The sequence below is a fragment of the Oreochromis niloticus genome, linkage group LG3 (assembly GCF_001858045.2).
Source record: "Oreochromis niloticus isolate F11D_XX linkage group LG3, O_niloticus_UMD_NMBU, whole genome shotgun sequence".
In the NCBI taxonomy this organism is placed as follows: domain Eukaryota; kingdom Metazoa; phylum Chordata; class Actinopteri; order Cichliformes; family Cichlidae; genus Oreochromis; species Oreochromis niloticus.
In genome coordinates this window covers 38,489,533-38,633,711 of record NC_031967.2, presented here as the reverse complement: position 1 = coordinate 38,633,711, position 144,179 = coordinate 38,489,533, and the positions used below count along the sequence as shown (strand labels likewise).

Sequence of the window (144,179 nt, the reverse complement as noted above, 5' to 3'; positions counted from 1 at the left end):
TGGGGCTTGTTTCAGGTGACCTCTGAGATGTAGAGATAAAAGGTGTAAACAAAACAGTGATGCCTTGTTTGGAGGATGGTCGGTACAAAGTGTAATGGCATGATAAAAGGTGAAAGTGTAATGGTGGCTCCGATGGACCTGGCACCGCCGGACCTCTGCCATAAGATAAAGGAGACTGTTTGTATTGAAAACTATGGCAGTACAAATGAGATGCTCTTGATGAGGACGACCTCTTCTGCTGACTGTAGGGGGGTCTAACTGTAACCCCACTCTGTCTAGCTGATGCAGAATTAAGAATCCCTTTTCTAAAGGAATGCATACTGTTTGTGGTATTCTGTTTGAAACTATTAGCCTCTGTGTGTGAATATGTGTTTTTAGAATGTGGAAAAAACTTTCTGTTTAAAAACTATTAGCCTCTGTGTGTTTCAGAGCCCTAAAGAAAAGAAAAATACCCCTAAAACTAGTTAAATTAAATGCTGTGTGTGAATATGTGTTTTTAGAAGGTGGAAAAAACTTTCTGTTTGAAACTATTACACCCCTGTGTGTTTCAGAGCCCTAAAGAAAAAGAAAAATACCCCTAAAACTAGTTAAATTAAATGCTGTGTGTGAATATGTGTTTTTAGAAGGTGGAAAAAACTTTCTGTTTGAAACTATTACACCCCTGTGTGTTTCAGAGCCCTAAAGAAAAAGAAAAATACCCCTAAAAACTAGTTAAATTAAAAGTAAAATGCTCTCAAGGCCATATGTAAAGTAGTGAGGAAAAATACAGGGTGTTTGATTAGGGTGTTTTTATATAGGTGTGGGGCTTGTTTCAGGTGCCCTCTGTGATGCAGAGATAAGGTGTAAACAAAAGATGATGCCATGTTTGGAGGATGGTCAGTACAAAGTGTAATGGCGTGATAAAAGCTATAGTGGCTCCGATGGACCTGGCACCGACGGACCTCTGACATAAGATAAAGGAGACTGTTTGTATTGAAAACTATGGCAGTACAATTGAGATGCTCTTGATAAGGATGGCCTCTTCTGCTGACTGTAGGGGGGCTAACTGTTGCAGAATCCCTGTTTATTTCTAAAGGAATGCCTGCTGTTTGTGGTATTCTGTTTGAAACTAATAGCCTCTGTGTGTGAATATGTGTTTTTAGAAGGTGGAAAAACTTTCTGTTTAAAAAACTATTAGCCTCTGTGTGTTTCAGAGCCCTAAAGAAAAAGAAAAATACCCCTAAAACTAGTTAAATTAAATGCTGTGTGTGAATATGTGTTTTTAGAAGGTGGAAAAACTTTCTGTTTAAAAACTATTAGCCTCTGTGTGTTTCAGAGCCCTAAAGAAAAAGAAAAATACCCCTAAAACTAACTAAATTAAATGCTGCGTGTGAATATGTGTTTTTAGAAGGTGGAAAAACTTTCTGTTTAAAAACTATTAGCCTCTGTGTGTTTCAGAGCCCTAAAGAAAAATACCCCTAAACTAGTTAAATTAAATCATCTATGTCTAAATAACAGAACTCCGAGACCTATACAATCCTTTAAAAAAAGAGTTTAATTAAAACACATAATGGTTTCATTAAATAAAACGCTATTAAACACATGTAAACATATGATCTCTGAACTCGCAAGTCCGTTCACGCGCAAAGTCCGTTCACGCGCACATGGACGCGGAGGGGATAGGGGAGGGGGTGTGGGGTAGGGGTGGGGGTGTGGGGGGGGGGGGGGGGGGGGGGGGGGGCAAAAAAGCTGTAGGTATATTACTACTAATGTGGTATAATATAATATCACATGATATAATGTAATATCATGGATCACTTACGAGTTTAATTTGTCAGCAACTTTCTGCCAGCCCTCTCTCCTTGCTTTTGCAGCCTTTGCAGTGTTCCCCTGCGTTTTACTTAAACTCTGAAACTCCTGATATCCCTCAATCAAGAGTTCTTGCTCTGCTGCCGTGAAATACTGAGCGCGCTCCTTCGACATCTTCGCCGACCAATCAAAGGGTTGCCGATCAATGTTTCTACTATCGATGCGTAGCCCCTTTTAAGCCACCCAGTGATCTCAGATTACTTCATCCAGCTATACTAATCGTCAACAACAGGTGCGTTCGGACAACCGGATTAGCGAGCTCAAAGTTAGCGCGATGATTTGATCTTGGATGTGTCATTTGATCTTGGATGTAGTAAGTGAGGTACGAAGAACGGACCCCTGGAAAGGTGAGAACTGTTAACACCTCTCTCTTTTTACATATACAAAGAATTTAGGTTACAGACAAATGATTAAATGTGAACAGCTCTAACTCTGCTTCTTTTCCTGACACAGGTAGGATGGCCCCTGTCTCTTCACCTTTCACAAGCAGTCACTTAAATACTAACTCAAATAAACCTAATAAAGGATCCCTAACCACAAATGTATGTTTTTCTTTATTATATAGTTTTTAATTCCCAATCAGTCAGTCAATTAATAAACATACAAGTAATTGTAATGGAACTCCTGGTCTCCATTACAATTTACATGTAATGCAACCTAATCCTAACCCCACCTCTAAGTGGTCACCAAGTGGACATTAAAAGGTTAAACTGCTGTCATATTTAAGAAGCTGCTGTGTTGTAACACCCAGTATTACCAATAGAAGGCAGCAGATTTCAAATGTTATTCATTTCAAGCTTCACTGAGAGGGTTAGCAGGAGGAGCTCTGAGCTGAATCACGAGTCACATGTTCATGAATCTACTTTCTCTCTTCTGCTCTCCATTTTCATGTTACAGCACCAATTTTATTCTCCTGTATCACAAAAAAACCCTTCAAAGTTCCCGTGAATAAAAACACACTCTGCACTTTTCTACAGTTTCTACAGTTCAGCAGTTTGTTTCCCTTTTTTTTTTCGATAGATGATAAAGAGTGTAATACATGTAATGGTTCGTTAACCTGGAACAAGTCCTATTTTTCATTTGGCAACCTATGGGAACTACAGACAAATCAGATCCCTGCTGTGGGAGCAAACGTAGTATCCAGCAAAGATAAATAAAATATAGAAAACAGTAAAACTCCAGAGGACACAGTATTATAATAATAAGACTTTTTTTTAATGTAAGACTTTTGAAATACTTCTTTTACCAAAGGGTTTAACAAGAGAATTGAATGAAAGACTGGAGGCTGGCAGTCAGCCAAAAGAGAAAATGACATCACATTTAATGGAAACAACAATTTTATTTGATACAGATTTATTTCTAATGTCTATTTTACAGGAACAAAAACCAGGATAAAACTTTTAACTTCTTTGAGATCTTTACTGAAAGTTTGAATCCAAATGTGTAAAACCTGTCAGAGTTTATCAGGTTTAAACTGTGACAGAAGAAGGTTACTGACCTTGGTTTGTTGTGCAGCTCAGCAGTGAGATCAGAACTAAAGAGAAATGACACTCAGGTTGATTTGACATAAACACACAAAGGTGATCACAAAGAACAACTTTGTATTATTTGATGTTTCCCTCTAAGACAGAAACATCAAACTCTCCATGTTGTGTCGCCTACAGCCCAGTTTGATCTTCCTGTCAGAGGAAAAGTGGATCTAAACCAGGTCAGCAAAAAGCTGCTCGTACTAAACCAGAGGCTCCAGGATTTCACTTTTCAACTTCTCAATGATCAGAATTATAAAATTAAACGTGAGTTCATGAGCTGCTTCTGTAATTACTGTAGAACACAAAAGTACTGCAAGTTACATTATAATTACATTGAATACATTCCAAAGACTAGTACTGAACTAAGGTCTGTCCTCTGCTCTGTTCAGCTTGTTATTTTAATTCATTAGTAACTCTGTTAAACTTCAGAACAACAAACAACGGAACAACTAAAGAACAACTCCACACAAACAGCTGACAAACACACAAACTCGTCTCTGATTTATCTGCTCATTTTCTATTTGATGCCTGCAGCATGTTTCAAGTACAGTTTGCACAACAAAAGACTGAAAAGTGTGTGAGGTTGAACAATAAAACACATGTTTTGTCTGAGATCATCCATCTTCTTAACTAATTTTTCTTTGTGTCTGCAGAGATTCAGTCCAGCTGTCACTGGCTGAGCAGCAGTGCTGAAATGTAAAATGTCACTAATGTCCAATGCAGGGATAACAATGTATACAACACAACAACAATAATCACACAATCACATCCACACTTCAGGCAAAGTTTGAGTCCCCGATTAACCTCATACACCAAGTTTTCTGTCTGAGGAAAGATTTTAAACAGTCTCTGCTCCTTTTTATCTAAACATCTCTTTAAATCATCATTATTGTTACTGTAGGTGCACTGACTGCACTGTGGAGATATAAAGATGAATATGCACTAAATATAAATATTACTGTTACACTGTGCAGCTGTGTTGATATAATGAGTGAATGATTTGATCTTTTCACTGCCTGCTGTGTTTCCTCGACTCCTGAGCAAAGATAAAGAGTCAGTTCAGACCTGCAGTTGGTCCTCGTGGTGTTTTGAACTTGAATTCAGCCTGATTTGTTTTTCATGTCTTCTCCTCCATCATCAGTTATCAGGAGAGCAGACAGTCAAAGTACAAGAATTCAAACAAACACAGAGATTCTACTTACAGAGCAGACACAGCACAGATGTTTCCTTCATCGTCCTTCTCACTCATTTCAGCTTTTTTTCATTTCTCTCACTGACACCAAGTAAAGCCCGCCCTCTTCCTCTGAGTAGCAGCTTTTCTATTGGTTCAAACACCGATATGGGAAGTTACTTTTTTATTTGTGTAAAAATGCAAGTGATCTCTGCATATTTGTAGGTCAATATTTTTTTCATTGTTTTGTTTTGTTGTTTACCTTGTCAAGTCAGTCAGTAAGAGCTGTAGGGACATTTTTTCTATAAAAAAACAAAAACAAAACTGGTATAGGACCAGCATGCACTGGGGTGGGACTAACTGGATAAATAAACCACAAAAATGCAACTATCAAGTTTGGACAGTGGACTTCTGTGCATTGGCATGTAGGATCTGCCAGATGTACACCTACGAAGCTGCTCACTCTCTCTCACTTTCAAGTTACATTGAAATCAAGCACACCATTGTTTTTCTTGTGACATTACCAATAAGTTTGATGTGTCACATGGCCCTCTTCCTATTGAAAAAAACAAAAGTTGTATCCAAGATGGCCGACTTCTAAATGGCCACCATGGTCACCACCCATCTTGAGGAGTTTGCCCCCTCACATATACTAAAGTGCCACAAACAGGACTTTAATATCACCAACCATTCCCATGTTATAATGGTGTATCCATATAAATGGCCCACCCTGTATATGACCCTGGTATCACTAACAATACTGTTGTTGCAGAGGTGGGTCATTACTCTTTGACAAGTCACAAATACACAACAGTGGCAGTACAAATTAGAGGTTTCACAGTATTACTGTGTTCATTCTGTGCCATCTTGGATTGTTAACTCTGGATTGCTGTTACTATTCAAACTGGAAACTTAGAAATTCCCACTTCCACTTTATGTGTTGTGCTTCTGTCGCTGCAGCTGGTTAAAACCTATTGCTAGTCTTTGGACTGTGGGAGGAACAGGAGGGACCCTGACAAGGCGTTCATTTGTGGAATTTCTTGTCTTCTTGATGGAGTTGGGACCATCAGTTGTGTTGTGCTGAAGTCAGGTTGGTACACAGCTGACAGCCCTGTTTGACAACTGTTAGGATTCATATTATGGCAAGAACCAATCAGCTAAGTAAAGAGAAAGCACAGTCCATCATTACTGTAGGTCAGTCAGTCCAGACAGTTGCTAAAACTTTAAATGTGTCCCCAAGTGCAGTCTGAAAAACCATCAAGCGCTACGATGAAGCTGACTCGCATGAGCACCACCCCAGGAAAGGAAGATCAAGAGTCACCTCTGCTGCTGAGGATCAAGTCATCCAAGTCACCAGGCTCAAAAATTACAAGTTAACAGCACTTCAGATTAGAGCCCAGATAAATGCCACACAGAGCTCCAGGAGCCGACACATCTCTACAGCAACTGTTGGTCAAATAGCTGCTAAGAAAGCACAACTAAGGAAAAGCAACAAGCAGAAGAGATTTGCTTGGATCGAGAAACACAAGGAATGAACATTAGAGCAGCAGAAATCTGTGCTTTGGTCTGATGATGATCTTTGGTTCCACCCGTCGTGTGTTTGTGTGATGCAGAAAAGGTGAACAGATGGTCTCCACATGCATGGTTCCCACCATGAAGCATCAGGGAGGAGGTGTGATGGTGTGGGTCTGCTTTGCTGGGGACACTTTGGGGATTTATTCAGAACTGAAGGCACACTGAAGCGTGGCTACTACAGCATCCTGCAGCGACATGCCATCTCATCCGGTTTGCAGTTTGACCATCATTTATTTTTCAACAGGACAATGACTCCAAACACACCTCCAGGCTGTGTAAGGGCTATTTGACCAAGAAGGATAGTGATGGAGTGCTGCACCAGATGGCCTGGCCTCCACAGCCACCTGATCTAAACCCAATTGAGATGGTGTGGGATGAGATGGACTGCAGAGTGAAGGCAAAAGAGCCAACAAGTGCTCAGCATCTCTGGAAACTCCTTCAAGACGTTTGGAAAACTATTTCAGGTGACGACCTGATGAAGCTCATCAAGAGAATGTCAAGAGTGTGCAAAGCAGTAATCAAAGCAAAGAGTGGCTGTTTTGAAGAACCTAAAATATGAAATGTGTTTTGAGTTATTTCACACTTTTTTCTTTACTACATAATTCTATATGTTCCCATTTATAGTTCTGATGCACTCAGTAAGAATCTACAATGTAAATAGTTATGAAAATAAATATTTACTAACATTTTTACAATTTTTCTTTAACATTCATAGTAGAAAAGTGCTATAAAAGAACCTTACCATTTACATTACTCAGGTTTAATGTACTCATACTTTAAGTAGTTCCATGTTGTGCTGCTTTCTGCTTTTACTCGATTATATTTTTATTGCAATTATTTCACTTCATTCTCTATACTATTGATTATAGTGCTATTATAAAGTCTAAATAAGTTTTCAAATTAATTTAGAAAACCAAAAAATCACCATGAAACACTGTTGAACCATGTGTGAAATAAATGAAATGAATTTTATATTTTGCTTCATAAAAATCAAATTGCCCTTGAATTGGACTAAAATGAAACTAATTATCTTGTAAACAGCAGATTAAATAAATAACTATAAATATATTGTTTAGATTAGAATTTTTTTAATATATATTTATAAGGAAGCTGGATAAATAATAACTGTTGACTGATAGAGGAGGCGTGGCATTAAACAACTTTTTACCTCCTTTTAGATATACTAAAAGTAAACATGGTGTGATATTGTAGCCCTCAGTAAAGATTAGAAAGCTAAATCTCAGCAGAACACTAGTTTGACAAGTTGTAAACACACTCTGAAGTGGAAGAGAAACTTCACTTATTGTAGATCACGCTTTCTTAATGCATCTGCTTTATTATTGCCTGATTGTGTTACAAACACTCCCAGTGTACCGGTACATCCATCATCTTTTTGGCCGTCATTTTGATGTCCTACTTAACCTGCTTTCTCCTGTGATTTACTCCTAGTGTTGATTGGCTGTAGAATGATCAGCGCGCATTCACAGCCAGAGAAGGTGGAGCATGGAGGCTGGCGTCCCTATCCTCTCGTCACCATCAGCACCAGCATTATTCCTCTGTGTTTTTGCAGTTTTTTAATAAGTTGGGAGTTATCGGCAGTCCTGTTTTCAATTTGGATTCTATTAATTTAGCTTATTAATGTTATCCGACGGCCCATTGTGTGGCATGTATATGGCCTTGTTCCTCTTGATTGCTTTTGCTGGGACTCCCATTTCTCTTATTTGTGTTTGTTTTGTAACTAAATGTCTACATACTTGAAAAGTTTGTTGCAGCATCGTCTTCTGTGTTAGGTTCATTAGAGTCATGGATTGAGCCACTCGAAGATATTTGAGGGTTTGTTCTAACCTGGAAACTAAGATTCACTTTCATTGTAGCCTAATGTGTCAGCAAAGTTGTCATGTGTCACTTTGTTTCTGCTTGTAACACTTTTGAAGCAACCAATTTGAGGTGTTCTCCCCTTGAGCCCATGTTAAAAGGCTGGCTTCACTACACACCACAGAAAGAGAAACAGAACAAGTGAGTGATGATTTTCAAATATTACTTTTATTTCAAATATTTTATTTATTTCTGCAGCACATTGCAGAAAAGCATTAACAAGTGAACATTCCAGTTTATCATACATATAAACAAAAATCACATTCATGCTCCAGACTGCAGCAGTCAGTCATAAATCAATCAACAAATATGAGTCAAAACTATTTACTTTGAACATTTTACATATCTCACATGTTCCTGTGTACAAAGTAAATATCGTTAGATTAAAAAAATCTATCCACGTGTATGATTTCCTGACCTGAAAGAACAAAACACATCAGACTTCTTGTGTTTTCCTTTTAAAATAGTTTTTTTACTCCATCGTTTCTTTTCTGCATCTTTTTATTGTACTGACACTTCCTCACTGGTCCCATTTAGTCCCATTTTGTGGTTTGTTTACTTCCTGTTGTTTCACCATCATCACTGATGTTACTGCTGTTTGCACCAAAGTTCTGCAGTAATTAAACATGAACGTGGATATTTGACCTGGTGTAATGTGTTCACCCCCCAGTCTGCTGAGATGATCACCACTCATCTCTTTAGTTAGTCTGTTAGTGTAGTGATGTGTAATAAATGCATTTTTTAATGTTTGAAGTTACGAACAGCTGCAGTGAGTGCTTAGAGCCACTAGATGTACAGATGGATAGAAAATAGTTTGAAAAGCCTTTACTTTGCTCACACGAGTCACGTTTGACATCAAATTGTTACCTAGAAAGAAGAGTTACATTAACTAGTTACTTACAGGAAAAGGATGGAATCAGAAACTGTGTAGTGTTTGTGATCCTGGCTGTCGACTCTATTTCAGACTTCCTCTAACCTACACTGACATCACTCCTCCTTTGCTTTGAACTATTCACAGTTGAACACAGCGTAACTGTAAAACCACAGAGTTGAACTTCCTGTTAGGATGTTCTGCTCTAAATGCTCCGTCACTTTTTGTCTCTATGACAAACTAAAAATTATAAAAGGATCAGCTGACATGCATGACGCCAGTTTTCATGTTATAGCATGAAAATGTTTTAGTTTTAATTCAGTATTTTAGTGTCTTCTGCTCCTTACATAGTGTAGTAAAGTTTCCTTTACGCAGTGGGTTTGTCTTTAGTGTCTGGTCGTTCTGGCATTTTAAGCTGAAAAGCTTCACAAAGGTCAGAGGTTACAAATTCAATTCTCTGAGTAACACATCCATATCATAACCTGCTATAATGTTTCTATGATAATGAATAAATAATAAAATAAGCTTAGCTGCTATTGGGGAACAAACATGTTCCAATATCCCCACTGGGTGTCTTTGGAAAATGCAGCTTTGCTGCTTTTCAACTGACGACCTCATCAAAGGTGATTCATACGACACCAAAGTAAATAAACAATAAACAATAAACAGGCTGTTAAGTTACAGAAAGTTCCTGTTTTTTCACCATCTAGTACAGAAATTTATTAGAGAAACTTCAGAGGTGCTGATAAAGTTGCACTTCTCCTTCTTACACAGAGATATGTCAGACTGAACATGCACTTAAACTACTTTACATCGAGGGGAGTTTAATGTGGCCAACGATGTAAAACCAGTTTGACATCCCTGACCCAGAGTCATTCACTAATATTAATGAACTGGTAAACAACATGCTGTCATTCAAACAGGATTCACCTTCACTTTTAAGGTCAGTATTCATTCAGATCTGCCAGTGACAGCGATGGAAGAGCAACACCTCCACCTTTATAATACATTAAATGGAAAGGCTTTATAATACGGTGGGCGGTTCCATGTCACTGTGATAGATCTGGATAGATGATGAATATTAGAGGTACACAATATTTTACCTTCATACAATAAAATATTTCAGGTGTTAGAGGTCATTGAGTTACACATAGAGCAGGTGAAACTTGTCAATTATTATGTCCTAATATTTTTTTCCAGGATTTCTCTCAATTATAGTGATTCGGGTAAATGATGCATCATTTGTCTGAACTCTGTAGTGATGTCATGTAGTGTGATCCAGGATTAAATTAAATAATTAGTTTTTAAACCAGTGTTGTTTTGTAAGTTTAGTGTTTTGTTAGTTTACACATACTAAACCGTAGAGACATTTGAAACCTGCTGTTCATGAGGATGCTAGTTAAAATCCCGGTTCTGTTGTTTATGTTTTCTGTAGCACACAAAACCAACAACAGCAGCAACAAGAAGCACAGCAGGAACACTCAGACCAGCGATGAGTCCAACAGGTGCAACTGTGAGTTCTCCTGTCTGACCTGCAGGTGAGAAACAGGTGTGAGGTGTCAGCTGTCAGGTAGGTGATGAGTGAAGAACAGAACAGAATCCATTTCCTCTTCAAACTGCTGTCAGACATTATCTACTGCACTCTGATCACATCACTCAGACCAGCTGCTTTCTACAAAGTCTCATCAACAACATCTTTAGAAACAAACATCAACAACCAGGAAGCAGCTTCACCTCTGATCACACACACACTCAACTCTACTCACTCACCTGAAACAGTCAGGCTGACGGTGTTGATGCTCTCCCATGAATCTGTCACTCCGTTGAAAATATCACAATTGTATGATCCATCATCAGCAGTCGTCACATTCTTCAGAATCAAAGATACGTCTCCATCCTTCATCTGTCTGTCCTGCAGATCCACCCGGTTCTTAAAAGACACATGCTGCTCTTCTGGATCCAGCTGCTCATCCCGGAACAGAAGCACATATTCCTTCCCCAGGTCAGCTCTGCTCCACTTCACAGCTCTGATGGTTTTGTCTGGTGATACTCGACATGGTAGAACTACGTCCTGTCCAGGCTCAGCTGTAACAGTGTTCTGGGCTGAAAAAGGAAACAACACAGAGCACAGAGGTTAAAGGTCAAAGTACAACTGTTCAGTTCTACAGCAGCCAATCAGAGACAGGATCAGTGACCAGTGAACCCCACTGAACCAAAGAAGAGGAAAAAAAACCCCCAAAACTTCTTGTACTTTATTTTAGAAGAAAGTCACCAAACCTTTTAATCTGTAAGTCAGATCAGACTCCTGTTATACACAAACAGTTTTCAGTTTTCTCTGGGTAGTCTGGCTTCCTCCCACAGTCCAGAGACATGCAGTTAGTTGCATAATAAGTATTAAATCATATATATTAAAGACATTTTTGAGGACACAAAAGAATCTGATGATCTGACTCTTTGGGAAAGAGGAAGACATAAGCAGATGTGGGCAGCTGGGCGAAGTTTCAGTTCTCAGTGAAGAAGATCATTGCGGTAACACTCACTAGAAAGCATAGAGGATGGGACTGGTTTATTTGTTTGTATGGGGAAAAACAGAAAGGAGTGGGTATTGATAACGTCTCCTGTGGCTGCTGTGGAGGTGGAAGTAGAACAGAAGCCACTTGACCTTACAGTTGGGCGATGTGTGAAATTTTTCCAACCGACATTCGTCAGTCCAGTAAATGACAATAGGCGACTTTTTGATGGGCGGAGCAACGTAATCATGCACAGACTGATTTGCCTGTTTAGAATTTATACGTTTTGTTTGGAGGGAATATTTTACCTTCTGTTCTTGTTTGTTTCAGTATTAATATGGCTGCTTGTTGGATTATTCATTCATTTATTTATTTATTTGAGATGCGCCAAATCGCACTAAAGATTTAACTTTACATCTGAGATTTTTTTTCAATGTTTGCTGGGTTTCCACAGAGGATATTTTACCTGGTAACAGGGAGACGAAGAGAGCAAGGAGAGGTTGTTCTGGGTGAGAAGGTGAGAATAGAGCAGCTACATGATTCCTGAAAACAAACCACCAGATCAAAGTGCATCTTCAGGACTTTGTAGTTTCATCCATTTCTACATTATGATTATTAATCGGTCTGATTCGCTGAGCTACTCCTTATCAAGTCTCCTGCACATCCGTCCTTCGCCTCGTGACGTCTGTCATGGCGGGCAGGGTGAAGAGATTGTGACAGGAGGCTTTCTGTTTGTTTGTGTCGTTTATTTGAACGAAGCTCGGGCCTCGGAGGTTTCGCTATGTCCTGAGGCAGCTTGTATGTTTCTATTTTATTTTATTTTTTAATATGTGACAGTTGTTTACAGTAAACAACAGGAATGTTCGCGGCCTGCCGTTGTGGTGTAACCGAAGAGAAAGTGGAAGCTGGAGGAGAGCTCACCGTCAGCGGCGAAAACCACGACGAAGAGGATCAGCAGAGCCCAGCAGAGAGACGAGAGTGTTAGTGAAGCCATTCCCGTTTATCCCGGTACATCCCAAACACTAACACACTCTATGGATTCAATAATTTTCCACTTTAACAATGGAGGAAACCCGTAGACGCGACCACTGAGCGATACTATTGGTACGGAAATACGTACCAACAGTGTTTCCGGTGTTCCTGAGTGGGGTTTTTTTGGGGGGTTTTTTTGTAAGTCTAAAAATGTTTATAAACATAAATATTCTGCAGTCGAAATTTATATTTATAAAGGATTTATATGTAAAATAATCTGTAATGTCATATACGGTGCATCATGCATATGCGCAGGCGTTCACGTGCCTGGGCTGAGTGGCTGAGTGTTATCATCATTTTATTTTGTCCTTGCCACGCCTTTAAATTTCCCCTGGAACAGAAAACGAAGCAGTGCGTGTGCTTTTATTTTGACAGGATCCACCACGATTCCTGTTCTAGAGAATGTGTCGTGGAATTTTTATTTTTTGTTTTTCACAATGGGTTCACACTAAAACAAAAACCCAACAGGATATTTTCTGTGAGTTGACAGAAACTTTCTCTTCTTCTGTAATTTTAAACATTTATTTCTTACAATTTAAATCATGCTGACACATTTATTTTATTTACCACAACAGAATTTCTTTATCATGTAGTAAAAAATTAAGAGGTATTGTTGAAACTGCTCTCTGTCTAGTTAACTTAGACCAAAGTTAACTTAGACCAAAACTTCTGGTCTCACCCCTGGCGCCATTGTCCACGTACACGTAGACATTGAGGGCTAGCAGGAGGGGCTATGCCCTTACCTGCTGCTCTCTGGCAGGTAGCTCCATGCCCTCCTGGGTTTTAAATGCACCTTAGAACACACATGCATCAACACTACATACGAGCGGGTGGAGGGAGGTTTGGAGTCTTCACACACCCCCGTTCTCTGTTGCCTGTTGGGGCGGGGGGGCTGGGAGGAGGAGTTGGCCATCCGATTGGGGTCTGGAATGTGGGGCCTCCCTGTTGCTGCGGAGTCGGGGCGGTCTGCTTCTCTCCACCCCAGAGAAAAGGGTAACACTACCTGGGTCTGGGTGCAGTTTCCCCCTCCAGGGGCAAGGGTACCTAGACCTGGGGTATAGAGTATAGCTCGGTGACTCGGGCACAGCTGGCTGCCGGCGGAGATCACGGGCACGTCACTGCAACCCCCCCTGGCTTCTGCTCTGTGGCTGCTGAGTGACCCCTCATCTGGGGCTCTCCTCAGCTCTTTCTGGGATAGTGGTGCGGCTGCCCCTCTGTTGGTCTTCCTTGGCCTCTTGTGTTCTGGGCGCCTCTGGATGTCTGGAGCCTGGATCTCCACTATACCTGCTTCATGCCCTGGAGGACGGGGCTGTTGCCCCCCACACCCTCTAGCAGATCATTACATGAAGGAACCTTTTAAAAACAAGCGCGTTCATGCTCACAGGTGTACACACAGGTGCTCACACACACAAACTACACCCTTTTTGGCTCCTACCTCAAAGCACACTGTGCGCTGTCGATCTTACGTGCTGCACAATAATGTTTAATATTTAATATTTACTGTTATATTCACATAGATCATTGTGATGTTGTTTATTATGTTGCTCTGTTTCTTTTGCTTGTTTTCTCTTATTTCTTTCTCAACAGGTGATCCAGGTGATTGATATATGTATTTTTTGTCTGTTTGTTTTTGTTTTTTTGTCCTTTATCACTGTTCCTCTTCCCCGCTGTTTTTCTTTCCCTACCTCTCTTTCTTTCCCCCAGTCACGTCTGTCCCGTGTGTAGCAAGTGAAAATAAAATAAAATAAACAATAAAAGCAAAGGTTAATGAAATGGACCAATATGGCAAGGCTGGGATGGTCCATTTGGTAAAGTAAATCCGTTGGGCATCTTTCTTTGCCTTTAGACAATAATTCTGATGGCAAAACAACCAAATGGGACAGGCAAAAAAAAAAAAAAAAGAAGAAGAAGAAGAAAAAAAAGAAACTGCTCTCTGTTTTCTTACACTAAAATATCTCAGGGATTAGTTAAAACATCTTTACACTGACAAAAAGAGGAGCTTGACTAGTCTGACCCACTTAAGTCCTTTATCCTACTCCAGGATTTCTCTGTAGCAAATCCACAAATAGTTGAAACATTTAAACTGCCTATTTTAAAACACCAAATATCCCCTAAACTATCATCCTAAACACTTTAATATCATTTGAAGTCATCTTACTACATCACCCTTAAAGATATATGGCTTACAGCTATGTGTGATCACTCCTGCATCTATTAGTCTAATCAGGCACAACGTAGACAGAGGTAACATGACAAAGTAGCTGAGGACATGTGAATCCGTGATTCTCATGCCAGTGATTGTCTGAAAGGTGGGCTACAGAGAGAGGCAATAATAATAAGACTAACAGCATTAATAATATATACATATGACTGAATTCTTGCTTCTAATGACAGTTTGATCCCAGAGGACATGTTTATAGGAAAAGATACGTTTTCATAGGCTGAATTTATCATAACTATTTTATGACCCTGAAAAATTAAATCCTTCTGTTTGGTTCTGATGACTGACAGAACACTATAATTCACATTTTAAATTAAAATAAATAAATAACATGCTGGGGATCCTAATTCAGGGGCACTGCCATCGGGCGAGAGACGAGGTACCCCAGCGAGTCACAGGGCTAACACAAAGAGACGGGCCACCATTCACACTTAGTGATTCAGGCTGTGGGAGGAAGTCGGCGTACCTGAAGAGAACCCACACAGGCCCTGGCCAGATGAGGACTCAAACCCAGGACCTTTGTGATATTTATTTAATTTTAAAAATTGTCTTCAGTTAACTGTTCCTGATATGAAGTCATGAAAATGCAATTAGGTCCATATGTTTTTGTAAAATGTCTCTGTACAGCACCACAGTGGATTTTAATCATACAGCAACACTGTGATGAAGCTCAGACTTTCAGCTTTGATACAGTTCTCTGTTCTCAGGGGGGATAAAGTAACTGGACGACTGACTGACAGCAGTTTCATTATAACTTTGTTTTGTTTTTCTGATGACGTCTCTGAGGGCCTTACATTTAAAATTACAGTCAAACTTTATAAAGTACAAACACACTGAATCAGCTTCAGATATCATGGCTGCTTCATAAATGCTGAGGGAACAATCCTCACCTGGTCATGAAGCTGCTGTCAGTCGTCCCATTACTCATCAGCCTCTGCAGGAGACTGTGTATGAAAATGGCCAAAGTCTGCACTTCACTTACACTTTGATTGACTGAAATCTCACTTTGGTGGTGAGCAGAGGCAAAACTACAACGACTGCAACTTATTTTATCATCATTATTTAGTTAAAGCTGACTCGTGTATGTGAACAAGTGTCTGGTTACATAAACTCAGAAAAGAGTTACAGCTCAAACATGGCCGTCATCGCTGCGCTCCTGTAACTAAAAATGACACACCTGATGATGATGATGATGAAGATAGTGATGGTGAGATGGTCTGAGGCTCATGTCTCCTGCAGTTGATGGTTGGTCTGACGTTCAGGTTCAAGCTCAGGAGAACGCAGGATTAAGATGTCAGTGAATAGACTAGAAAAGCAGAGTAAAAGTACCGAGTTACAGTAACTGAGTAAAATTACAATATTACATTTAAGATAAATGAAATATTTTTCTCCTAATAAAATAAAAAGGAAAACGTGATTTCATTACGAAGGTTGGAGTTTTATTTAAAGAGGAATAAACAACCTGTAAACAGAAATTAAATGTTTAGTTTAGTTTCTAATATTTCCTGAGGGGATCCGGTGTCACTGAAGTCAAATCCATTCATAAAAATGAGTGAAGTCCGTCAAAAGGAGCAGTGATCACTGGTTTAAATTAACTTCATGTATTTATTAATGGCGTTTTAAAAGATGGTTTTTAATCAAACTGCTTTAGATTCATGGCCTGTGGTCACAGACATGTTACTTCCCCTTATAAGATTGGCAACCCTGTGAGGAAACGCCTGCAACGTCTTTTTTCTGTCCCCCAGAAAAAGAAAAATTGAGCTCCTTTAGTTTCTGTTTAAACCACAAACGGCTCAACCACAAACACTAACGGTCACTTTGTGCAGCACTAAAAATTTAAAGTCAGTTATAGTTGACTAAATTAATGAAAATGTTAAATTCCATGTTTCAGACTCTCAGCTGTGTTGATATAATGAGTGAATGATTTGATCTTTTCACTGCCTGCTGTGTTTCCTCGACTCCTGAGCAAAGATAAAGAGTCAGTTCAGACCTGCAGTTGGTCCTCGTGGTGTTTTGAACTTGAATTCAGCCTGATTTGTTTTTCATGTCTTCTCCTCCATCATCAGTTATCAGGAGAGCAGACAGTCAAAGTACAAGAATTCAAACAAACACAGAGATTCTACTTACAGAGCAGACACAGCACAGATGTTTCCTTCATCGTCCTTCTCACTCATTTGAGCTTTTTTCATTTCTCTCACTGACACCAGGTAAAGCCCGCCCTCTTCCTCTGAGTCTGTTTCTTCCTCTATTTGTACAAACACAACATATCAGAGCTTATGTCTTAAAGTTTTATGCAATAAAGATATTTTAAAATATATAGTCACCCTGCAACGTCCCTGTTAATACAAAATATTTTAAATGCAACACATAGATCCATATGATTATGAATGAGTGTCTGTGTGTATTAAAGTAAACGTTGAACAATAAAGTGAACATTGTTCCTTCAGTGGGCTGGTTTCAGTCATTATGCAAATGTACTGTTTATAAGACAGAAACCTGCAGTCAGCTGAGACTGAAGAAGTCGGATGAGTGACCAAACGTTTCTCCCACAAAACGCTACGTCCAGATGAACAGAATCAACTTTTGGAGATTGAAAAAATATCAGATCTTTAAACTGAGATTTTTTTTTCTGTTTCATAAAAAAGCTTATTTTGTATTGATGGCAGCAACATGTCTAGAGCTCTGGATCCAAAATGCAGGCAGGAAAAGAGGGCAAGCAGCATATTAAGTAAATATACAGGACTTTTGTGAACCAGTAAAATCTGAATGAGGGGCCATGTAAGCATAAAATGTTGACATCGACTGCAACAATGTTTCTGGCCTCTAGTGGCCGAGACTAATTCAGAGCCGCCTCCTTTGGCATTATTAATTTGCAGTTCTTTTCTACTTTGTAATTCGTGTTCTCTTTATCAGTAAACCACACTGACACAGCACTTGACTCTCTGTAATTCTTACCTGGATGATAACTGGAACCTGTACGACTTAATAAGAAGAGGTGGACGTCCACTTAGTGTGACACTTTTTACTGTGAAAGAAAAAACAAACAAGCAAAGAATAAAGAAACAAAAGTTAATAAACACTAAATCTGAACTCTTCATGTGCTGCGAGGGTCTCTGAAAAAGTTAAAAATATAAATATTAACCTATTAAATTTTAACCTACAGATGATTTCAAACAACTTCTTTGATATTATTGGATTTAAAACAAAGTTGACGGTCAGGGGATTTTCTTTTTAAAAAACAAGTTTATGTTTGACTTAATTCAACATTTCATTTCTCTTTCACGATGTTTATTCCTTCTTATTAAAACTTCCAGCCTTTTGTGTGACCTGCATGAAACCTCAGCTCACAAAATAACCAACAGGGGGCGATGATGAGCTGACCTCATGGGCCAAAAGGTCACATTGATGATGAAAGCGCTCCAATGCGACACTTTTTCATCTGTTCAGATCCAAAATAACTTCTCAGTGTTGTGTAATGATTCTTCATCCCCAGCAGACGAGAGAAACGCTGTAACAAGAAGGTTTTACCGTCTGTGTCAGTTTCACTTCCTCCTTCCTGTGACAGTGTGAGGCCTGCATCAGCACCACACTGCAGCAGCAATGATTGATAACACAAACACTCAGACAAACATCCTCAGCAGCCTGATAACACAGTGTGAAACTACCCACAACTGTGAAACAATCAGTTTTCCTTCCTTATTGTTTCATAAAACCACAGAAAGATTATGAAACAACCTCCGTCTGAGGAGTGACACACCGAGACCTGAAACGTCAGAGCTGTGAAATGTAGAGAAAGGGAATTCACGACATTCACTGAAGGGGTTAAATCTGTAGATGGTGCAGGAGGAGAAGCTGGAGATGACTGATATGTAGCTGACACAGCGATGAAACAGACCTCCTGTGATACTGTGGAGAAAGACTACGAGCACCAGCTGTGAGGAGCATCACCTGCAGGTGGAGATGAGCTGATCTCAGTGCTGACACATGCTGCTGTTTCTGAGCCAAATGCCTTTTAGTCCTAAACACGGCAACGCTTACGTGACGCAGGGCTGGAGTATGTAACTGGTTCCTGAACAGCTTCAAAGTGTTTTTTAAGCATTTTATGGCCCAGCACTCATCTGCAGGCTAAGACAGACAATATTTTTTACACTTATAAAACCCTTTAAACATTACAACTGAAACAAAAAGAAGCAAACAGAGCTCAGAAGTCAAATTTAATAAAAGCAAGAGTTTAATACACAAAATCTGAACCATGGCAACAAAATATGAAAGATTGATCATCTACTTGCACCAATGTGAGTTTTTAAAGTCCAACATCTCCCTCTAGTGGTCATATATAAACCATGTGTGAGGATGGTGTTAATTATATCACAGGTTAACAGGCAGGATAAACTCTGCACATGTCTCCTATCAGTCTTGTGTCTAACACAGACACACAAACATTCACAGGTTAATCTAACTGCCTGACTGTGGACTGTGGGAGAATCAGAGTGCCCAGAAACAACCATGCAGACCCCACACAGAAAGATGGAGGCTGGATTCAAACCCAGCACCTTCTTCCAGTCATACAACAGCATCACCATGCTGCCTCAGGGGGACGTCCACTAAATGATTATAATGGTTATAGTTTGGTTCATTAACTAAGCTGCAACACTGACAGCAGACTGAAGTGGAGTCGATGTTTTAAATTATATTGTTGAATCAATTTGTTGTGAATGTCAGTGAGTAGGATGTGCTTTATCGATTATCACAGAGAAACTCAAATATCATGTAATCATCTCAGTTAACCTCAAATTATGTCAAAACAATGTTGCTGGTTTCTTAACTTTTGAAAGGGTTAGGATTTTTATGTGTTTCTGTGTGTTACGTTTAAAAAAGCAACTTAATTTTAAATGTTTTGCAACAACAGAGGATCTACAGAGTGTCTAAGTTCATATTCGGGAATAAATTTATCACATGAATCATTAAGAGGTTAGAAATCCACCAATAACTCTGTACAAATAGAGGAAGAAACAGGGTCAGAGGAAGAGGGCGGGCTTTACTTGGTGTCAGTGAGAGAAATGACAAAAAGCTGAAATGAGTGAGAAGGACGATGAAGGAAACATCTGTGCTGTGTCTGCTCTGTAAGTAGAATCTCTGTGTTTGTTTGAATTCTTGTACTTTGACTGTCTGCTCTCCTGATAACTGATGATGGAGGAGAAGACATGAAAAACAAATCAGGCTGAATTCAAGTTCAAAACACCACGAGGACCAACTGCAGGTCTGAACAGGAAGTTTAACAGAGTTACTGATGAATTTATGAGTGAAAAGCTGAAATAAAATGTGATGTATAATCAGAGTAGTAAATTCACAGATGAGTTTAGAGTTTTTAAGCATTCCCATTATAATTACGTTGTAACTTTAAGACCTTCCTTTTCCATTTCCAATCACTGCATTTGTAGAAGATGAAGTCATGAAAGAAATCAAGCGATCAGTTTTATTTTATGATTCTGCTCACAGTACAATCAAAACATTAATTCTGGAGGCTCTGCTATACTACAGCAGACATTTTGCTGACCTGGTTTAGAAACATGTGTCCATCTTAGAGCATAAAATAATACAAAGTTGTTCTGAGTGATCACCTTTGTGTGTTTATGTCAAATCAACCTGAGTGTCATTTCTCTTTAGTTCTGATCTCACTGCTGAGCTGCACAACAAACCAAGGTCAGTAACCTTCTTCTGTCACAGTTTAAACCTGAGAAATGCTCACTGATATGACCTGATTGGGTTCATGGTTTAACAGATATCAGTTTTTCATTTTAACCCTCACAGCTCGTCTGACTGTGAGTCCCAGCAGCTCTCAGTTCTTTCAAGGAGTCTTTGTGTCTCTGAGCTGTGAGGAGGACGACAGCTCTGCTGGATGGACTCTGAGGAGAAACACAAGCGAACAACAGAGGACTCAGTGTGGAGATGGAACACATCGGTGGGGAACATCTGCTAATTTATCCTGTGACATCAGTTACCTTGTTGAACGAGACAGTGGAGTTTACTGGTGTGAGTCCAGAGAGGGTCCCATCAGTAACATGGTTAACCTGACAGTCACTGGTAAGCTGAGTGTGTGGAGTTAGTGTTGATGAAGCTGTGTGTAAATGGATGAAATGCTGTAGTTTGTCTCTGTGTTGAGGTGGATCAGTGATCCTGCAGAGTCCTGTCCTCCCTGTGATGGAGGGAGATGACGTCACTCTGCTCTGTAAAACAAAGACCACTCCCTCCAACCTCCCAGCTGCTTTCTATAAAGATGGCTCCCTCATCAGGAAGCAGCCTACAGGTCACATGACCATCCAGCATGTTTCCAGGTCTGATGAAGGCCTCTACAAGTGTGACATCAGCGGTCATGGAGAGTCTCCATCCAGCTGGATCACTGTCACAGGTGACACACTCACCTGTCTGTGTTTCTGCAGCTTTCAACATTCACAATAAACTAATGATTACATGTTGTTCGTTTAAGGGAAACCTACAACCACATCTCCACTTCCACACCTGTACTTACAATTACATCTATCCCTACATCAGCCTCTCCCCCTGGTACTTCTCCTCTTCCTGTGGTTATCTCTGTTGGATCAGTCTGTGTTGTGGTTCTACTGGTGTTACTGGTTCTGCTGGTGAGACGATGTGTTCACAGGGAAACTGAAGGTGAGTCTTCCTGATCTTTCATGTGTGAATTTTCATTTGTTGAATAATTAAAACATTTATTCTGATCATGTTTACATTGTGTGTCTGTGCAAATAACATATACATTTATACAATAAATTATGTTACTGAAAAATTTCAGCAGATCAAAACAAAGCTGCAGGACAAGAGATCACATACAGTGACGTCACAATATCACATCGCCGACAGCAGCCTGTGAAACACAGCAGAGGTAATGTTATGGGAACTTTGGTGGGGGATTAAAGCAAACTTTTTTAACACAATCATGTTAGTTTTTTGTAGACTGATGTAGCCCTTCTTTATGAGAGTGTAAAGTGTGTCGCTATATAGCTAATGCTAGCTAGCTTACATAGCTACAGCCACAGACTGCATGTGAGCAGATAACTGCACACATGTTTGGTAAAAGTGTGACCTGCTTGGGAAAGGGCTTTCCCAGCAGCTTTGATCTGATTTGATTGGCTGCAGAGTGGTTAGATTTGTGTTTTAGGAACGTAAAATCGAGGACATGTAAGAAACTGGAAGCATGTGTCAGTTTGCATTTTGAGCACGCTCCGGGCGACGAGGAACTTCTACCTTTTCAAGACCCTTTGTTTTAGTCTAACATTGGATGATGGATCATGAGAACATTATGAAGCATGTGAGGGATAATGAGCTCACCTTCATACATTTAATGATACAGATTATTGAAATAAAATTTTCATATGTAGTTAATACTGTTTAGTATGCAACAATATCTTAGTTAAATATATCTGTATGTAAAGTTTCACACCACACCAAGAGTCACTTGCATGCTATTTCGAAAACATTTATATGATAACATATTAAATTCTTGTAATCTCAGTATCTTTGTTTCGTCTGTCACAGAAGCTGTCCCATCTTTTTTTTCCTCTTAAACTATTTTAAATATTCAAAATCATCTAAATATCATTTTTATTGTGCAGAGAGTGATTCTGCTACAGACCACTCAGAAATGGGAACTGAAGATGTCAGTTATGGAGAAATCATCATCAAAGACAAGAAGACAAAGAGAAAAGGTAGAGTTTCTCCTCTTTGTCTCCATCTTGGTTTGCTTCTACAACTAGTCACTGACACTCAGGTTTAAGCTAAATGCTAACATACGAATGCTAACACACTAATAGTTTATAAAACTTGAACTTCACATGTTCATCATCTTTAGTAGCAGGCTAATGTTTAGTAACAAGCACTGTGTTTTAACTTCATATATTTACACAACAGGGACTGTATGTATTTTTCCCCTCTTTATTACAGTTGAGTAAACTGGTGCATTAGGAGCATCGGGAGAAACAATTGTCGTGATTGTTTTAAACAAGTTTCTTCTTTTTTGAAGCTATGAGATGTGCAAAATACTCTGTTCTGGCATTTTTCCACATGCCGTTTAGTAAGAGGATAGATTCTTTAAGATGCAACACGTCAAGCTGGGAAGCCTTTCAGCATATGTTCTAACATGTGACAATATCTCCTAAAACTATAAATGTTTTCATTTATCCAAGGACGCGATTTCAAACATAGGATGGTACTTTTTTCAGAGGTGCCACTATGTCTAATTATACTGAAGCTGAATTCCCTTAAATGTCCTCAGTGAAGGAGGACTCCTTGCACCCTGCCCACCACCTGTTAGACCTGCTGCCCTCCTCCACACTCACTCACAGCTTCTTTCCCTGCTTCTTCTATCCACCACACCCTGCACCACCCACCTCATCAATGTCAGCCATGGTCTGAGTAACCCTCATCATTCAGGCCACTCACACACAGACTCTATTCAGACCAAGACGTTTCTTTGCACTACTTTTAAGCACGTTGCCTTTCTTTTATTTCTATATATACAGAACTTTTATTTTTCTGTATACATTCCCCTTCATTGTATATATTTCTCCTGTTTGCTATTTATTCCTGCCTTCTAGAATAAATACAGTGATCAGGTGGGAAATTGGACAAAGAAGTTAAACCAACAACTGAACACCTGCCTAAAGAACAAATATCTGAACATACCTGTAGAGTCCTAGTTATTAGTAGACCATTCAGGCCTGTAGTACAGCAAAACATTTTGGTGTTAACACAATTGTTCAACTGTAACCATGCTCTCTCTGGTCTCTCCGGGCTGTGGGTGTGTGGTGGGCTTTCTCTTAAAATGATTTTCTATAAAAAACACTAACACGACAGGACAGTGTGTACTCAACTTTTTATTCTGTTGTCTCCTCGACACACATGGCACACAGAGCATGTTACACTCCAAAAAACAGCCCCGGTAAAAACAATCAGAATCAGAAGACTTTATTTATCCCCCAGGGGCAATAGGTAAGATTCCTACAATAGGCAGGAATCAAAATTTCCCAATACAAGATGCCGTGAATGAAGTAGTTAAATATACAATAAAACATAAATATGTAAAAATCTTAAAATGACATAGCAAAATCTAACATGCAGCATAAATTTATATTATAATCTACACAAACCAAATGTGAGGGGGAAAAAAACATGTGCCATAACTAATGTTGCTGAATCACAGCAGCAAGTGTAAGCAGGGACGTTTTCTGTCGGAGACACGAGTTATTCCCATCATTAAAAAAGGAAGAGAGAGAAAGTTAAAGAAATGATGTTCTCAACATTGTTTCTTGTGAGGAAGGACGTAGTGTTTTTAGAAAATCTTGCTGACTCTTGCGATGCAGACAGGCAGCAGACTTTAGAGGCGGTTCCTGTTTTTACATCTCACACCTCTGCCGATCTGTCGGGGTGGAAAAAAAGAGAGAAGTTGGAATCAAGTGTTTGACTTTTTAAGGTGGCTCTTTGTTAATTTCATGGATGATTCAAGAAACACTTAAAGTGTGGGCAAATTGTGATTTGTATCTGAGGAAGTTCCCAGGAGCTTCTCAAGCAGTCCTTTAATACTATTCATGATTTTGTCTATTTTTTAACATCTGCATGTCAAACCACAGCAGAAACTTCCTCCTGTTGTCTGAGGCCAGCAGCACAGTCTGCTTTGGGTTGGCTAATAGTGAAGTGTTGCAATAAGTAGTGGTGTGCGGATTGATACTGAAATATCAATCTTCTGAAACCAGTAATTTATGTTCTAGAATCGATTCTCATATTAAAAATATCCATATTTTAGTACTCTGGGGTAAATTTGTAGTTTTTCCATTAAAAGGAACACAGTGGAAAGAAAAGTTGATAAAATAAATTAAAAATTTTGTATTGTTCGATACATATGCGTACCGAACCAAAAGCACTGTATCGAACAGTTCAATATGGATACGAGTATCGTTGCACCCCTAAGCTATATAATTGGGATCGTCTAAATTGGCAGGAATTACTTCCTCTTCCGCCTTTCATAGTCATGTGAGAAATACAGACCCTGGCATGTGAACTCACAACAATGGCTGATCGTAAACGGAGTCATGTGTGGACGTATTTTACCTCCACGAACAGCCAAGACGCGGTTTGTGATACATGTGGCAAGACAGTGAGGTGTTGTGGCAACACTACTAACCTAACACCTCAGAGTAAATCATATCACAGAATATGACGAGCGTATGTTGAAGCGAACTGAAGAGGAGGAGTGGAAAGGTGCTACGAAACAGACGTCTCTCACGGAGTCCTTTAGTGCTGCAGGCAGGCAACATGCTCAAATAGCGCAAAACTTCAGGTTTTTTATTTCTATATGATTATTCAGCATTATTAAGAAATAAGAACACATAGTCTGATGTCCTGTAATCATTATGAAGCTATATTATTATATTATTACAATTACATAATACAGTTATATATTGTATTATGAAATACAATGAAACATTAAATTTTTGTACAAAGTATCGGTATTGGCTCATATTTGTCGATACCACCCTGAATTTTACTTGGTATAAATCGGAAAGGAAATCAGTGGTATCGCACATCACTAGCAATAAGAAGTTTGCTTCATGCGCTGTGGGGAAAGTGTGGCAGTTTGCAGTAAAAGAGCACGGCGGTTTTGTGGATGTCACCTTTGTTTTTCACATGAACACCTCACGCTTCTATCCAGTCACTCATTGGCTCACAGCAGAAGTGTGAAGAGGAGAACAATGTGAAAACCCCTTTGGAGTTTAAAAAAAATACTCAGAACGTGTTCAACAGAACAAATAATGTGAAGTGTTTTGTAGTAGCTGTGTTGTTGCAGTTGTTGTACCTGAAGTAATTTAAATGTGTTTTATTTCACAGAGATCAATACAGTGGCGGTCTACTCCACAGTGAAAACTAAAGACGTCAGTTATGATTAAGTAGCCATCAGCATCAGCCCAAAGAGGACCAGAGGTACAGCTGCTTGTCACTACCCAATCCATACCGGAAACCCGATCCGTACCACGCATGTGCGAAATGCCACCATTTCCGCTCGAAGCATTTTGCGATAGCAATGGGTCAAAGTATCTGTTAAGATGTTAACAATTATAAGTGTCTCTTAAAATGTTTGCAGTAATGAGACATTTCAATACAATGTAGACAAAAATGAAAAAAAAAAAATAGGTAGGGATCAGGACTCCCCGATCCTTACTGCGGATGTGCAAAGTCAGGAGCGTACAAATCGGGTCTACCCGATCTGTACTGCCCATGTGCAGATACTCTTCTCCCGTTTCGTTTAATGGCAGTTTATTCCCCAGTCTACTGTCACTTGCTGACCGAGTGAATGAGCCCTATTGTAAACTGAACTAGTGTCAAATCGTGTTTTTGTATGGGTGGTAAATTTGATTTAGTGATAGTCAAGTGTGTTTATGCTTGTCTGTATGGACAGGATTGATTGGAATGGTTGGAACTGCCATTTCATTCATCCTCAGCAGACTCCGTGTGTTCACTGTTAGCAATGTTTGTTTAATGTAGGAGCATGTAGGGGTGGACTGCCTTTTTGTTTGATCACAGTTTTCTCCTGTTTTTTTGAAGTAGGGAGGTAAGTTATTGTTGTTTGGTTTAATTCTTTTGAATAGGTAAGTTTGATTTATCCCTGAGATAGGCTCTCTTTTGTTTGTTGTTTTGGCCTTGGGTTCACCCCGAAGTTATAATTCGCTCCCTTCCTTTGTTTCTAAATTCACTCATTGTAAATAAATCTTGTCAAAAAGTTTTAATTGCGTGATGTGCTGCTTGGGGTCGGACGGGGATGGATCACCCCTTGTGTTATGATCTGGCCGCGCCTAGAGGGGCCAGGTGATTTCAACAAGTAAACGCAGATGTTTCATGAGCTTTCATGAATTTTAAATCCCTTGATACTAGAAAACTAATATAAAAGGTGGAATTCACTGAGTGAACCTCAGCACATCTTGAATATAGATTAATGTCTGCCTTTGCTGCAACCACACACCTCAGATGACGGCGACATGATGAAAATCTTGCTGAGTTGCAAACAGGCGGCAGACTCTGGAGCTGGTTCCTGTTTTTAAGCGTCGCTGCTCGTCCTGTCTGATAAAATCTGTCAGTTTAAATTTAAATGTCATTCAGTGAAGCTGATGAGCTCATTACTGATTATTAATCATGTTTCCTGTTGTTTCAACTGTTTGTGTTCAGACTTTAAACCAGAGCCAGTCAAGTCCAACCACTGATGTCCAGCTGCTGCACCCCCCCCACCTCACCTCAGACCAGACGACATCCACATGTTACAGATTTTTTGTACACTTATATACCTACACACACACACGGATTGATTAAACTCTGCTCTCTTGTTTGTTCTGTTGGTTTCAAACATGGGAGGAGATGGAAAACTTGATTTGTGTTGTGAGTTACCAATACATGCCTGGCTTCAGTGCAGAAAACAAAAAGATGTATATTAAGCCACAGCCACAGACTCGACGCAGCAGGCACTGCAAACTGCACAGAGCAGCGTCAGCATGCTTGATGGAGGAAGAGGTTTACTGCTGTAGGCATCCAGAAACCAACTGCACAGCAGCTGGCATGGAAACACTTATATTTAAATCAGTGTGGTTTCTGGCAGCAGTTTCTCTTTGTTCTCTCAAACAAGAATACTTGATACGTTTTTAGAGTTTAAATTTCAGAGAATCAAAATTTGGGGTCAAAAATCAGACAAAACTGAATAGTTGTGTTTCATTAAAGTCGGCAATTTACAGTTATGTAGACAACAGAAAAAGAATCCCAGTGCTGCCAGTAGCTGAACAGTGTTCGATGGTTAATTATTTATCGTTACTGCCCTGGGGAACAATCAAAGTGTCACACTCAGTATTTTAGGATATAAACAAGGAACTGCTGCCCTCTACTAGTGAAATTGGATGTTACAACAGAGGAGCTGCTTTAGAAACAACACTGTTTTAACCTTATTAACAACCACCAGGTCATCAGTCAAACACTTTGGGTTAGGTTGCCAAACAATCTTTTCGGAAACTAGAAGGTGTTACGTTTTAAATCAGTTATCTTATATTTTCCATTGAGGTAAACACACAGATGAAGTTCACTAACCCTAAAAAGATCAGCAGTGTGTGGATATCAGGACGTTATAGCCACAAACTGGTGAGATTTTACTGTTATCTGATTTGGTCTTGGAGTAAAATCATAAATGTAACACATGATAAAACAATAGAATCGGTGTATTTCTGCCATCTGACTGTACAATGTAAATAAATCTAAATGTATGAAAAGAATCACATATATGCATACACATAAGAAAAACAACTGATTAGCATCATCTGGCTTCATAGGTAACTAACTAACATAACTTGTGTGATAAGATGCCTCCTTTGTATTTTTCCTTTATTGGGACCTCCTGTCGGACCGATCCTGCTTTTGTCCCCTGACAGGCTTTCAAACAACAGCAAAAAATAACACGTTGATTTTATTCTGTCACAAACAAAATACTGAATGTCATGCTTTGTTGTCTTGGGAAAAAAGAGTGCTATGAGTATTAGATTAGATACATGTGGCTGTTCCCCTGACCTTTGACTTCAGTTGTTGTCCATGGTGCTGATCAAAAGCTGGAATGATTCTATTGATATTATTGATCATTTTTTGAGTGACTAAGGAAAATAAGAAATAAAAGCTCTTCAGTCTCAATCACAAACACATCCTACACTGCAGCTTTTCTTTTTAGTTTGCAGCTACTGAATGATGTCCCTGCTGTTTTTAGCCCGTGGTTGTGGTTCAGTGTTTCTTTATGTTCTGCACTGAAGAGAGGTGTGTATCGGTTAGCCACAGTCGAACTGACTCTTGGTGAAACTCACAACCACATGACAAAAGCAAAGAAAAAAGAAAGTAGTTTTAAGTGAATAATTTTCTTTCGTACACACTTATGTTTTACTTCACCTCACTGCTGCCAAACTAATGACTTTGTCATAAGACCTTTCAAACAGTCCTACTGATCATTAGTGAGTCTGTTGACACAGAATTTCTGCTCTGGCTTCAGGGAGTAAGAGTGAACAGGTGGTGCACAGGAGCCACGTCCAGCAACAATACAGTGGAACCCCGACTTACGAAAAATTAAAGTTATGAAGGCACTGAACGCAATATTTCTGCCCGTCTTACGGCAAAATGCCCGAGTAACGAAATGTACTGGCTCTGGTTGGCTGACCCTACAATGCCCACAATGTCTTGCGAATCATGTGACAACCCCTTGGGCTTCCGTACTTGCGCTTCGCTGTTCCACTTGAACGATGTATTGTTGTTCTAGTTAGCAATTAGCCTATAGCCTATTGTTCAGCATCGCGTCACTCAAAACGTGTAATGGGTGCTTCAACTTATGAAAATTTTCAACTTATGAAAGACCCTCGGGAACGAATTAATTTCGTAAGTCAGGGTTCCACTGTACTCAGGCTGTTGGGCCTACGACATGGAGAGTAAATGAGTCAATCAAATGAGTGATTTGGTCATGTGATATCTGTGTTAACGAGCAGTTGGACAAGTGTACCTAATGAAGTGGTAGGCGAGTGTATGACCAACCTCACATTCTGCTGCCCATATCGCTTTTAAAGCACCTGTTCAACTTTCCAGAAAACCTTTTTTATCCTGACAGAGAGATAAAAAGACTGATATTATTCACAGCTCTGAGGTTATGTCATGACTAGGAATGGGTACCGGTATCCGGTGCCATTATGACATAAACGGTAGTAACCAGACCGAAAAGCAGCACACATTTCGGTGCTTTATTTTAGTGCTTCTTTTTCCTGAGATGTCATACACTTCAGATTCTAGCCAATCATTTTACCTTTCCAAGGATAGCAGAATAAACCCATAAACAACTTCCCTAAACCTGCTGGTCTGGAAGTCCAGCAGTTCATCTAAACAAAAGGCACTTAGCCTAAAACAGATATAGATACTTTTATCCTACCACAAAACAATAAGAGAAGGTACCACCTCTCCCATGCTCCCAGGATGTGGGTGTGAATGCCAGAACACTCTGGAATGCACACAAAGTCTTTGCAGACTCCTGAGGATCAAACCTCTACCAACATGACATTGATTATAAAACTCTAAGCATATATGAGTAGATATTTCTAAGCATAAATGACAATCAACAATACAAACCTGACACCGAGAAATGCACCGTATTTGATAGCTTGCTGCAAGACCTCACACCGAGCACAACTACTGCGGGTTAGCAACATCCCCCAAGAACCCTAAGAGGAGAGTCCTGGCCCCTAGCCCTGCCAATGTAGCAGAAATGATGAGGATGATGATGGCAGCAGCAGCCGTTCTTCTCTGCGTGAGTAGCTTAATGTTGTTCGTGTGTAATTTACGTTGAGTAGGCTAACACGTTATTAAATTAATGCATGTAAGGTGAACTAGCAAACACCGTCGTAGTTACATGCGGCTGTCTTCTTGTTTGATGGCAGATACTCCCTTCACCCTGGCCAAAAAGGCTAAAATGACCAAAGAAAAAGTGGAAAACAGTTAAACATGAGAGGTTTTTGGACAAAGTGTGTGTTTTTTCTATAATCATTAAAAGTAACTACTGTTTTCAAGTAATCTCATTACATCGTATGTCTGTTGCAGGCCTCAGACATCATTGGTTCAAAAAGAAAAGTCAGAAAAAAGAAACACTATGATTCACATTTTACATTAACACCATCCATGGCCACTAGAGGGAGATGTTGGACTTTAAGTACTAACATGTACAAGCAGATCATAACATACTAAGCACGTGCTGTTCCTAATAAAATGTCTCTTTTAATCTACTGGGGTTAAACACTACTTTCATTTAAATATATTTTCAGAACAATTGTGATACAGTCTGTGGAGTCTGTGACTGTGAGGTTCAGTGGACTTCCTGATCGGAATGTAATACTTCTAATGTAAAGTGAAGCAGACTACAGTGATGATATTTAATAATCACAGTCAGGAGTAAAAACTACTTTCTGCTTAGTCTGTGCTCTGCTGATCAACACGACACCAGCAAAGTTAATGTTAACTCAATATTCCACCTTAAAGGTTGCTCATGCTGGTTTCAGCGTCACAGTTCAGTCATTTTGAATCTAAAGTAAAGTTCAGAGGACGGGATGCTCGTCTTTAATTTTATTTCACTTTATTTTTATTTCCTTTTTTATGAAGCAGCTAAAAAGGTCCAAGGATATGTAAAGTAACACTGATGATGCAGATAAAGACACAGTTGTGTCGTTACACAGTGAAGCATATAACTGCAAACTTCTTCTATGGATTTCAAATTAAAAGGTTTGACTAGAAAGTCTTTGCTTCTTAATAGGGTTTTTATTGTGAAATATTTTAATGAATGCATTTCATGAGGTCAGTCTCTAATAATGTGAGGTTGTGTCTCATCCTGAGGAGACTGTGAGCACTTTGCTGAATGTAACTGATGACTATTGTCTATAAACACAGACAGATGTTTATATCTATACAGAGTTTTCATTGGACCATCCCATCAACAGTTTGCCTTCTCTAAGCATTAATATATAAAGTAGCTCAATCTGAGTCAGTTTAATTAATGGAGAACCAAATCACAGCAACAGTCACCATGAGGCACTTTATAAGGTAAAGACTCTACAATAATACAAAGATGAAGAAAAAATGAGGACACCTATTTGTACTCGGGCATTTTATATTAAATTTGCAGATAGACTAAGGTAATGTTTGAATTAAATTAGGTAAACGTTTAATTGAAAATGTAAACATTAATTTCATGAGTTACACAATTATAATACATCAGATTTTACCGTGTTTTAATGTGGATGGACAATGCTGGGCATCCTCTGCACACAGTCGTAAACAATCAGAGGAGCTTATTCAGCGACAGGTTTCTTCTCCCAAAGTCAAAAACCAACAGACATAAAAACTCCTTCGTCCCACACGCCATCAAACTGTTTAACTCCTCGCTGGAGGAGAGAGGGAGGGGAAACAGGAGGACAAAGGAGGGCAGGAACAACTGAGCTGTAGTGCTTTTTTCACTGTGCAATATTTGCAATATTTTTCTTTATTGTATCTGTAACATGCAACTTCTGTCGGTGCTGTGCTACTGGAAACTGAATTTCCTGGAGGAACCCACCAGAGGGATTAATAAAGTTTCAACTAATCTAATCTAATCTAAGATGTGATATTGATGAGCCCGTTAACTTACACAGCTTTCATTCCAGGCTTCAAACAGGTTAAACTTTATTGATATAGCAGCTCTTCTCCCGTCTTACTGGCCAAAACATTTAAAGCACTCACAGCTGATCTGTCTACAGCAGGGGTTTTACTTTCAGTCTTCATTGCCTCTTCATATTTTTCTGATATTGTAGTTTTATCTTCCTTTGTAACATCAGCCGCTCTGCTGTCTGTACACCTATCCATGGCTGTGGTTGGTCAGATGTTGCCATCACCAGGGAAAATCCAGGATTAACTTAGCGAGTTGCTAATCAGGTTCGTGCGATTGTTTTTCTCCTGACTGATGATGTTAGTGTGAATCCAGATAACAGAAAGATCCTGTGGATATGCTGAACTCTCCTCACAGTTCAGAGCCCTACAGAGACAGAAAAACGTCACATTAAACCTCCCCAAGTGGGTTTAGGACCAACAGTGAAGCATGACAGACTGCTGTGGTTGACCTCTGACCTCCAACTGATCCTGTTTGATCTGTGAAAGGATGAGCTCAGATGAAATCAGGTGTGTGAGGCAGAGAAATAAGAACAAGGACTTAGGCTATAGCCACACTAATGCATTTTCGTTTGAAAACACCGTTTTCTCTCTGTTTTGGCTCTTGAAAACGCATACATTTGAAAACGGTGCTTTCACGTCGCAGTGTGGACAGCTGAAATGGAGACTTGTTGAAAACGATGACACATTTTAGTCATGTGATGCAGTCAAGTGACCTATTAAACTAAGATAGCGGAGGGCATCATAGAGCAGTTGTTTTGTTTGCTCTCAATTTTGACAGCCCTATCAGTTTGTACATGCTTCAGATAGCTTTCCTTCTAATTCTCTAATTCTCACTCGCTTTTGCCACTTGGTACTTTTGTGTTACTCGCAGCAACAACTCCGCCTCATTGTTAGTCCATTTAAAAAACTGCTTTTCCTCAACATTTTGCCGCGACGTTTCAAAGAGCCGAGGCAGCTGAGGTAGGCCGAATCCTCTTGCATTTCACACTTGCGCAGTACTGGAGCGTAAGCATTTTTGGCCATTTCTGTGTGGATGCACAACTTGAATTGAATGAAAACAATAGTGTGGACGCTGAGCATTTTCAGACGAAAACACTGTTTTCAGATCTCTCCGGGCTAGTGTGGACGTAGCCTTAGTTTAGGTGTGGTTTCTATTAAGGAAGGGTCTTAAGTAAGCATGTAAATTGTGACTATTTTTTAACATTTGACACATTTATAATTCTGTGTATTGCTTTTGTCCTTCAGCTCCGGGACTGTTCATTGTTTTGGGATGTTTATCTTCCTGACCAGGCTGGAAGGATGGACACATTTTATTGCTCTGAGTCATTTTGCAGGCCACACTTAAGTTATAGTATGTTAATTCCCAGATTGAATATAATTTTTTATAATTTTGTCACAGATCGTAAAACAACCTGTAGCTGTGATCCATGCAGAGAAGGGGCGAGGACCATGGTTTGATTGTGGATCTGCTTCCTTTGGTCGACTGTCAGTCTGAGAACTGCCTTGTTTTAAATGTAGGTCAGGTTTCGTAATTTGCCACAGAGGTCAGACTGTCTGACTTATCTGAACATGTAGAGAGCGTCGCTGCAGCTTCCTGTTTGGCCCCTGATGAAAACACCAGAACAAACATGCTTATCGCAGGAAAAAAAAAATCTGTATGAGAGCTTTTCCTCTTTGATAAAGTTTTTGTGAGACCGGAGAGGTTTGAGGTTTGCAATCAAGAATCAAAAGTATGTTAATTGAAATAAAAGGAGAATAAAAGGAGTGCTACCGGTGTCCGTTAACTCCCAGTGCTCATCAATGGGACCAACAACAGGAAGGTAAAAAGATAAGATTACAGCCAAACATTCAAGTGCTTGATGATAGTTTGGAAAAGTTATGAATAGTGTGAGTCCTGAGCCACTCCTCATGTCTTTATATTTTGTGGAAAATGAGAAATAAAAGCAGTGACAGAAACGTGTCTAAACATTAATGAAAATACAGCATAAAAGGCAAAACCAGAGTCAGGTTACGAGTCCATATTTGGTGTGCCCACCTTTGTTTTACAGCACAGCCTGAACTCTCTTAATCAGATCTCTTGTAATTTCTTTAAATCGTCTTTAGGAATAGTTGTTTTGATAGTTTAGTTTGTTTTTGCTTCTTGTTCTGTTCTCTGTGAAGATGATCCCACACTGCTTCAATAAGGCCAGTCCATGACTATTAGTGTCCAGGTATTTTATTGCATTGTATGTTTAGGTTCATGGTCATGCTGAAAAATAAAGCTGTTTCTTTGCAGATGGTATTACATGGTGGCTCAAACAACGACCTCATGTTTATTCATTTATAATTCTATCCATTTTAACATGGCCTCCAACCCCTCTGGCTAAAATGCAACCATGCAAACCATGACGGGCCTCTACCATGTTTTACTTGTGTAGTTTGGCATGCCTCAGCCTTTTCCTTGACAACTTCTTGACAGACATTTTTCTACTGAGACCATTTCTGATGAGGCTTCAGTATACAGTCAGGTCCTGTGTCAGCTGTTTGCTGGATTTTTGCCTACTTCCTTATAACATGACTTTCAGACACTCCTCAGCACTGGTTCATCGCTTGTGTTCGGAGCTGTTTTTATGCTTTGACTGGATTCTAGGATTTAAGGACTGGACAGGAAATGAATCAAAAAGCAGCCAATGTAAAAAACAAACAAACAACGCTATTGCTCAGAATAAAGGCAAGAAGGAAATTTGCAAGAAAGCTTCCAAAGAGATTCCAGGGTATGTTGAAGAATAAAATACTGACATCGTAGCTTCTTATAACTGTACAAACTCTCGTTTTGCCTTACAAGCTGTACTTCCACATTTCAATGAGTCAATGCACTGTTTTTTTCTATTTTCCCAATGTAATATTTAAAACATGAGGGGAGGTTCGAGACTTTGAGGCATCTCTGTAATTAGACAAAATGTTCTCCTGTCCGTTTTCTTTTTCTCACTTACTTTTCCATCACTTTGTAAGCACTCATCCCAACTTTTTTTTAGAATACAAGGGAATACAAACATAACCCTAATCTAAGACAGGACAGGGAATGAAGAAAGACATTAACATCATGAGGAACCAAGGGATAGAAGCAAAGATAAACTCAGAAGCACAAAGAAAAAGTATTATACTTTATACTAAATAATAGAGACTGAACATAAATCATCACTTTAATCAAAAAGTCAAAACAAAATTCAAATTACTGGGTCAGAGGACCATGACAAAAATGTTTTTATATGTTTTGATTTACATGTTATGCAGCATGCCAATCGGCAGTGGGTAATTTACACACTTGCTGCTTTCCTCGCATGTGGTAGTCATTTCTCACGGTCAAGAAGAAGAGAGAGAGTCCACGGGCCTCATATGAATCGTCTTTGAATGACATCGCTACTGTTAGTCAAACACATCTATAATTTTGTTGTTTGGCAAATTAGTTGGACTCAAAATACAGAAGAAAGAGGAAGATACATTATTACAATCAAAGGGACGTTTCATTTTGTAAAGTGTAACTCATGAAATACAGAAAATTCTGTATTTTTTTTAACCAAATTAGAGGAAATAATTTTTTTCTACCAATTTACATATATTTGGTATTCATTCAGGAGTTGGGTTTTTTGTTTTCGGGCGAAATATCACACTGTGGATGTGGAGGTGAGGATGACTGAGTTGTGTGACGTTTTTCTCTAAGATGCCTTCAGTTACAGGTAATTTTCAGAGTGGATTTCTGGTTAATCCTTCACTCGGTCATGTAAACAGTTTGGTGCTTTCCCCTAACTAAAATGCATTTCCACTTTTAGAATTGGATTTCAGTTTAAAACTGGTATGCAGACCTACTCAGGTGGGGAGCTGTAAAGAGGAAGCAGCTTTAAATGTAAGTGAGTCTATATTTGTCTGCAGATTCGTAAGAAGTCAAAAAAATAAGAGGACCCGTTGACTGTGTGTTGGCTCTTTGCCCAGACTGTAAAAGCGTGTGTGTGTGTGTGTGTGTGTGTGTGTGTGTGTGTGTAAAGCCTACTTCCAACTAAAACCGCACATGACACACCCACAAACTCAGTGACTTGGAGAGCGGTACAGTGCAGCTGTGAACACACACTACAGGACAGACGGGTAAACGGATGAGCGGCGGAGCGACGAGCCTGTGACGAGATGAGTGGTGAGTGAAAATGTTCAGTTAATTAATGGAGAAAATAAAAAGCTGGAAGCAGCGAAGGGTTAAAAAAAACTCTTTACCTAACAGGCTCAGATTGTGCTCTCCTGCACAGCCTTACATGGACTTCGGTAGCGTTAGAAACTGACAGCTCTCTGTTCTGTTTACTGACACATCAGCTGCTGTCTTTAAACGTCTGCCTTTAATTTAAACTGGATCAGGTGGAAAGCTGTGTCATCTCTGTGGCCTAAGTTTGTATTTTATGTTTTTAAGACATTAAAGAAATGACAGAAAAATGTAAACTGGAGCTTTAAGATGTAAAAAAAAAGAAGAAGAAGGAAAATAACTGTGAAAAAAGCTTTTCTATAAGAAGAAACCTTTGAAATGTAGTAAGTCTCTGTGATTTGAAAACCTCCTTTCTCCCTGTCATTACGGTTAAACAGAGCTTAAGCTTTTGAACAATGAGTCAGTGATGCTGAAGTAGGTGAACCTGATCTGAAATCCTCAGGTGCAGCTATGTGAAACTTGATGCAACAGAGAATAAACAGGAAATAAAGCAACATCAAACCTAGAGTGCTTCCAGATGGGCTCTTTCATAACATTGAAAAAGTTGCATCCTGGATCCATTAGAGGGGTCGTAAAGGTGGGCAAGGTTTAAAAAAGCCCTTTATAATCTAAAAAATTAACTCAGCACCTACACACAGAATGATGTAAATGATAACAAAGCAAGTAGAAGAGCCAAATGACTTCAGGGAGATGCTAAATAACCTGAAGGAGGCACAAAATGACCACATGAAATACTACATCGAGGTTTTAGGTGACTGCAAACTCAAAGTGACGACAGTGAGAAACTCAACAGGTTGAAAGCAGCCAGGAGACAATAAAATCATAACATGGTGGGATCACAGAGCCCTGCTTTTAATCACAAATCACTGCCTTTTTAATTATTAAATAAGGTTTGCTAAAAAGGATAAAAACACACTATAAAAATATAACTAAACAAGACGCAATAAAACATGTTTGCCTAAAAACGTCTTCATTATTAAACAGGTTGTAATGAAAATATTTACTCCACTGCTCTCCAACCTGGTTGTGAAAACAAGTCTGGGTGTATGGGAACCTGTGGGTGCGGTCGAATATTCAGTGTTGCTTGGGAAGTTTCCCAGCTAAGACAAGTGGCCTGTTATTAGTTGGGTGGCAGCCATAATGAGACCTGTTTGAATTGTCCCAATACCACAGAAAGGTGCTTCTGTGCTTATGTCGTCCTTCAGCAGAGGAAACTGCTTCATCCTTTTTGACGGAACAGGAGGCAACTGCATCCTATGATTCATAGCTATGCACCATTTTTTTTAAATGATTGTGTGTATATTAATAATAAGTTTATGTTTGACATTGTAACCTGCAGATCAGTCTAGAATTTTTGACAACACCTGAAAATCATGAAGAATGTAGATGAAATGAAAAATGAGTGAATGAATGAAAAAAAGAATTAAAGTTGATTCATGTTTACTTCAGGTAAGCTGGGATAAGTGATGGATGGTAAGAATTTTTCATCAGTCAAAAAACCTCAAACAAAGAGCAACAAAAAATGAATTATTTCATAGGTTATTTGTTTCTTTGTTTCTAAAACTCCAGCCTTTATAATGAACTGATCTTTTTCATAGGTTTTGCTCATTTATATAACCCAATTAAAACAGCTGGGGTGAAGTATGATGAACATTTCGTAGTCCATTTTCTGGACATTGTAGTTTTAACACCATTAACTTGTTAAGGAGATTATCACCAGAGGAGCGAGGTCAAAATGCTAAAGAGTCCAGAAACAATAAATGGGTGCCACTGCACCAAATCACAACAACAGTTATGAGCCCCTATTAGCAAGCACTGTGTTGACAGTGGGAAGGAAAAACGCCTTTGGAGGAAGAAGCCTCCAGTAGAACCAGGCTCAGGAGGAACGGCCATCGGCTGCGACCATTTGGGGGAGAGGGGAGGAAGACAGGATAAAAGACATGCTGTGGAAAAGAGCTGGAGATTAATAATAAGTAATAATTAAATGTAGACAGGTATAAATATACAGTGAGTGAAAAAGAAACACTGATTGTATCATACAAAGTCCCACAGTGGGTGAGTGAAGTGCTCTAATAGGGTGATATGGTACTACAAGGTCATTAAGATAAGATGGGGCCTGATTATTTAAGACCTTGTATGTGAGGAGCAGGATTTTGAATTCAATTCTGGATTTAACAGGAAGCCAATGAAGAGAAGCCAATACAGGATAAATATGCTCTCTCTTTCTAGTCCCTGTCAGGACTCTTGCTGCAGCATTTTGGATTAACTGAAGGCTTTTCAGTGAGTTTTTAGAACATCCTGATAATAATGAGTTACAGTCGTCCAGCCTGGAAGTAATGAAGTAATGAATGCATGAACTAGTTTTTAGCGTCACTCTGAGATATATTCCCAAAAAGTGTGTCAGTGGTGCTAGTGTCATTATATATAAATTATATAAAAATGTACTGTTTATAAGGTTGGAGAGACGTGCAGTCAGCTGAGACTGGAGAAATAACTTGGATGAGGCAAAGCATTTCTCCCACTGAAAAACCTACATCCAGATGAACAAAATCTCTTTACCTGTATGATTGAGCATGCATCAAGGCATCTGAGACAGGATGTTTCTAATTTTAGAGACACAAGAAAGCAGTCATCCATATCTGTTTAAAACCAGTTAAGCCCCAAATGGCTTGCGGAGCTTCCTGCTTGAAAATGACATGCACAAAATGAATAGAGTATTTCTCTGCAATAACAATATTTTCATGCCAAACAGTCTTGGCATAAAAATAAAGCTCAGCAGAAACTTCTGGCACAACTTCACCTACTTCCAAGTTGGATGGGGAGGATGAAAGAATTCACAATGCTGGAACTCCAGCAACACTGAAGGGAAGATGAACAACTTTAATAATTGACCAACGCATTTCGGCTTGTGGCGTTCATCAGGGTCATAGTAAAACACTGCAGAAAATTGCTTAAAATTAACTTGTATTTGTAGTTGTTCATCTTCCCTTAAGTGTTGCTGGAGTTCCTGCATTATAAAAAATAAAGCTAACACTTGTGAAATTTCATCAGAGGTGCAAATATTAAGATGAGATAAAATTTTACTTTGTTACTGAAGTTAGAACACAGAAAAAGTAGATTTTTTCCTCAGCTAAATTTTTTTTAGCATATAATATTACATTATTAGTACATTAATATTTAAAATATGCTTTAGTTCACACTTTAATCAAGGAATTCAATAATCAACATATATACATAATCTGTGCAAAGATTTATGCTAACAGAAAGTTAGGTCTTTATGTCTTTAAGACATTCCTGCAGTTTAACTAATTGGTGTGTGTTATCTGGCTTCATGGATAGATAGAGCTGCGTGTCATCTGCATAGTAGTGAAAATTTATGCTATGTCTTCTAATGATGCTGCCTAGGGGAAGCATGTATAATGTAAACAGAATTGGTCCTAGCACTGAACCCTGTGGAACACCATAGTTGACCTTAGTGTGTGAAGAGGACTCTCCATTTACTTGAACAAATTGGAGTCTATTAGATAGATATGATACAAACCACTGCAGTACAGTACCTGTAATACCTACAGCATGTTCTAATCGCTCTAATAGGATATTATGGTCAACAGTATCGAACGCAGCACTGAGGTCTAGCAGGACAAGCACAGAGATGAGTCCACTGTCAGAGGCCATAAGAAGATCATTTGTAACCTTCACTAAAGCTGTTTCTGTGCTGTGATGAGCTCTGAAACCTGACTGAAACTCTTCATATAAGCCATTCCTCTGCAGATGATCTGTTAGCTGTTTGACAACTACTCTTATTTTTCTCAGATAGTTTGATCATAGTGTGGCTTATTGTGTATATTTGGTGCATGTGCTGCTGTGTCATAATGACCAGAGCGATCCTTATCATACACAGAAGGAGCTACGCCTTTAGCCCTAATGTTTCCTCAGTTGAGATTATCATCAGATACAGAATGACCACACAACAAAATCATCTGTCTGTATGTCACGAGTGGGAGCAGTTGCAGAGCTTTAGTAGCAGAGATAATTTTACTGTTGTTTTTTGTTGTTGTTGTTTTTGTTTTTTAGCAGAGTGCAAATGAAAGCAGCTGTGGGACCTTCTATCTGTAGCCAGTCACTGTGGGCCAAATGCAGTAAACTATTTTCCAAAGAGTCAAAGGTCGCAGCAGCCAGGCCGAGCGGTGCTCCAGTATTTGTATTCAGTGGAATAAATATATATGGGAAGATCAAAAGTTAACAATGTTCAGAGTTTGATGCTGAGAAGAGGAAAAGAGTCAGAGGACAAACTGTTTCATTGTTAAGGTGCTAAATGATGCTGAAGTAATGAAAACTAAACTGTATGTAAATTATAGATATTTCACAGACACAGAGAACAGAGTGAGTGGGAAACACCAACGCTTACTTTAGCTGAGGGATTTTTTATTCAAACCAATGCTATGCGCATGCTTTGGAAAGGATTGCTGGCTTTTAATCTTTATTATAAATGTGTCAGCTCTTTCAGAGCTTTTAAATCTACAAACGTTTCGCCTGAGGTCTCTACATTGGTCTTAATTTCTTCTCATTCATTCTCGTTTTTAACATCAAAACACTTGATTGGAAATATTAATCTTTTTAAAGACTTTCTATCGACTCTCATCCTTTTTCAGCCCCAAAACACAAAACCACTCATTTTCATTCACCATAACCTCTCAGCACCGAAACTATCAGTGAAATCTCTTTATATGAGATCTCTGCATCAGTTTTGAGGTATAGCATCTCAACCTTTCTGAAACTGTGTGTTTAGCATGTGGCTAAAGGGAAACTGCTGGGTTTGATTTTTATTTGGGATTAATAAAATCTTTAGTTTTTTACTGATAGAATAATTACTTAGAAAGCTGCAGACATATCAGTATAAAAGAATTTGTGGGGGCAGCTGGAGACACGATAACTGGCGCCTGATAACGGTCATGGCCACCTCTTAGCTCAGTACCTGCAAAACAAGCAGTTTTAACTGATTAGATGGATGCACATTCTCATATATATCTGTGTGAACTGACAGGGGGGTTACCCTCTCTTGGAAAGACTGACTGCAGCTAACTGTTTTACAGCCTGTGGTTTTCTGAACAAAATAGATCCATGTGCATGATAATAATCATTCAGTGCTTGCTTTAATAAATAATAATTGAAGAAAGACATTTTTTACTGGCAATTCCTCAAGGTCGTTAAAAAAAGATGTTAACACAACCCTAACCCTATCTGCTACTTTCATTTTTTTTAAAAAGCATAACTCAAACTGTTGTTGTTCATCTTTTTATATATATTACTCTAAAAGCATATTAAAGTTTGATCCACCAAGACACAGGTCTGTCTTAGCCAACTAGAGCTATTCTGTTTTGTCCAAACCTAAAAAGAGATTAACGGGTTATTTTTTAGGCTGTCTTGCACAGTCAACCCTGCATGTGTAAGTCAGCTATTCTCCGCCTCAACATATGTTAGTCTGCAACATTCTTCTTTTCCATTGGTATTTTCTTGAATGTAGTCATTGAGCACAGTCTGGTAGTTAAAGTGCTGCTTGCTTCTGTTTTTGTGGACACACCTTAAAAGGCTGGTGTAAATGCAGTGCAAAATGCAAAGGTTATATTGTGGTGCCACCCACCGCTGCAGCCTCCTAATGCTGACTTTTTGGGGGTTTGGGGAGTTTTGGGGGGGTTGACAGCCAATACTGCCGTGGGTAGCTGTTATCTGCAGACCCTGTAGGGAAACGCTCTGGAAAACCTTCAGCTTTTTTACTTTTCATGAGAGAGGTTTTATTATAAACTCCAGAACATGTTTCAGCTCTATAAGGCTACAAAGTCACACATTCACCCCATTATAAGCAGATCTCTGCCAAACTTTGAGATAAATTTAAAAGGATAAAATATAATCGTTTATGCCGCCTCCTCACAAACAGTGGATTTCATAAGCTATTTAAGTCCATTTTGCATTCAACAATTTACATTTCATGAGATAAGCATCCAGCTGGACAGCCTGAATTCAAATATAGAGTGCAGGAACAAACAGCGCTTTTCTCACCTGCTGGACCTATTAATAAAAGCAGCTTTATTTAAAACAGGCTGGCTGTTTTGGTTTTGTATGCCTTAGATGCACAAGAGTGAACAGTTTCCTGGTTGTGCCTTTTTTGTTTAGGCTCATTCAGACATCTCAGCTCTTATCACAAAATTATCTTCAGTTGATTGGCATCTGCAGTCTGACCTAAAATTCACCCATGTGCTTTAGCTCTGCGATAACAGCTGCACGAGGAGGAAATAAAGCAGTATTTTCCTTTTAGCTGAATTTTAATAGAAGCAAACATTAGACTAAAAAGTCCCTCTTCTGTGACCTGAAACTTAAAGGTGAAAGAAATGCATGATGTCCCTATCAACAAAGTGTTCCTAACTCCAACATGGACAGTATTTAACTAATTGTTTCTATTAACCAAAGCTTTTGCTCTGAGGGCTGCTGACTAAAAGCAAACCAAATATTGTTTCTGTTCATTTAGAGAGCCACTAAATATTTATCCTGCATAAAAGGTGACTGTACGTAAGCCACTGGCTTCTGAATTTTTGGAGCCTTATTATTAGCATTTTGCCACAACAGTATTAGTGTTGTGAAGCTGGATTTGAACCTATTTCGATAAGATATTACATACCAGCTAAAACAAACTAGCTTGGTTAGCTAAAAATGGGTATTCCAGTAATGGTATGTATAACACCTCTGATTCATTTTGTATTAAATGGTGCGTTAAAAATTAAATTCTGTTGAGATTACAGATGATTGTAATCAAAAGTGTTCATAACATTCACATTTCTGACACAAAAAATCATCTTCTGCTCCATCAAGTAGAAACTCTGAATGGGACCAGTCACCGTATAAAATGTGTCTCATTTTTAATTATTTGCATGACTCAAGAAATCAGCTAAATAGATCCTGTGAAAATATTTTGTGTGTTTCACCAGCACGACTGATGAACATGACTGTTGCCACGAACAACAACACTACGAAGTCCCACTTGCAATGTTTCCACGAAGATGATGCCTTCAAGTACAGCGCGTACAGATACACGTATCTGCTCGTGTTCCCTGTGGCGCTTATCTGCAACATCGGGGCGCTGGCAGTGTTCTTCAGGCAGAGCAGCCGCAGGTCAGGACATGCAAACACAGAAACATGTACCTCTTTTTTCCTGGCTCTATGCATTGACTTATATTCCATTTACTTTATTCATATATGTTTTATTGTATTTCATATAGATAGATAGATAGATAGATAGACATATCAATATACATATATATATTACATAATTGTTACTATGGAAACCCACAAACACACATTAAGTTTCCCCTATTCTCATTGTTTACCATTACAATAAGCAATTAGCAAACAAAAGCATGTCTCTATCTCCTGAGCACTCTGAGATTACTGTAATTTGTTCTCATTATATAAAACTACTATGGTGATACGGGCCATCTGGAAGGCAGTAAAAAAAGCATACATGTAGGGGGAGCTCATACTAGGGAGGGCAACAAGGACGCAACAAAAAATAGATGCAAATTGAGGCTCTAATAGACACAGAAGGTAAACAGGGAAAGGACAGCTAGGTGGAGAGGTGGACAGGACCATCGTCTCAAAGCAGAAGGCCAGGATTTGAATCTAGTGTGGGGCTTTTCTGTGTGGAGATGGCACGTTTTCTATCTGGTATCTTCCCCAGTCCAATTGCATGCATGGGGTTAGTTTAACTGGGTATTGTAAACTGGCTATGGATGTGAATGGCTGTCTGTCTCTGTGTCTTAGCTCTGCAGTAGGTGACAACCTGTCCAGGCTGTAACAGGTCTGATGCACTATGACAGCTGGGATAGGCTCCAGCCCAACCACAACCCTTAGTCTGACAAGTGGAAGAAAATGGATGAATGAGTAATCAGGGACAGTGACAATACCAAGTTGACAGTTGAAACTAAGACATTAACAAAAGAAGTAAAAGTAATAAGCCCCAAAAGACAAATACCTCTAAGAAAATTTAAAAAGAAAATCAACATAAAGAGGATCATTACAAAGATGAAGACTTCCAATGAGATCCAAGAACACATTAAGGAGGTTACAGTAACTGGTAGTCTTAACACTAAAGAAAACCACGCTGTAGCAGAACCAGTTCTTGTTAGAAAAGTAGCAATGACTAATAGTCTGGACCATAAACAGAAACTAGAAATGATAAGTGCAACCATAATACGTTTACTATAATTACAGAATTCGAAGAAACATGAAATATAAACTTAGAAGTTCCCACAGAAAACTCAAAATAACCCAACAGATCCCCACAGGCTGCGACACTTTGACTTACAGCCATCGTCAAAGCGTTGTTTCAAAGGAGGTAAACAAGATTCAAAGGGGTCTTCTTCACTGACATCCATCCAACTCGAGTCTTCATATTCAAAACACACAAACATGTGTCTGTAACTGTGAGATCTAAGCATTGGCTGTAATCCGCTGAGGTTATTGTTGCTGTTTATCATTAAAAGAAGTAAATATTTCTCTTATCTGCACTTTTGCTCTTGAGTTCAACTTTTCTTCACCCAGCAACATCAGAAAACTCAAGCACGTTTATCTTTGAGGCCTTCAGTGACTTTCATCAACTGCTAAAATTTTAAAACATGAGAATTTTACTGTTTAGTATTAAAATATTTGGTGTTTATTCAGAGCAGAGTAGTAGTGAGGTCTGATATTGGCATCGGGAGACGGTTGCAGTTCCAGCCAATCCCAGAGGAGCACTTTTGTGTCATACAGTGAACCATTGCCTAAAAACCCCAAGAATGTGAACCAAAAAGACGTCCTTTTTATCTACTGATTCATTTCAGGAGCATGAAGTTATTTTTCCTCGATGTTGGTGGAGGACTTTCTGTTTACTCCTGCTGCTGTTTAACTGATGGGCTTTCATTTTTTTTATGGATGTGGAAGAATGTCGCTGAACTTTCACGGCTTGATGGTATGCGGGTGGTTCTTGTCTCGTACTGCTCAGCAGTGCGTTGAAGAAAAACACGTTTTTTGTCGACAGGTTTATTCCTACTTCAGAGTACTGAAATATTTCACACAACAACTTTCGCTTTTAAAACAAAGATACACCAGTAATAAAGTAAGCTTAAACCTGTAGTTCCTGTTTCATTACATCAGAATTCCAAGTGCAGAAAACAAACGGGTGGCTTTAATAACAACGTCATACTGGAACTGGCATTTTTCCATTTTTTTATGGGCAAACATGATGAGTTTGTTTTTCTAGCTCGCATCAGGTTTACTGTAAGGTAACCAACCTGCTGCTCTTCCTCTAACAACTCGCTGCATGTGCTCCTTCTTGTTTTTCACATCCCTCAATTTCTCATGCAGACCCTCTCTCGACAAAGGGTCCAAGCAAGACAGATATTTACATATTTTCATATTGTATTGTTACAGCCCTGCTCACAAGCTGTAGCAAGTGGAGACACCTTCTTTATTTGAAAATAATTAATCATTTAGATTTAAAACAAAAAAGCAGATGGCGGAGAGCAAGAAGTGTTGCCTTCATCCACACTTGATATATTTTGTAGACAGTTAACAATTAAACCCAGGCAACACCCAGGGAAACTTGCACCGCCACTGCATGACCGACTCCTAAAGCAGAGCTGTGCATGCTAGTGTAACAGAGAAACACCAGTAAGTTCCTATAAATACTTCATCATAAAATAAAATAATGAATGAAATGAACAAACGAAGCCCATATGTTGCAATGCTGCAATACTTCATCGGTAACATCACTGCGTTACCTCATGTTGGACCTTGATAGACTTTTATTGAATCCTTGTGTGGCGTTCAGGTCTGTTGGACCTGTTTTCATTGTTTATCAAAAGAAAAGTATCCAATTATTTATTATTTGAAACTCTGATTTCTTTCTTTTGAATTATTTCTTACATAAATAACACATTCATGTTATACATTAGGTGTTTGGGTCTTTGTGTGTATGTGTGCTGTCTTTCTACTCCAGCCTTTCCTACACAAAGTTGCAGTGTTGTTACATTTCCTTGCATTACATTTATTGCTCCCACATCCATACGTATTTCTTCTGGTACACAACAGACAAGAATTGCCTGTGTGGTTGTCCAAGGGTGTAATTTCCAGGGGGTTAGGGGGGTAATGACCCCCCTAACCCTAATCAGACCCAACCAATATAACCCCCCCCCCCCAATAAGATTATGAATTATCTTGCATAAATAGGCTGTTGATTTTCTTTACTCATTTCAGGTATTACCAGCAAAATAGTTGCATGTTTAATCATTTGGGAATTTACCCAGATTTATTTATTCATACAGAGATCTTGCCCGGGGGGTCAAGATCTCTGTATAAATGTTCAGCACAAAGTTACGCCAATGTAGTTGTGTATAGCTCAAGATGGTGTAAAGATTCCCCGCTCAGAGCACCTCTGTGCTTTGAGATAAGAGGGAAGATGATGAAGAGCTTCAGAGCATGATCTTTTGACTTCAACAGAAAAGATCTTAATCTCTAATAAATGAAAGAGTTATTAATATCTAACAGTCTGTGATTGGGCTTCCCTGACATGTGTCAGCGTGCATGCTGTACTGAAGGCCGACCTCATACGACTCCGTGAAACGTCTGTTTACTCTTTGTTCATTTTGTGCTCGTGGGGTTAATTTGCTTATCAAATTGCATACAAATTAGGGGCAATATTATGGCTACCAACTTGTTTATGCACCATGCAAACTTGATCTCATGATAAGATCCAAACTTGGGATAACCGTCATGCTCTGTAATTATGTGCAGGTGCGTTCACAATAAAAGTTTTATGTAGTTAACAGTGACCTCCATGCAGCCTTGCTGTGCCTGTGACTGACACCTGACACATGTGAGTGATGAAGCCTGCCCACATAAAGGTCATTATGCAATGTGTGAAACTTGCAAAGTCACAATAAACACAAAGATATCAGTAACATGTGACAGAAGGACAGCAGCAAGAGTCAAAGGGAAGGTTCATGAGATGGTAATGACCTACTGTCAGGGTTGGTTTGGAGACAGCGGCACTGACAGACAGAAAGGAGGTAGCAAAGCGGAAGATGTTCAGATCTTCGTTGGAAGAGAGCAGGATGGACAAGATTGGAAATAATGCATCAGACGGACAGCTGATTTGCTCATTTCCCCTTAGAGAGCCCCTCTCATATTCTCTGTTAATCTACTGGCCTACAAAGCTGTGAGGTAACACAAGCCTAGTTGCCTAAAACTGAACCTCTTATTAAAATCCACATTCGGTTGCTCTTTAGCTGTAAGTGCTTCAAAAATTAAAAGATTTCAGTTGGATTTTTATGTCAGAGAGGTGAAAATGTCAAAAAACAAAACAAAAAATGACTTTTTTTTTTCTTTAAGAGACTTTAAATCATCCATCTTTATCCTTGTCCCCTCAGGAGGTCGGCCTCCTGTGTGATCATGATGAACCTCGCCATATCAGACGGCAGCTTCTCCCTGACCCTCCCGCTGCGATTGGCTTATTACTTTAATGAAGGGAAGTGGTTCTTCCCAGACTGGGTGTGCCGACTGTGCGTCTTTGGCTTCTACGTCAACCTGTACACCAGGTAATGCACATTCACCGATCATCACATCCCTTTAGGGAGCATAATTAAGTTTATTTGTAGTCCTCCAAAATATGTGTGAAATCATTATGTTCAGAATATGAGTATATATAAAAGTAATAAAGTATAATAAAAGTAAAAAACAATCATTTAGTGACATCAAACAAACAAACAAAAAGCAAGTATTGGAAGTAAGCATTTGCATTATCAGGACGTTACGTCCTCAAACAGAAGATGTCCATGTGTAAGACCTCGCATCACCAGATATACCAGTAGACAAACACACACACACACACTTAAAACAAACGACGGACATTTATTAAAATAACCCTCTTCCGTCCATCAGCATCCTCTTCCTCACTCTGCTGAGCGTGCTGCGCTGGTTGGCTGTTGCTAAGCCGCTCCGTCACCGCTCTTTAGCTACGCCTGCTCGAACCTTATGGATCTGCCTGGGAGTCTGGGTGTTTGTGGGCGGATCCTCTGTGCCCTTCCTGTCCAATGGGGTTGTACATAGGTGAGACATCCTGCAACATGTTTTGTTTGTTTTCTTTTTTACGAATACTTTATTTCATGATAATATCTATAAATTGTTTTTTATATTCTTTTTTTTTAATTGGATTTTTAAAAAAATATTTAGTGAAGGTTCATTTCAAATTCCTGGATTTGATATTATGACTTTTTTTAATTTTACATATGTAGATCCACACAGCTGAAATGGTTTGATTTTTAGGTTTTAGATTAAGGGCTCAGGGCTGAAAAATGTTTATTGTGATAAAGCCAGTTGAAGGTGTTTTCCCTTTTTTGCATGCTGTTGTTCATTGGATTCACTGGACGTTTTGGAGAGATATAAAAAGTTGCGTCCATGTGGTTTATCCTTGATTTGGCTGTAATGCTTTCGCACAAACTCAGGATGAACCTTGTTGGAGCGTAATCAAATTAGCTGCTGACTGATCCGTGCTTCCTGCTTTGTCTCGTGTTTTTTCAATGACAAAATTAACTCACTGTTGAACAAGTTGTACAAGGTCTGAAAACCTTTCCCTGACAAATGAAACCCCCCCAGGTGTTTTCATTTGTTACAGTTCTCTCTCACATGTGAAATGAGTAAGAGAGCAGATTTAAGCACATCCCAAGGCCTTAAAACCATTAAACTGGTTTCCGTGTGGTTTATTAGTCAGCATTGTGTCTTGTGTTTGGATTTCCAGTTAAATTAACAGTGATTTCACGCCTGCGATCAGTTTGTGTATACTTATCATGATAAATTTCACCTGATATCGTCACGGTTACTGGAAGAACTTAAACAAACAAGGAGGCAATGTTTAGCATTAACAACAGTACAGCAAACCTTCCTCACATATTTTCCAACTGAAAAAAACAACATTGTCATTAGTTACTATCTCTCCTCTGCACAGCCTTTTCATAGACTCTATGGAATAGACAGACTAAGCTTTGCTATCTGAAAAGCGCTGAAAATACAGAAGTGTCTTAAATTGCCTGCATTGTGCTGTCTGATAGCATCAGAGTCTCAGAGCAAAAGAGTCTCACTCCATCTTCTTTTTATCATATGAATATAAATAAATACAGATTCTTTTTGGATCATTAATCACATAAAACTGCTTTAGTAGAGTCCTAAAATATAAGTGTATAACTGCAAATGAACTAAATCGGCCCACTTTCCCTGACAGTGGTCTTTGTAAAATTGGTCTGAGGAGCAGGAAATGTATGTCTTCCTGTGTACAGGAAAACTAACAACTCTGTCCTGATGTTGAGGGGAGATGATAAAAGCATCAGGGAAATGTTTCCTCTGGGAGGTGATGGTAGAACCGAGTCTGGCATGTTTAGGCCTAATCAGCAGTGTTAACGTTGTTTTTTTTTTGGCTTCATTTGTTATGGAGTGAGTTCTTTTTCCACCTGAAGAAGATGCAAGATGCCCAAATAAAACAATCATCTCTTTAGATAAATGTCTCCCTTTGTTCACCAGTTCATGTCTAATGTTTCAATGGATCAAAACTGACTGAAAATCTTGCTTATCTTTAAAATATTGTGGTTTGTCATAAATTTCTAATCTGTAAAGTAAATTTGCCTTTCAAACATAATTGAAGAAAAGTATGAAGAAAAAGCACTTAAATAATTTAATTAGCATATTTACTAACTGTTGGTTCTCATCACTTGTCAGCCAGCCAGGCCATTTCCCCAATATTGGAAACCTTTTGTCATAGCACTATTTAAACAAGTGAAAATGAAATCAAAATCAAATTTTACTGTTACTGTTTCAGCGCTTGAAGTTGCCATCCTCAGTCAAGAACTAGCTAATGAGTTAGTCCTTGTTCTTCTCCAGGACAAGAGTTCCTGTGCTGTGGCGAGGTGTGAATGTGTGAATGATGCTGAATTGTCCAATCAAATTCTTAAACAAGGCAGATCATTTATGGCAAGTGGTCAAGGACACATAAACCAACTCCATGCTTCCATTTTGCTGGCTTCCATGGAAGGATATATATGAACTTAATGCATAATCCAATGAAGTTTGACCACTAACAACTACACATGTTATTTATGCAAACTGCACTTATTTATAATGTCGTAAGTCTGGAATGAATAAATTGTGTGTGATGGATGTTACGTCCTCTAAATATTTTTATGGGTTGGTGCCCTAGCATCTTCTATTGACAAGCTTCCATTGCTCTACACATAGTTTCCACTACTGAGACAGAAACACTTTTTAATATGAGACTGCAAACATGTTTATTTCTGCTGTAAAGTTGCCATTTTAACAGGTGAGTCTATGGAGCCCCCCTACTTTTAGAGTCAGCCTCAAATAGACACCTGAGCTATGGCTTTTTTTTTTTTTTCAGCCACTGTACACATGGTGTCACAGCTCTAAAAAGCTAACATAAGTGTCTAAGCAGTTTAACATTAAACAGCATCACGACACCAATATGCTTATTATTTTTAATGAGCACAGTTGTAATACTTTATTTATTCAGTGTTAAGCTTCCCTGCAGGGAGGCTTTACATTCCTGAGATGAAATGCATGTTAAGGCATGCAGTTTCACACCATAGTCCAGCAGTTTGATACATGCCTGTGAAGGACTTTTAAGTTAACAGTTGAATGTTTCTGGTTCAACGTATGGTGGCTTATGTTGGAAATCTTTGTGCCAGTTTATAATTTTCTAACCATTTGTGAGGTGGTTCAGTTGGATTTCAACACATTAGCTTTATCTGGTAATTCTGAAATATATAAAAAAAAAAATATAGATATGCACTAATGCTTATAACACTGCACTGCCGTAGAGTGATTGAATAAATAAAGTTCAAAAAGGTGCCGGCTGGGCTGTGGGGTTTTTATTCATGCCTTTCCTCCTGTCCCCTTGATTGTATTAGGAAACAGTCTGACATCCTGCAACATGCTCAAAGAAAACATGTTCAATACTCATGCCAATGTTAAAACAAAAATAAGTATAGGTTATGGTGCTTCCATAAACCATAACATATGTCAAGCTAATCCAAATTTAATATTCTAAAAATTTAATAAAATGTCACAGAAACACAGCTGAATCTATTTAATTAATTTAATCAAACAGTTATGTAGGTCTGATGGATAAAATGTAATTTCTTTGCTTGTCTCGCTCTCTCTCAGGAACAATGCAACTCGCTGCTTTGAGCCAGAAACCCCAAAGTCCTGGTCGATTATCCTGGTGTTAAACTACGTGGCGGTGACTTTCGGTTTCCTCATACCTTTCCTCACCATCATCATCTGCTACAGCAAAATCATTCGACAGCTAACGACCGACTCGAGCCCCAGCGGAACCAACCTGGCCAGCAAGAATCGCACTCGCAACCGGAGGCGCTCGGTGCATTTGGTCAGCATGGTGACAGCGACCTTCCTGCTCTGCTTTCTGCCCTATCACCTGGTCCGCTCGCTGCACCTGCACGCCGTGTGCAACCGCTGGAACTGCAACATCTTGCTGGCCTTGCAGCGAGGGGTGGTGGTGACCCTGTGTCTGGCAGCGTCGAACAGCATGGTCAACCCGCTGCTGTATTACTACTCTACAAGGACGTTCAGGGAAAACTTGAGGGAAGCCCACTCCTCACTGCTGTCCAGCAGAGGAGGATCCATCAAATCGGCGAGCATGAAACGGAGGAACACCAGCTGAGGAGGCTGTCAAAGTGAGGCTGCTAACAAGGTTCCTCATAAAAGCTTTGAGTCAGACTTTGTTTTATCTACTCCAGTGGAAATATAGATGACATTCCCCTAAAGCTCTGACTCTTCTTTCCTAATATGGATGAAAAGCTGGTGGAACCACATGACTGAACTTTTCTCTAGGACTAAGAGTCCCTAAAGGGACAAACGGACCAAAAAGCTATCAAGAAGGACCTGAAGGACTGTGAAGAGTTGAGAATGGTTCATGAGTTTTAATGGACTCCTAAACCCTTCTCAACGGACTTTAATGGGTGCTTCTGAAGAGTTCTGGGGTTTTGAGTTCAAGGGTTACCCAAGAGTCTGAGAGGTTGTGAAGTTTCAGGAGTTGTTGAGAAATTCATATCAGATTGATAAGAATAATTCTGTTCAAATGTTGCTTTTGCCCAACTGTAAAGTACTTCTAGAAGCAAATCTTGCCACTCTTCACATTCCTCTGAGCACTTATTTCACCAGTTATTTTGAAGCAAATTCAGTTTGAATTTAAAACTGCATGTAAAGAATCACCTGTCAGATCAGGTAAAATTCAGCTTCTTTCTTTTGATTTTCCTGTCGTGTGTTTGGTATAAAAACCAGAACATGGACAAGTTGCAGAGTAAAAGCAGCCCCATTTCTTGCAGAGTAACAGCGCCCTCTTCAGGCATTAGTGAAGTGTTTGGAGAAGTTACTGAGTCCTTTTCTTAAATTAAATTATATGCAGCAGGAGACTGCAGACCATAAGAAGCAACTCTGAGCAATTTTGACTTAGGGAGAGGCAATTAGTTAGATTTTGATTTGATAATTTTCATAGGAACATTATTAGAATAAGATAACTGGCATGACTGCATTTATTTTTTCTTTGCGATATAAATTAAGCGGACCATTTTGCTTTCCCGTGGTGCATTTTTGTTGTAAGCTCAAACTCAGTCGCTGTTTAGTTCAGCTCTACAAACATCTCATCTAGGGGTCTTGAACCCACAACTATTTTGGCAACAAGTAAACTAGATCCCGGGGCGATCGTGGCTCAAGAGTTAGGAGTTCACCTTGTAATCGGAAGGTTGCCAGTTTGAGCCCCGGCTTGGACAGTCTCGGTCATTGTGTCCTTGGGCAAGACAATTCACCCATTGCCTACTGGTGGTGATCAGAAGGCCCGGTGGCACCAGTCCTCTGTCAGTGTGCCCCAGGGTGGCTGTGGCTACAATGTAGCTTGCCATCACCAGTGTGTGACTTAGTTGCTCCCTATACAAATACAGGCCGTTTAAACTCGATCAATTACGAAATTAACTTATACATTTTTCATGGAAAAAAATCGAGACGATAAACTGTAGTTTATGAAGTCCGTCACAGGCAACCAAAAGTTGGAAAATCTTTTTAATTACTGCAGCAGGTGAAATTTTAAGTTAAACACAACAAACTTGGCTTAAAAACAGGATATTATCATAGCAAGACTTGTTTGTGGCTATTTCGTGGGATTTCTTGGGTCTAGAGTTGCTTAAAATATATTATAAAAATATATATATATAAAAATATATTGCTTAAAATATATTTTTTTGATAATGAAGGTTGCTCAGGTGAAGCAGTGGAAAGATATATAGAGAGAGAGGGTTAAAAATGCACTTTTCATAAGTTTAATGAAAATCTATGGAAGGTTTCAAACTGTGAAACAGCTTATACTGAAACACTGTTGATTATTCTTCCACCTCTGACTTCGTCTTTTTGAGGACTTTGGATGACATGATATGCACTAACACTGCGCTTTGTTCCCGAGTGTGAGATATTTGTGTCCGTGTGTCATTATTGTTGAAACATATGATGCTGTTTCCAGTGAAGAGTTGTTGTTTACATGTTTATTTATTTGCAAATAAAAACTTCAGGGACATTTCACATGAAACGGAAACATCTCCGTTCCCTCCTTTCCCCCAAACTCATCTTCCTGTTTATTTTCCACAGAACAGAACTTTTTTCTTTGGATTTACTGCATTATATATTTATTTATTATTGAAGGCCAAATATGATTGTCTCATCCCTGTAGGGGTCGCAGTGGGACCCTGTGTGCACTGAGCAGCAGTGAATGATGATGTGTTTATTTGACGGAAATACACTGGCCCTGAAGTTAAACAATAAAGATAACACACAATAAAATGTGCGCTCGCTTTCAGTTTTAAGGTTTTAGATATCAGAACATAATGCAAAGTCTGTTCATCACCTCAGATGAACAAAAACACATCCATATTCCACCATGTGCTTGTTTATTTAACATGAATTAAGCCAAAGCAGCATGTGAAAACCCAAGTACATGCTTTTTGCTCATATGGGAATTGAGAAAAAAGGAGCTGCTAATCAAATGCAGTTGATTAACTGATGATCAGTAAGATGATGATCAGAAGACCACCTGCATACAATCAGAGTCACAATATTTATTGTCAGTACAAAAGCTACAACCAAATTGTATCAAGTGCAAAGAGAGCTGGGTGGGATGTGTCCTTTGGGAGACTGTGGGCTTTACTGTGGCAACTGTGTTGCTCTTCTGTGCATTCGAAAGAGCATTTATAGAAGAACAAGCAGCTCCTCAGTTAGGGTGTTGTTTTACCTTCTTGACTAGTGGTGTGATTTTAGTTTTCCAGAACAGATCATCATCCAGGTGCACGCCCAGAAATCTGAAGTCAGAGACCCTCTCCACAAAACTGCTATCCATGTATAAAGGCTGAGGGTCACATCTGTTTTTCCTGAAGTATTTCCGTAGTTTTTTGTGGCGTTGAGGACCAGGTTGGTATTACTAAAGAGTGTACAGTAAGGATTCAGCATCTGTGGGGAGCCAATGTGTAAGCTGAGTGTTGGGATGAGGTAGGGCCCTACTCTGACACTCTGGGTGGTCGCTGAGGACCTCATTAATTCAGAAGCAGATGTGTATTCGAGGTTGATCATTTTTGTAGGCAGTTTGTTATGGCTGCGTTAAACATCTGGCTAGAGTCAGTGTAAAGAAACTCAGTATAATTGTATTCCAGATGGGTAAAGCAGTTTTGGGGTGATGAACCTTTCAGTGTGTTAACACAACGCCAAAAGGAAAGATATAATCTCGAGAGAAGCAGCTATTGTTGCCCATCAGTCTCAGAATAGTTATAAGGCCATTTCCAAATAATCCACGGTCCATCAACTTGTAGTGAGATAGATTATTTACAAGTGGAAAACATCCAGAAAAGTTATCAGTGCTCCCAGGAGTGGACATTCCAGGATTTAATCCCATGGTCATAGCGTGCAATGCTCAGAGAACATGCAAAGGCCCAAGAGCTACAACTCATACTCTGCAGACCTCGATTAGCATGATAGAGGTTAAAGTTCATGACAACACAATTAGAACAACGGTGAATACGTTTGGGTTGTTTGGAAGGGTTGCTAGGAGATTGGCTCTCCAAAAGTTGATTCTGTTCATCTGGACGTAGCGTTTTGTGGGAGAAACGTTTCGTCACTCATCCAAATGACAGTGACAAGCTACAGGACAACGATCCCAAATGCAGCAGCAAATCTACAATTTGATGGCAGAAAAAGAAAAGGATCAAGGTGCCGCAACGAGTCAAATTCCAGACCTCAGTCTCATTGAAGTCCTGTGCCAGGACCTTCAGAGAGCTGTGCATAAACAGATGCCTGCAAACTGCAATAAACTGAAGCAAAGTTGTAAAAGTGAGAGGGCAAAGATTCCTGCATCATGATGTAGTGACTGCTAAATTCATCCTGGAAAAACTTTAAGTTGCTTCTGCTAAAGGTGGTTCTACAAGCTAATGAATCATGAGCTATTCTCAGATTTTCCACACACACTTCTTCATTTTGTCTTTGTTTATTTTTAGTATTATTTTTAAATAATTTTAGAACTTTTTAAAGAGCAGAATGTTTTTCTAATATGTCCTAAAACACTGAAACCTTTTCCTCTGCTGTATTGTTGACTGGATGATTGAAACAGCTCAGTTAGTTTGAAGCATTACTTCAATTAATATTACTTTCAGAGATCATAGGGAAATGAAAACTGTGTGTAAACAATCAGCTGTCAGGGCTGGTGAAGTTCAGTGCTTACTGCTGTGTGGCTACGACATGGAGCAGATGAGACGCTGCAGAGTGAAAGCTGCTCTTTTTCCTGCAGAGTAACAGCGCACTCTTCAGGCACTACACTAAAAAACAAACAGTCTGATTTCCTTTGCTGCCTGTTAATCTGGTTTTATTTGAGGCTTTTAGCTTTATGAACAAACGTCAACATCAAGAAAATATTAAAAACACCTCTGTCAGTACTTTATTATTATTATTATGACTATTATCATGGTTGTTGTTGCTTTTGAACTGTTTAATCTTATACTTTTATGGATATGGTGTGTCTTAAAAGCAGAACCAGGGGCAAGACCTACAAATTAGCTTTGGCTAGAAATCCTATATGCACTGCATCAGCTGTATACGTGTTTAAATGCCGCAATGTTAATATGTGCGATCAAATAATCACAAATCCAAAGCTATATGAGTCTCTGTGGGGGCTCTGAGCAGCAACAAAAATAAGGGGAAAAACAGTAAAACCTTTTAAAATATAGTTTAAAGTTCGTGTAATGATAATAATGATAATATTTCACTTTGTGAAAATGTCAGGCCACTGGCCAGGTTTTGCTTTTGTTTTGAGCAGATGCCTGATTTTCTTCATATAAAGAATAGTTGAAGCAGGACTCTAAGGAGCAATTCTGAAATACTTGTCCTGAGGAAGTGGCCATGAATTGGATTTTGATTTAAGCCATTTGAGTCTGGCTTCCTGTGATCATTAAAACAAGATAATTCGGATTTTTAATAGAAGTATTTTTGCTCTGGTTCCTTTTGTCTTGTGTTAAATGAAGAGCACTTATTTACTTTCCAGAGGTGCATTTTTGCCCCATCCTAAAAATTCACTCACTGTTTAGTTCAGCTGCAGCCACAAACATCTAGAACATCTCAAACCTCCAGGTCCATGTGCTTTTTCATATCAATAAGAACAAAATTTAATATGTCATATCTGAGGTCATTTTTAAATAATGTAATTATATAATTTAACGAATAATTTAATTTAATTTAATGCATCACTGCCTATCAGCAGTGATGCAGACACTGTGCTGTAATGTTCAGTGGTGTCCAGCAGAGGGCGGAGCAGCTGTGGGGATTTTCCCTTTAACTCGGCAAAGTGTTGACCTTTGACCTCCGAGCTCCACCTCAAATTTATGACATCACAGGACAATCCCTGGCCTTCCTGAAGGAGGCAAAAATTTGGACCAGTCCACTTTCAGCTATGCTATGAGTCACAAGGAGGTCAAAGGTCAGGCACAATCACCAGCATGTTGACAGAAACTCTGCAATGTATATGTGTGTGTGTGTGTGTGTGTGTGTGTGTGCCTGTTTCCTGACTTCCAGGTGTTTCCTGACTCCACCTTCTCTTGTTTTATAGACACACACACACACACACACGCACACACACACACACACACACTTGAGCTCATACTGCTATCTTTGTGAGGACCCTCCCTGACATAATAGAGTCACATGTCCTTGAAAACCAGGACTGACCCCTCCAGCAGTCCTTTAAAGGTCCCAAAGGAGGACTGCCCACAATGTCCTCACAAAGACAGAGAAACAATAGACACACAAAGTCGTTTTTTGCTTTTTTCACTTCAGAGGACGTCACACAACTTCCAACCTTTCCCGGGACTCCCACCCTAAAGTCCTCACCCAGAAACAGAATAACCTGTCTTATGGGGATGTGCTTTTTGTCCGTTAAAGGAAGTCAAGTCGCCACAGCGTGACTGTGTAAACAGCATAAAACACACACAGGCACACTTGTGATATTTTACCTTAAACACACGCATACTGAAAGACACAAGATAAGAACTTGTTTACCCATCAAACAGATAAGTTAATTTACTTTAATCACACTGTTGTGCTGTTCAGTTTTAAGCATTACACAGAGATGTATTTCTTATATTTCACCCTGCCCATTAACACAAATACAGTCCTGTATTTTTCAGATTTTTCCAGTTGTTAAGGATAGCTGAATTAACTATCAGTAGCTCCTGTGTGCAGTAAACCCATGGATGTGCACACAGCTCCCACTACTATACTCTGAAACTGAAAACTGACAGATTCTTAATGAAGTTCTGCAGCATCTGCTGAATCTAATCTAATGTATGAATTTTTATTGTAGTGGACATCAAAAGTGATGGTTTCTGTAAAAACTGAAGATCACATCGATGTTATCTTTGCTGGAGGCATGATGATGCACGTTTCCCACAAAACACTAATATTTGACATCTCTCTGTTCAAGTGGGGCTGGAATTTACTATCTCGATTAAAATGATAAGAGAGCAGTTTTCCTACAGTCTCTGAAGCGCTGCTCAGAAGTCCCTCTTAGATTGAATCACTAAGTTTGGATTGCATCAGTCCTAACAGCTGATCAACCCTCAGGGTGACTGTGGTCTGGGAAACAGACGGACTGCTCCTTTAACTCCTCCACCATCAGGGGACGACATGGCGCCAGAGATCGTCTCACAGTAAGATGATTCACTCCACCAGTCATTCAGTTAGCGATCCTGTAGAGTTCATTACCGGCTCATGCCTGTAAGTTCCCCACTGATCCCAGAGCACAGCAGCACTGGACGATTTTCAGCTCTTAATTTAAAAAAATTATTATTTTTTTTATTTCCTAGTTCAAGTTACTATAAATTTTGAATTATGTGCGTTATTTGTTAAACATAAAGGTTTTTAGTTGAACACAAAGAGATGCAGGTTTAAAATTTAAAGCACTTATTTATAGAGAAGCTCAGATCAGCTTCATTTCAACATGGAAACACTGGCATGACGTGTTCAACCATAATGTAGCTCCTTGTTCCGGTTCTCATGTTGCTTATGAGCATCTTTAATGATGAACGCTTTTACTAGTTTTTTTCATCAGTGGTGGTAAAAGTGACACTTTGTTACATTTTTGTTACAAAGTCCCGCGCTGACAGTTACAGTGTAACTAAAAGTATCATTAGTCACGTGTGCGAGCAGAGTGAGACCTCTGTCCGTCTGTTTGTCTGTGAGCGTCCCAGCTCCGTCACGGGGACGCGCCCGCACTCACACGCACTCACCCGCCGCGCGGCCAGGCCACCGGCCAGCCTCTCCGCTTCTCTCCCCTTTTCATCCATTTTTCCGTTCAAAGTCTCCGCTCACTCCCGGCTCGCCGCTCGAGGCCCGCTCCGCGCGGACAGGAGCGCGAGGAGGCGGACTGACCGCCGGATTACCGACTTTTCAGCGACGGGCTGTCCCGGAGCTGCCGTGATTCACGGCCCCAGCAGCCAGCGGCGGGCCTCAACTTTCCCCAGCCTGGGCTCACCGGACGGTGACGTCAGCCTGGAGAAAAGTTGAACTCGAGGCACCGGTGCTGCCGTTTTTCCCGGGAGCAGCTCCTGTTAGTGTCCGCTGGAACTTTTCTGTAAGGTATCAGCGCCCCCACCCAGCCCCCTCCCGCCCCACCCTCTCTGCCCGGCTGCCCCGGTACCGACAGGCCCGCACCGGGACCGGAACCAGAACCAGGAGCGGCTGCTCCCCCGGCGCCTGCGTTTCTTTGTTTATTTGTTTGTTTTTGTTTAGTTTACTGAACCTGGACATGGGGAGAGAGTGAGCGGAGCATCGCGTGGCTTCCACGAGACTCACGGTTTCCTCCGGTCCGGTACAGGTGAGTCATCTCCGGTAGCGGGATCCAATCATTGCGAAGCACGCGCACACATAGTTATTAATGCTGTTATTAATGTTATTATTATGACTGTGAGGCACTTTCACTGCACCTTTCCAACTTCAGGTGTTACTAATTAATATAAGCGTTAATTCTTCTTTTAATTTATTCATATTTTCATTTATTTATCATTTATATTTATTTGAGAAACAGATTCAAATAGTTGAGACGTTAAATTTACAATAGATAAAAGTTTAGAAACCTTAGAACCGTTAATACAAATAAATAACCTGTGGATTTAGTTCATTTCAACTCATTTTTGTGTTCATAATTTAAAGTGTGAAAGGTTTGCTGCCCCTCGTGTTAAATATCTGAGGTGTTCTAAATATATTTTTCATTATTTTGAGCACAAAAGTCAATGTTTGAGCGGTTTCTGCCATTTTTTTCAAGAACAATCCTGTAAAGAATGCAAATCTCTGCGGATTTATGTGTCTGAAAAAGAAGACCTGCTGATTTATTTGCTCTTGTTTTATTGTAAAGTGAATATTTGTGTTGGTGCTGACTGAATGAGATAAATCCCAATGAAAGCGGCACCATGTCTCAGAGTTAAAGGCACCCGCTGATAATGAAAATGATAATAGTTTGCAGCAGTGCTCTGAGAAGGTCAGGTTGTGATCATCTGGGTTGTTTTCTTGGTATTTTCTGAAATGAATCGATCAGTTAATCTGCAGTTTTATTGATCGATTGTTACTTGCAGCTCCATCTGTGCTAAAGAACATTTTCATTATTGATGAATCTGCCAGTTATTTTGTCGATTAGCTGTCTGGTCTGAATTAGATAAAGATTATCAGAGAGGAGGTGAAGTCTGTGATGTCAGCAAGGATTAATACAAAATATTAAACATTGCATCCTCAAATTATAAATGAAATAAAATAAAATAAATCTACTTTAAATAAATTTTCATTAATCACAACCAAAGCCTGTATATAAAAGATGGACACAGTCACTGTGACATCACCCACTGGTCTCTGGATCCAAAAGTGATGTCTGTCACTACTAAATATCTTTCAACTTTTGCTAAACATGGGCAAAGAGGGCTTCTTCCTGTTCCTGCTTTTCACAATAAAAGACCCCAACCTATATATGACTGAGGGAGTGAACCAGGTCAGTGGGTACCATCAAATGCCGTCCAGCACATTTACACTCACCTCATTGGGTGCTTTGTGCACAAACAGTGATGTCACCACAGTTACACCAGTGCTGAATAATCTGTGAATCTCTGGATTTCTGAACTGTTACAGTATTAAAATCGGGGTAAAAACCAACAGGGTTTTAAACTTGTGGTTTTGACCTGGCGGCAGAGGTACAGAAAGTGAGAGGTAGATGACCAGCAGCTTGTGACCTCACTTTTGTCACATGGTGGGCATAATGGGCTCATAAAACCACAACACTGGCCTCCTGAGCCTCCTGGTGGGAAATGGGAGACAGGAAGGAGTGGTGCTATCTCACTAGGAGTGACCTCAATTTTCAAAATAAGAACCTGTATATTTCCCAGTGGTTTATTAATCGAGTTGGTGTCACTCAGATGGATGAAATAATTAAAATGAACTGCACAAAAAAACCAAAAACGCCCCGGAAGGCTGGTAAAGTAAATGACACGTGTGGTTAACACTGTAAGTATTCAAAAGCGTGTTTGTATTTATTAAACAATTTTTGTTAGAAAATATTAGAATAATAAAAATGTACACATTTAGATCAAGGTGAACTAGACCCTTAAACTGGTTCTTGTGCAAACAAGTAGTTTCCAACAAGGTAATTTACATTAGCACAATGCATCTGTGCATGCATGCAAATGTATGTGCATCGACACACAAACATACAGACGACGGCTTATTTCATACGTTTGCTGCTCAAAAACAGAAGAGAAATAAAGAAAACTTGATAACTCTGAACTGAGCTCCTGATACAACTCATCTGACTCACCCTGTGCAGGTATTTGCTGTGTATACATGGATTAAAATTGTCTAATATTTATCATACACTGTAAAGCAGTTTCTCTGGGAATACGTCTTTGTTTTAAGATGTTTTATTGATACAAAATAACAATGTTAACATTCGTTAGGTCTTTGTTTACTGTATCTACATCAGTCTGAGAGGGAAAAACGCTGGCTTCTTCTGCTTTTGTCAGTCCTTTGTTTCCATTTGTGATCAGTCAGTTACTGAGTCTGTTTCCAAACAGCTGCTAATATAATGTTTCTGCATTGAGAAATCACAGCTGAGGCTCGTGTTTCCAGTTTCCCTGTGATGCTCAGTCCTGCTCCGAGGTGATCGAGGTGATCAGTCGGGGCTGTCTGTGTGCTTTCAAGTGCATTTCTCAGCTTTTATTGTGAAAATAATCGTGTTCGCTAAACTGCCACCAAACCGGCTCTTTCAAAGAAATGCTGTTATCTCAGCCTCAGGTTGTTTACTCACCGTTACATCATTCTCATTTAGGGCTGCCACAAACGATTATTTTGATAGTCGACTAGTCACCGATTATTTTTGCGATTAGTCGACTAATCAGATCATGCATCGATTGGACGTAAAACTTACAGCTTGAAAATATGTTAAACGTTTATTTTGTGACCCAGAAAGAATAATAAGAGTAATATTAAAACTAACTAGCTGCCGCCATTGTTGACAACTGCGCTGGGCCGCACTATGAATTCTGGGACACAGCTTCTTCTTCTTCGGGGTTTAACGGCAGCTGGCATCCTTTACATGCAGTGCTCCCATCTTCTGTTTCAGTCCGTTATTACACTTTTAAATCCTACTACTTATTCCTGCGTCTTTTGTGATCTTACAAAGCTTCAAACGACGCGTCGACTATTAAATCAGTCGTCGACGATTTTGATAGTCGACGTAATCGTGACTAGTCGACTAATCGTGGCAGCTCTACTCTCATTCCTGTTCATGTGACCATAAGTATGTGGACGGATGGACTTACTTCATCCCAGAAGCACAAGCGTTAATCTGCTTGTTGCTCACGGCTGCAGTCGGCTTAAATCCTGCCATTACCTGCTGAACCTTGGCCTCAGCACGAGCACAGGTGTGTCCACTTACTTCTGGCTCTGCAGAGTTCAGCATATTGAGACTGTCCTCTGCCGCTGCTCATGTCGGCCTCGCTAAAGTTAGCCCAGGAGGCTAAAGCATTTCTCAGCTGGCATCTGAGCTATCTCTGTGTGTGTGTGTGTGTGTGTGTGTGTGCGAGTGTGTATTTTTAGCTGCATGTTGTTTGAATTCTGCTCTGATGTTATTGGGTAACGCCACAAAACCTTAAACAAACCTTTAACATGGGAGAGGATCGTCTCCTCCTCATGTCAGTGTGGATAATTGTCTTTGTGAGGACTGGTTTGAAGTTGAGAACTATTTGGTTGGCCCTCACTGCCTGAGAGGAAGTATACACATGTTAGTAGCTAGGGTGGTGCTTCTAACCCATAGACTGTAGATAAAAGATGGATGTAGTTGTATGAACTCACCGTAATAGGGCAAACATCTTTTTCGAAGCCTTAATCTGAGCTTTTTATTCTTTGCTGTCTTGGTGTTTGATGACTGAGGGGAGGACCTGATAGAGAAACTAATGACTTGTCAATTATAAGATCTCCACCCTAAATCTTCACTACTTTCCTTCACACCTCTTTCTCTGTTTTGACTCAAACTGAGTCAAAACAGCGACTAAGACCATAAATTGATCAGAAATGTTCGCGGAGGTCAGTTCACTAATCTAATTAAAAAATAGTTTCTTTAATTTTTTTTTCCAGTTTGTGAGTAGTGTAACATGTGAAGTCTTTATTTATTATGATTTTTCCCCCACAGACTGTATATAAAAGATGGATGCAGGGTCTCAATCAAAGACAAATAAAAGGCTATTTTCAAAATAAAAGCCCCAGGATATAGGAATTGAACAGAAAGGGTTCTTTAAACTCCAGTTACTCATCAGACGCTATTGGGAAGCTGTGATGTTTGAGATTTCTCCGGTGGTTATAGGAGTGAGTGGTGTGCAATGCTGCATATTTTTGTATCGATCCGATACCAAATAAATATGGGCCAGTATCGCCGATATCGATACCAATACTTTTCAATAAATAAGGTGGATGCTCCATTGAATTGCTAAATCTCAATTCATTTTCATGACCTTAAGGGTTTTTTGTGTTGTTTCCTTTCTTATTATTAAATAGTTAAAGCCCAGGACATAATTAGCACGAAGTTTATAATTAAATAGAAAATGCTTTGTTATTGTGGCTGGTCTGCGATGGCGCTGCTGGTAAGATGGACTCACCTGCATGGCATCTACAATCACACCTCGCCGGCTTAAAACCTGTGCTCTGCTTGTGTTGTTGTTGTTGGTCATGTGTACGGCTGGCAGCGGGAGAGCTGCAGCCGTTGAATCCACTGTTACAGAAACCGTGTAATTATTGTAAGGGTGGACAGCACGCGGGATGGACCGGCCTGGGGTGAGGCGGAGGCTGGCACGCCAGCCGGACCTGCCAAACTGGAGATGGAAGTGCGCGGGGGTCCTGCCACGCCCGAGGGCGGCATGCTGTCCGGTCTGGCCTCTCTTCCAACAAAGGCCAGCACGCTGCGTGGTCCTGCGTACCAACGCCTGCTGTGCTGCTGCTGCTTGCCACATGGGTGGCCACCAGACCAGCTTCGGGGCTGTTGCTGGAGGCGCGGGCGGCCCCCGGAACCACCTCATCAGCGGCACCGCTGGATGTGCAGGCGGAGGGAGGGGGAGTAGGTTTGGCCAGATGGCTCCCCGGCCTCAGTCACTCAGTGTTGGTGGTGATGCGTACGGCTGGCGGCGGGAGAGCTGCAGCCGTTGAATGTATTGTTACAGCAACCGTGTGATTATTGTAAGAAAAAATGATGCTGCAAAGCATGAAAATGCCATCAAGTCAGCTGTGGTGGTTTAGTTATCTATTATTTTTTCATTTTGTTTTTCAATTTTTTTTTTAGAAAAATCTTAAAAAGTGCACGCAAGTCTGGCGACCTGGCTGTTTCGTCTTTGCCAAAAGCACAGCATTACAAACAAGAGCAGAACTTAAAGTAAAGAATCGATCTCACCAGGCTAGTATCGATCCGATACCAATGCTGACTTGGTATCGGTAGAATCGATATTTGAATTGATCTGCCTACCACTAACAGGAGTTCATGGTTATGTTTTAAGAGACACATTTTTGAAAATAAAAGCATACTGTTTAGGTCATTTCATCATTTTTAATTTTTTTGATTAACTTCTTGATTAACGTCTCCCTTCAGCTTTCATATCCAAACTATTTACCTCCAGCTTTTCAGCTGAAAGCCGCAGACCGAGTTTGGCCGTAGCAACAGTCTCACTGCAATTTCTCCAGAAATTATACAGTATAGTTTTTTTTTTCCAGACCAAGAACCTACATCCATCTTTTGTTAACATCACATTTTAGTGTTTCCTAACAAAGAAAGAAGACAGCAACTTTAAACAAGTTTGAAACAAGTTAACTGTTCCCTGAAAACAGCAGAAAGCTTTTAGGGAACATTTGATCATTTCTTCTTTGTGGGTTTGCTGTCAGACAGCTCACACTTGAAATGATTCATGAAAGCGGCAGAGCACCGTCAGAGTCAAGCTAATGAGTCACCACATATACGATACACGTAGAAACTGGGTGGAGTGACTGGAAACTGGAGACTGCAGGTGGATCCTGGGTCGGTGGAGGGGTTAAAAAAAAGCAGCAGGATCTGCCTAACCTGCAGATCCTGCAGGTTACACCGACACTGGGAGGATGTTAGGTGGAGAGGGAGGAGCTGTCTGTGCAAATGGCTGTTTTTAATGTGGATGGTGAAAGAAATGAGCTGAAGCACTGACTATGAACGCATGCAGAGTGTATTTCCATAATACAGTCTTCTAGGAAACAGACTGGATTGCCAAAAATAGACTCATTCCATGTGTGTATGAGTGCTGTGGTGCAACAGTTGAAACATCAGTGGGCCTTGTCTGAGCAGACATTAATCATACGTATACGGCATCGTAGAACTGGCACTCATTCAACATTTTTGCAGCAGAGCATCACGGCTGCTGGTTTCTGATTGAAACAAACACGGCTGCAGCGGATTGCGGAGGTGATCGGAGATCAAGCATCAACCTGACTGCAGAGTGGTAAAGTTCAGCCTCCTCCTGCCCTCTCTGGTCTCCATCACCTGTTCACAGCATCTGGTTCACAGGTTCACTGCTTCTTCTCTTAAATCTCTAAACTCGTTAACTGGCAGGTGTTCCCAGGTAATCGGACTACTGATAAAGACCACAGAGAAGATTTTAAAGAAGCTCCGCATGTCTGCTATGAAGTCTGAACTCTGAAACACCATTTAGATGTTTGAGGAAAACAGAGAAAACTGATGATTGCCGAAGCTTAATTTGACTCAGTGACTTTTAGTGTGAGCAGATGGAAAAAATGGTGCTTCAGTTCTAATATTTGGACTTGGTTTTCTCCGAGCAGACATCAAACTGCAACCTAAAAACAGGACAGGACAATTGCTCCAATTAGTTAATGACTTTATTTGGTTTGTCCCATTTCCTGTTTTGTCTTCTTCTGTCTGAGGCTGTTGAAAGCTGGAGTCTTAAACTGTAAATGCTGTTGTGTACATATCAGGCCGGGCTGCTCAACTGTGCCAGAAATCACATGTCAAGCCTTTATTTAAAAGTTTTAGTGAAACTTTTGTTACTCTGTGGAAGAAACTTTGAAACCAAACTGTTCCTGGATGGCTGAACTGGTTTGTCTTTCTGTCAGTCCGGCTCACGCTGACCTGCCACAACCTGTCGGGGAGTGAGTCTGGGGCTTATGGAGAGGGCTGGTTTTATAACACGAGACCAAAGGAGAAAAGTTTGCAAAACAGGAATGTAAGCATTAAAGGTTTTCTTTGGATTATCTTGTTTTTATAGTCATTAGAAGCCAGTGGTTCTATATTTAGAGTTGTTGCACAGCTGTAATGTCAGAGTAGAAAGGCCTGCTGTGTGGATTCAACTCCTCAAACATCAGGACTCAGTGCTGTTCTCTCTCATCTACAGGATTTATGCCTTTGGGTTTATGTTGGTCCACAAATCAAGCCATGTAAATAGATGCCCTTTAGTTTAGTGCAGCTTTTTGAAAGTATTTGAGGCCTGATGGAAGAGGGAAGTCATTGACTAATACTCACTGTAAACTGATGTATTCATGACCAGCTAAAATCATAGACTGTTAGAAAAGATACCAAAGCTACCATGTTGGTTTTCTGGAGTCAGAGCTGATCGTATTTGGTTGAGAAGGCGCTCATCAGCCATCTTCGTTATCAGTCTGCGTCACGGCTAATTAGTGTTATCCATCCATCCATCCATCCATCCATCCAGGGTCAGGGGGGCACTGGAGCCTATCCCAGCAGTCATAGGGGGAGAGGCAGGCTGTGCTGAGAGAATTTCACCCAACAATACCGGAGCTCAGACTCTTGGACAGCTCGTGCAAACAGCTTATTTTTGCTGTAAAGTTGGAAATTGTAACATGGAAGTCCATGGGGGCTGAGTCGTTTGTTGGAGACTGCCTCAAGTGACTGCTAGAGGAACTGCAGCTCCATTTTCCTACTCTTGGGGGTTTGACGAGTCTGGCTGTGTGAAAGTGTGAGGCTTTCATTATCCATGCTGAGTCTGCACTGCTAATATCTCCCACTGCACTGAAAGCAGCATGTGGTTCCCGGTCATGTGACCAGGATGTAAAGCCAGCTCTGATCAAACAGTGTAAAACGCTCTGTGCAAACTGGGCGTCGAGTGCAGCCGATGGCTATCTTTAGCTGTCTGTGTATATATGTCACCATAGGACGTGTGTGTGTGTGCGGTATGAAGACCATTCATTATCACATTCCTCCACAGAGGCCGGCACATGGGAGTGGAGCCTGTGTCTGTGGGAGTTTGAACACATGACTGTCAGATGGTGATGATGTCTTTACAGCAGATCAATAATCAACCCGTGAGATGTTTTTATGTGCTCGATGATCCCACAGAAAACTGATGGGTGTCCTTTAATCTGTGAAGTTTTTCATGGAAACAATGTTTATGAATAAACTTCAGAAGAATGAAGAAATCCACAGTTTTCCATTTTACAAGGGTTTAATGTCTGAAGTTAAATGAGCATAGATCTGCTTTAAAACCACAGAAAAAAACCACTCTTTGCATGTGCAGAAGTTGCCTGAGAATCTGTCAGTTTTTAGGTTTTCATCCCTATTACATTAATAAAGTGAACTGTATCCATATATTTATGACTTCACTGCATAGAGGAGCTGTTCAGACCTCATTCGGCTTTGTTTAAAGTGGTTATTTGGATCATTTCTGTCCTGCTTTACATGGACACGTGTTTAGTTACAGGCTGAAGTTTGCATTTATCCATCACTCAGTGATCTGAGGAGACTGTGCACGGTGGAAGGAGTTTGTTTCCTGTATGCTGAGCTGTCGTTTTCTTGTCTCAGGGCGTCACACTGATGTTGTAGCTGTGATCTCCGAGTTGTGTTTGTGCAGATCCTTGTTTAAAGGACTACAAAGCCTGAATAAGGATGTTGGAGGGGTTGAAGTGTATTGACAGCGAGGTTTACCTATGATGTGACATGGGGGAGAGCTGGCCTCCTGAGAGTCCCCTGCTTGGATGAATTTCTCCAGTTGCCAGGTTCACTGCTGCTGTTTCCACTGTGACTCCAAGCATACATCACTCGTTGTCAGCCTGAGCTCCACTCCTGCAAGTCCATATTCATCAAGCTGTTTTCTAAATAAACGTCTAAGAAAACCCCTACTGTCATCGTTCAGGTGTTTTTTGAGGGAACTAATGACAGCAGGGACCTGAAATTTTGTTTCCCACTAAAAAGTGAATTTCTCCTCTGGAAGATTTTGACCCCTGTCACAGTGATGTTGGATGTTGACCCAAATATTATTCTGGAGCTTTACTTAAGTTCAGATCTGACTTTTTGAACTATAATTTCAGGAGTTTTATGTCTCAAACTTGTTGACCAAAGGCTCACTTTTACTCACCTTTAAGTCCCACTCACACTGATCTCATAGTAACCACCTGTTGCTAGGGAAAAAATGTGCATGCCCAGCTGTGTGTGTGTTGAGTCTCCAGGCTTGTGTGACTGAAGCCTTATTGACCTGCAGCACACAGCGTGTTGACTGTGTTTACAGACGACTGCTCTTCTTATTGATTTCTCTTGCTGACCATCCTTTTGCTTACGTGCTCGCTGTTGTTTGGAAAGCTGAGTCTCTCTAAGGTTAGCTGAGGTGCACAAAGGTGAGCAGGTAAACACAAGCGTGGGACTTTTAAAGTTTCCCGTCAGTCGCTTGAACTTGTACATTTGTGAAGTTTCCCATGTCATGTTTATATCTGCAGACGCAGTTTCATGTTTCAGAGGCTGAGATGATTATCGTCACATGACGCCATCAGAGAGTCGTCTGATTGTCTCACGTTCGTCCTCCTTTCTTTACCTTTGTATGAAAACCTCTCGTTGAGTCAGAGCTGCTGCTTCAGTGCAGAGAGAGACAGATGTGGAGCCTGAGCTGGATTCTCTGCACGACTGTGGCTGCGTCTGTTTCCAGACTCCTGCTCATGTGCTGTGTGTGTGTGTTGTGTAATTTCTGTCTGAGTGCGCTCTGTCTCTGTCTGAGAGGTAGCTGATTGGCTGGCAGACGATCCAGCTGGTTTAGCTGTGAGATTAAAGGCAAGAGCCGCAACAACGAGCACGGCTGGATGTTTTTTCCCCTGAAGCTGGAAACCCTCTTTGTGTTTAAACAGCTGGTTAGTTTGTCCAACAGCAGCTCGACTAGCCGGGCCTGTTCCACCGCAACACTCTGAATCACTCCCTGTGTGTGTGTGTGTGTGTGTGTTTGTGTGTGTGTGTGTGTGTTGGGATGCCTGTGGTGTGAAGTCAGCGTTTCTGCTGGGCTCTATGGTATGAAGGCTGCTCGCTCACCTAGACACACACACACACACACACACACACACACACACACACACACACACAATAAGATTAGAGCACAATCCAGTATCTGTGTCCACCATCTTGTCTGTGTGTTAGCAGAGTAAACACACACACTCTGTGCGTGCTGCATTCACTGTCCCCTTACAGAAAAGAACATTTCCACTCATTAGGAGCTCAGTTTAAGTAATTAAAGTTTAAAATAACTCTAATTTTTCCGTGATCAGGTAGCAGTGGAGGAGAAACCACACAAGTTTAACGAAAACAATAATCTTAAAAAAATTTAAATATAAATGCTGTTGATACGCAAGAAACATGTACATTAAAAATATCAAACAAATGTTATCACTGGAAATATGAGTATTAGGACAATAATACCAGATATTACCATTTAAAAATTGTAATTGAAATGTTTAATTGAATGTCAGAATATTTCAATGACTCAAAAATGTGAAATATAGAAAAGTAAGGAAAAATTATAAAATGCTGGAACAAATTTCCTTAAAAGGGCAAAAAAAAATGTATGAAAAAAATCAGCACATATAAAAGATATGTCAAAGCAGTCTATGAAATGTTTAGAAAAGGTAAATAAACATGTTAAAGAAATGTCGGGAAAATGAATTTACCGCTAACTTTAAAAAAAAAAAGGAAATAAATTTAAAAAAACATGAAAAATGTCTACAGTGTTCATTTAAAAATGTCCTATATGTATTTAGTTTTTCAATTAAAATTAAATTATTTCATTCTAATTCTTATTTACAATTTTTTCAAATATATTTAAAAATAAAAAAACTTAACACTAACAAAATATTGCTGAGAAAAAAGAAAGACGTATTAACAATGTTTTCAAAAATCTTTAAAAAAGTATAAAATCATTTAAATTAAACATGTAGATTGAAAAAGTATTAAAAGATTTAATAAAAAGTCAGGTTCTGAGATGCTTTGAGCTCACTGAGCTGCAGATGTTGATGTAGCTGTGTGGAAATGTGCAGCGAGACTCTGACGGTGCTGCAGTGATCTGATCTTTATGTGGATCTTCAGTGACGATGGCAGAGTGATGTCACAGAGCGACGTGCATTGGCTGCGTTCAGAGAGAAACCATCAACCCTCAGACTTTACAGTTTAACATTAAACAGCTGTAGGTGGAAGCATCTGCCGTGTGTGTGTGTGTGTGTGTGTGTGTGTGTGTAATGAGCTGTTGCCTGGTTGGACTTTAACGTATTTAGTTCCACTGCCTGCGTTTGTAGATGGCCTCTGGATTATTTGTGATGCATGAGCAAACTCATGATGTTTTATATTTGCAGGAGCCATTTTTAGGGTTTTTACCTTATATGTTATGTTTAGGTAGACACGCGTAATTAGCGTCAGGTGTTGTTGGTTGGAAGGAGCAAACAGTTTGTGACCGCTGCGCTGCGGTGATAAATGACGTTGGATAAAGAGTAGGGCTGTTCGATATAACGATATATAACGGATGATGATATGAAAACGTCTGTCGTTTCATATTACGCTATTGTTAATTTCGTGGTGTTGCAAAATACAATGTTTACGGCAATATTTTTTCATCGTTTTGATGGTCACTGTAGAATTTATTTCTTAAAGTTCTCGCTTTCTGTTGTATTTAATATACCCACGCTACGGGCGGACAAGCGACTGTTTTTATGCGTTGACATTAGTAACAACAACATTAAAACCATCGCGTGTCTCCGCCGTCCGCTTGTTTATTTTCCACATAAGCCTTCAACAATAAAGCTGAAGGTCCTGTTGATATTTTTCAAAATAAACTGAATCACGTTAGTTCTAACGCCTGTTCCCCGCAGCACGCCATGTAATAAATACTCACAAAAAAATGTCTAAAAATGTATAGTTTCATGCATCGGTCAAAACACGTGACTCCAGGTAGAGTCGCATCGTCTTCTCCCTCGTCAGCGAACACCTCAGTGGCTTCAAGTGTAGGCTAAGCCTCTACAATATTAATAATTATAACAATACTCAAAGATAAAAACCAGTTAAACTTAATCTGCTCTCACACAGAGTTTAATAAGAATGGCTTCAGACTGAGTCTGAATAAAGCTTGCCGTGTGTGTTTTTATAAATGACACAACAATAGGTTTTATAACGTTGAGCTGCTCTGTGACATTCATTTGTGTTTATCATTAAACATTCATACATGTTTGCAGGTTCCACTATTTAAAATAACAGTTTGATGAATATATATTTAGTCATTTTCATCGCTCCATATTTCCTCTTGTTCAGGACTGATTGCGTCATTTCTGAGCATTTCACCAGTGCAGGTTTGATAAGTCCCAACAAATAAATATCAGCCACAGACGTCAGGGGATGTTATCACTCATATTTTTAATAACTGATGAGCATCAAAGTTTTTGCAGTATGAGAAGATGACAAACATGTAGGGGTTTCCATGGTTTAAATTCAGGTCAGAAAGAAAAACAAACGCGATTGTTGTGACGACTGATTTGTTGTTTGCCATATTTCACACAAGGAGAGAGAAGAAAAAGTGAAACGATGTGCTGTTTTTGTTGCTCTTTCGTGCCCTCCTGTTGTGCCTGTGAAGAATTTGCTGGCAGCTTTGCTTTCAGTATCTCCGGGTTTGATCAGAGAAGCGTCACCTCCGTGCTATGAGATTACAGGCTGAGATGGAAATGCGCAGCAGATCAAATTTGCAGCAGGAATGTCAAACAAACTTGAAGTAAAACCGTCCGTCGGTCCTCGGAGTCGCGCTCTGGTTTCATCAGGGTCACTTCACTGAGACGTTACACAAAGATGATTCGCTGCTGCTTTGGTTTAAACGCTTGTGATGCTTCAGCACCCCTGCGTCATGTGACCAGGGCGGACGCCGCGTCATTTGTTTCTCTTTGCATGAGCGTCCCATAGTGATGTCTCTCTCTCTTCTTGTTGTCCAGCTCAATCACAGAGGAAACAAACCAATCTGGTCTGAGACAGGACGTCACAAAGACCTACAGGAAGCTAATCTATCATCTGATTCTTCCTGCGCTACACATTCACACTCCCACAGAATCTTACTATCATTAATGTCTGTCTTATAGTTTTATTATTTAACGTTGAGCAGTTTAGGCACGAGCAGGGGGAAAGGTGCATTAATCAGGGACTAGTTTTAGTGGCGGATTAATCGTGGTTTTTAAACCTGTAAAAGAGGCCGTATTGTTACGTTTTATTATTTTATTGAATTAAAAAGGGAAGAAGATACAAACACAGCTTGGTTTACTAACTAATAAGGTCAGGATTGTACTCAGTTGTAGTTATGTGTGCCTCTGCAGGTGGTTTAGTTTTTTTATTTGAATAAATTGTTCAGTAAAATCAGGGATTTGTTTACACACAAGAATCTCCAAACGGGGAATAAATGGACTGATGTTTATATAGAGCGCTTTTCAACTACATATAAGCACTCGAGGTTCTTTGTTACTACAAGATCCTTAGCTGGATTGGAAAGCACTATAGAAAACATTTACTCAGAGAAACTGAACATTTTTCTTTTGACACTCTCCTTAAACCTCAGAACGAACTCTGTGCTCGCTGTGGATTCGTGTGAACTCACGTGAACTGTTTTTTGCGAGATGCCCACGCTGTAGCATCATGGTGTAGTCCTGTCGCGTTTCTGTGGTTAATCAGAGCGAGACGACTCCTCCACCAGAGGATCGCATACTTTTCATCCACGTCAGATCAATTTATCTATAAAACAGTGAAGCGATGGAAACGGAGTACTCAGGACTTCCCCGAGCCGCCGTTTAGTGAGCTTTTGTTGGAATGTCAGTCATGTGATGATTACAGACCGCCGAGGACGAAATTATAGAGCAGCCGCACACACATGCTAACACATCAACACCACTGAGCTGATCGCGAGCAGGCCGATGATCATCCCACTCTGATAGATGATTGACTGTCAGATCAATAACCTGCTCACTGTTTAACAGACCTCACACACACACACACACACACACACACACACACACACACACTCACTCGCTGACTGCAACAGTATCTGACGAGGTTCCTTCCCATGAGAACCGACTGGAGTGTAGATAGGCCCGAGGCGAGGGCGATCGGCATAGACTGACACACAAAGAGAGAGAGGTTTGGGAACGAGAGGAACAATAAAAGGGGAAAAAGTAGGGAAACTGGGGTGAAAAAGAGCCTCGTGGAGACGAGGAAGAACGGGAATGTCAAGAGGGAGGAAAGAATGAAGGGAGGAGCTCAGGAGACGCTAATGAAAGGGGGAGAGAGGAGGAAACATTGTTTGAATGCTTCAGATGAGTTAGAGGTAAGAAAGGAGAATAAAAGCACGAGAGAAGCTGGGAAACAAAAGCATAAGAAATGTAGATGATGAGAAAGGGAAGAGGAGGAAAGCAGAAAGATGAATAGAGGAAGTAAGAAAAAGCATTAACAAGAAGAGGGGGAAGAAAAGGAAAGATGAGATGAATGGGAGAGGATAAGAACGAAAGGCAGAAACGGTAAGATGGAAAAATGAAGAAAGAAAGGAGAAGGCAGTTTAGAGAGTCGAGGAAAACTTAAGGACGAGGGGAAAAATAAGAGTTGAGGATTATAGGAAAACTGTATGGAAGAGGACAGAGGAGAGAAGAAGAGGAAAGGAAAATGTGTGAAGGAAAAAAGGATGATGGGGGGATGGAAAACTGAGGACTGGAAAAAGAGGAGGAGAGAAAGAAAAGAGCGGGAATGAGAAAAACCCGGCTCGTAAAATGAAGGGAGGAGTGCTGGGAAAGAGGAGGAAAAGTGGTCTGAGCAGCCTGGAAGTACAGGGGCAAAATGGATATTAAAAAAAACACGACTAAAGGATCAACAGAAAGACACTAAAATTGACCAAAGTAGTGAAGAAACCCTCTGTGTGCTGTGTGATTTGGATTTTTTTCTGTATGTTTATGACTGCTTTTTTTAACCGTGCTTTCTCATTTGCTGTGCTCAGGTGGTGGGCGGAGCTGAAAAATGGCAGGTGCATCAGTGAAGGTGGCGGTGCGAGTCCGCCCATTCAACTCCAGAGAGACCGGACGCAACGCCAAGTGTGTGATCCAGATGCAGGGAAACACCACCTGTAAGAACAACACACATGTTCTGTCCTTTAGGCTTTATGGGGCCCCTTACTGAGACACTAACCTGAAGATGTCCTCACAGGATCTGAAACATTCAGATGTCCTTACAAAGATAAAGAAAGGAGAACAAATAAATGAGAAACCATGGAAACAGATTACAAAGGTTTTTAGATAATGAGAGGCCGGTCACTGTCCTCATAATAAGACACGGCATAATGAGGACACACCACTGGCTAAGAGAACAGGTTGTTGTTGACAGAGTTTTATGATCACCATCTCATTATGATGTGAGGAGGATTTTTATTGTGACCTTGAATCATAAACTGTGGGTATAACATGGATATAGCCTCTATGCATATTAAAGCCTCAGGTGTAGCATTGTGGCAGCAGCCATGTTGGTGATTTGGAGATTAATCCTCTGTCACAAGCATTAATGAAGTTAAAACTGACCTTCAGCTTAAACGCTGTGAACCTGCTCGTCGCAGAGTTAGCCATGAAAGCAGCTGTGGCATCACTTTAATGTGGCTGAAGAATAAAACAGTCCCTGGACTGTAATAGAAATAACAGCATTTAGCTTTAGGCTAACAGTCACTATTGATTTTAATAAAGAATGCTAACACTCTCCCGTCCCTGTGCGGGTTAGGGGTTTTTATGGCTTCAGCGATCCCAACGTCCTCCTGGGCTGTCATGTGACGTCTGATCCTACTGCTGCATAAACTGACAGGCACACACAGCCTGGTTATTAATAGACTTCACTGCAGCAGGGCTGTTATTGGCAGCTGCGTGTCCATCTGACTAATATTTATATGCAGAGCCCGTCATATATTCTGTGAATTCTGGGAGTGGTCACATGCAGATGTCCCCACTTCAACAGTCACATTTTGTTGCCTCCATATTTGAAAGTGAGGAGAAAAGAAATAAAACTGGAGTGTGTCCACACACTTCTGCTCATGCACTGAAGGTTGTTTCTTTATGATTCTTTCCAGGCATCTCCAATCCCAAACAGCCCAAAGATGGAGCCAAGAACTTCACCTTTGACTACTCCTACTGGTCACACACAACGGTGAAAACACACTCTCTCTCTCTCTCTCTCTCTCACACACACACACACACACACACACACACACACGCACACACAGAGAAAACATCAATATTATAACCCAGAATCAGTGATAACAGTGCCATGTGTTTGTGTCCCTGCAGCCCGATGACCCCGGCTTCACCTCTCAGACACAGGTGTATAAGGACATCGGAGAGGAGATGCTGCTGCACGCCTTCGAAGGTGAGTCTGAACGTCCTCTCAGATGTCAAAGAAGAGCCCGACCTCTGTCTGCTAAAATGCAATTTTAAAAAAAAATTTAACTCTAATTAAATTTGGCAGTATCGGTCCTCCATAGTCCAGCTCCGACTATGTAGCTAATGAGACTAATGGTGACCGGTAATAATGCTGATACTTGTTACTATAGTGATACTGATGTGTAAAATGAGACTGTTGATGGTGATGATGATGCTGATCATGACAGCACAATTATATTCTACATAGGCAGGCTAATAGTCTTAATGTCTAATACAGGAATAAACTAAAGAGGACTTTATTTATAATTTTAGAATAACTTGTAATATTGTTGTTGTTGTTGTTGTTTTCCAGGATACAATGTGTGTATTTTTGCATATGGACAGACGGGTGCAGGAAAGAGCTACACTATGATGGGCAAACAGGAGCCTGGACAGGAAGGGATCATACCACAGGTAAACGCAGTCATATCACGTCATTACTGCTGTTGCTTTAATGTTTGCTGATTCAAAGGGATAACTGATGAAGGATTATATAAATGTCTGTCTGTCTGTGTGTTCAGCTGTGTGAGGACTTGTTTCAGAGAACAGGAGAAAACACAGATCCTGACCTGACCTACTCCGTAGAGGTGAGCCCTCATCTAACCTGATCAGTTTTATTTAAACTGATTTACCCGATTAAACATCATCTTCTCCATCACAGGTGTCCTACATGGAGATCTACTGTGAGCGGGTTCGGGACCTGTTGAACCCAAAGTCCCAGGGCACGCTGCGGGTCCGGGAGCATCCCATCCTGGGGCCCTACGTGGAGGATCTGTCCAAACTGGCTGTGACTGGATTCACGGACATCCGGGACCTGATGGACGCCGGCAACAAAGCTCGGTCAGTTTTCTTCCAGATAATTTCAGAGGTCGAAGTTTAAAACAAAGTGTAAAAGGCTGCAGCTGTCTGAGGAAGTTTGGAAGTCAAATGGTCTAAATTTTTGAAAACCATAAACCTTATTCTACTGGTAACCAATCCATCACATAATACAGCAGAATTATGTAGATCGGCACAGTAGATGGACTTGTCTATCTTTTGAGCCATGATCAGATTGATACCCAATCAGTTCATTAATCGCCCATTAGCCAGTGTTACTTATTCTACACTTGTGCTATAAATGTGTAACATCTGTATTATTGTAAAGAATGAATTGCAGTAACATTAAACTAATCAAGTTTATTTCTGATTGCAGGACGGTCGCAGCTACAAACATGAATGAGACGTCGTCCAGGTCCCACGCTGTCTTCACCATCGTCTTCACCCAAAAACGACGAGATCAGATGACCAGCCTGGACACTGAGAAAGTGTGTCTGCTTCTCTGTTTTGTCCCACAGGACATTTTTTTTTTTTTTTCCAAATGTCTGGTTTTTATTTTGATTCTCGCACTTTTCTCTTCAGGTCAGTAAGATCAGTCTGGTCGACCTGGCTGGAAGTGAACGAGCAGACTCCTCTGGGGCAAAGGGCACACGGCTCAAGGTTGGAGATAATGTGGCGCAATCAGATTATGTATCTACTCATGTGCTGCTCATTGTCATGCATCCACTGCCACATTCATCATGTATTCATTGTATGTTTGCATGCAGGAAGGAGCAAACATCAACAAATCTCTGACCACATTAGGAAAAGTGATTTCAGCTTTGGCTGAAATGGTAATTCTACACTCTTCATATTTACAAGTCAAATACAGTCGTGTGCAATGTGGGAGATGATTCTGGTACATGTGAAAACTGACTGCTTCTTGTCTCTGATCTGCAGCAGAGCAGTAAAAAGAGGAAAAGTGATTTTATTCCCTACAGAGACTCTGTTCTCACCTGGCTACTGAAGGAGAACCTGGGTAAGTAGAGCATTGGTAGGTTAAAGGAGTATTCACAATGTCAGATTGAGCATAAATAAACAGTACAAGGAGTCATTTAAGGCTAACAGCTATTAGTAATAACGTCAATACTAGGACTAACAGCATGTTTCTTTGACCAAACTATTAACAAGACTTGTTGTGTCTGCACTTACAATACACCTTAACCTGTCAGAACTAAAACTACACCTTAACCTATCAGGGGCAATAGTACACTTTAACCTGTCAGGACTAATAGTACACTTTAACCTATCAGGACCAATAGTACACTTTAACCTATCAGGGCCAATAGTACACTTTAACCTATCAGGACCAATAGTACACTTTAACCTATCAGGACCAATAGTACACTTTAACCTATCAGGACCAATAGTACACTTTAACCTATCAGGGCCAATAGTACACTTTAACCTATCAGGACCAATAGTACACTTTAACCTGTCAGGACCAATAGTACACTTTAACCTATCAGGGCCAATAGTACACTTTAACCTATCAGGACCAATAGTACACTTTAACCTATCAGGGCCAATAGTACACTTTAACCTGTCAGGACCAATAGTACACTTTAACCTATCAGGGCCAATAGTACACTTTAACCTATCAGGACCAATAGTACACTTTAACCTATCAGGACCAATAGTACACTTTAACCTGTCAGGACTGACAATAGTACACTTTAACCTATCCTATCAGGACCAATAGTACACTTTAACCTATCAGGACCAATAGTACACTTTAACCTATCAGGACCAATAGTACACTTTAACCTATCAGGGCCAATAGTACACTTTAACCTATCAGGACCAATAGTACACTTTAACCTATCAGGGCCAATAGTACACTTTAACCTATCAGGACCAATAGTACACTTTAACCTATCAGGACCAATAGTACACTTTAACCTATCAGGACCAATAGTACACTTTAACCTATCAGGGCCAATAGTACACTTTAACCTATCAGGACCAATAGTACACTTTAACCTGTCAGGACCAATAGTACACTTTAACCTATCAGGACCAATAGTACACCTTAACCTATCAGAACTAAAACTACACCTTAACCTATCAGGACCAATAGTACACTTTAACCCCACAGACATGTATAGAGTTGCAGAGTTAATATCAGGCATAGTTTAAGTACCTTAAAGGTTTGATGTGTGCTTCTTTCAGGAGGAAACTCTCGCACAGCAATGATTGCTGCGCTAAGTCCTGCTGACATCAACTACGAAGAAACACTGAGCACTCTGAGGTCAGTTACTTGGTGTAATCTGTCTATGAGGCTTTTTATGGATCAGTTAATGTGTTTTCAGGCAGCGGGTATGTTGCAAAGCTGGCATAGTCAGATTAATATAATCTAATTCGGTCCGGTTCGGTTCCAGATATGCTGACCGTGCCAAACAGATTCGCTGTAACGCTGTGATCAATGAAGATCCAAATGCCAAACTGATCAGAGAGCTGAAGGCCGAAGTGGAGCGACTGAGAAACCTGCTGTTCTCTCAGGGCCTGCAGGAGCTGCTGGACAATGCTGGTATGCACACATACAGAATAATGAACCTTATCTGCTTGTTCAGTCTGACGTTCAGGTTCAAATTCTCTTTCAGTACCCAAAACCAAACAAACACTAAAAATGCTTCAGATTCTTTCAGCTTCAAAAACAGGATCAGTGCGTCTGTTCTTGCAGGTCTTACAATAAAGTTTAACATCAAAGCAAATGTGAAAAAAAGAATTAATGAGATGATGTTCTGACTGAAGTATTTCTAAATACTCTAAATACATCCACAACATGAGGTTAATCATTAACTTGCTGCTGCGTGGTTTTGATTTCTTGGCGTGAAAAAGTCCCGTTCCTAAGTGTCACATGCACATTGATTCTTTTCTGAAGCATTTAAATATCTGGTGTCTGCGACGCTGTGAATCCATCATGATTATTTATAAGAAAAAGCTTAGAAATGTGCTGCGCATCAACACTGCTCATAAAAAGCTGGAGAAAAGTTCTCTCAGACAGCAGAGTTCATTACATGTGCTTTTCTATTGTGAACCTTATGCATTGCTAAAGACGCAAACATGTGCTTCATATAAACATGGAATCCAATCCAGTTTACGGCCTAATAAACTGTACACATCACATGCTGTTGTTCTTTCATTTGGACCTGGTATGAACGGCACGTCTATGTGCAGTATGCTGTAGAGACGGTTATTTACAGACAACAGCAACTGTGTGTGTGTGTGTGTGTGTGTGTGTGTGTGTGAGAGTGTGTGTGTGTGTGAGAGAGGATATTTACAAGCTGTCGTTACATAACCAGGATTGCTGAGATTCCAGCATGTTAGAAATTAAATCTCCTCCTCTTCACTTCTTCTTCTCTGCTCTCTTTCTGTGTCTCTTAAAGTCAACAACAACAACAACATCAACGGCCCCGGTGGTGTCGCAGGTGCGTCCCCCTCCCCTCTCCAGCTGGCTCTCACATCCAATGGGATCACACCTGAGAATGGCTCCGCCCCTCCAGGTCACTCTATATGTTTATGTGGATTATTGGGAATCCAAAAAGACTGTGCCTTTGTCTTTAATAGTTTAAATTTAAAAAATACAGAAGTGGTTCATCATGTTTTCGTAATTAAATGTTTTATTTCCTGTGCAGGCGCTGAGCCGGTATCTGAAGGTGACACGCCTGCTGACCCTGATCAGCTGATCGAGGATGGAGAGGAAAGGGAGGAGGGAGAGTCCACAGAGAACATCAGCAAAGAGGAAGCAGCTGAGAGACTGATGGTAGGGCGAGACGTTTTATCACCTCGCACTTTTCCGGGTCATAATTCCATCATATCTAAATTTGAGAAACACATACTCTTAGATCCAGTGTGACTTCCACTGTCAGAGAAATATATTACTTTTTTGATAGTTTTCTGGAAATCAATTGAAAAAAAATGAGAAAAAACAGACTTAAAACTTCAGAACGTGTCTGGGAATCCTCGTATTTTTAGTTTTTCTCAGTTTAAGAGAAATTCAGCAAAAGTTTTCTGTACATCTGTGATTACACTGCAAACAGGAGCTGCTGAGCACTATTTCACCTTCTTTGAATGAGAATGAAGAAGTTTTATTGGTATATGTTTACAATACATGTGTGTGTTTTTGCATGTAGGAAACAGAGAAAATCATCGCTGAGCTGAACGAGACGTGGGAGGAGAAACTGAGAAAAACAGAATCTATTCGTTTGGAGAGGTTAGTTTTATTTGAATCTGAGCTTTTTACATGTTTGCCTCTGTCCACAGTTAATATAGTGAACATGTTTTGGTGTCACCTGTTACTTTCTTAAACGTAACGACGATATCATGAACATCAGCATTTATACCGCTGCTGAGGGCAGCTCTTTTTCTCCTGAGCCACTCAGACAAAACCTCAGGGCAGGTGTAGAAAAAGTCTCATCTTCCTCTGTATTAGCTTGAAATCTTGGAGCTTCTGCACTGACACTGATAAAAAAAACCAACTCATGTCTGTGACCCGGCAACAGCTACCACGCGAGGTTTTGTGTCAGCAGAGTGACACATCTTTTGGCATTTCCCACTGTTCATGAAGGCAAAAAAAGGTTTAACGACCCTTTATCCACTGTGGCAGACGAGGCTCATGGGAACTGTAGTGTTTACAGCACAGGTGGAAAAGCTGAGTGTGTTTGTTCGCTAACTCACAGATGAAAACATTTGGAAACACGAACACGGAGGGAGAAAAAAAAATGGATGATGACTGATGTCTCTGTCTCTCGCTCGCTCCCTCAGAGAGTCCCTGCTGGCAGAGATGGGCGTGTCCATAAAGGAAGATGGAGGAACGCTGGGCGTCTTCTCTCCTAAAGGAGTGAGTGTATATTTAACCCTTCCTCTCTCTATATATACTGTTGTCAGTCTGTTCTGTGTCTGCAGACATCTTTGCAGAAAATGTTATTATGTAAGCTCTGACAGTCTGTGGGACTGGTTTAGTAATACTTTAACTTTAGGACTGTGTGATCCCTGGCTGCTGACACACGATATGCAGGTATTTGTTAGGAGCTGTAACTCCTGCTGGTATTTTAAAACAGTGTATTTAATTTTTGGATTCACCTTTATGTCAGGTTAAATCTACTCTTTGAGTTGGTGTGTTTTGTTAGAACAGCCGATAAATTGATTTTACTTCATGCCTGGGAGTGTTCGTCCAGTCAGAGCCGAGTGTCTGCTGCTCATAAGCACCTGTGTCGACTCGCACTCAGCTTTAGAAGTGATGATGTCACTGTTTGATTTTAAGTCTCTCTGGTCTTTGCAGTAAAATCGCTGCAGTCTGCTGAGCAGATGTTTTAAATCCAGATTAAAACTCAGAGACGATAAATCGTGCAGCAGCTTTTCTCTCCGTACCACCACCTCACCAACACCGAACATCTTTAACTCTTTCCCTCATAAAGACGACATCTGACAACCCTTAATGACCAGTTTTCATAACTTCGACTCAGTGTCAACATTCACTTTAGTAGTGTTGTCTTCATTCATGGTGTGTTGTTCACTTTGATAAATCATGCTGTTTATAAAAGTGCTTATAAAAGGATCTGACTGAATGCAGTCCTGGCTCCAGTCCCATGTTTAGTACTAGTTAAAAGTTAACAGCATCCAATCGTGTTTAGTGTTTTCTATCTTCCACTCTCACTGTGTGGATCCGCCTCACTTTTAAAGGGGGAAAAAAGATGAGCCCATCATGTAAAACTAAAGTTAATGTAATGTCTGTGTGTGTTACAGACGCCTCACCTGGTCAACCTGAATGAAGACCCTCTGATGTCCGAGTGCCTCCTCTATTACATCAAGGAGGGAGTGACCAGGTCAGCAGTGATTTAGTTCATCAGTTATTTGATCACTTTGTTGGTCTTTGCTCAGAAAATCTGATAAATTGAGTCTAAAGTGTGAAAAGTTTTAGCCATCCTGCGCAGAGACCAAAAGTCAGAGACGCCTCGGCTCATCTCCGTGTGAAAGCAACAAATTACACACAGACACAAGTCCATCACTAGTTTGGCTGCTTTACTTCATTAGTAGAAGAAGTAATGAGACTGTTTACATGTAGTGCATGCAGAAATCTGCTCGTGCAGAGGTTACCACACCGATAATGATCCACAGAGTCATCGTGGAGAACAATGAGTTTCATTACGTATCATCTTATCAGACACGACACTCGCTGTTATCTAACAACTACTTTATGATCTTGGACATCAGAAGCTCCTCTGTTAGTTTTATTGCAGGAGAAGTTGCACCTTCATCTTTATTCTTGGTGGAGTTGTATAACTAGCTTGGCAGGTGTTTACATTAAAGTTTTTTCATCTGTGTGTGTGTGTGTGTGTGTGTGTGTGCCAGGGTCGGGCAGCAGGACGTGGACATTAAGCTGTCGGGTCAGTTCATAAAGGAGATTCACTGCGTTTTTGTCAGTGAGACCAACGAGCAGGGAGAAGGTGAGCTTTTTACTCCTTGCATAAAACTTTGCTCACATGTCTGACACTCTGATGCCTGATTGGCTGACACTGGTGTTCTGTGGTCACACAGCTTCATTGTGCAGAGTTTAAGCAGCCTCAGTCCTGTGGTTTGAGCGCCCTCTGCTGGTGTAAACTGATCAGCTCCTGAAGTTCACTGTGCAATAACCTCATTATGAACCATGGGTCCTTCAGTACTTTATACACACCAGAGAAACATGTTCTACACGTTACCTGAAGCTGTTTAACATCTGAAGTTATAAAAGAATAAAAATACAAACTACATTTGTACTAATTACTTACTTATCATCGTTACCACCTGCTGCATCATAGTTGGCCTCTTCTACAATCTGCTGCCGTAGATCTCCCGTTCCAGTGCTGGAAGTTTTTCTTTTTATTAAACGTGGTGTGAGTTTCTAATGATACAGCAGCTTGTTTCAGACAGAGGGGCTGATGCAGGGCCCAGTGTGACATAAATAAAAATGATTTTAAACTGTGAGTCATGCTGAGCTGCTGTGGCAGTGTGAGAATAACAGAAATAAAAACCTGGATCTGGAAATGCATTTTTAATCAGATTTGATTTGCATCACTCCTCAAAGTAAAGTTTCTGACATGTTTCAGCAGCAGCCGGGGTTAAAGTCAGACCTGCAGACAGCTGAGTTGATCATTAACATGTGTAAGTCTGGAATGAGTCACAGTGGCAGACAAATGTGCTCTTGACTTCTGTCACATTACGCCTCCTGATTCCACTGGCTTATAATCATCTTTAAATATTGAAAGCACACTCGAGCCTCTCTGAGAAGGTTTCTGAAGAGTTTGAGACGAGAAGGACAAAGAAGGTCCTGCAGTGCTTTTATGTACCACATGATGGCACCGCATGATGTGTGGATTCGAAACTTTGCAGCCAGAACATGCTGATAAGAAAAGTTTGAGCACTTGTATATGTATATATAGATTCAATTAGTTACTAACACTAAAAATATTGTTTTGATTGCTATTGCAATTTAATTTTAAATATACAAATGTGGTATTATATATACATATGTCATTAAACCTGTGCTAATTTGCATAAATGTACACTAGATTATGGGGGAAAAAATTCCTGTTTTGCTTTTTTTTGTTTTTTTCCATGAGCGTCTCACCTTAGAGGTCTGGTCTGTGTCCAGGCTTTAGTTCTTTGTTCTCGGACTGTGTGTCGAGTCTGAAGCTGCAGCTCTCTTCCTGTTTTCATTAAAAGTTATTAACCTTAAAAAAACAGCTGTGTGTGTGTGTGTGTGTGTGTGTGTGTGTGTGCGCCCACGCTCAGTGAGTGACTCTCTTTCTTCTTCTCTTTCTGTGAAAGCTGCCAGGAAATCTGTCAGGTATTAGTCACTGCTACTCGTTGTCATGGTGACATCATCCTCATGTTCACCCCCATGTTTCCTGTGCCTTCCCCGCCTCCCTCCCTCCCTCCTCCTGTCCCAGACACCCCTTCCTCACCCTCTGTGTGTATATCTGTGTGTGTGTCTGCTGCTGTTACCCTGTGTGCTGTAGCACGATGCCTGGTTTCGGTGCATGTCTGTATGTGAGACCGAGAGGCCTCTGTAGTTGTGGACATACCCCTTTCAGATCCAGGTCTCTCTCTCTGGATTGTGGATCAACCTTTCTAGTAATGTTACAGGATACAAGCCCAGATATTAAGGTCCATGATAAAGCCTCCGTCACTGCTGCGAGTCCTCCCATCAGACTGTTTCATGCTCATGTGTCATATCAGACAGAGCCGGTCTCCTTGTGTTTCACAGAGCTGTGTTTCAGTTCTCCTGATGAGTTTTTCTTCCTTTGCTTGGACTGTCTGTGTCTCCCTCTGCAGTGGTGGTCACTCTGGAGCCGTTAGTTGGAGCAGAGACCTACGTTAACGGGAAGCAGATCACCGATGCCGTCATATTAAAACAAGGTACAGAAACACACCCGGCAGCTTTTCTTACGAGTTCACTGCGGCTTTAAACAAACAGGAAGCACCTACCAGTACACTGCTCCTGCAGCTGTTACATCAGGTTTCACTTTAGTTTACAGCTTATTACACACGAACATGAAAAACAAAGCAGGTTTGATCGATGCAGTAAACACACCACCCAAAACCTGCAGCAGACCTCAGACTCCATTTCCTGTCTGTTTCCGTCTCTAGGTAACCGCATCGTGATGGGAAAGAACCACGTGTTTCGGTTCAACCACCCGGAGCAGGCGAGGCTGGAGAGGGAGCGCAGCGCCACGATGGAGCAGCAGGGGGAGCCAGAGGACTGGAACTACGCGCAGAAAGAGCTGCTGGAGAAACAAGGCATCGACATCAAGCTGGAGATGGAGAAGAGGTAGATGCACCTTTACTAGACCCTGAAGTGTGGTTTTCAGATAGCATCTGTAGACACACTGTAAACCACGTCAGATATCAGAGCTGTTTCCTGATTATTGATCGTCTGATTGGTTGGTTGGTGTGTGTGTGCGTGTGTGTGCTGCAGACTGCAGGACGTGGAGACTCAGTACCGTAAAGAGAAGGAGGAGGCTGACCTGCTGCTGGAGCAGCACAGACTGGTGAGTTTCTCCTTCAGGTGAGCTCGTGTGGTGACCGCTTCAGGTGTTTAACCTTCTCCGTGTGTGCAGTACGCAGACAGCGACAGCGGGGACGACTCGGACAAACGATCCTGTGAGGAGAGCTGGAGGCTCATCTCCTCCCTGAGAGAGAAGCTGCCAGCCAACAAGGTACCAGCTCCTCATAATCTCCTCGTTCATAGCTCCTCATGTAGCTGTGACATCCCATAGAGACCTGATAGGATCGTGAAGCAAGCTTTTCTGCTGACAGGGATTGTCATTGGAGCAGATTAATGTACTTGTGAGGTGACCTGTCTCACCTGTATGTCTGTGTCCAGGTGCAGTCCATAGTGAAGCGCTGTGGTCTGCCCAGCAGCGGGAAGAGGAGGGAGCCTCTGCGAGTGTATCAGATCCCTCAGAGGAGGAGGATCAGCAAAGACCCCAAACGGGTCACCATGGAGGACCTCCGCATGCAGGCCGTCAAAGAGATCTGTTACGAGGTCTCACAAACACACACGTGATATCAGAGTGTTCTCTGACTGGTTTCAGAGGGACAGATAAACATTTTAGAAGTTATTCTCATAAATACTCTTATATCTCTGCATTCAGGGGCAAAGGGTTAAAACTTTACCTTGAAAAATACACTGGACATGTCCTTTAAAAACCCAAACCCTCCTGGAGATGGCTCCAGGTGGACACTTTACACTGGTCTGTAGTGTTGGACCAATTTGGTCCATGACTAAGTCAGACAGACTCTCAGTTAGTTAGACTCCATAGCTCCAGTCAAACGCAACAAATAAGTGGTAAATTGTGAAAATCATACATGATGCATTTCCCAATAAAACCAGGATCACTAGATTGTTACAGACCTTACTGTGTAACCATAAACTCTTTATAAAAGGTGGTCATAGTAATGCCACATTACCTTTTCCTTTCCAAATTTTGAAGCCTGGACTGTAGCATTTTGGCTGCCACTGTGTTGAGTTTTGTGAGTTTAAGAGTTAAAAACATGCATCCGTAGACTGTGCAGGAGTGTCACACTGACACTGGTGCCTGCGATTAAGTGTAAAGAAATAAGTCCACTCACTAAAACTGGAGCACAGAGTTCTCGGATGGTTGGTAGTAGAACTAGTACCCATGACACAGTGTTGATTGGTCTGTTCAGCCTGTGTGAGATAAAATATGTGATCGTCTTAAGATATCGCACCAAAACATACAGAGGCAAATTATAAACCTGAGTGGGTTCAGATTTGCCCATTTTTGTGGGTTCTGTGCACTCAGGCCCTGCTCTACGGTGTAGATGCCACTGAAGTCCATTGCTAGGTTGTGGTCACGCAACCTTACAGTGGACAGGTGCATAGATGCTAAAAATGGGTTATTGTAACCAGTCGATATGAGGTTCCTAGGCCACATGATTATGTCTTAGTGTCTAATGTAGATAAGAACCTTCAGGACCCTAATATGTACCTGCGTGCCAAGTTTGGTTGCTCCACTCCTGATTGTGTAGCAGTCTGTGGACAGATTTGGAGAACAGTAAAATTAACCAGCACAAACAGTCCAGAGGACTTTAGAGGAGGAGCATTTTTATGTTTCTTTTTTTCTTTTTTTTAAACCTGTTCCTCTGTGTGTGGCGCCCCCCTCAGGTGGCTCTGGGAGACTTCCGTCACTCCCGTCAGGAGATCGAGGCGCTCTCCATTGTCAAGATGAAGGAGCTGTGCCGCATGTACGCCAAGAAGGACACCAACGAAAGGGAGAGCTGGAGGGCCGTGGCCCAGGACGTCTGCGACACTGTGGGCATCGGAGAGGAGAGGAGCCCTCCCGCTGAAGAGGGGGGAGGAGGAGGTGTTGGCGGTGGAGGAGGAGGAGGAAGTGGTGGTAGTGGAGGAGGAGAGACAGGGGAAGGTGGAGAAAAGGCAGGCGTGTACGACTTGAAGGCTCACATCGATAAGCTGACAGATATTTTGGAGGTGAGTTATGCTAATCTTGTTTTCTTCACGACCTGAGAATGGCGCTAGAGGAGCAGAGCTAAATGTGTGCGACTCCTGCAGGAGGTGAAGCTGCAGAACAACATGAAGGACGAGGAGATCAAAGCTCTGAGAGACAGAATGATCAAGATGGAGAGCGTCATACCTGTTCAGGTATGTTCGCACCTCCTGTCCCGCCCCTTCAAACCATCACCGCCAGAGTTAACTGTTGTTTGACTCGTTTCCAGGACGATGACTTGAATGGCGAGGGAGGCGAGTCCCCTCAGAGAGAGAGAGATGGAGACAGGGATGAGGATGATGAATGCCCCAGCCACCCAGAGGTCAGAGTTCAGCGGCTGATGGAGGAGGACCCGGCGTTCAGGAGAGGACGCCTCCGCTGGATGAAAAAGGAGCAGCAGCGGCTCCTGAACCTGCAGCAGCAGAACATCACCAAGAAGCTGCGAGGACAGAACCAAAGCCAAGGTGAGCTCGGGGGTGTGGCCGTACCGTGATGGCGAGGGTTCCAATAGAAGTCACTGCAAACGATCGTCATCAATAAACCCTTCAAATGATTGTTTATCTGTACTTAGTTGAGTCGGTTGCTTCTGCTGTGACCATCTTTAATTTACAGTCTGTGCTCTGTCCCTAACTTTACTCCACCCCCACCTCCAGGTCAGAACGCCCCCATTGTCCCCATCCACCTCCCAGGAACTGGACGCTTCATCCCTCCGCAGGAATGCAAGCTCAAGTTTCCCTTTAAGAGTAACCCTGCCCACCGGCTGTCATGGGGACCCGCCAGTGCCGCTCTGCAAGCTCTCGGTCTGGGCGAGGGAGGAGGAGGTGATGGTGTTGAGCAGAAGGAGAATGGAGGAGGAGAAGCTAAAGGTTCTCCCTCACCTCCACCTCCCCCACAAGGTCAACTGCCTGGTCTCTTGCCCCTCCCCTTCCCAGCTCAGCCCCCTCGCATGCGCACCCCAAGTCCTCATCGCGCCTGGCAGCAGCGTAACCAGGGCAACCAGGGTGGCTATCACTACAACAACCAGGGCAACAACCAAAACCAGCAGCGTCGTTACCGCCGCAACTCCCTGGACAGCTCGCCACAGGGCAACGGGAGCTACAACAATGACCAGCACTTCAGCAGTGGTGGCAATGGTGGCCACCAGGGGCGACCAAGACAGAGGAGGGGGTTTTCACCTGGGCCAGGTGGGGAGAGAGGAGGAGGAGGCAGAGGAGGAGGAGGAAGCAGAGACAGGGACAGAGACAGAGACGGAGGCTTCCATTATAATCAACGCCAGCACCATCAGTTCCACCACCACCATCCCTACTACAACCCCCACAATGCACCATTCCAGCCTGGACCTCACCCTCACCCCCATTACCACAGCCTGCCGTGCTCAGGGGCTCCGCCCCTTCCTGCTGACATGCTACTTGGCATTGTGCCACCGCCGGGGGCGTGGAGCTTCAACACTCCGCCCAGGATGAGGCGGCAGTTCAGCGCACCGGACCTCAAAAACAACAGCAACAACAAGGAGACGCCGATCTGACCTCTGACCTCCTGAATACGGAGACTCCTGATTGGCTGCGGGACACAGGGCGATCCTGATGCTGTAGAGAATCGGCTGAGAGTGTGTGCGTGTGTGTGTGTGCGCGCGTGTGTGCAATTGAGCACTTTTACACACCCTGTATCCTCTGTCCTGCTGCGCGTGTGTTTGTGCTTGTGTGTGTGTGTGTGTGAAGCTTTTAGGTTAGCAAAGGTGAGCTGTTAGCGACACTGATGTGCAAAAAGTGAATTTGAATTTGTTTTATTTTATCTGTTATGTTGTTCTGTCAGACTTTGATCACGCAGTAATTTAGCCTTTTTTTTATTTTTTAAATTTCACCGATGGCTGGTGTTCGGGTGTCTTTCATCGTGTTAACAAGGTGCCTTAAAGCCGACGTGTCTACTGGTGAAGCTAATTTTCTTTTTAAAGATCAAGTACGTTTGTTAGCAGGGTGGTGTTTCTGGGTTAGAAGAGGTTTTTTTTGTTTGTTTGTTTTTTAGCTTTTAGTGCTAGCAAGTGAAGAGTAGGTGAAATTGTGAGCTTAGCCTAGCCTACGCTGCATTCAAGTTCCATGGGAATTACAGATTGTACAGCTTGTTTAACTCACTTCAACCCTCAAACTGATGATTAAGAGTTTAATCTGGAGCAGTTCCCAAATGGTGATTAATATTAAAATGAAGTTTATTTTTACTCGTTTATTTAATCATAAATACAATAGAGCCCACTGTGCTTGTATTTAGCTTCTGCTGCAAACCAAAAAAAAATGTATACAGTTCAACAACTTAAATATTGATTTAAAGTTGAGAAAAAAATATGCAGAAACATATATATTACATGTGAGTACACTGATAATGTTGCCTTTTTTTCCTGTCATATTTACCACCTGTGATCTGTTTTTGATTGAAGCTTGAAACTTGTATTTACATCCTCTCCCATGCAATTTGAATGCAGCATCGCTAAGTGCTACAAACCAAAGAAAGCGGCTGTGTGGCGCCTCCTAGTCAGGGTAAAAGCATCAGTGCAGGAACAATAAGTGCCAATGTGGCTTTTGTAAAAACGCTAAAACACGCAGAGTTCCAAAAATGGAGAAGCTGCGGGCGAGAAAGGCGAGTGCAGATGCCCCCCTGAGGAAGAGGAGGTGCAGAGAGGAAGAGGAGTAGGTGCTGCGCTTGTCTTATCTGTCAGATGTTTGTTTTTAAGAGCTGTGTGTGTATATTTGAAGTGTTAAATCTGATTTTAAACACATGAAACGTGCTGACGGTAAGTTCACCGTCTCTGGCAATCGTGGGAAATGCAAGTGATGCGTAACACATGATGATGCCCCAAGGTGGGAAATGTGGGAGCTTAGAGACAGACTCCTGAAGGGATGGATTAGTTTATGTAGGGTTGGATAAGGAAGGAATTCTGGGAGATGTATTGAGAAGCAGAAGGTTTTGAGGAAGAGAAGAAGAAGCTGATATACAGTAAGCTTTTTTTTTTTTTTTTTCTTTGAAGAAGTAACAGACACTACAGCATGTCGGGTGTGATACGAGATTCGTGCTGTAAGGACGCGACACTTTTTACTTTATGTCCAATTCAAAAAGGATGGGAAAATTCACTGCTGCCTTCCTGGCACGTCAGGATCCTGGAAATTGTGGCCTCCACCTGTTTCAGGTTGCTTTTAATTTCTTCTCGTTTTTCAAACATGACATTTGCACACACATACTTTTGCTGGTGTTGTGTTCACTTCACATGTGTAAGACAGGAAACAAATTTCCAGCTTCCTGCGTCCCAGCGAACGCAGCACCCTATGTGCGTTTTATTCGCACTGAATTAATGAAGACAAGTTTACTGCCAGGAGGAGCTGGGAGAGTTGGCGATACTGCGCACACTCCACCCACTCAAAGCAGAGGATTCTGGGAGTTAACAAGTGGAGCAACTATGAGCTCTGTGACTTTTAAGGCTTTTTCATAAAAAGGTTAGATCCAACCAATGGCAGTGCTCCTTCCCGCTGCAGGAGGGAGTCAGCGCCATGATGATGACGATGACAATAATTGTGATGAAAACAAAAGAAGTGAATGCAATTGGCCTGAGAAGCATGATGTCAGCAGAATCTCTGGAATTGGCCAATCACGGGACAATCGCTAATCCTGCTGCCACTGCCAGGCCTGATGGGAAAATATGTTTTTTGGGGGGTTTTTTTTAGATTTTTTTTTTTTTTCATTTCCAGCTTGGGCCTCTGATTGGCTGTTTGTTTTTCCTTTGTGTATCACATCATGTACTGCGTATTTTAACCAACCTCCATGTTTGACCTTTGGTTTATGATGTCATCAGTCATCTTCACTTATTAATATAATTATCCTAAAGTTATACGTGTCATTAATATTTGGTTCTTGTGGATGCTGCTAAAGGGAGTTTCTTTGCCCTCACGCAAACGGTTGAGTTAGTGTATGTGTTTGTGTTGTTGAGTGTGTGTGTGTGTGTGTTGGGCGTCTGCTTGTGTGTGTTTGTGGGTTAATTTAGAATCAAACAGTAAAGTTTGTTTTACTTCATAAAGCTGATTTTAGTCATTATTCTTTTTCTTTGGTTAGTTTTGTTGTTTTTTGAGGTGGAATGGGGGAGGGTCTTGGAGTGGGTGGGGTGTTGCCATGGCTGCCATGACTCGGCAGAATTCCAGAACATTCTAGAACTCCCCTCACTGACAGGCTGTGCCCATTCCCTGCACCTCTGCTCTAATCATGACCTCAGAATCTGTGACATTACAGCGCGGTGTCGCTTCAGAACTCAAAACACGGATATGGATATGATGACATCATAGTGTAGCCCTCTTCCTGTTGGCCCAGAGCCCCTCAGTTGCTTTTTTGTTATTGTTGTTTTTTTCTCTCTGTATGTGTTGGGTTGTCTTTTGTTGTTGTTGTGTTTGTATCAGGAACCAATCTCAGGCTCTACCTGCAGACAACATGATGGCAATAAACTGTCTCCAAGATTCAAAATAAGGCTCACTTCTTGTGTTTTTATTGGGTCTTCATCCACGAAGGATGGCTATGGAAGCCTAGAGGTGTCAGTGCACTCAAACATTGTCTTAAAACTGCATAATTTCTAGTGGCCAGCAGGGGGCATCTCCTGGTTGTTAAATGATTTCCATGACAAAAATGAGCCTGCTGTTTACTGGTCCAGATGCACTGCCTGTTTGAGAAAATAACTTTTCATATTAGTTTGTGGTAGTAACTGAAAATTGTGAAGTAATAACCCCGAAGTCTAATTTAAAAACAATGTGTTTTTCCAGGGTGGAAACAAGTTTCCCCATATAAGAGTTGCTTTGAATGAGTCCTAGAATAGAAGAATAGAATAATGATAACTGAGATAGAATAGAAACGACAAAGCAGAAAGTATTTTTCGTTGCAAAGATCACAAGCAAAAAGAGCTGTTCATTTATGCATTTTGTGTGTGTGTGTGTGTGTGTGTGTGTGTGTGTGTGTGCGCGCAAGGGCGTAGATTTGGTTTAACATTGGTGGGGACGGATGATTCAACCACTGAACCCTACCCTGTTTCTTTTTTTCCAATTTTTGTCTTTGCTTCTTGATTTAAAAAAAAAAAAAAAGGAGAATTATACTTGCTTACATATGCTATTCTACATGCTTTTAAACCATTTAAAATTACAATTCATAGTTTTATATGTGAATTATATAATGTTAAATTACTATTAAACTAATGACAGACTAAGTATTTTAGACTTTAGTTTACTTCAGCCATATTCCATATAAATCAGGTATCATACAAAAATAAAAACCGCTTCAAATACAGTCATGACAATAAAAGAATATGACTTTAAGGACTTAACAACATTACTTCAGTTATAGTACACCAACATCTCTGATACATTAGCACTAAGGGAACACTGAATGACCTGCTGGGTTTTGTCCATAAAACTACTCATCTAAGATTACCACAAAGTAAAAGATCTCTCAGCAAAATTATGCAACATTTTAGGCACTATTGCCCCGATCAAATCAGTGAGCTGGGATTTTTATTCTAAACATGAACTACTGTTACAGCAACAGACATGGATTACTGGTGTCCTACACAACAACTCAATGTCCACTATGTGAAGGAGCCAAACACATGCCTTCTCTCGTTAACTGAGATAAACTGCTGGCATTTTTGTTTTACATCTATACTGTCCAGTCTCTCCTGGTGGACATGGCATCACGTTATTCATGGTTACATACAATTTTAGACTGATGTGGGCCAAAGCCTAAAACGATGTGCCGGGAGTTTGCTGTTCTCGCCGGCTCAGATATTTGAAGTTTACACAGCTACATTCTCGCCTGAAAATATGTTAAACGTTTATTTTGCGACCCAGAAAGAGTAATAAGAGTAATATTAAAACTAAGTAGCTGCAGTAGTAGTAGCTATTGTTGGAAACTGGAATTGGCTGCGGCAATCTGAGATATGGTTTTTCAATTTTGTTGTCCGGGTGGAAAAACGGGGGAAATTGGGGAGAATGGTGGCTCCGGGAGATTTTCGGGAGGGGCACTGAAATTCGGGATTCTCCCGGAAAAATCGGGAGGGTTGGCATGTATGGCCTAGCATAGCCTGTAACGTTATTATGACGGACACATTTTATGAGTGAACTTGACTTTAAGTGACTTACAGGTTTCTTTAAAAAATACTTTCTTATAACCAGGTTCTTCCTTTTTGCTGCCATCCTCCTCTCCTCCTTGCAGGTCCTCGCAGCGCAGGTTTGCCGCTGCTAAAACTAAACAGAGCTCCCTGAAAGGCACAGCCAATCACATTGGCCAGATTTGTCACATGAGGCAGGACTCCAGTAGAGAACGTAATTTAACTCTTTCTGCACTGCTGGGTGAATGAGACGTTGACAGATCGTTTTTTTTCTTTCTATCGGGTTTGTTTTTCTTTACTCGCAGAGATCAAATTATTGGTGGGGACAAATTAATAATTACTGGATATTGGTGGGGACATGGCCCTTCCGTCCATGCCAAATCTACGCCCTTGGCCAGCAGTTTATCTCAGTTAACGAGAGGAGAAGGCATGTGTTTGGCTCCTTCACATAGTGAACATTGAGTTGTTGTGTGGGGCACCAGTAATCCATGTCTGTTGCTGTAACAGTAGTTCATGTTTAGAATAAAAAATCCCAGCTCACTGATCTGATCGGGGCAATAGTGCCTAAAATGTTGCATAATGTTGCTGAGAGATCTTTTACTTTGTGGTAATCTTAGATGAATAGTTTTATGGACAAAAACCAGCAGGTCATTCAGTGTTCCCTTAGTGCTAATGTATCAGAGATGGTGGTGTACTATAACTGAAGTAATGTTGTTAAGTCCTTAAAGTCATATTCTTTTATTGTCATGACTGTATTTGAAGCTATTTTTATTTTTGTATGACACCTGATTTATATGGAATATGGCTGAAGTAAACTAAAGTCTAAAATACTTAGTTATTTGTTTAATAGTAATTTAACATTATATAATTCCCATGTAAAACTATGAATTGTAATTTTAAATGGTTTAAAAACATGTAGAATATCATATGTAAGCAAGTATAATTCTCCTTTTTTTTTTTTTAAATCAAGAAGCAAAGACAAAAAGGGAAAAAAAAAGAAACAGGGCAGGGTTCAGTGGTTCAATCATCCGTCCCCACCAATGTCAAAACCAAATCTACGCCCTTGCATCGGTGCAAATTATAAGTCCGTATCATAATGTCTGTTGTTTTCGTGTTTGTTGGTTTGTTATTATGTTTTTTAATTTAGCGAGTTGGTTATTAGATGCCGCTTCAGCCAGCCAGTGAATCCTCCGCCGCCCAGCCCTTGCGCACCTCGCAAACGGAGGGCGCCCTTACTCCCAGCAATTGGGCGATAGAAAACCGATCGGCGCCTATGCCATTCCCAATATGCGCTGGCATGACGTCGGGGCAGCATGAGTACCAGTAAAAAAAAAAAAAGAATTTGCCGATGCCCGTGATGCCGCCCACCACCACGATGCCGCCCCGGACAACCGCCCGCGTCGTCCGTATCAAAAACCGCTACTGCAGTCACAACAGGATAACTTTAAATTAATGTTAACAATGTCATTACCATTACACTGTCAGCTTTAATAAGTATTTTAACAATGAATCAACATTTATTTGAAGACTGAGATTTAAATCTTGACCATAATGATAATCCTGTTAAAGAATCAACATTAATTTAATGTGATTATGCGATCTGGGTTAGGATGTTTCAACACTTCTAAAGTGCAGTGATTTTGAAACACTGCTCAAAGTGCAGTTAAGACCGCCTTTATGACGGTTCTCAGATCAGTATCATTTTTCACTTAATTTTTTTATGAGCACATATATACAGTGAAAATTCCAGAAGACTCAGACATCTAGAAAAAACAAAGAGTCAGATCAGCAGAACTCGAGAACACAGACATGTCTCCTGTAACTGCGACACTCTGCGGGACTCTGCTGTGTTTCAGCGTCTTTGTGTTTGTATCTGCAGGTGAGGTTTTATAATTTAAATTGTTATAAAATTAAACGATATTTTCCTGTGAGATAAACAGTGTTCAGTAGAGTTATTTTCATACTGGTTCAGTTTGTCCGTGTGTGCAGAGACTGGGTGGAGTCATTCAGAGTCTAATAAGACTTTCTCTTGTATCTTCTGAATATTACATTCAGTTGTCAGAACGTGATTTTATTCTGTGGAGCTGGTTAAAGAACAGCAGCATGTAGAAACACTTTTAATCGTCTCTTTATGGTGCTGCGCACTTTTTTTTAATCAGCCTGCTGTCCCTTAGGACAAAGTCGGGGGATCAGAGCCAGTTGATATATCTGTTACCGTAATCTGTGATTTTCACCTTTATTTAAACCTCAAGTTAAACCATGAATTGAGTCGAGTTTAAATGTAAAAAAAAAAAGAAAAAAAAGAGGTTTCTATAGCTTAAGAGTCAGATCAGCAGCATCTCTGCTCCACTTTGATGTTTGTCAGCATCTTCGTGTTTGCTGTAAGCTTTAATTGTAAGGCACAAATCTGTCTGTCTCTGAGATAAAGACAAACAAAAGGTGGTTTACATGTTACTAACCAAAATATTATTATTAATATATATATATAATATTATTATTAATTTCTTGTACATTGTTTCAGTGTGTGTAAACATGACGTGAGGCTGCTTTCTCTCACACATTATGTTCACTTATTATCACCACATGTTTTTGTTGTGTGGAAGCTAACATCTTGTAGTTTCTGACACTTTGCATGTTTATCATGAGGCTAAAATTCCCCCTCAGTCGGTCACAGGTAACTTGGTGGATGTTCAGAGGTTCATTAAATCCAACATGACTAAAAACTCAAATGTTAAAGGAAATAAACAAAATATTTCAACTAAATCATTCTGATCATAATTGTACTTTGTGTCACGGTACTGGGTCGTGCGACCCAGTGTTTGAGTTTTTATGTATCTTTTGTATTCATTTGTGTTCTAGTTTAGCTCATCTGGTTAATTTCTAGGTTGCAGTTTAGTCCTTTTTTTCTTAGTTGTTTCTGTCATCTCCCCCTGTACTGTCTCCCTGGTCCATGCGTCTATGTCTGTGTGGTCCTTGTTCAGTGGCGTGTCTAGAAAATTTTTGTTGGGGGGTCCAGGTAGGGGCACAGATTTGGAGAAGGGTGGCAGATGTAATTGGCAGATAATGTTAAAAAAAATTCTACCAACAGTTAACCATCATTCAATAACCCTGTAAACCTAATAACTGAATTTGCTTTTGACTCTTATTAGAATGAGGTTTTAACCACTACGGTGCAAAGTTTTTAGATACTGCGTTGATGAAGTACAAGAGATACAATCAGTGCTTTGTCAGTGTTTACTCAGCATTCAAGGACAGCAATATTTGCATAGTATTTTTACTGACATATAGGGCACATATGTTTTGGGCAAAAACATTTTTGAATATTAAAATACAAACATTTTTAACATATAATTGCCAAATTAGCCAATGCAAAACTTTATCTGCCTATTAAAAAAAGAAGATAATCTTCTTACAAACTGGTGTTTGATTTTGAAACAGGAAAAAAGTGGGGAAACAACTGAAAAGACTAACATTTGAATGAAACCTGAAAGCAAGTAAATACTTTCTATGCTGCCTTATGGTAAACTTTGGTAATACTGATGTATAAAGAACAACACTGGCTGATGATGAAATACAGTCAGCTGGCATGGTGACACTGCCAGTATTAACCTGCAGGGCTGGACTGGGACAAAAAAATCGGGCATTTTGACTAGAGACCGGCCCACCAGGTATTAAAGCCATAAAGCCTTTGAATGAAAACAAACGCTGTTGTGACAGTGATGTACACGGTCTTGTTGGTAAATGTATGATTTCTATCAATTTTACGTCAGATAAAAACTTTGTTTGCAAGATTCAGATAATTATTTAATAAAAGCTAGATATTTTAAATGACAATAAGTAAGAAAAGTATTTCTTTGTGCCCCCCTTTCCCTGTTAATGCCCTACCTGGCCCCCTGGCAACACTTTGCTAGACCCGCCCCTGCACAGTTACCAGCTGTCAGCTACGTAGAAAAGGATCCTGGTGTTATTTGTCTCTCAGAAACAGTTCATAACTTCCCTTCAACTCATTCATGTCACCTAAAAGGTAAACCTGTTTCTCCATCACCTGTTCAGCTCTGATGATTCAGTAAGGACATCTCCTGGTTTCATCTGCATGTTTCCCTCTCACCACATATCCAAACCAATATCATGACCAGCAGCTTTACAGCTGTGGCTCCAGCAAACATCAGCTGATACTAGAAATTAATATTAAATAAATTCTAACAACAGCTGATCAAGCTTAAAGGTGCTGCTGTTGTTTAGCGCGACATCCGCTGGTTTCCTCTTTCTGGCGCAAAGTGGGAGATAAACAAACATGAGAGAAAAGCCGATCAGCTGATCATTGATCAGTTTCATGATTGAAGTAGCAACAGGAGAGAGAGGGGAGAGAATGAGAGAAGCGGAGGCAGCTGCAGCGTAAAGACACAGAATAACTCCAGCTTTGTGTCTTTTTCATTCTAGCTGAAGTTCGGGACAAACTGCGTCTCTTCTCAGCTCAATACAAAACCTGTAATATTTTCTCTGAATACGGGACCATTCCATTTTTTAAGGAGCCGTTGGCAACTCTACTAACTAACCTTATGAATAAAGTTCACTATCAGTAACATCACAGCACCCACCCAGCTGTATAGAAACTCCATCATGCTAGCTAGCACGCAGTACGAGTTATTGTAACTGACTGTAAAAAGTCAGCACAACGAAAATAAACTCCACCTAAACTTGGTTTATATCTGACCCAGATAGACTGCAGGTCATAACTTCTTACCTGAAGTTCAGTTCACCTGACACTCGGACTGGCGGCTGCCTCGGGTCTCTCCTCCTGCCTACCCTTCCCTCATCCACCTGCTAGCCGCCGTGGAAGCTCCGCCATGCTCGATGGCCAGTCCAGCTATGTTAAACTGTTAATCTTTCGCCGAAAAACTGTTTTCTGTGGTGCTGTCTTTCGTGCTTGGCTCTCCTACCTTTGCTAACATGATGCTCATAGCGCAGAAGCCGATGCTGCATTCACTTACACTCGGATATCTGAGCTTCACTGTGAAAACATAATCGTAAATTTGATATTTCATTGGATTTTATTGTTTTGGCTTCGGGGTGGCACCTGGGGTGGCCAGTTTGGTTGGGGGGGTGGCCTGTGCCCCCCCAGGCCACCCCGCTGGACACGCCACAGTCCTTGTTGTCAAGTTTGTGTCATGTCTATGTCTCCATGTTTCCTGTTTTATTTCGAAAGAGTTTGGTGTTCTTTGTTCATTGTATTTAGTTTCACTGCCCCTGTCCTGTCATTAGGTTCATGTGTGTCAGCTGTTCTTGCTCATGTGTTTCCACTTCCCCTGCTCATCCCTGTGGGTATTTAGTCTCTGTGTTTCATTCAGTCTGTGTTGCATCATCTGTTACCATTCCTGTCACTCTAGCTACACGTCATGATTCGTAGTTTTTCAGATTCTTTTACTGGTCATGTTCATAGTAATCTGATCCTTTCATGTTTTCATAGCTTTTTAATGTCATGTTCATAGCTCATAGTTACAGTTAGTTTGTCTTAGTCTTTAGTCGTTTCCCAGTTTAGGCTCTTTGTATAGGTCATTGCCTTAGTTTATGTTTGGCTCACTTTGAGTTTAGTTAAAGTTTTGCCTCCTTCGTCTGTGTCCGCACCTGGGTCCTCCAAACACCCTCCACACGGTCTGCCCCCACTGACCGTGACACTTTGACCTTTAACCTTTAACCTCTCTGCTCTGTGTTGTTTCCTCTTTCAGACCTGAAATTGATCACAGTTGAATCTGGACAGGACGTCATTCTGACATGTCAGGCTCCAAACATCAATACTTTAGAGTGGAGCAGACCTGACCTGGGAGATAAGAATGTCTATTTGTACCAGAATGGCCAATTCGAACCAAATCACCAGCATCCATCTGTTAGGAACCGGGTGGATCTGCAGAACAGACAGATGATGTATGGAGACGCGTCTTTGATTCTGAAGAATGTGACAATTGGTGACACTGGAACATACGAGTGTCGTATCAACATGGAAGGAAAAAACCGCAAGGACGCTAAACCCGTCAGTGTCTTCTACCTTCATGTTGATCCTCCAGGTGAGTGAGTAGAGTTGAGTGTGTGTGTGATCAGAGGTGAAGCTGCTTCCTGGTTGTTGATGTTTGTTTCTTCTTCTTTTTTTCTTTTTTTTTTAACCTGTCCCGTTTGGCTCTTTTGCCATCAGAATTATTGTCTAAAGGCGAAGAAAGATGCCCAACGGATTTACTTTACTAAATGGACCATCCCAGCCTTGCCGTAATGGTCCATCTGATTCACCTTTTATTGTTTATTTTATTTTCACTTGCTGAATACGGGACAGACTTAACTGGGGGAAAGAAAGGGGAGAAAGAAAAACAGTGGGGAAGAGGGACGGGGAAAAAGGGCAAAAAGGGCAAAAAACAAAAACCAACAGAATAAGCAGACAAAAAATACATATATCGATCACCTGGATCACCTGTTGAGAAAGAAAAAAAGAAAGCAGGCAGAAGAAAACGAGAGTAATAAACAACATCACAATGATATATGGGAATATGACAGTAAATACTAAATATTAAACATTATTGTGCAGCACGTAAGATCGACAGCGCACAGTGTGCTTTGAGGTAGGAGCCAAAAAGGGTGTAGTTTGTGTGTGTGATCACCCGTGTGTACACCTGTGAGCATGGACGCGCTTGTTTTTTTTTTGTTTGTTTTTTTTAAAGGTTCCTTCATGTAATGATCTGCTAGAGGGTGTGGGGGGCCACTGCCCCGTCCTCCAGGGCATGAAGCAGGTATGGAGGAGATCAAAACTCCAGACATCCAGGGGCCCCCAGAACACAAGAGACCAAGGAAGACCAACAGAGGGCAGCCGCGCCACTATCCCAGAAAGAGCTGAGGAGAGTCCCAGATGAGGGGTCACTCAGCAGCCGTGGAGCAGAAGTCAGGGGGGTTGCAGTGACGTGCCCGTGGGCTCCGCCGGCAGCCAGCTGTGCCTGAGTGACCGAGCCCCGGGCCGAGGGCACCCCACCCCCGAAGTGGCCCGAGTGAGCCCCAGGCTCCAGGTCCCGATAAGCAGCCACCAAGGAGTGAGCCGGTGTGTACCTGGGCGCCCACCCCCGGACACAAAGAACCACCAACGCACTGATGTCTGAGGGCGTCCGCCACCGGCAGGGGAAGTGGTGGGGGGAGATGGGCCTCCAAACCTTGGAGGGCCTGAGATGTCCCCAGAGAGGTGGCGTCTGATACCCAACCTGACATATAGAAACAGACATACAGGCACACACAGATACAAACATCCATTCCCACCCTCATGCTCTCATAAGCAATTACTCCACACTCAACCAATGTGGAGACAGACATAGAGAGACGCTGTACACACAATCACTCTCCCCAAGCGTACTCTAAGAACCGGGTCTAGGTACCCTTGCCCCTGGAGGGGGAAACTGCACCCAGACCCAGGTGGTGTTACCCTTTTCCCTGCGGTGGGGAGAAGCAGACCGCCCCGACTCCGCAGCAGCAGGGAGGCCCCACATTCCAGACCCCAGTTGGACGGCCAACTCCTCCTCCCAGCCCCCCCGCTCCAGCAGGCTGCAGAGAACGGGGGTGTGTGAAGACTCCAAACCTCCCTCCACCCGCTCATATGTAGTGTTGATGTATGTGTGTTCTAAGGTGCATTTAAAACCCAGGAGGGCATGGAGCTACCTGCCAGAGCAGCAGGTAAGCGTATAGCCCCTCCTGATAGCCCTCAATGTCTACGTGTATTTAAAATTGAGAGGTGGGCAACGATGCCAGGGGTGAGGTGTACACCCTGATGGTAATTTGGATTCTGTGTGGCGTGCCCACCCCCAAGATCCTATATGTATGTGTAATGAGAGATGAGTAATGTGAATGTCTAAGTTGTGGGATAAAATTGAGGCAGAGGCAGCCAGAAGGGGACAGAGGGGGGGGGTGCCTCCTCTGCACCCTGGTGACACACCCCTACCCCAAGGCCCTGCATGTGTGGGTGATTGTGGTGGAGCGGGAAGAGGGAGGCAGCTGGAGATGGGAGGGAAGGAAGGGAGGGGCAAGTGACCCCTCCCTGGGGCCAGCTCCCCTGCTGACCCCAGTAGGCACCCCCATACTCTGCAACCCGCCAGGGAAAGGGGGGCCCAGGCCCATCCGGATGGGGGCCCAGTGCAGCAGCGCCGCCCGGCCCCACAGAGCCCGGGACAGTCCACCTGACCCCACCACAGAGAAAACTGCACCCACCCCATCATCCACTCATCTTCCAGACTACACAAGACAATAGACGCCCAGGCTGAGATCTTCCTCCACCTCTCCTGTATCTCCCCCTCCTGCAGAGAGAGTTCCTGAAGAGAGGAAAGCTCCTGCAAGATGTGACAACCTGAAGAGCCCCCCAGGTGGTTCGATGCACAGGCGGCACCCTGCGCCAGGACTGGGCCCCATACACCCACCCGCCACAACCCTGGCAACACACCAACCAGGACCCAAGCCCCTGAGGCTTGGCCAGGGCCCCAGCCCAGAGACGGAGTGCCCCAGAACCTCACGCCCATGCCGGACCCACCCAGGGGCAGCCAGGCTACCAGGTCAGTAACCCACGTCCGTCAGCACATACCCTCCCCTAGCCCTGCTGCACGCAGCCACGAGGAAACCGTCACCTAGGAGCCAACAGAGCCCCTAATTGGCCGCTACCCCAGGTTGAGCCACCCAAGGAAGATGCTCCCGGGGAACCCCCCGATGCCCTAAGCCTGTCCCTACCCCCACACCAATCACAACAGTGAAGGTGGGACCAAACTAAGACCCCCCACCCCCACTAGGTGATGGAGCTGATCAAAGGAGCCCAGAGCAATTGATCTGATGTGGTGGCAGAGGCTGTATCAAGACTAATGTAATCTAATAGATAATTTCTATATTGGTTAGAATTAAGATTATTTTTATTTTTCCAGTTCATGAGGACTGTTTTCTTGGCTATGCATAGGGCAGTGAAAACCATATGGGCTATATTCTTTTCCGGAGTGACATTATCTAAGCTGCCCAACAAACACACTAAAGGGGAAGTTGTAATGTTACATTTCAGACACTTTGATAAGTCTTCACATATCTCGCGCCAAAACTTCTGAACTGGTGGACAGAACCAAAGAGCGTGGATATAATTGTCCGGTGAATTGGTTTGGCAGTGTGAGCAGTTGTTGGTAGACGTAAAGCCCATCTTGAACATCCGATGACCTGTATAGTGCACTCTATGTAGTATTTTGTATTGAATTAATTGAAGACTGGGACTTCTAATTAAATGAAAGGTTTTTAAGCAAATCTGAGACCAGAAGTTTTGGTCTAAGTTAACTGATAAATCCGCTTCCCATTTTGCAATAGGAAGTGATATTGATTCATCTGTTTTAGAAAGCATTCTGTATATTTTGGATAGTAATTTGGGGGTTTTAAGAGTAAGAAATTGTACTACACTTGGTGGTGTTTGTAGTTCAGCTTGACCCGGTTTAAATTTCTTTTTTACTATGGATTTAATTTGTTGATATTCTAAAAATCTTTTCTTGTTGATCCCATATTGTGTAACTAGTCTGTCAAATGAAATAAATTCTGTTCCTTCTAGTATATGTTCTAAATATTTGATTCCTTTACCACTCCAATCTGAAAAGTGTATCATATAATTGTTTTCTAATATGTCAGGGTTGTTCCAGATAGGTGTACGTTTGCATGGGATTGATGAAGACTCCGTCAATTTTAGAAACTCCCACCATGTTGTCAGAGAAGAGCTGATGTTGATGCTTTTGAATCATTCATGTCGTTGGATGTTTGAGCTGATAAATGGTAGATCTGAAATCTCTAGATTATTGCAAAGTGCTTGTTCTACATCTAGCCAAGGTTCATCTAAGAGGGTATGTTTTAGCCATCCTGAGATAAACTGAAGCCTGTTGGCTAAGAAGTAGTGCTGAAAGTTAGGTAGTTCTAATCCTCCTTTATCCTTGGTCTTTTGTAGTGTTTTTAAGCTTATACGTGGGGGCTTATTTTTCCAAAGGAATTTGGACATATATGAATCTAGAGATCTGAACCAATCTTGTGGCGGTTTAGTTGGGATCATTGAGAATAAATAATTTATTTTTGGTAATACCATCATTTTTATAGCGGCAACCCTTCCCATGAGTGATATGGGTAGACATTTCCACCTAGCCAGATCACCTTCTACTTTCTTTAAAAGTGGGATGTGGTTTAATTTAGTTAAATCTGCAAGCTTGGGAGAAACATTAATACCTAAATATTTTATATTTCCCGATTGCAGTGGAGTAGAAGAGGAATTATGGAAGGAGCAATTAATCGGAAGGACTGTAGATTTTGACCAGTTAATTGAGTAATCTGATATTCTTGCAAAAGAGTTTATCAGTTCAATCACCCCAGAGATATTGGTTTGTGAATTTTGGAGATACAGTAACACATCATCCACATAAAGGCTGATTTTATGTTCCACGTTCTTGCATTTTATGCCCTTAATTACTGAATTCTGTCTAAATGCTGCTGCTAGTGGTTCGATAAAAATTGCAAACAGTGAAGGGGAGAGTGGGCATCCCTGCCTGGTGCCCCTCAGGAGACAGAAGCTGGAGGATGTCTGGTCACCTGTTCTGACACAAGCTGTTGGGGAATTCTATAATATTTTTAACCAGTTGATGAAAGAAGATCCAAAACCAAATTTGTGTAAAGTTGCAAATAGAAATTTCCAGTTAACTCTGTCAAACGCTTTTTCTGCATCTAAAGAAAATATAGTAGTTTCAAGGTTTTTACTGTATGAGTAGTCTATCAAATTAAGTAATCTACGTGTATTTGTTGATGAGTGCCTACCTTTTATGAAACCAGTTTGGTCAGGATGAATTAAGAGGGGGGTTATTTTCTCTAGTCTCTTTGAGAGAGCTTTGCAGATTATTTTGAGGTCTACATTTATAAGGGATATTGGACGATAGCTTGAGGGATATACAGGGTCTTTGCCTGGTTTTAGCAGAAGATTAATGTTTGCTGAATTCATATTTGATGGAAGTCTGCCCTTTTCTTTGATTTCCAACAACGTTCTGTATAAAACTGGTGCTAGAATCGTCCAGAATTCTTTGTAGAATTCTGCAGGAAAGCCGTCTGGACCTGGAGCCTTATTATTGGGCATACTTATCAGGGCTTCCTGGAGTTCACCTGATGTCAGTGGCGAATCCAGTGCCATTGCTTGAGAGTCTAATAATTTTGGGAGAGTTATGTTGTCTAAAAACTGATCAATTTCCTTTTTAGATGGGTTTATTTGTGGTGAATACAACGTTTTATAGAAATCCCTGAAAATGTTGTTTATTTGTTTTGGTTCATATATTGTGTTCCCAGATGAATCTTGAACAGCACATATAGTTGTTTTTTCTTTATTTATTTTTAGCTGGTTTGCTAGAAATTGACCGGATTTATTACTATGTTCATAATTTTGTAAGCGTAGTCTTTGTACTAAGAATTTTGTTTTTTTTATCAATTATCTCATTTAATTCTAGTTTTGTTTTGCGTATTTTGTTCAGTGTTTCCTGATCTTGGTGGGACGCGTAGGCTTCTAGTGATTTGATGGTTTTTTCTAATTCCTGAATATTTTTGTTTTCTTTTTTCTTTTTATGTGATGAGAAAGAAATTATTTTACCTCTCATCACAGCTTTCCCTGCTTCCCATAGAACAGAAGCTGATGTTCCGGGAGTGTCATTAAAGTCTAAATATGAAGTCCACTCTTTTTTAAAATATTTAATAAAGTCTTCATCTTTAAGCAGTGATGTATTAAATCTCCAGTTTTTACTTGGCGTAGTATTATTCTTGTGCATTAGTGTTAAAGATACAGGAGCATGATCGCTGACAGCTATAGGGTGAATCTCAGTGTCTGAAATGTCACTCAGCAGTGAGCTGCTGACCAAAAAATAATCCAGACGAGAGTAGGAGTGATGAACATGTGAGAAGAAAGAATATTCCTTACTGTTGGGGTGAAGGGAGCGCCATGCATCGCAAAGACCAAAGTCGCTCATATACTGTTTGATTATATTTGTGGACTGCCAATTACGCTGAGTTCCTGCTGTATTGAGCCTATCCATTTCTTCATTTAGTCCAAGGTTGAGGTCGCCTCCAAGAACAAGTGTGCCATCTAAGTGTTCAGAGAGTGCACTGAAAAAACCGTGAAAGAATGAGGGATCATCAACATTTGGACCATATACACTTACAATACATAGCTTTTTATCAAGTATAGATAGTTTAATGATTAAGAATCTGCCCTCTGGATCTATAACTGTATCGAGTACTGTGAAATTAATATTTTTATGTATTAAAATTGCTACTCCTCTTTATCTAGAATTATAACAAGCTGAGAACACATTAGGAAACTCAGGTGTTTTAAGTTCATTCGAACCTCTAAGAGGTCTGTGGGTCTCTTGTAAAAGGACAACATCTGCCTGTAGTTTTTTGAGTTGGTTAAATATTTTTAACCTCTTTTCTCTGGAGCCAGCTCCATTTACATTCCATGTAACGAATCTTAGTTCACCCATAGATATGTTTGTATAACTAGGGGTGTACGCTGTGTGTGTCGCTTAGACAGGTGGAGAGAATACATCACTTGTTCATAAATAAAGAGAAGGAGAGAGAGAAAAATGTGTGGTGAGATGTTCCCTGAGACTGACTATGTGTGTGCATATTTACTAATATGAGTAGGCTTGGCTTAAGTGTGTGTATCCTATACGACTGTGTGCGCTGTCTGACTGATGTAAATGTGCTGCCGTTGAGCACATGACTGTGCGTGATCGTGCTGTGCATATGTGTCGAAATAAAGGATGTTGTTTGTGGATGAGTGTGGAAGCAGGTGATCGAAGCAGTGAAAGAAAGAAAGAAGAAAGAAAGAAACCAAGGACAAGGGTGAGCAGCATAAAAACAAGAGGGGGAAAAGAGAGAGGAAAAAACGAGAGGGGAAAAAAAGAAAAAGAAACAAAAAACGGAAACATTCCAATTAAACCACTGACGGAGAGTGACGGTGTTAATTCTGCTATGATATCACACCTAAGATGCGATTTGATACTGGTAAGTTAAACAGATGTTAATGCAAGTTAGTGTGAGTGGATGGGGAAAGGGTGTAGCGGAATCTTATCTGGTGTGAAGTTAATACAGCCACGGAGTGATGTCGGGGTCGCGGTGGAGCTGTCCGTCCACGTACAGCCGGTCCACAGCGATGACAGCGCGGGAGCCCTTCTGGATGAAGCCGCGTCGGATTGGGAAGAGGACCCTGCGTCGTTCCAGGATCTCTTTGGGGAACTGGTCGTTCACGCTGAAGTCCGTTCCTTTTAATTCCCTGCCGCGGCTTTTCACATGTTCCTTTTGTTTGAAGTGGCCGAATTTGGCCATGATAGGACGTGGTCTCCCGGCTGCAGCCCGAATGGGGCCGAGGCGATGCACCCTATTGAAGACGATGTTCTTCACCGTGTCCTCCGGCAGCTTCAGGTGGGTTTTGATGAAGCTTTTTACCGTGGTCTCCACGTCCTCTCCAGCGGCTTCTGGAATACCAGAAAATACCAGATTATCACGCATGCTACGAGCTTGTAGATCAATAACTGTTTCTTTTATTTTTTTATTTTCTCTATTTAGCTGAGTAACATTTTCTGTGAGACATTTCACCGACTCTCTTAGCGTGGCATTTTCAGCAGCGAGCGTTTCCACCTGCTGCTGGCTGAACTCCAGGGATTCTCGCAAGCATTTAAATTCCCGGTGAAGAATCTCCACCAAGGACAGCCTTGCGTCGAAAGTGGACAATCGCTTGTCGATTGACTCCAGTATGTCAGCAATATCTTTGCCGGCTGGCGATATTGTGCCGGGGGAATCTGCCGGGCGAAGTCTTTTCGACGATGGCGTCTCAGATTTGGCCGGGGAAGCTGCACTCTGGGCCTTCTTCATCACTAGATCCTGAAAGCACTGATCAATATAATCTTGGAGAGCCTCTAAACTCTCCCCGTTGTTCTCCAGGGTGTTGGAGATTATTTAGACAAATATTGTTAGTTATAAGACAATTGATAAGTGTATTTGGTAAAACTGAAGCTTAAAGGAATTTGTTCAAATCTAAACTACCATTTGCTTTAATTTTCCGCCAAAATCTCCGGCGTCTGACGTCAGTTACAACATGAGTCGCTTACCTTGTCCGTCACTTCCGTCACTTACCTCGGTCTCTCTCCTCGGCCCCGGTCTCTCTCCTCGGCCTGTTTCTTTGTAAAGATGTTGTTGATGAGACTTTGTAGAAAGCAGCTGGTCTGAGTGATGTGATCAGAGTGCAGTAGATAATGTCTGACAGCAGTTTGAAGAGGAAATGGATTCTGAGACCCCAGAATACGAGGACCCAAGGAGGCAACCGTGCCACCCTCATGGGAAGAGCTGAGGAAAGCCCCAAAACGAGATGTCACCTGAGGGCACCCCACCCCCCGGAAGGGGCTCAGACGGGCCACAGGCACCAGGGACAGCCAATCGGTCACTTGGAGTGAGTCGGTACATACATGAGTGTCCAGCCCCAGACACCAAGAACCACCAACACACCAACGTCTGAGGGTATCAGCCACTGGCAGGGAGTGTGGTGAGGAGAGATAGGCTACCATACCTTGGAGAGCCTGAGATGTTCCCAGAGAGGTGGAGTCTAAGACCCAACCTGCCATATAGACACAGACGAACAGGCACAAAGAGACACAAACGTGCATTCCCACCCCCATATACACAACCAAATACTCGATACTCACCCGATGTGGAGAGAGACACAAATAGACACTGTACACACATTCACACTCCGCAAACATACTCTATATCCCAGGTCCGGGTACCCCTGCCCCAGGGGGGCAAACTGTACCCGCACCCAGGAGATGTAACCCTTCTCTCTGGGGTGGAGGAAAGCAGACCGCCTCCTTATCGGCAGTAGCAGGGAGGCCCCGCATCTCGACCCCAATCTGACGGCCAGCACCTCCTCCCAGCCCCAACGGTAAACAGAACAGGGGTGAGTGAGTGAAGACCCCAAACCTCCCTCCGCCTGTTCATATGTAGTGTTGCTTTGTGCTGTTCTAAAGTGCATTTAAAACATAGGAGGGCATGGTGCTTCCTGCCAAAGAGCAGCACGGATCCTCCTGAAAACAATCAGTGTCTATATGCATTTAAAATTGAGGGTAGGGCACCAGCACCAGAGGTGGGTTTGAATACACAGACCATCCTCTGGACACTGTGTAACGTACCCACGCTCAAGGCCCTATTTGTATGTGTTATGAGAGTGTGAGTAATGTGGATGTCTAGGTTATGGAATAAAATTGAGGCACAGGCGGCCAGAAGGGGACAGAGGGGGAGTGCCTCCCCTGCACCCTGGTGACACACCTGCACCCCAAGCCCTGCGTATGTGTGGGTGTGGTGGAGCAGGAAGAGGGACTCAGCTGACCCCAGTAGGCATCCCCACACTCTGGAACCCACCAGGGCAAGGGCCAAGACCGTTATTTTTAAAAACTCCCACCATGCTGTTAGAGAAGAGCTGAGGTTGATGCTTTTAAAGTATTCATGTCATTTGATGTTTGAGCTGATAAATGGTAGGTCTGAAATTTCTAGATTATTACATAGTGCCTGTTCTACAGGCTGGGCCATTTATATGGAAACACCGTAATGGCTACCATGGTCACCACCCACCTTGAGGAGTTTGCCCCCTCACATATACTAATGTGCCACAAACAGGACTTTAATATCACCAACCATTCCCATGTTATTACGGTGTATCCATATAAATGGCCCACCCTGTACATCTATCTGGGGTTCATCTAAGTAGGTGTGTTTTAACCATCTAGAGATGAACTGAAGCCTGTTGGCTAAAAAGTAGTGATTAAAGTTAGTCCGATCTAGTCCTCCTTTATCCTTGGTCCTTTTTGTTTTTAAGCTGATATGCGGGGGTTTATCTTTCCAAAGGAATTTAGAAATATACGAGTCTAGAGATCTGAACCAATCTTGTGATGGCTTACTTGGGATCATTGAAAATAATTTTTTTTCATGCCTGTTTCTCATCAGGAGCACACAAAGAAATTGAACCTGTTAAAACTGACCCTCCACGTGTTGATCCTCCAGGTGAGTGAGTAGAGTTGAGTGTGTGTGTGTGATCAGAGGTGAAGCTGCTTCCTGGTTGTTGATGTTTGTTTCTAAAGATGTTGTTGATGAGACTTTGTAGAAAGCAGCTGGTCTGAGTGATGTGATCAGAGTGCAGTAGATAATGTCTGACAGCAGTTTGAAGAGGAAATGGATTCTGTTCTGTTCTTCACTCATCACCTACCTGACAGCTGACACCTCACACCTGTTTCTCACCTGCAGCTCAGACAGGAGGATCTGGTGGACTGAAAGCTGGTCTGGTGGTTCCTGCTGTGCTTCTTGTTGCTGCTACTGTTGTTGGTTTTTGAAAAGAAACACCAACAACAGCATCAACAAGAAGAAAACATTCTCGAGGTTCAAATGAGCGTTTTGCTGAACAACAGAGCGGACAACCTCTTCAGACTTAAGATCATCAACCAATAAACATCATAGACGTCAAACACTCAGAGTTTGGATTTCTTTCTCATTTCTCTGATGATCATCATGTTCAGACTCAGACCAACACTGTGTGTCTGTGCTGTCAGTGAACCTGAACTACAGTTTATTCATCTTCATGTTGTTCATGAGATTTACTGACACAAAGTCAAACTGTGTTACAAACATAAATGAATTTATATGATATTATCTCAGAATATATGCATGTTTTGTTTTTTAGCTTCATGTTCAGTGGCTGGTTGTAAGAAAAACTAAAGATCAGCTGTTACAGTATAATTGTTGTTCTGTGAATTATAGACTATTAATAATCTGGCTCATTGTTCAGCTACAACCACTTTGGTTGACATTACTTATTATTCTCTTTTTGTATAAAATTTTGAATTTTACAGCTTACGGAGCAAAATTGTGTAAAAGTAAAAATTTGTGTAGTTACAGACTCATATTTCTTCTCTGATCCTGAACCTTTCTAACCCCTTTCATTTAACATTTCCTCCAGTGAATCTTTGTAAATCCAAATTTCTTCATCTATGTTAATAAAGATTTACATTTATACCTGCTCAAGGTTTTCCAGTGTTTCTGTCATTTGAAGGTTTTGATTTAATTTCTGTTTATTATTTTGTTACAAACTTGTCATCAATTAGAAACTTCTAAATATGTAATCAGTTTAAACCTCTTTTTATATTTTCAGTTTGTTTCTCTCATCAGTGTCATGTGGAAAACTAAACGATTTCTAGGTCATTGTATTCGTCTATGTGTTTATACAGCTCTCTGCATTTAATCATTAGCTATTGTTCATCTCTGGCTTTCTTCCACGGCATGTCTTTTGTTCTTTTTTTTTTCCTTCTTTGGCCAGTTGGGATGAGAGAAGGCCCTCCCTCACCCTACACACATACATACATACATACATACATACATACATACATACATACGTGTGTGTGTGTGTGTGTGTATGTATGTATATATATTAGGGGTGCAACAATACTCGTATCGATATTGAACCGTTCGATACAGTGCTTTCGGTTCGGTACGCATATGTATCAAACATTACAAAATTTTTAATTGATTTTATCAACTTTTCTTCTGACGATGCTGTCAGTGTTGAGAGCTCAATAGATCTGCGTTCGACTACTCCGCCTAGGCTGGACTCTCGAGCGCAGATCCACTGAGCGCAGCGTGCTCGTGTGTGTGTGTGTGTGTGTGTGTGTGTGTGGGGGCTAGCGAGACAGAAGCTAAGCTCGTTGCAACATGGCAACTGCCTCAACGTGACATGAAATTGAACCTCCCCCACCCTCATTCAGATCTGGCGTTTGGAACTATTTTGGTCTTCATGTGAAGCATGACCCTGACGTCAGTCAACAAGCGCGTCATGGACAAAAGTAAAACAGTATGTTGGATGTGCCATGCAATGCTCAATTTGTCGGAACTAGTGCGTTAGCGCAGTTAGCTTGTTAACGTGTTGATGCCGTCCAGCCCCACGCACGGGGCGATCCGCGGTAACTTGTTAAGGGAGATTTGCCACGTTATGGCGTTAACGTCATTTTAACGAGATTAACGCTGACAGCACTAGTGGGAACACAACGAATATGACTGCACATTTACGCCGACATCATCCTACTGCAAAGACAAGTGGAAGCAGACAAAAACAACAAGCACGCATGCTACAAACTTTACTCGAGTCATTTAGACAGCCGTTAGCACATGATTCTCCTTATGGGGACCTGATATGTTTAATATGCTGCTGAGAATATAGCCCAGAAGAAGCGTATAGTAGAGCTTTTATTTTGGAAAGAGACATTTCTCTGTAATAAACTCTCTTTTCCAAAGATGAGTGATTTCTCAATCAGATAGATTTATTTATTTTTTTATTATTTTCTTGTTTCAGCAACATTAAATTTAAAAACTGTACTTTTGAGTTAAAATATATATTTATAATCTTAATAAATGACAAATTAAAAAGGCATGAACATTTTTTTGCATCGAAAAAATATCGAACCGTGACACCAAAGTATCGAACCGAACCGAACCGTGAATTTTGTGTATCGTTGCACCCCTAGTATATATATATTAGGGCTGTCAAAGTTAACGCAATAACAATGCGTTAATGCAACAAAAATATTTTAACGCAGAATTAACGGACTCACACACACCGGCCTGTGACCTTAGGCCCGCACCGTTTTTTCAGAAAATAGGAAGCAACGCGGCAGTTATAGATGTGAGCAGAAATGGATAAAGAAAAAGGTCTTTTGAACGGCAAGTTCTAAGTTCCAAGCAATGCCAGATGGTTCTCTTGACAAGGCCAAAGTAATTTGTATTTACTGTCAATGTGAACTGAGTTATCACCGTAGTACGTCCAGTCTCAAATACCACTTGCTAGCCAAGCACACCGCTAACGCAGAGAGCCCTCATCCCTCTCGCTAAAGGCAGTTCACGCTGGATAGTTTTCAAAGGAGACGTCTGGACAATTCTACAACCAACAAACTTTCAACAGCCATAGCAAAATGGGTGGCTGCAGCTTGCATGCCAATTAACATTGTGGAGGATGAGGGGCTACTTGAAATAATTCGCATAGCAGCCAACGACTGCACATATGAATTGCCTTCGAGAGTCACCACTGTAACCAACATACACAACTTGTATGAATATGAGAAATCCAAAGTCGAGAAGGCTTTGGAGCAGACCAACACAGTTGCACTCACTGGAGACTATTGGACTTCTCTAAGTAATCACAGTTACCTTGGGGTAACAGCGTGTAACGTCGGGTTGCGTTTAGTGGTTGAGAGGAGGCGGCAAAACACTTAGCAGGCTAGTCAAAAGAATACACACTCACGCCGGCATTGGGAATTCCACAGTCTGTTCTTTAATACATGTTCTCTTTGTCAACCATATAATCCCGGTTGAACGGCTGCAGCTTAACAAACATAGCGCAGAGTGTTCGTACAACCCATAACGTTGCAAAAGAAAGGTGTCTGGAGAGGTAAAACATAAAATCCGTCCCTCCTCATGCACTAGCGTGCAAGCACATGTCCACACAATCACAGAGAGAGGGCAGTGGCGCATACTGATGACAACATTAACCCTCGACTTGAGTTGTCTTAAAGAGACACCACACCATTGTGACTGTTACAAGCGCATTATTTTTCACCAGAGTGGGAACTTCAGTCGCATGCTTTGACAGTTATGAAGACGGAGGAGAGGCAGATCGCTGACATGTGCGCCGAGCACTTTATGCAGATAAGACAGTGGGGAATTGAACATAAAGTCAGCACGCTGACCACTGACAGTGCACGCAACATGGTTGCAGCAGCCAGGCAGCTGCCATTTTAGCACATGCCTTGCGCCGCATACAGCCTCCATCGAGCCATCACAGTTTCTGTACAGAACAGTCCATTTAACAGCGCATTGGCAAAATGCAGAAAGGTCATAGGCCATTTCAAGCATAGCCCACCAAACGCACTGGAGCTCGAACAACAGCAAATTGCACATTTTCATAGGAAAGAGTCACTTATGCAGGACGTATCAACAACCTTATGTGAGTGAATGTAACAAATTCTTAATAAAGTGTATTTCTCTGAGGGGAGGTTTGTTTCCTGCTCAGTGGTGCTGCCAGCTTTGTGTCACCAGTCGCGAGTGATGGAGGTCTCCGAGGATGACCCAGCTTACATGGTTAAGTTCAAGGAGACCTTGAAAGCAGAAATGGAGAAGCAAAAGGAAAAAACTAAAATCGTGTGGCTCAGGGTTGCAACAGCACTGGATCCTAGGTTTAAGGATCTTAAGTGTCTGAGCAGACCTGACAGGGCTGAGGTGTGGCGCTTGATCAGTGTGTTGCTGAGGGAGAGGGAGAGGCCTGCACAGCCTGAACAACTAGCAACATATGAGCCATCTAAGAAAAGATCAGCTCTCATGCTTGCCACTCTTCATCTGATGAAGAGGAGGACTGTAATGAGAAATGTGTGGAGCGATACAGGGCAGAGCTAACTATTGACATTGAGGACTGTCCTCAGAAATGGTGGTCCAAGCAATAAGGGGCACAAAGTGAGATGGCCTACCTTGCATGCAAGTACTTGGCAGCACCTGACACATCCATACCATGTGAGAGGTTATTTTCACTTTCTGGGCATGTTGTTCAGAAGGAGCGAGCTGCCCTGTAATCTGAAAATGTCAAAATGCTTGTCTGTTTGAGCAACTGGTTCAGTGCAAAGAAACAAAAGTAATAGGGACAACCCATGCACTGTATGTTTTTAGTTCTTTTTTTCCCCTTTCTCCTTTGTGGTGTTTCCATGTTCATGTTTTGTTAAGAAAACAGACAAAGGAAGGAGCTTGCGTTGCTCAGCCTCTGCTAAATACAACTGGAGAGCAACAAGAAGCATAGCCAAACTCTTTTTTTCAAAGACACTGGAAGTATTAAGGTATAGCCTAACTGCACTTTATAGGGTTATGTATTACATTCCCCACAGTTACATATGCATTTTATTTATTGTATTTTTATTTTTAATGTGTATCGTGTCTCCCTGTTTTCATCCCACTTAGATGAGAATATGTTTTGTAAGCCTTAACTGTCTAATGGTAAATTAAATAGTTACATCATGATTTTTCATTGTTTTGAATTGTTTCAATAAAAATAAACATATTTGCATAAAGCAAGTGTATTTGTTCACTCCCATACTGTTAAGGGTATTAGACACACGAAGAGTATCCTGTTAGTTTCTTTCAAACAGATCTTAAGAAAATCTGTGATTAATTTGTGATTAATCTTGAGTTAACTATTGATAAATATGCGATTAATCGCGACTAAATATTTTTAATCGACTGACAGCCCTAATAGATATGTGTGTGTGTGTGTGTGTGTGTGTGTGTGTGTATTTAGTAGATCCACCGTTTAATTACAGCCTCTAAACACTTCCTGTAGATTCCAATGAGAGTCTGGATTGTGGTTGAAGGTATTTTGGACCATTCCTCTTTACAAAACATCTGTAGTTCATTCAGGTTTGAAGGCTTCCGAGCATGGACAGCTCTCTTTAACTCACACCACAGATTTTCAATAATATTCAGGTCTGGGGACTGAGATGGTCATTCCAAAACATTTTAATTTTTCCTCTGCATGAATGCCTTAGTGGATTTTGAGCAGTGTTTCGGGTCGTTGTCTTGTTGAAAGATCCACCCTGCACTGGCCACACAACCCCACAGCATGATGGAACCACCACCATATTTTACTGTAGGTAGCAGGTGTTTTTCTTGGAATGCTGTTCTTTTTCCTCCATGCATAACGCCCCTTGTTATGCCCAAATAAGTCAATTTTAGTTTCTTCAGTCCACAGCACCTTATTCCAGAATGAAGCTGGCTTGTCCAAATGTGCTTTAGCATACCTCAAGCGGCTGTTTGTGCTGTGGGTGGAGAAAAGGCTTCCTCTGCATCACTCTCGCATACAGCATCTCCTTGTGTAAATGGTAAATGGCCTGTATTTATATAGCACTTTTATGGTCCCTAAGGACCCCAAAGCGCTTTACATATCCAGTCATCCACACACTGGTGATGGCAGCTACATTGTAGCCACAGCCACCCTGGGGCGCACTAACAGAGGCGAGGCTGCCGGACACTGGCGCCACCGGGCCCTCTGACCACCACCAGTAGGCAACGGGTGAAGTGTCTTGCCCAAGGACACAACGACTGAGACTGTCCGAGCCGGGGCTCGAACCGGCAACCTTCCGATTACAAGGCGAACTCCCAACTCTTGAGCCACGATCGCCCGTAAAGTGAACCAAATGGTTGAACGATGCACAGTGACTCCATCTGCTGTAAGATGATGCTGTATGTCTTTGGTGCTGGTCTGTGGGTTGACTCTGGCTAGTTCAATAGCAGTTCAATAGTTGACATTAATCTTACAGAGAATGTGATGATTTTATGGATAATTAAAGTCAGTCATATATCCACAAACACAACAAGCTGAAAGTCAGTGATGCTGCTCGGTTTGGAGTCCTGAATATCACAGCAGAAGTGGGATTCTTCTTCTTGTATACTTTCTGTCCATTTAGCAGAAGTCAGCCTGTTTAAGGCTCTGATATCTATTCTGTATGACTTAAAGCAGTTATGACATGGTATGATTTTCTCACCCAATAAAGGAATATTTCATATTTTGGTGGATCACCAGGTGGCTCCACTCACACCCAAGTTGAAGGGAAGTGCTGGGGTGGAGATTTTGGCGCTTTCTGTATGTGAAGTTCTGCTGGTTCAGTTAATAAAGTTGGAGTGAGACACTGAGACCTCTCCTGTCGTTTTTACATAGACCCCTGTGGCGAACATGCTAAGGTTCGAAGACAAAGCCAGCTCCGGCCTGGAAGCATCGGCTGCTGCCGGACTTCCACCTCCGCCGATGGCTGCGTTTGCTGTGGCACTTAAATTGCTGGATTTTTGGCTTCATGACCCTCCTTCATGGTTCGTGCACGTAGAAGCTTAGTTTGCTCTTCGTGGAGTTTCAGCCGATGATACCAAATACCGCCATGTGGTGGCCTCACTTGATCCGCTGTCCACCCGCCGCTTGATGACTCTCCTCCGGGACCCCCCAGCCCAAGGCAAATACACCGCCCTCAAGGTGCTGCCGCTGCAGCGTTACTCCCTCTCTGATGCTGAGCGGGCTGAGCAACTCCTTTCCCTCGCGGGCCTGGGTGATGGTACTGCTCTCGAGGTCATGGAGAGCATGCTGTCCTTACTGGCCGCGGATGATGGAGGATTCCTCTTCACCCACCTCTTCCTCCGACAGCTGCCGGCTCCGGTGCGGGCTGGACTTGCCAACTCCCCGCTATTGGCCACGAAGGATTACCGCTCCCTTGCGGAAGAGCCGGATCGCATCCTCCTGGCTACCAGGAGTTTCGGCATCCAGGCGATTGTCCCGGACTCACCAGCGTTTTCCCCCGCCCCCTCACCGATGCTCCAGGGGCCCTCCGACTCGTCCACGGTGGCTGAAATCGCTGCACTGTGGCACCGCGGAAAAGGGCTTTGTTTTTATCACCAGCATTTTGGAGTGAAGGCACGGCGCTGTCTGCCGCCTTGCAGTTTCCAGACCCAGGGAAACGGGCCCACCAGTGCTCTGTAGAAGCCGCAACCGCTGGTGAAAAGGAAAGGCTGCTTTTCATAAAGGTCTCACGCTCAGGGAGGCGTTTCCTGGTGGACTCTGGCTCACAGAAGAGCCTTCTTCCCCCGGCTGGCTCGGACAGGCTAGCTGAGGGCTGTGGGTCACTGCTAACTGCAGCTAATGGCTCCCCCATCAAAACCTTCAGTGAAAGGTTAGCGACTGTTTGCTTTCATGACCGTGACTTTTATTGGAACTAGTGTTTGGTCGGCCCCTCCGCATGCCTGGAGAATTCATGCCCGAGAACCCTCCCCCCTGCTTCGATCCATCGGTGCTATCCCTCAACCCGCTATTGCACTCGCTTTGGGTTCCTGGTCCGGTGCACCATTGCCGGCGTGACACTTTTGTTCCAAAGACTTTAGAGACTGATAAGTTTGTTTTTGTCAGACACGATGCCCACAGGACACCGCTGCGGCCGCTGTATGACGGCCCATTTAGGGTTATTGAACCGGGCCAGAAACATTTTTGGGGGGATTTTGGGGGTCGTAGGGAGACTGTGTAGGTTGACAGATTTAAACCTGCACATGTTCGTCCGGACAGTCATGTAGTGCCAGCCCAGGCCCCTCGCCGTGGCCGCCCTCTTTCGATGGGTTTAACAGACTCTGGTTTTCCCCCCAGGACTACCCCCCGACCACTGCCGTTTGAGCTTCCTCCTGCCTTCCTGCTTGCCTTCACCAGCCTCGTTCACAGGATGGAGCTTCCTCTGCCTGTTCTCTCCCTCCCAGGTTCAGTTGTTCGGGCCGTTTGCTTAGGCCCAGGGTCCTGGACTTAGACCAGGAGTGACATGTTTAGCCGCATGTTCTCCTTAAATTGCTGGCTGTCTGAGTGGTGTCCCAGAAACGATGTGGGCTTCATAGATAATTGGCAAACCTTCTGGAGGAAACCTAGTCTTGTTAGGAGAGACGGCATCCATCCCACTTTGGATGGAGCAGCTCTCATTTCTAGAAATATTGACAAATTTATTAACAATAATAATAATAATAATAATAATAATAATAATACATTTTATTTGAGGGCGCCTTTCAGAAACCCAAGGTCACCTTACAAAAAACACAATTAATAAAAGGAACAGTAGTCATAAAATACATAAAATAAGTTAAAATTACAAAACAGAGCTTGACAACAGTTAAAATCAGCATTAAAGCGAATAAGCCAAAACCCCCCAAAATATGACTATCCAGAGTTGGGACCAGGAAGCAGAGTTGCAGTCTTACACGCCTCTCTGCAGCTTCTGTCCTCCTGCTATCCCCCCAAAAACCCATCTCCATTGAGACTGTGTCAGCTCCCAAACAGACAAAAACAAACTAAAAACCAGCAACAAACAACTTAAACATAAAAAATCACAATGAAAGAACAATACAGTATCCACATCTGAACCAAAGAGTAAAACAGTGAAATGTGGATTATTAAACATTAGGTCTCTCTCCTCCAAGTCTCTGTTAGTACATGACTTAATAATTGATCAACAAATCAATTTACTCTGCCTTACAGAAACCTGGTTGCAGCAGGATGATTATGTTAGTTTAAATGAATCAACACCCCCGAGTCATTCTAACTACCAGAAACCTCAAAGCACAGGCCGAGGGGGCGGTGTGGCAGCAATTTTTCACACCAGCCTATTAATTAACGAAAGACCAAGACAGACTTTTAATTCATTTGAAAGCCTGATGCTTAGCCTCGTCCACCCCAGCTGTAAAACTCAGAAACCAGTCTTACTTGTTATCATCTATCGTCCACCTGGGCCTTACACAGAGTTTCTCTCTGATTTCTCAGACTTTTTATCTGATTTAGTGCTCAGCTCAGATAAAATAATTATTGTGGGTGATTTTAACATCCATGTAGATGCTAAAAATGACAGCCTCAACATTGCATTCAATCTGTTATTAGACTCAATTGGCTTCTCTCAAAATGTAAAAGAACCCACCCACCACTTTAATCACACTCTAGATCTTGTTTTAACATATGGCATAGAAACTGAACATTTAACAGTGTTTCCTGAAAACCCTCTGCTGTCTGATCATTTCCTGATAACATTTACATTTACAATAATTGATTACACAGCAGTGGAGAGTAGACTTTATCAAAGTAGATGTCTTTCTGAAAGTGCTGTAACTAAGTTTAAGAATATAATCCACCCACTGTTATCATCTTCAATGCCCTGTACCAACATAGAGCAGAGCAGCTATCTGAACGCTACTCCAACAGAGGTTGATTATCTTGTTAATAATTTTACCTCCTCACTACGTACGACTCTGGATACTGTAGCTCCTGTGAAAACTAAGGCCTCAAATCAGAAGTACCTGACTCCGTGGTGTAATTCTCAAACACGTAGCCTAAAGCAGATAACTCGTAAGCTGGAGAGGAAATGGCGTGTCACCAATTTAGAGGATCATCATTTAGCCTGGAGAAATAGTTTGCTGCTTTATAAGAAAGCCCTCCGCAAAGCCAGAACATCTTACTATTCGTCACTGATTGAAGAAAATAAGAACAACCCCAGGTTTCTCTTCAGCACTGTAGCCAGGCTGACAAAAAGTCAGAGCTCTACTGAGCAAACAATCCCTTTAACGTTAACTAGCAATGACTTCATGAACTTCTTCACAAATAAAATTTTAATCATTAGAGAAAAAATTACCAATAATCATCCCACAGATGTAATATTATCTACATCTACTCTTAGTACCATTGATGTTAAGTTAGACTCTTTTTCTCCAATTGATCTTTCTGAGTTAACTTCAATAATTACTTCCTCCAAACAATCAAAGTGTCTTTTAGACCCCATTCCTACAAAACTGCTCAATTTTTCTGTGTCTTATCTATTAATATGCCTGTGCACTAAAACTTCCTGTTTTTCAGTGTGGCTGAGCACTGAGCACAAAAGTGGCCTTGCTCTACAAACCTTCATTATTAAAGTACATAAAACAATACAATAGGAAAATAAGGATACTAAGGATATTGATTTCATGACAATGTGCAAGAACGTGTGTGTGTGTGTGTGTGTCTCCCTGATCACAACATCCTTGGTCATAAAGGGGGTAATCTCCCCCACATCCAATATATGGTTCAATTCGTGTATTGGTTCACCATACACAACACAGTAGAGCCATAAAAAGGGCAGGGAGGTTACCAAACATCAAACAGAATCTTCACAAGTGATGTGTCTGTGATAAAACACTTCAGCCTCCCCCCAGAACCTCGAGAGGCTGGAGAGGGGGACAAAGGAATGTCTTGATCCAATAGTTTGAACTAAGACTTTACAAATTTAAGAACCACAATGACAACATTCAACAATTAGACTTAACAGTCAGTATGGATTTCGACGAAACAGGTCAGAAGCTATAGCATTAATGAGTACTACTGAAGACATTTCATTAGCAGCACATAACATATGCCTGCTTAAGAATGTCCTGTGTAGTTGTAAAATGCATATTCATTAGTGTAACCAATAAAAGCAGCTTGCAGAGGGAAGCTAGTTGAAGATGTTCAGAGGCAGCTACTTCCCTTGCGGCAAGTGCAACAAAGAGCGCTGTGCGATCTCATTCTTGAGTGAGTGTCTGTTTATCCTGCAGTTTGAGGAATATATCTCTGACAGTAGGTTTCAGTATGTGCAGTATTTAGGTAATTCATCTGAAAGAATGAAAATATAATGTGGGGTACCTCAAAACAAAATAAATGAATGTATGAATGAGTTACTCAATATTCCAGCAGCGAGTAAGTTAGCATCTTAGCCTTAAGGAGGTCCCATGATTAGCAGCAAAACGCCAACAGGTGCGTAGGCCAAGGGAGCCTACGGGAGCTTAGTCGGAGCTCTGCCCAGGCAGATGGAAAGAGATGTGAAAGCTGCTCCTCAGCAAAGTCTGCATATTGTGTGACCAATAGAGCCACTGGTCTTGATGTAGCTCAAAAACAGGGGTCCACATGCCCACTGGGACTGGACCGTGAGGTCTTGTAGCCTTTTACCCCTAGTTAGATCATCTGCTGGATTTTCAGATGTTGTCAAATAACGCCAAGGCTGGTTGTTCGTTAGTTCCTGGTTCTCAGCTATCCAAGTTCCCACGAACACCTTGAAATGAAAGGAATCTGACTGAATCCATGTTAGGACAGTGGCAGAGTCTGTCCATAACACCACTCTACATAGTGGCAAGGTGAGCTCTTTGGTCAGGAGGCTAGTGAGTTGAGCTCCAGTCAAGGCCGCACATAGTTCCAGATGTGACATGGACAACTTTTGTTTCAGAGCCACCCTAGAGCAGGCAGTCAGGAAAGCAACTTCCACCATTCCAGGAGCATTTTCTGTCCTTGGGTATGCAACACTCCCGTATTCCTGTTGAGATGCATCGCAAAAGATGTGCCTACTGTCGGATTTGTCCAGCTAGGGGCTTACATGACAACGTTGTAGACTGATGTTGTCCAGATGCTGCAGCTCACCTTCCCATTCGTTCTATGAGGGAGCAGGTCACTTGGTAACAGTGGATCATCCCACTCACAGCTTTTGTCCCATAACTTACAGTTAGCTAGATTAATGGAATGGTGCTGTGTTTATTATGTTGCTCTCTCTCTCTTTTTTTTTGTTGCTTGTTTTCTCTTTTTCCTTTTCTCTCAACAGGCGATCCAGGAGATTTTTTCTTTTAAAAGTGTCCTTTTTCACTGTCCCTCTTCCCCTCTGTTTTTTCTGTTCCTTCCTCTTTCTTCCTTCCTGTCCTATCCCCCAGCCATGTCGGTCTTGTTCGAAACAAATGAAATGAAATAAATAGTAACAACAAAGGTTGATCAAATGGACCAAAACGGCAAGGCTGTGCTGATCCACTTGGCAAAGTAAATCCGTTGGGTATCTTTGTTGGTTTTCAGACATCAATTCTGGCGGCTAAAAAACCCCCAAACAGGACAGGCAAAAGAAAAAAAAAGTAGTGGCCAGTCTTAGGGCAGTAGTCTCACCAGGTGGAACATCTCCTTGATGTCACTGCTAACTGCGATGGATCATTCTCTGAAGCCTAGGAGCACACCAAGAAGAGAGGTCCCCAGGTTTGGGCCTGGTAACAGCAGCTCATTGAGGTTCTGATCCCTGTAGGTGAATGAGCAATTAAACATTACATGGTTCTTTCTGTTGTGTGTCACCAGGTGGGGAGCACTGCTTCAGGCAGCACCTGGAGTGTAGGTATATCACTGATGCACAGAAGGGGGGTTGAATATCTGTTTACTCCTTCGATATGCAGTCTTGTTGTCCCATAGCTTTCTCTTCCCTCCGAGACCGTGTCACTAGTTTCTCACTTAGATATGGCAGTGTTGAGTTGCCAAAGCCTTTCTACTTGACTATGAAGCTCTGATTGAGGAGAGGCAGTTGAAAGGAAGAGGCATTGTTGCGGTTTAGCAGAGAGCTTAAGGGAGTGGACTGATCCTTGTTGTGCCCAACCAAGTCTAGTCTTGACTGCAGCTGGTCCTCCAGGTAAGGCAAGGCAAGGCAAGTTTATTTATATAGCACAATTCAACAACAAGGTGATTCAAAGTGCTTTACAGCGACATTAAAAACAAAAACAAATAAAAAGCATGATTTAAATTTGATTAAAACAAGCACACAAACAAACAAACAAACAAACAAAACAGTATATAAAATCAAATATCAAAACAGTAGCTAAAATCAGTAGTTAAAAAGTAGGTTTTGAAATTTAAACTTAAGTGTGGATTTGGTGCTTTATTCAAATGCAGCTGAGAACAGGTGAGTCTTCAACCTGGATTTAAATAAACTGAGTGTTTCAGCTGATCTGAGGCTTTCTGGGAGTTTGTTCCAGATATAAGGAGCATAAAAGCTGAATGCAGCTTCTCCGTGTCTGGTTCTGACTCTGGGGACTGATAACAGACTGGATCCAGATGACCTGAGGGATCTGGAAGGTTCATACTGGGTCAGGAGGTCACTGATGTATTTCGGTCCTAAACCATTCAGAGCTTTATAGACCAGCATCAGAACTTTAAAGTCAATCCTCTGACGGACAGGCAGCCAGTGTAAAGACCTCAGAGCTGGACTGATGTGGTCCACTTTTTTGGTCTTAGTGAGGACTCGAGCAGCAGAGTTCTGAATGAGCTGTAGTTGTCTGACTGATTTTTTAGGTAGACCTGTAAAGATGCTGTTACAGTAATCAAGCCTACTAAAGATGAATGCATGGACTAGTTTTTCCAGGTCCTGTTGCAACATCAGATCTTTTATCCTTGAAATATTCTTGAGGTGATAGTAAGCTGATTTTGTTATTGTCTTAATGTGTTTTTCTAAGTTTAGGTCTGCATCCATCACTGCACCCAAATTTCTTGCCTGGTTTGTGGTTTTTAGGTGTATAGATTGCAGTTCTCTGGTGACCTGTAATCGTTTTTCTTTTGCACCAAAGACTATTACTTCAGTTTTGTTTTTGTTTAGCTGGAGAAAATTGTGGCACAACCAGTCATTAATTTCCTCAATGCATTTACCAAGAGCCTGTACAGGGCCTCGGTCTCCTGGTGACACTGTGATATATATTTGTGTGTCATCTGCGTAGCTATGATAGTTTATTTTGTTGTTCTTTATAATCTGTGCCAGTGGGGGCATGTAAATGTTAAACAGAAGGGGTCCCAAGATGGAACCTTGGGGAACTCCACATGTGATACTTGTCTGCTCAGATGTGAAGTTACCTATTGATACAAAGTATTTCCTGTTTTCTAAGTATGTTTTGAACCAGTTTAGTACAGTTCCTGAAAGACCTGCCCAGTTCTCCAGTCGTTTGAGTAATATGTTGTGGTCAACTATATCAAATGCTGCACTGAGATCCAGTAAAACTAAGACTGACATTGTTCCACTGTCTGTGTTCAGACATATGTCATTAAACACTTTGGTCAGAGCGGTTTCAGTGCTGTGGTTCTGTCTAAAACCTGACTGGAAGGCATCATAGCAGTTATTCTGTGTTAAGAAGTAATTGAGCTGTTGAGAAACTGCTTTTTCAATGATCTTACTTAGAAATGGGAGATTTGAGATCGGCCTGTAGTTATTCATTTGTGTGTTGTCAAGATTGTCCTTTTTCAGTATAGGTTTAATTACAGCAGTTTTTAGTGATTCTGGAAACACACCTGATATTAAAGAAAAGTTGACGATCTGTAACAGGTCTGACTCCAAAGTCTTTGTGACCTTTTTGAAAAAACTTGTTGGCAGGACATCTAAACAGCAAGAGGAGGAGTTCAGTTGACCTAAGATGTCCTCCAGGTCTTTGCTGTTAATAGGGTGAAACTGTTTCATGGTGTTTAAACAGTTTTTCGGTGGACACAGTACATATCCTGGATCTGCTGTTGATGTATTAATTGCTTGTCTAATCTTTTGGATTTTTTCTGTGAAGAATTTGGCAAAGTCATTGCAGGCCATGGTCGAATGAAGTTCAGCTGCCACTGACACAGGAGGGTTTGTTAGCCTGTCAACTGTAGAAAATAAGACCCGAGCGTTATGACTGTTTTTAGTGATGATGTCAGAGAAGTAGGACCTCCTTGCACTCCTCAGTTGTAAGTTATAATTGTGAAGTTTCTCTTTATAGATGTCATAATGAATCTGGAGGTTTGTTTTTCTCCATCTGCGCTCAGCTTTCCTACACTCTCTTTTTTCATTTTTCACCAGTGTGGAGTTTCTCCATGGAGACTTTTTCCTTCCAGAGATAACCTTCACCTTAATGGGAGCAATAGTGTCCATTACATTTAACATTTTAGCATTGAAGCTATTGACGAGCTCATTGACTGAACCTCTGGACAGGTCAGGTGTTAATGGGAAGACCTGGTTAAAGATCTCACTACTGTGTTCAGTTATACACTGTTTTGTGATCACTGCTGTTGATATATTTGTGTGGGCTGAGATTTTACTTTCAAAGAAAACACAGTAATGATCAGACAGGCCCACATCAGACACAGTAACGTTTGAAATGCTCAGGCCCTTGGAGATCAGTAGGTCAAGAGTGTGTCCTCTATTATGTGTGGCCTCTGTTACATGCTGAGTCAGCCCAAAGTTGCCCAGAGTGTTACTCAGGTCTTTAGTCCCTTTGTCCTGAGGGTTGTCCACATGGATGTTAAAATCCCCAACAATAATTACACAGTCGAAATCAACACAGATCACAGACAGCAGTTCACTGAGGTCATTAAAAAAGTCTGTGCAGTATTTGGGAGGCCTGTAAACATTAAGAAACACAACTTTGGATGGGGCCTTCAGCTGTAAAGCCACATATTCAAAAGACTGAAAACTTCCAGGAGATAGCTGCTTACATTGAAATGATTCATTAAATAAGACAGCAACCCCTCCTCCTCTCCTGCTCACCCTGGCCTCACTGATAAAACTGTAGTTAGGAGGGGTCGACTCGAGGAGAACAGCTCCACTGTTACTTTGGTCCAACCAAGTTTCAGTTAAAAACATAAAATCAAGGCTGTGCTCAGTGATTAAATCATTAATTAAAAATGTTTTCCCAGCTAAAGATCTAACGTTTAATAAAGCCAACTTAAGTGTTTTAGAGGTATTATTTGCCCCCTCGTGTTTGGGAGCAGTCTGTGGCACACAAGGTATGTTTACTATATTTAAAGATCTTTTAGAGTGCAGCTCTCTGTGTTTTGACCAGGCCACATGTCTCCTTCTGTCACCTAAAAGTACAGAAATTTTAAAACCTTCTAATAAACAGGGTCCCAGCTTCTCCTGGGAAAAGTCACCACTGCCATAATCCTCGCAGCCCGGACCCTCCACACATCAGACTGCTGAGACAGGGCATGAAGGTGGTAAGGAGGAACTAAGGGGGGCGAGGCTGGGCAATGTAACTTCGATTGCTCTGTTGAGGGCGTGGCCCGATGGCGAACCTTTGGCTGCTCTGGTGGGGGGTTTATGGGGACAAAAAGGGATTGGGCCGGGGGGTAGATCTGAGCCCAGCATTGACCCGCTCCATCATCTCCTCAGTGAATTTCAGGTGTGGGGAGGAGGGAGAAAGGGAGGGGGAGGAGGGTGATGGCCTGTCAGGGGTTTGGGGGACTGGGGAAGGTCGTGGTCCCTGGTCCTGGTCGTTGGTGTTGTTGAGAGAGTTGGAGGCGAGTAGGGACCCCTCTTCTTGCCTCAGATGTCTCTCCTTTCACTTAGGTAGGCCTAAGTGCAAAGGTTTGATGGGCGTTACTAGGTGAGGACAGTCAGAGCCAATCAGGAGTGGCTGGGCATTTTTGAAGGGCTGTAAGGGAAGCGTTCTTAAGTGTCTGTATTTCTGCTGAAGTGCGTTCGCAGGGTATGAATGTTCAGCCAAACCTTGATCATCAGCGGTGAAGTCTCTCTCAATGGTGAATGCTCTGGATGGTTGGCTGGCAGGGGAGACTTTGACTGTCACTGAGGCACCAGGCAATGTTCTCAGTCCTTGTCTCACCATACATAAAGTAAGACTCTCTCCGGTGTCCTGTAGCTGCAGTTTTTGAGTGGCCTAAGGGAGAAGAATCAAAACTCAAGAAGTTTATTGTCATTTCGTACCCAGCCTGAAATGAAATATTGTTTCTCACCAGCCTCTACAGTACAATAAGCAATGCAGTTTAAAAAGAATAATACAGTTTGAAAAGAATAAATACAGTTTAAATAGAATAACAGTTTAAACGATTGAATTTGAAAAAGGCATAGATAGCATAAAATCTAAGTTCTAAAACAAACTCCAGTCACATTCGTTCAGGTACATAGCAGCGGTCCTTTCACAGAAGGGGATGGAAAAATTAGGTAGTGTGTGTATCTGGGGAGTGCATTGTATGTGTGTGTGAGTGTGTGTGTAGATAGGGGCAACACAGTCTGCTTGTTGATCTTAGAGTGTAGCTGTGTGGATGGCTGTGTGGCTGTGTGGGTGGGGAGGGGACACAGTCCATTTATCAGTCTCACAGCTTGTGCAAAGAACCCTTCCACCCTCCTGGTGGTTCTGCAGCTGATGCTCCTGTACCTCTTGCCAGACGGCAGGAGTGAGAACAGGCCATGAGAGGGGTGGTGGGAGTCTCTGATGATGGAGATAGCTCTGCGTGTGCAGCGCTGTTTGTAGATCTCCTCCATTGATGAGAGAGGGGCACCAACAAACCTGTTGGCAGTCTTAACAATCCTATTAAGTCGACGATTCTCGTAAGACTTGCAGCTGCCAAACCAAGCTGTAAAACTTTGCGTCAGGATGTTTTCAATTGTGCTTCTGTAGAAAGTTGTGAGATGAAGTGTGGAGAGTCCTGCTTTCCTGAGACTCCTGAGGGAGTGGAGACGCTTTTGTGCTTTTTTGATAACTGCTGTGGTGTTAATGGAGAATCACAGGTCATCAGCAAGGTGCACACCAAGAAACTTAATACTGCTGACCCTCTCCACAGCAGCACCATCTATGGTGAGGTCTGTGTGGTGATCTCTGTCAGTCTGCCCCAGGGCAGCTGTGGCTACAACTGTAGCTTGCCTCCACCAGTGTGTGAATGTGTGTGTGAATGGGTGGATGACTGGGTATGTAAAGTGCTTTGGGGTCCTTAGGCGGGGCTAGTAAAAGCGCTATACAAATACAGGCCATTTACCATTTACCATCTCTGCCAGCCTTCCTGAAATCGATCACCATCTCTTTTGTTTTGTCCACATTGATGGTGAGATTGTGGGATCTGCACCACACTCCAAGCTGCTCCACGTCCATTCTATAGGCAGACTCGTCATTGTCAGTGATGAGACCAACCACAGTTGTGTCATCTGCAAACTTCACAATGTGGTTAGTGCTGAATCTGGCCGTACAGTCATGTGTGAGCAGGCTAAACAGCAGCTGGCTCAGGACACACCCCTGAGGAGAGCCTGTGCTCACTAAGATGGTCTTTGATGTTTGGCTGCCCACCTTAACTGACTGTTATCGAAGAATCATCCTCTCTGATCCATCATCTAATATTGCGAATGTCTCCAGGGTGTCTTCACCATTCTGCAGCAGCACTTTAATTATCTTAAGAATCACCTGGCTACAGCCAGCATGCTGGTTCTGATAAAGCACATCAGTAGATGGTTTACTCCCCAGCTCAGCGACTTCCATTGGTAGATTGGGTGCTGCAGGTCTGTGATTCACCTCATGCAGGGCCTCTAGGTGCCAGTAGCGATTGTTGGACTTAATCCAAATGTATTTCTGCTCTATAGACAGCATCTTGAAGTTGACACATTGATTTAGGAAATGCAGAGTGTTATTAAAATATGGACAATAAGTTGTGGGCTTGTCTTGGACTTCAGAAGTGGAAGGGATTATGGCTGAGGACCTTTCGGGGGCAGCATTGTGCGTTACACCAAGCAACACAGTGGTACGCCTTTTAGTGGCTCTCTTATCTCTTTTGGTGTCTGTCTTGCAGCTCTGATAGAACCAGGTCATCTTGGCCCTCTCTAGTCTGATGCTGTACAGTACAACAGTTGAGTCCAGCACACTGGACTCAACCGGACCACTGCCTCACACGCTCCCCTCTTGCTTCTCTCCATCTGCGTGCAAATAAGGCAACACAGTTTGATTACTGAACCTTTCACTGGACATCTCTGACTACCCTTTCCTTCTGTTTCAGTACCCTTGGCCTGCCACAGTTTCCCTGTCAAGCTCCCACACCCACTGGAATCAAATAGAAAATGGGCAGATATATCAGAGAGAGATGAGTTTGTGTGTTTGTCAGCTGTTTGTGTGGAGTTGTTCTTTATGTTCACTTCAAATTAACCTGAGTGTCATTTCTCTTTAGTTCTGATCTCACTGCTGAGCTGCACAACAAACCAAGGTCAGTAACCTTCTTCTGTCACAGTTTAAACCTGATAAATGCTCACTGATATGACCTGATTGGGTTCATGTTTCACAATGGAGCTCAGGAATAAAACAGAAATGAAATGAAAAGTAATTACATACATCAGTGTTCACAAAAGTAGAACAGACCAAAAGTTTTCTTTGTTCGCTTTTTTAATCCTCACAGCGGACTCAGTGTGGAGCTGAATGGTGAAAAAAAGCTACTTCAGCTAATTGTTCCTGTAACATGAGCTACATCTTAACACACGACAGTGGAGTTTACTGGTGTGAGTCCAGAGAGGGTCCCATCAGTAACATGGTTAACCTGACAGTCACTGGTAAGCTGAGTGTGTGGAGTTAGTGTTGATGAAGCTGTGTGTAAATGGATGAAATGCTGTAGTTTGTCTCTGTGTTGAGGTGGATCAGTGATCCTGCAGAGTCCTGTCCTCCCTGTGATGGAGGGAGATGACGTCACTCTGCTCTGTAAAACAAAGACCACTCCCTCCAACCTCCCAGCTGCTTTCTATAAAGATGGCTCCCTCATCAGGAAGCAGCCTACAGGTCACATGACCATCCAGCATGTTTCCAGGTCTGATGAAGGCCTCTACAAGTGTGACATCAGCGGTCATGGAGAGTCTCCATCCAGCTGGATCACTGTCACAGGTGACACACTCACCTGTCTGTGTTTCTGCAGCTTTCAACATTCACAATGTGACGACAACTTAATGACTGTGTTTGCTTTATTTTAGACAAACACACCACAACACCTACTCCTGGTACCACCTCTTTTAGGGTGAATAGGTTTTGAGTTTTTTTGACTTGTTTTCTAGGACAGCATATAGATTGTGTAATAGCGTGTCAGCAGGTGTCTGGTACTATGTCTCCACTATGAGTGGGGCGCAGTCTTGAGCAAATGAGTGTGTATCTAGCTGTTTGCTGCTTCTCAGAGAGGCTCTGAAACTTTACATGAGAATAACACCTACTACAGCAGGTTGACCCCTTTTGAAATAGTTCATGGTAGACAGTTTACTCTTCTAGCGTTCAGCCAGGATGAGCAACAGGCAAAAACTGCAAACCCTAGATGTGCAAAATATGAAGGACAAAAGAAGTGTTTGAAGCAAACAAGCTGCCTTGTTCTGCTGTGTGTTCACAGGTACCAAAGCTGACTGTCGGGAGCTGGGTGTCACGGCTCGGGGCAGCGGCCGTGTGAGGTGTGGAAGGAGGACTCAAATGCAGCACTTATTAAGACGTGAGGGTGATTTATTAAGAATACTGAACATAAAGTGGGGATGGCAAAACAGAACCAAGGATGAACTAAACTGGGAGAATCTAAACCAAAGAGCAGCAAACCTGAACATGGAGGGAGGACAGCAGGGAGAGCACGCAGGGTGACACAGACGACGCGACGAGGAACTGAGGGAAACACACACTATAAATACACAAAGGGACACTGGGAAATCACACACAGGTGGGAGACACAGCTGGACCTGATTAACCTGACGAGACAGGGGAACACTAACACCAGAGACCAACAAAGGGAGCACAAACCCAGAAACCCAGTATATAAAATCCCAAAACACAAACCATCCCAAAACAGCCCACAAATAATAATGAAAATAATAACAATAAATACACAAACACAAAATCACTGAGTCATGGACTCAGGATCATGACACTGGGTGCTCATCAAAGTGATTAAGAGGAAGCATTGGACCAACTCCCGGTGGAAGGGACCATTCTAGGTTCTACTGGCCACCCCAACAGCTTTGAAAATGGCTGAATGACCGACGTGGGTTCACCTGAGCCATTGTAAGGTAGTCAAACAATTCCCCGGCCAAAACAGAGTAGTGGTGGAAGTCCGGCTACAAACGGCGAGCGACTTTTAGTGTCGTTCCGGTCTCAAACTGGTGAATAAAACAACTGATCCACAGGCTCATTTAGAATGGTGGGGAGACGTGTGATTTTTGGGCTCTTGATCTCGTTGGTAACGTTACTCACTATAGGGTTGTGGAGCGTGATGTCACGGGAGGGGGGGCCACGCCCCTCCCGCCATGACAGTAGGCCAAGCAAAGCACATGGAAGCATCAGCTATGGTTCGTACTGGTTGTGTTGTCGGTTGCAACGGTAGATCACACAATAGGGAAGGCAAGAAGCTGGAAAATGGGCTCTCTTTTCATCGTTTCCCCTCCTGGAGGCAAGGGGAGGGATCGCATGTATCCGATAATACTAAACGAAGACGTCAGGCTTGGATTGCAGCAGTCAGACGAGCAGATATCGAGTTCTCTGCCATCCCCAAACGAGAGCAATTGCCCACCTGAGAATTCATGTTGAGCGAGTAATAGGTAGTTTACGTAACAAGTTCAAAATGCTACACACTACAATGCCAATCCGATTACTCATTTCATGTGAGGGTGAAGACACAACACTGCTTGATAAGATTGTTAAGGTTTGCTGTGCTTTGGTGAATATGTGCCCCAGTGTGGTTGTCAAACCAGGGCCAAATGAAACTTGCTCTTGTTGAATATTCATAAAACTGCTGTGTTGCATGTACAGTTCATTGTAAATAATTGTACTTTCTGTAAAGTGGTTTCAATAAAACAGAAAAAAGTATGCTTATTTTTTTTATTCACGATCTGTTCACATGTACTTAGCAAGTACAAACACATGAAATGCAAACTATTTACATGGCAACGCACAGCTGGCATCAATCGTGAATCGTTCATCTAGAGCAAATTTCGGGGCAGGTGCTGAGGAGAAGTCAATGTTATGTGCAACCTCTGGCTGTATCTTGGTCATATGGTCAACGTACTCACAACGTGGAGGCTTAAAAATGGCCAAATCTTGTACCTAACCGTTTGTGAATCAGATGTGCGCCTCCAGGGATTTATAATTACGAAAATGATTCGCCGTGTATGCGCTGAATCCACAGACAAGGAACGTGAAGATATTGGGATAGGACAAAGGCGGTTCCACTCCACTGCCTTTTTTCATACGGGTCCACATTACCGATGCACGCTATTTTTTCCAAGTACTGTCTCTTGGCGTCTGGGCACAATCAGTCGTGATACAGCCCTTTGTCTTTTGCGCTGATTTTAAGCATGGTTCTGACAGTCCTGCTTCCAACACAGTGTGTTTGTTTTGATTTGTTGCCTTCTGACATAGCGCCGCGATCCCACATTGCACTACGGCGTGACGTCAGCTCCAAATCCCTATAGGATCAGGGTGGGGTCCACGTGACGACAGCCATTTAGATGGGAAGCAGGAAAGAGAAGTTTCTAATCCCCTTAGAGCAGAATGGGTGAGTCTTTAACTGTAATACTTCTCACTGTATAGTTTGCATACTTCCAAGTATGCAAACTATACAGTGAGAAGTATTACAGTTAGAGAGTGCATAATATGTATGTCAGCACAGCTACCCAATGTAGCTATACTAGGTGAAGATAACATGACAGAATGTGTGTCCAGCTGTTACAGCAGTTGCACTATGAACTGGTCAGAAAACATGACAGCAATGGAGTTTGAGATGACACATTACTATGACCCCATGCGAGGAAACTGTTCAGTGTGTGGTTGCTGCCTTACACCTTGTGCTAGGGCACTACTTGTCCGCCTTATCTCCACTGTAAGCTATTACAGGACACATGGAAGAGAAGGAAGCATTCCTGCAGGAGAAAGAGCATTGCGAAAGTGAAGACTGCAAATTACCCGAGTGGATGGCTTAATAACAGCAGGCCCTTTCATATGCAAGGGGGCAGGTTCTGGAACATTCACTATTGGGACTATGAGAAAATAAATCAAAATCAGGAGGGAAGAAAACAGTTAGATACAGACTCACATGCTCAAGGCTTTACCCCCCCCACACACACACACACACCCACACACACACACACTACCAGGCAAGGTCAGGGAAGCAGACAATATGTGCTTGTGTTTCTTTAACCAAGTTAATTGTTGTTTAATTTAACAATAACCTGCAACACACCCAGTGAGCTTGATTTGAAGTGGATTTTAAACACATTGCAATGTGGAGAGAACATCCCAGTGAAACACCAGGACCATCTCTGAATTGTGGCCATCGCCTTTGCATCTTATATACAGACGCACAGACAAAAAACATTCCAAAAACTCTTAATTCAATTAAATCCAATTCAATTTTATTTATATAAGAAAGAAAGTGTACTTTACTGATCCCCGTGGGGAAATTCCTCTCTGCATTTAACCCATTCACTCAGTGAAGCAGTGGTCAGCCTTTGGGTGCCCGGGGAGCAGTGTGTAGGGACGGTACCTTGCTCAGGGGTACCTCAGGGTAGCTGTTCAGGGGAATCGAACCCCCGACCTTCCGATCATGGGGCCACCACTCTACCTACTGAGCTATCCCAGCCCCAAATCACACCAATAACACCAAATCACAACAAAGGTTGTCTCAAGGCGCTTTATATTGTACAGTAGATACAGAGAAAAACCCAACAATCATATGACCCCCTATGAGCAAGCACTTTGGTGACAGTGGGAAGGAAAAACTTCCTTTTAACAGGAAGAAACCTCCGGCAGAACCAGGCTCAGGGAGGGGCGGGGCCATCTGCTGCGACCGGTTGGGGTGAGAGAAGGAAGACAGGATAAAGACGTGCTGTGGAAGAGAGACAGAGATTAATAACAGATATGATTCGATGCAGAGAGGTCTATTAACACATAGTGAGTGAGAAAGGTGACTGGAAAGGAAAAACTCAATGCATCATGGGAATCCCCGGCAGCCTACGTCTATTGCAGCATAACTAAGGGAGGATTCAGGGTCACCTGGTCCAGCCCTAACTATATGCTTTAGCAAAAAGGAAAGTTTTAAGCCTAATCTTGAAAGTAGAGATAGTTTCTGTCTCCCGAATCCAAACTGGAAGCTGGTTCCACAGAAGAGGGGCCTGAAAACTGAAGGCTCTGCCTCCCATTCTACTTTTAAATACTCTAGGAACAACAAGTAGGCCTGCAGAGTGAGAGCGAAGTGCTCTAATAGGGTGATATGGCACTACAAGGTCATTAAGATAAGATGGGTGTCATGGTCCTGGGCCACGTTGGCCCAGTATTCTTAGTTTTCATGTATTTTGTTCCTTATTTAGGCCATGCTTCCTGAGTTGCTCTGTTACGTTGTTTCCTTATGTTTTTCCCCTTGTGACTCCTACCCCCTGTGTGCCCTCTGTGTATCTGTGAGCCCTCATCTCTCCTTGTGTTTTATTCCATGTTTTACCCAGCCCGTTATGTCTGTGCTCTCCCCGTGCTCTCTCTCCTCCTGTCTGAACCTCTGTGCACTTCCTGTTTTACTTTGACAGTCTCCCGTCAGTGCTGCGTTCACTCCTGTTGTGTCTTGTTATGATTATCAGTGTCACCTGTGTTTCCCCGTGTGCTCCCACTTCCCTCGTTAACCCTCTGTGTATTTATGTCTGCCTCTCCCTCAGTTCTGTGTCGCGTTCTCCCTCATAGCTGTGTGATTCTCCCTGTGGCTCCTTGTGCTTTAGTTTTCCCAGTTTAGTTTTGTATTGTTTTTCGTGCTAGCCTGCAATAAAGCAGTGTTTTGAGTTCACTTTTGTCTCGGTGAGTTTTGCGTTTGGGTCCTTCTCCTGCCTACACACAGCCGCATTGTGACAATGGGGCCTGATTATTTAAGACCTTGTATGTGAGGAGCAGGATTTTGAATTTAATTCTGGATTTAACAGGAAGCCAATGAAGGGAAGCCAAAACAGGAGAAATCTGCTCTCTCTTTCTAGTCCCTGTCAGTACTCTTGCTGCAGCATTTTGGATCAGCTGAAGACTTTTCAGTGAGTTTTTAGGACATCCTGATAATAATGAATTACAGTAGTCCAGCCTGGAAGTAATAAATGCATGAACTAGTTTTTCAGCGTCACTCTGAGACAGGATATTTCTAACTTTAGAGATGTTGCGCAAATGGAAGAAAGCAGTCTTACATATTTGTTTAATATGTGCGCTGAAGGACATGTCCTGGTCAAAAATGACTCCAAGGTTCCTCACAGCATTACTGGAGGCCAAGGTAATGCCATCCAGAGTAAGAATCTGCTTAGATACCATATTTCTAAGATTTTCAGGGCCGAGTACAATAACCTCAGTTTTATCTGAATTAAGAAGCAGAAAGTTAGCGGCCATCCAGGTCTTTATGTCTTTAAGACATTCCTGCAGTTTAACTAATTGGTGTGTGATACCTGGCTTCATGGATAGATAGAGCTGGGTGTCATCTGCATAGCAGTGAAAACGTATACTATGTCTTCTGATGATACTGCCTAAGGGAAGCATGTATAATGTAAATAGAATTGGTCCTAGCACTAAACCTTGTGGAACACCATAGTTGACCTTAGTGTGTGAAGAGGACTCTCCATTTACATGTACAAATTGGAGTCTATTAGATAGATATGATACAAACCACTGCAGCACAGTACCTGTAATACCTACAGCATGTTCTAATCGCTCTAATAGAATATTATAGTCAACACTATCGAACGCTGCACTAAGGTCTGGCAGGACAAGCACAGAGATGAGTCCACTGTCAGAGGCCATAAGAAGATCATTTGTAACCTTCACTAAAGCTGTTTCTGTGCTGTGATGAGCTCTGAAACCTGACTGAAACTCTTCAAATAAGCCATTCCTCTGCAGATGATCTGTTAGCTGTTTGACAACTACTCTTTCAAGGATTTTTGATGTGAAAGGAAGGTTGGAGATTGGCCTATAATTAGCTAAGACTGCTGGGTCTAGAGATGGCTTTTTAAGTAAAGGTTTAACTACAGCCAGCTTGAAGGCCTGTGGTACATAGCCGATTATTAGAGATAGGTTGATCATATTTAAGATTGAAGAATTAATTAATGGCAGGACAAGACATGTTGATGGTTTGGAGGAAGTAATTATTGAAGTATACTCAGAAAGATCAATTGGAGACAAAGAGTCTAAATGAATATCAATGGTACTAAAAGTAGCTATAGATAATATTACATCTGTTGGATGATTATTGGCAATTTTTTCTCTAATGATTGAAATTTTATTTGTGAAGAAGTTCACGAAGTCATTACTAGTTAACATTAAATAGATGGTTGGCTTAAAAGAGCTCTGACTTTTTGTCAGCCTGGCTACAGTGCTGAAGAGAAACCTGGGGTTGTTCCTATTTTCTTCAATCAGTGATGAATAGTAAGATGTTCTGGCTTTGCAGAGGGCTTTCTTATAAAGCAACAAACTATTTCTCCAGGCTAAATGATGATCCTCTAAATTTGTGTCACGCCATTTCCTCTCCAGCTTACGAGTTATCTGCTTTAGGCTACGTGTTTGAGAATTATACCACGGAGTCAGGTACTTCTGATTTGAAACCTTAGTTTTCACAGGAGCTACAGTATCCAGAGTCATACGTAGTGAGGAGGTAAAATTATTAACAAGATAATCGACCTCTGTTGGAGTAGCGTTCAGATAGCTGCTCTGCTCTATGTTGGTACAGGGCATTGAAGATGATAACAGTGGGTGGATTATATTCTTAAACTTAGTTACAGCACTTTCAGAAAGACATCTACTGTGATAAAGTCTACTCTCCACTGCTGTGTAGGTAGGGACAGGACAGGAGTAGGGATGAGTACCGGTATCCGGTTAGCGACATCCCCCAAAAACCCGAAGAGGAGAGTCCTGGCCCCTAGCCCTGCCAGTGTAGCAGAAATGATGACGGATGATGATGTCAGCAGCCGTTCTCCTCTGCGTGAGTAGCTTAATATTGTTCGTGTGTGATTAACGTTGAGTAGGCTAACTGCATGTAAGGCGAACTAGCAAACACCGTCGTAGTTACATGCGGCTGTCTTCTTGTTTGATGGCAGATACTCCCTTCATCCTGGCCAAAAAGGCTAAAACGACCAAAGAAAAAGTGGAAAACAGCTAAACATGAGAGGTTTTTGGACAAAGTTTGTGTTTTTTACATTGTTTAAGCACTGCTTCCAGCCAAGAGTGAGACCATATATGCCCTATAGCTGCAGAAAAGGCCAACATTGTTATCTTTTTACAAAAAAACAGCTGAACATGAGAAGTTTTTGGACCAATTTTATGTTCTCCATTCTTTAATCACCAGTTTGAGCACTGTTTAAGTACCGGCACCATTTCAAAAGTACCGGTTTGGTACTGGTATCGGATAAAACCTAAATGATACCCATCCCTAGACAGCAGAGGGTTTTCAGGAAACACTGTTAAATGTTCAGTTTCTATGCCATATGTTAAAACAAGATCTAGAGTGTGATTAAAGTGGTGGGTGGGTTCTTTTACATTTTGAGAGAAGCCAATTGAGTCTAATAACAGGTTAAATGCCATGTTGAGGCTGTCATTTTTAGTGAGCTGAGCACTAAATCAGATAAAAAGTCTGAGAAATCAGAGAGAAACTCTGTGTAAGGCCCAGGTGGACGATATATGATAACAAGTAAGACTGGTTTCTGAGTTTTACAGCTGGGGTGGACAAGGCTAAGCATCAGGCTTTCAAATGAATTAAAAGTCTGTCTTGGTCTTTCGTTAATTAATAGGCTGGTGTGGAAAATTGCTGCCACACCGCCCCCTCGGCCTGTGCTTCGAGGTTTCTGGTAGTTAGAATGACTCGGGGGTGTTGATTCATTTAAACTAACATAATCATCCGGCTGCAACCAGGTTTCTGTAAGGCAGAGTAAATCGATTTGTTGATCAATTATTAAGTCATGTACTAACAGAGACTTGGAGGAGAGAGACCTAATATTTAATAATCCACATTTCACTGTTTTACTCTTTGGTTCAGATGTGGATACTGTATTGTTCTTTCTTTGTGATTTTTTATGTTTGTTTTTTGTCTGTTTGGGAGCTGACACAGTCTCAATGGAGATTGGGGGGGGGGGACAGGAGGAGAGAAGCTGCAGAGAGGCGTGTAAGACTACAACTCTGCTTCCTGGTCCCAACTCTGGATAGTCATATTTTGGGGGGTTTAATAAATTGGTCCATATTTCTAGAAATGAGAGCTGCTCCATCCAAAGTGGGATGGATGCCGTCTCTCCTAACAAGACCAGGTTTCCTCCAGAAGGTTTGCCAATTATCTATGAAGCCCACATCGTTTCTGGGACACCACTCAGACAGCCAGAAATTTAAGGAGAACATGCGGCTAAACATGTCACTCCTAATCTGATTGGGAAGGGGACCAGAGAAAACTACAGAGTCCGACATTGTTTTGGCAAAGTTGCAAAAATGGTTGGGAAAAATGGTTAGACACATGATGGCGGTGTACCTGGGGCTTCTGTTTAGGACTCTGCTTCCTCCTCACCGTCACCCAGCCGCCCTCTTTCCCCAGCTGCTTGGGGTCTGCCGGGGAACAGCTAGCGGGGCCTACGCTATCTTCGGCTGCACCAGCTACAGGGGCCTGGCTAGCTACGGGTGAATGAAGGGTGCGAAGCCGAGTCTCCAATTCAGTAATCCTGGCCTCCAGAGCTGCAAATATGCTACATTTGTTACAGGTACGATTACTGCTAAAGGAGGCCGAGGAGTAACTAAACATCTGACACAATGAGCAGGAAAGTGCAGGAGGGACAGGTGAAGTAGCCATGGTGCTAACGAGTCGGCTATGAACTAAGCTAAGCTAGCGAAACAGTACAGAGACAGTGAGTGAATACTTTGGCTATAAATTAGGTAGTGAGTACACAGAAAGTGTGCTTCAGATGAAGCACGTGAAGATTATCCTATGAAAAAAGAATGTATTTAAAAGTTTTTAATTAAATTTCTAAGCAGATAAGCTACTCAGAAACACCATTGTGTTTGAGCAGGAACAGGAAGTGATACTCTACAGCAGAGCGAGCAAAGACCAAGTGTCAGCCAAGGACCAAAAAAACAAACAGAGAGAATTATAACCTTGTTTTCTCCTTGGCCGCCCCACGCACCCCACGTACATCTCCCCACGCGTGTGTTCAATAAAATCATTGTTTGACTGAACTCATCTGGACCAGTGTTTCTTTGTTCTCATCCTCAAATAAAAGAATTTGGGACACCCCCCATTACAATGGCCTCACCGTGTTAACATTCCAAACTAGTGACAGTAGTGCTCATACTATAGTAAAGTGAGGAAGTGATATTACTATAACTAATGGGATATGATTATATATGTGATTAATACATGAGAAAAGAAATCTGCCACCACATTCCACCCTTTGTGATACCACAATTAAGAATTTAAAATAATTAATTAAGAATCACATAAAAACATATGGAGATTTGTGTACTAAAGGAATTCACAATGTGCATCCTGCCTATAGTCAGAAGGAACCAACAAATTCACATTCAATGGTCATCTTCTCTCCATTTGGGTCTCCACCCTTTGTTCGAAGGATGGCAGTTATATCATAAAAGAAAACACAATATGAGACCATATACAAAAATGAAAAAGCCTTGGTTGTTCATCTGCAAAGAAAACTTCAGCCTTAGTTACATAAAGGTGCTCTTTCACAAGAACCTGTTATTTACATAAGGAAGTTTTTCAGTGTGTGATATATTTTCCCACTTTATCATTACATCCATCAACCCATGTTTCCCAATGTATTAACTGTTTCTGTAAAAAAAAACAAAAAAACTCTCATCCCCTGTGTTATTAGGGATTGAGGCACACATGCCTCACCAAACATCACACACACTCCTTTGTGCCATTTGCTTTGCCCTGTCCAGATGTTTGCCATAAAGGACAGTGACTATATTTGTACCTATAGGTAAGTGAATACCACAAACATAAACTAACACTGATGTTAGTGCTTCTCCAGTTCTAGAGTAAAACCCAGAAGTAGCTACGAATTTCCACACAGCCAACATATGTAAAACACTTCTGAGCTAAATTTACAACAGAGTGATAGATCTTTCCTCTCTATCTATGCAGTGTACTGTAGTCTTCACTGTTGTAGGGCCATCAGCCCATTTAAAAGGTGTAAAAGATCTTTACTGACCCCACATCAGTGGGAAACCAAAACAACCACATTTACCTCTGGAAGAACAACCTCCTTCTTTAGGTGCTTCCAGCATGTTTGAGGCTTATCAAAATCCCTCAACGAAATGTGATGAACTCAAAATCTTACCTTTAGGGTGTTAAACGATGTGTCAAAGTTGAGTACACATGTCAAAAGAACTCACAACTGTTGTTACTATGTTTACTCAGACAATGAGGACCTAATGCACTTACGCATCAGGAACTGACATGCTAGAAAATTAGTCTAGCTACCGTACAAAATGCGCACAAGTTGCTGTAGAGCTTGCATGCTATAATTACTCCAATCACTTTTACTCATGTTCAGGACTCTAACAGAGTTTGTGATGTTCGGAGAGTCATGTGATTGCATATCATTAATAAAATGATTATTAACTTCACACCAACGACCACCTTAACTCAAAAACACACAGAACTACTTCAGGCAAACTGCCTGACTGTTTAATCAGGTGTCATCTGCATTCATTCACTGATCCCTCTTGGGTGGCACAATAAGATACCACACAAATTATTTGTGCCACTCCAAAAAAAATAAATCTGTCCACTATAAAGGAGAACATCACAGCCTGATACCTGCAGGTCTGACAGCAGCAGGTGTATCACTCCTTTTTCTACCTGGAGACAGCAGTAACCCTAACCCAGGAAAAAACGGCGACTACTTTATTCTTCTTCAGTCAAACAGCAGCACTCATGCGATTGTTTTGCCCCCTGAGCTCCAGGTGTTAGCTCCAGTGATCGTGATTACCGCCCGCGGGAGCGCGCAGCTGCTTAAAGCTGTAGCGTCCAGATTACTTACAGCTACTTCCTGCAACTGATATAAGGTGCGGTAAGCTGAACACAGCTTCAACCGTCTGTTTGTTGAAAAATAGTAACGGACCACATTTTCTTGTTAGTAACTGTAACGGCGTTGTAACGATAGGAATAGTAATTAGTTAGATTACTCGTTACTGAAAAAAGTAACGCCGTTAGTAACGCCGTTATTCCCATCACTGCTTATAGGTTATCAAAACCTCATTTGAACATGGGTGTACCACCTGTATAAGATTAATACCTGTACATGAACTGTTAATCCAACAAATCACAGTAAAAAGCCACGGACAAAAACATCATAAAAAACTAATGAAAAACATTGTTTCACGTTTATTCTGGAATCCCTCCTTTTGACACATGTTCTCTCCCATGAGTCAACTCATCAGAACTAGGAGAATAACAAAAAGGAAAAGATTAGTTAGATCATTTCTCAGACAACATCAGGGCTTCTCCTCCTGAGTAAATTCGCTCCAGCCCTGCAAACCCTGTGTTAGAGAATGAAATTAATATTAATGTCATGTTAAGTGGGTCTAACTCTTGGCTCTGCCTGGAGCCAACATCCACACCCCAATCACCTAGAAACCAAAATCAGTGAGTGAATACAAACTTAACACTTGCAAACAACTGTAGGTTATAGGAGTAAGAAGGCATCCCAAACCACAGACACAAGTGTGCCATGTGCAGTTTATTTCCCCAAATCATTAAAAACACTACTGTTACCAAAATTTACCCAAATGTGTGTATTCAAAACTGACACCAGTGGTCATGGAGAGTCTCCATCCAGCTGGAACTGTACAGTGAAAAGTATTACAATTAAAGAGTGCATAATATGTATGTCAGCACAGCTACTCAATGTAGCTATACTAGGTGAAGATAACATGACAGAATGTGTGTCCAGGTGTTACAACAGCTCCACTATGAACTGGTCAGAAAACATGACAGCAATGGGGTTTGAGATGACACATTACTATGACCTATTACTATTACTATAATCACTGGTAAGCTGAGTGTGTGGAGTTAGTGTTGATGAAGCTGTGTGTAAATGGATGAAATGCTGTAGTTTGTCTCTGTGTTGAGGTGGATCAGTGATCCTGCAGAGTCCTGTCCTCCCTGTGATGGAGGGAGATGACGTCACTCTGCTCTGTAAAACAAAGACCACTCCCTCCAACCTCCCAGCTGCTTTCTGTAAAGGGAGGCCCCTTCATACAGAGGGGGGAAGGTTCCGGAATTTTCACTATTGGAACTGTAGAGTGAGGGAATGTTAGAATGTAGGGCGGACACACACACACACACACACACACACACACACACTATTAGGCAAGGTCAGGGAAGCAGACATGTGCATGTGTTTCTTTTACCAAGATAATTGTTATGGAAATTTCAACAATAACCTGCAACACACCCAGTGAGCTTGATTTGAAGTGGGTTTAATAAACACATTGCAATGTGCAGAGAGCATCCCAGTGAAACACCAGGACCATCTCTGAATTGTGGCCACCGCCCTTACATCTTATATACAAACACACAGACAAAGAACATTCCACAAACACACATGTTGGCCCCTCTCACGGGGGGCTATACTTCCTCCCTCACAGAGAGAATTATGACCTTGTTTTCTGAGTGGCCTTCACCTAAGGATTTACATCCCTGATAAGCGGAAGGAGTCTCACTATCTGTTTAACTTCTCCCATTACAATGGCCTCTCTGTGTTAACATTCCACATGCATGTAAACTAGTGACAGGAGTGCTCTTACTATAGTAAAGTGAGAAAGTGATATTACTATAAGTAATGTGATATGATTAAATATGTGATTAATACATGAGAAAAGAAATCTGCCACCACATAATAAAAAGAGCAGAGCGGGGAGAAGAAGTCGGAGATGTGCTAGGAGCGGAGGATTGTAAACACCTTTGCTTCTTTCTCCCCTTGCTGCAAGTAAAACTCAGCTGGAGTGTCCGTCTGTTCTTTGTGTCGAGTGGTTTCCTCGGAATGTACAGAGTGGGAATTTAAACCCAACAACCTCCATCACTCTCTCCTCCTGTTCTCTCTATGTTGAGAAAAGAAAGAACTTTTAAGTTCACATTCCGACACCGATGATGTCACTCCGGTGCTAAGTTACGGTTTTCCCCGGATTCAAGGATCTGTATCCTCCCGACACACCCTAAACTTCACTGCGTGCCTCACGAACTCCGCCGGGGGTAAAGTTTTGAAAGTAACGAACAAGTTTCACGTCACTCAGCAACAGACTGTAAAACACTAAAGAACATTAAGAACTGGGCTCAGAATAACAGAAGACGATCAGGCACAGGAAATAAACCCGGTCAGTACTGGTCAGTACTTGAATATGAATACTCCGCCCTTAAAATTATTGTTTGTTTATTCATTTATGTATTTACGATAACACGAGACAGGAGTCTGTTGACACGCTGTTATAGATAGATAATTAAATAAAACGAGCACGCGAGTGCTGTTAATAAAACTGCAGATGATCCATGTTGATGATGTCACTAACATCAAACTGTTCTCTTAATGTTCTCACTGCCGTTAATATTCTTCACACACACCTTTCTGTCAGCACCAAAACTACAGCTACTACAATCATACAGTTAATGTCATTTTGGTTATATCGTGTGTGCGGCAGATAGAGAAAAATTTACACTTCGGGGGAAGGAAAAAAATGAGAGAATTTACTTATTAAGACAAAATAAAGATGAGCTGAAGTTTATTCCCACGTAATTAGACGGGTAATAAACGGGGGCATCCTCCTCCTCTTTCTATGCTGTACACACCCGAGCCTGCTACCGTAACATTTCTGCCCTCTTACCTCTTTCTCTGATATATGAAATATACAAAGAATTTCCTTGTTGTCAATAGAAAATTGTAGTCAGTATAATCTTTTAATAATATAAGTTTCATATGATAGAATACTGCATGATGACCTGTT

General features: G+C 41.6%; 4 protein-coding genes across 7 annotated transcripts; 3 read left to right on the top strand and 1 right to left on the bottom strand.

The window, feature by feature from the left end:
- Positions 1-8,443: 8,443 nt before the first annotated feature.
- LOC102075710 (myelin-oligodendrocyte glycoprotein) lies at positions 8,444-12,506 on the bottom strand. Of its 2 annotated transcripts, XR_003215284.1 has the most exons (4): positions 12,301-12,506; positions 10,640-10,972; positions 10,204-10,401; positions 8,444-10,145 (listed from the first exon to the last, which is right to left on the bottom strand). XR_003215284.1 is itself a non-coding variant. In XM_005464975.3 (3 exons), the coding sequence occupies exons 1-3, from the start codon at positions 12,371-12,373 to the stop codon at positions 10,265-10,267; spliced, it is 543 nt and encodes a 180-aa protein (XP_005465032.2). In that variant the 5' UTR covers positions 12,374-12,506; the 3' UTR covers positions 8,447-10,264. The 2 variants fall into 2 exon arrangements, 1 of the variants encoding a protein (XP_005465032.2); XM_005464975.3 differs by having other exon boundaries at positions 8,447-10,401.
- Positions 12,507-29,959: 17,453 nt separating this feature from the next.
- On the top strand, positions 29,960-53,023 carry cysltr3 (cysteinyl leukotriene receptor 3). Of its 3 annotated transcripts, XM_025901032.1 has the most exons (8): positions 33,287-33,402; positions 35,503-35,604; positions 35,698-35,771; positions 35,911-36,053; positions 43,094-43,277; positions 47,570-47,737; positions 48,081-48,248; positions 51,369-53,023. In XM_025901032.1, the coding sequence occupies exons 4-8, from the start codon at positions 36,047-36,049 to the stop codon at positions 51,883-51,885; spliced, it is 1,044 nt and encodes a 347-aa protein (XP_025756817.1). In that variant the 5' UTR covers positions 33,287-33,402; positions 35,503-35,604; positions 35,698-35,771; positions 35,911-36,046; the 3' UTR covers positions 51,886-53,023. The 3 variants fall into 3 exon arrangements, with proteins under 3 accessions (XP_025756820.1, XP_025756817.1, XP_019207821.1); XM_025901035.1 differs by lacking the exons at positions 33,287-33,402; positions 35,503-35,604 and adding an exon at positions 29,960-30,002; XM_019352276.2 differs by lacking the exon at positions 35,503-35,604 and having other exon boundaries at positions 33,323-33,402.
- Positions 53,024-59,001: 5,978 nt separating this feature from the next.
- LOC100706439 (kinesin-like protein KIF1C) lies at positions 59,002-92,386 on the top strand. Its single transcript, XM_005464974.4, has 28 exons — positions 59,002-59,616; positions 74,567-74,692; positions 75,677-75,753; positions 75,894-75,972; positions 76,339-76,439; positions 76,547-76,612; positions 76,687-76,865; positions 77,218-77,329; positions 77,424-77,501; positions 77,609-77,674; positions 77,781-77,859; positions 79,053-79,131; positions 79,262-79,410; positions 80,270-80,386; positions 80,519-80,646; positions 81,017-81,096; positions 81,648-81,723; positions 82,629-82,708; positions 83,235-83,329; positions 85,197-85,280; positions 85,512-85,692; positions 85,840-85,912; positions 85,982-86,080; positions 86,248-86,409; positions 87,553-87,876; positions 87,958-88,047; positions 88,122-88,356; positions 88,546-92,386. Exons 2-28 carry the CDS (start codon positions 74,587-74,589, stop codon positions 89,415-89,417), a joined length of 3,867 nt encoding a protein of 1,288 aa, XP_005465031.1. The 5' UTR covers positions 59,002-59,616; positions 74,567-74,586; the 3' UTR covers positions 89,418-92,386.
- Positions 92,387-95,702: 3,316 nt separating this feature from the next.
- On the top strand, positions 95,703-111,127 carry LOC100706180 (uncharacterized). Its single transcript, XM_003459416.5, has 4 exons — positions 95,703-95,895; positions 99,743-100,078; positions 110,061-110,117; positions 110,358-111,127. The coding sequence occupies exons 1-4, from the start codon at positions 95,826-95,828 to the stop codon at positions 110,441-110,443; spliced, it is 549 nt and encodes a 182-aa protein (XP_003459464.1). The 5' UTR covers positions 95,703-95,825; the 3' UTR covers positions 110,444-111,127.
- The last annotated feature ends 33,052 nt before the right edge of the window (positions 111,128-144,179 follow it).

Bases quoted from the DNA above. Each gene is read 5' to 3' on its own strand.
- LOC102075710 (XM_005464975.3), bottom strand. From the start codon at position 12,373: ATGGCTTCACTAACACTCTCGTCTCTCTGCTGGGCTCTGCTGATCCTC. The intron at 10,973-12,300 runs GTGAGCTCTCCT...TTCCTTTTTCAG, and splicing joins CGTGGTTTTCGCCGCTGACG to CCCAGAACACTGTTACAGCT. The intron at 10,402-10,639 runs GTGAGTGAGTAG...TCTCACCTGCAG, and splicing joins CGTCAGCCTGACTGTTTCAG to GTCAGACAGGAGAACTCACA.
- cysltr3 (XM_025901035.1), top strand. The intron at 43,278-47,569 runs GTCAGGACATGC...TTGTCCCCTCAG, and splicing joins TTCAGGCAGAGCAGCCGCAG to GAGGTCGGCCTCCTGTGTGA. The intron at 48,249-51,368 runs GTGAGACATCCT...GCTCTCTCTCAG, and splicing joins TCCAATGGGGTTGTACATAG to GAACAATGCAACTCGCTGCT.
- LOC100706439 (XM_005464974.4), top strand. From the start codon at position 74,587: ATGGCAGGTGCATCAGTGAAGGTGGCGGTGCGAGTCCGCCCATTCAAC. The intron at 74,693-75,676 runs GTAAGAACAACA...GATTCTTTCCAG, and splicing joins GATGCAGGGAAACACCACCT to GCATCTCCAATCCCAAACAG. The intron at 86,081-86,247 runs GTACCAGCTCCT...GTCTGTGTCCAG, and splicing joins AGAAGCTGCCAGCCAACAAG to GTGCAGTCCATAGTGAAGCG.
- LOC100706180 (XM_003459416.5), top strand. From the start codon at position 95,826: ATGTCTCCTGTAACTGCGACACTCTGCGGGACTCTGCTGTGTTTCAGC. The intron at 95,896-99,742 runs GTGAGGTTTTAT...TTCCTCTTTCAG, and splicing joins CTTTGTGTTTGTATCTGCAG to ACCTGAAATTGATCACAGTT. The intron at 100,079-110,060 runs GTGAGTGAGTAG...GTTTCTCATCAG, and splicing joins CCTTCATGTTGATCCTCCAG to GAGCACACAAAGAAATTGAA.